Consider the following 144,179-nt stretch of genomic DNA (forward strand, 5'->3'; position numbering starts at 1 on the left):
ATGATCAAGGATACTTGAACAGAGTTGGAGATGAGGACATTGACTTGCAGATATTTGGTGTGAAGTGTTCCAAGCAGAGGGAACAGCCATTGCTAAGTCCCTCCTAAGGGTGGAACATGTTTAGTGTGTTTGAGAGCAGGAAGGAAGCCAACATGGTAGGAGCTGAGTGAGCAAAGGGGATGAACAAGAATTGCACATAAGCTCGTGCAGTGTGTTCAGGGATGGAGAGCAGATCATGGAGAACCTTGTAGGACATTTTGTGGAATTTGACTGTACTCTGAGTGAAATTGCAGATTTTTAAGAATGAGAGGGACAAGTTATGACTTATATTTCAAAGTACTATTTCAGCTACTATTAGAAATGAAGTGTAGAGGGATAGAGCAAGATTAAGTCAACCAGGTAGGAGGCTATTTGAGTAGCATAGACGAGAGATAGAAGGTGGTTCACACCAGGGAGATGGAAGGATAGAAGACAGAAGTAGCCAGTTTCTGGAAATATTTTGAAGGTTTATCCATATTTTAATTTGATTTAATTTGTTTGATTTGTTTAATTTGTTCTTATATAAACTCAGCTAGACGTGAAAGTCTTAAAAGGTTCATGTAATGCTAAAATACTCCTTCAAAATTTTGCACTTACTGTTCCTTTCAAGTATATTTGTATTATCTCACATGTGGATGGTGAGTTGCTTGAGTATATGACACAAATTTTAAGTATCACTCTGCCTTAATTGTACTAAGTACTCAGTAAATATTCTTGGATTAGTTTTCTTAAATGAAGATTTGAGAAAGCTTAATAAAAATGTCCACTTTTGTGTAGTTCCCTGGCTTATTAAGTCTTCTGTCATTAAAAACAAAAACAAAACTATTGGGGCGCCTGGGTGGCTCTGTCGGTTAAGCGTCCGACTTCAGCTCAGGTCATGATCTCACAGTCTGTGAGTTCAAGCCCGGCGTCGGGCTCTGTGCTGACAGCTCAGAGCCTGGAGCCTGCTTCAGATTCTGTGTCTCCCTCTCTCTCTGCCCCTCACTGCTCATGCTCTGTCTCTCTCTGTCTCAAAAATAAATAAAAACATTTAAAAAAATTAAAAAAAAACTATGTGAGATCTAAGGATATGTTTTATGGCAATAGATACTCATTATTTTATAAAGTATTGTGATTACCAAGGTTAATTCACTTAATCTTTTCATCAATTGTAATATTCTTATGGTGACAGAATTTAATATTCTTTGTATTCTTCATGTAAATATGCAATCAATAAGGAGATCTACCAGTGAAAAAGAAACATGGAAAAAAAAAGAGTAAAATATTAGTTTAAGTCCAAATTTGCCCCATGAAAGAGATGTATATTTATGTTCATGAGAAGTTCCTGGTAGCAGTTAACACAGCATGCTTGGATATAGTTCTTTTCATAAAGATATGAAAATTAGTGCAATAAATATAATTTATTGGCCTCTACTGATTTTAAAGTTTTTTTATTCTTGGGGCACCTGGGTGGCTCAGTCAGTTAAGTGTCTGAGTCTTGATTTCCACTCAGGTCGAGATCTCATAGTTCATGAGATCAAGCCCCGCATCAGGCTCTACACTGACAGTGTGGAGCCTGCTTGGTATTCTCTCTCTCTCCCTCTCTCTCTGCCCTGTCCCATTGGTACTCTCTCAAATTCAAAATAAATAAAAATTTTTTAAAAATTAAATAAATAAGGTTACATTATTCTTTAGTACAAAACAGACAGAAATGTCCAAAAACTTATAATTTAAGCCACATAACAAGATGAATGATATAATATTGCTTTCAATTCTGACAACAAATTGAAAATGCATACCCTGTTTTTACCCTCTATGTAGGGCAATATGTATTTTAACCTGGATCTGGGAAAATACACATTGTTCTAAAGTAAAAAAATATTCAACACAAAGTATAATTTGAATTTATAAGATGAAAATTAAGTTAATCTATTTTTTCTTTTTTGTCATTTTGATCTAAAGTCATTTTGATCTTAGTGAAGGTGACTAATCCAAGAATTTGAAGGATGTAGACAATTACGCAGAAAGTACATTTGACATAATGTCTAACCAATAGAGAAGCAAAACTCTTGCTTGGATTATTGGGATAACAACACTTTACCTATAGAAGCTCAGCTTACATATTCCTTTACATTCCTATTTAAATTTCAATGTGATTGAAACCAGAATTTTTCGTGTTAAAAAAATGACAACATTTGTAACTATACATTATAGATTGGAGATATTTAGGGCACGGGACAAAATGATTAATAACAAGTTTTTGTAGAACTTCATGTAACAAAAGTAATTCTGTTTAAAAATACTTGTGAAGCATCTGCTCTTTCAAAATCTGAGTTCATTGGATAATTCCATCACTTTTTTCTTCTGAAAAGTCACCTTAGTAGCCTTCACAGAATGGATAATAACATTACACAAATCATAAAGCTATTTTAGCAACATTCTTGTGTGGTTGGTATGTGTATGTGTGTGAATGTATGTATGTGTGTTACAATTTGAAAGCAAAATAATCTGAGAAGTTTTATAGATAAAGATATGTTAATCTTTGACTATTTTACTATCTAGTGGAAACCCTTAACTCTCTCAGGAATAAAGGATATACAGACTTTGAAATAAAATCCTAAACGCCCATTGATTCCAGCTTATTGTGAAAAGTGTTTAATGCACATTTACATCTGGTGGCAAGCCAATTCATTAAGCTCATATGATTCTTATATTAAGTTTCTGTGATCCCTTATCTACAATACATTCATCTGAGAATAGGTCAATTTAGTTGCCAGACGTACACATTTGTCAGGTAAGCTTTCCTTGTAACTTCCCATCTTCGCTGGGAATGGAAATCACCCACAAGAGAAATGCTCCAAAATTTGGATCTGTACCTTCCACTCTAATTGCATAGAACATCTTCCATGCCTGCAGATATTTTTACATCTAAGACAGCCTGCAGCTCTGCTTGGCAACATGAAACTTGTTTCACAAATTTTTCAGCAGCTGGTATGATAATGAGCCAGTCTTTATGTAAATCAGTGATCTTTCTAATCAATTTTTAACTACAAAATGAATTTTTTTTTAATTTTTGAGTAAATTTTTAATGGCAAAATGCTTCATAAAATCTATTTATTTAGCTTGCTTTTCATTCAGTCTCTAATTTGAATAAATGTTGCCATGAAACAGAAAAAAAATTTCTGCCAGAACTATTGTTTTTTTTTTTAATTTTTTTAAATATTTATTTCTGAGACAGAGAGAGAGAGAGAGAGACAGAGCACAAGTGGGAGGGGCAGAGAGAGAGGGAGACACAGAATCCGAAGCAGGCTCCAGGCCCTGAGCTGTCAGCATAGAGCCCTACGTGGGGCTCAAACTCACAAACCGTGAGATCATGACCTGAGCCGAAGTCAGTAGCTCAACCGACTGAGCCACCCAGGTGCCCTTAGAACTATTGTTTTTAAAGGTGTGATAGGCTAAAGGTACACTTTACTTTTCCTTTTAACTAATAGGATTATAAAATAATACATTTTTACTAATTAAATGTAGTGTTTGGCATATTCTTGCAGTACCCACTTTAAAGGCAGTATATTCACATCAATCATTTTTTACAAAGGCAAAGTACAAAATAAAAATGCTACTTTTGATGCTGCAGGAAATTATTCTTTTTAATTTTATGAGCCAATATTTTTCAAATCACAAACTAAGCAACTATTAAATGTACCCAGTTATTTACCAAGTGCAAGTTACTTTATTATTATGCCATGAAATGACCATTCTTTTGAGAATGAAGTGTAATACTACATATAGGCTCTTTGTTCTCTGACTGTATTTTTGTGTACATGGACCTACTTTCCTGATTTAATACCCTGGAGTACAGTAGTGTCCTCAGAGAGGATGGGAAAATGTACTCAACCTTTACCACAGAACAGGGAATAAAGTTTATTGTTTCATTTATATTTTACCTAAACAGTATATATATCTTTCTGCAAAACACGATGGGTTGTACCTTTTATCCACTTATTTCTAAGGTGACTAGGGATAACTTTTGACTTTCAAAATTCAAAGGTAATGATTTATCTTTGATTCAATATCATAGACATCTCAAATATGCACTGAGCGTGTTATGAAACACCAATATTCTAAATTAAAGTATAGAGGAACATTTTATTCTCACCAATTTGAATAATTAAATACATTCCTAATATTCAAAGATGAGGTTTTAAAAAAGAGCATGGGTTTGACTGATATTTTTGGTAGGCATTCTTTTTTTAAATCTGCATTTTGACTTTGTAGATTTGGATGTGGAACAATATAAAGCTTGCTGCAGAGCAAAGTGTGTTTGAGTTGAAAACCAAAACAAATAATTATTTTTGGAATGACACTACCATTTGCTTTTCTTTTTTTCCCAGATTCAAGATCCATTTCTTTTTCTTTATCATTTAGTTAATTAATTAATTAATTAATTAATTTTATTTTTGAGAGAGAGAGCATCAACAGGGGAGGGGCAGAGAGAGAGGGAGACAAAGAATGTTAAGCAGACTCCATGTTCAGTGGGAAACCCAACATGGGGCTCAGTATCACAACCATGAGATTATGATCTGAGTTGAAATCAAGAAGTAGACGCTTAACCAACTGAGCCACCCAGGTGCCCCCAAATCCACTTCTTGTCCAAATGCTTTTTTCTCCAGCTCTGAAACCTAGAATTTAGAAGAGTGCCTATAAGAAGCTAGATTCTTAATATATATTTAGCAATTAAATTAGTAAAAATGGTTTCTTCCCTTGTCATTGTAATAACAATGCAGTCTTTAGTTTTCAATGACTTTCAGTTTTGTATGTGCTATTTTGGTGTATAGAAATGCATATTTTTGTTTTTGTAAGCTTTATGCAGACCGATTTGCCTGATGAACATAGATGCAAAAACCCTCAACAAAATACTAGCAAATTAAATCCAGCAGCACATTAAAAGGATCATGTACCATAATCCACGGTGATTTGTAGCGCCTGGGTGGCTCAGTGGGTTAAGTGTATGACTTCAGCTCAGGTCATGATCTCACGGTTCGTGGGTTCAATCCCCAGGATGGGCTCTGTGCTGACAGCTCAGAGCCTGGAGCCTGCTTCGGATTGTGTGTCTCCCTCTCTCTCTGCCCCTCCCCGACTTGCACTCTGTCTCTGTCTCTCTCTCTCAAAAATAAACATTAAAAAAATTAAAAAAAAACAGTGATTTATCCTTGGGATGCAAGAATGTTTCAACAAATGCAAATCAATGAAGGTGATACACTATAGAACAAAGGATAAAAATCATATCACATCATCTTCTCAATAGATGCAGAAAAAGCCCTTGACAAAATTCAACATTCATTCATGACAAAAAACTCTCAACAAATTAGGTATAGAAAGAACGTACCTCAACATAATAAAGAGCATGTATGACAAATCAACAGTTAACATCATATTCAATGGTAAAAATATGAGTTTTCCTCTAAGATGAGGAACAAGACAAGAATGCTCTCTCATATTACTTCCACTCGATATAGTACTGGAAGTTCAGGTCAAAGCAATTAGACAAGAAAAAGAAATAAAAAGCATCCAAATAGGAAAGGAAGAAGTTAAGGTGTCTCTCTCTCTTTTTTTTTTTTTTAATTATTTTTTATCTATCTATCTATCTATTTATTTATTTATTTTTATTTGAGAGAGAATACATGAGTGAGCTGGGGAGAGGGGCACAGGGAGAGATAGACAGAGAGAGGGAGAGGGAGAGAGGGAGAGGGAGAGAGAGAGAGAGGGAGAGACAGACAGAGAGAGAGAGAGAGAGAGAGAGAGAGAGAGAATCTTAAGTAGGCTCCAGGCTGAACGCAGAGCCTGACACTGGTCTCTGTCCCATGACCTGAGCTCAAATCAAGAGTTGGATGCTCAACCGACTGAGCTACCCAGGTGCCCCAAGTTGTCACTATTTTTAAATGATCTTATATAAAGAAAACCCTAAAGATTCCACCAAAGAACTATTAGAATTAATAAATATATTCAGTAAAGTTATGGGATACAAAATCAACATACAAAAATCAGTTGCACTTATATAAACTAGTAACAAACTATACAAAAAAGTAATTAAGAAAACAATCCCATTTACAATAGCATTAAAATATTTAGGAATCAATTTAACCAAGGAAGAGAACAATCTGTTCAATGAAAACTGTGAAACATTGATGAAAGAAATTAAAGAAGCATACATAAATGAAAAGATATTCCATGATCATGGATTGGAATTGGAATTAATAGTGTTAAAATGTTGACACCATACAATGCATTCTTTAAGATGAATTACTGTTACCTCCTTCTTGGAAGTTAAGAAAACTGATGCAGAGTCAGAGTTTAAAAGCCACTCACTTCCCTGTGTTGACAAAAAGAAAGTCAACCTCAAAGTAAGTTAGTAAATGCTTCATTTGTTGTCTTACTAAGGAGTATAGCCCAGATACAGTCTTTCAGATCGCTCTGCAGAACTTCTCTGAAGCTCAGTAGCTGTAAGGAAAAGAAGTAAGTGTACGTGCTCACAAGCAGTTCTCCAAATATTTGGATGTCACAAGGTATAATTTGTTCAGTTTTAACAATTAAGGTTTACTGATTTCTACATAGACACGTGAAAGACCCTTAGGTCATCTTAATACGTTATGTTTCTATCGTATCTGATTGTCCAAAACATTGCTTGCATGCCTCCACTTAACTGATTTTCCAGTTCTTCCTGTTTTCAATATCTCCCTGAGGTCAGTTGAGATGGTCACAGAAGACTGACATCAGTCACCTACGCAGTTTTAGTGCACACCTGCAAGCATTTTTTTAGAGAAAGAGAGGTCAATGCTCAGAAAGCCTATAGGTCCCAACTCAGGCAAAATGATGTATACTTTCTATAGCAAGACTTAATAGAAATGGAATGACTAATAAACTGCCTTCTTCATTATAATGACTCAAGGACTGGGCTGGGCGAGGCTCCACCTACAGATGGAAGGTCTTTAAGGCATACCATTGGGCAAGATTGGAATTGCCAAGGACAGAGAAGTGGAACTACCTGGGGGACAGCTAGATAGGGCAATATATGGGTGCAAAACCAGAGAGGAGTTTAACTACAGAAAATACTTTAGATTACTTAAGTGCTTGGGTTTTATTAGATTAATTGCTCCTAATCTTCACTCCTTTCCTTAACCTTATGGGAGAAATACACCTCTCTGTCCCATTATATGGGTTTGGCCAAGTGATTTGCTTTGGCTGATAGAATGTGGGAAGTTTTGAGAGTGTTCCATTTCTAATGCTGGCTTTAAGAGGAATCCAGTTTCTATTGGAACTTTTTTGCACTTCTGCATTTCTACCATGAGAAGACCATGCCTTGGTCTAAGTTAATGGTCTAAGGTAGGTGTGAGACATGTGGATCAGCCTTGAATAAAGCTTAGAACCAATGCTGCCAAATCAGTCTAGGTAACGTAACCTCCCCAAAGATATGTGATGAGGATAGTGATTGTAGTTTTAAGCCACCGAGTTTGGGAACGATTTGCTTTTTGCAATATTAATGTGGCAATAACTGTCTTCCTCAGTGCTTCTCACTTATTCTTGAATTAGCACTATCTTTCAAGTGAATTGGTCCAGCCTCTCTCATTTACTCCTGTCATGCTATTATTTTGAATTATGACCATTAGTCTTCTTTTCATAATCAGAAGTTGACAGAGCTGTACAAATAGGTAGGGAGAGATCATCAAATGGTGGTCCCCAGCATTATCAAATACAGAGAGAATCCGAAGTGGAGAAAAAAGCAGAATTTAATTTAACGTAAGAATCTACTTTGCTGGGTGTGAAATGTAATTTTCAAGTATTCCTCATAAGAGAAGTATGTGAAAATAACTAAGAGATTAAAATATGACAATTAGACTTAGAGTAAGGGTGTGTGAAAATAATAGAAGAGAAAAATTGCTGTTAAGAATTTTTATTAGACTATAGAGTCTCATCTGACTCACTCATGTTTTATACATTTTCCCTGATCCTTATAGGCATAACATTAAACTAACATATTATTAAATATGATTGCACACTGCTGTTCCTTGAAAGATATGCTATTATACCTCCCTCTACTTTTAAGTTCTGCAAATTAGTTTGGCTTAAGTCCAAAGCAGCACCAATACTTATGCATTATTTAATTTAAAAGCCCTGAAATCAATTTTTAATCCTCAAATATTGTTATTTTCAAAGGAAATATGATCTTCTTGGCTTTATTTCCTACAACAAACAAAACTATTCTAAGAAATTATTTGACAGAACTTGTAAATGTAATTGGACTGTGGTATACTAGCTTAGAATTAAAATTGCCCTCTGTTTATTGCAGAGTAGTTTACACAAGTTTTTTTTTTTTTTCATGTAAAAACCTGGGCTAGGTAAACTCTGTTACATTTAGAACTTTTTATGATAAAGTACTCGGTATTGTAACAGAATTACTGTGTTCTCTGGAAGGCATGTCTTCAAAAACATATTCCACTTTCAGCTTCTTAGACCTAACGTGATTGTCTTTTAAATTCTTTATTGTGGTGAAGCACAATATCAACTTTCCAATTATTCAAGTTGTGGCTCATAGTAAGCCCTTACTCTCCTTTGGGAAACTAAGTCTATTAACCACAAAATGCCTTGGAATTGTTCTTTTCAGTGTTTCTCAGCGATGTTTTTCCCTTTCCTGGCATTGTTCTAGAAGACCTTTAGCACTTCTTAAAACACTGCAAAGACCATTGTGATGCTTGCACAGACTTAGCACTTAGCAAATGTTTACTGGAGAGGGTGAATGAACGAATGAATTATTCTTTCTCCAAAAATCTGTTATGATTCGCTCCCCCTTTTTTTATGTCCTTAGGCCATACATCTTTAGTACTATGATCAAATAGATCACAAGGACATAACTTAATTACCTTTGCAATCTCATCTCTTAACCATATCAGACACATATTTCATTTTCCTCTCAGGAATAAACTTCATTCTCACAACTGTGTGCTTTTGTTAATATCATTCTCTTAATCTGAAATAGGTTTCCCTAAATTTCCTATCTGGAAAAATCCCATTTTTCTTGCACGTCTCATTTTCACTCTATTTCATAATAATTAAGAGACTAAACATATATCTGCTGTAAGGCATAGGAATTTCACTCCTACGAATTTACCTAAGAGAAATGAAAATATATATCAATGAAAACAAGTGTGAAAGAATATTTATAGCAAACGTATTCCTAATAGCCAAGACTGGAAGTAGGCCAGGTATCCATCAATAGACGTATGGATAAACACTGTATATTTATATTCATACGAAAGAATGCTACTGAGTAATAAAAACGAATGAACTACTCCCACAACATGGGTGCATTTTAAAAGTATATTTCTGAATGAAGACATAATAAAATATTACTACTGTATGATTTCATTTATATGAAGCTTTAGGGAAGTAAAATCTGAGCTAACTGCAGTTGTCCAAAAGTAATATGAGTAAAAAAGAAATAACTTATTGTAAGCAACTGCAATTCTTGGGTGGTTAGTTATACAACAAGGTTACTAATACCAGCATAGCTAGGAAACATATTTTTAAAGTATAAAATAATGTTATGCCCAACTCTCGATTTGAAATTTGGTTGAAATAAAGAATAGGCTCTGAAAAATTTCTTTTCCAAAATGACGAAAAAGGAAGAAGGCAACCTAAATAGGCAGATTTTTTAGAAGCCCTTGGAAAAAACCATGAATTACCTCTGAAAGATTACGAGGCCCAGATGGTTTCACAAGCTAATTCATTTCAGTCTTTTAAAGAAGAGATACTTCCAAGAAGGTATATGCACATGAGTAAAATGTAAAATCTACCCAATTCATTTTGTAAAGTCGGCACAGCAAAAAACACCAAAAATATCACACACACACACGCACACACACACCTCATTTATGGTTAGAAATGTTATATGGTAGATTGGCTGTTTTCAATTTGACCCCATCATCACTTCCCTAAGGTGGGCACTACATTTCTAAGAATTTCCTTCTTTCAAGACTCTGAGGGTTTTCAAGTAGGAGAAACACATGTGTAATTTGGAAAACAGAAGTGAAGTGGCAATCCCCACTCTCAGGTCGCTCAGCCGGATGCTGCGGCTTCTTGGAATTCCTTGTGAGTTTGGAAACCTCCAGCAGCTACATTGCTTCAGGCTGAATTGTTAGTGAGTGTTTCTCTAATTCTCTGGCTCTAGTGATCTAGACCTTTACTCCCCTGCCCCAATGCCTTGCACGTTTATAACGGCTCTGCTCTGCTGACCAAAATAAGACTAATAAAAATGTTCATACCAGAGTCGTTCTAAGGGAACAGAATCGTATGGAGGGTAGTCTGGAATTGATTCTAGAATTTGCTTCTGTTTAAGGGCTTTGCAAAACCCCCTGCAATGGGTAGAAGGGATTCTGATACTCTCTAATATTAGGAAAGAGACTAAAAAACAGCGACAAAACTGAGTCTGAGAAGTCTTAGTATGGACTCAAGCTATAGGGGTTATAAATTTACAATATTTGAACCTCAAATATTCGGTATTTGATTTAGATTTCAACTGTTTTTGCTCCGTACTTAGTTGCCCATGAATGATGTGGCTCCTTTCTAAATACAAGCTTCTCCCTTTATCTCTCATTACCGTATAGTGAGTAATTTTTCCTGTGTTTGTCTTGGGGTTCTTCACACAACAGAGACTGTCATAATCATGTCTTTATTTTACAAAGTTACCATTGGAAGGCCTGGAAAATTCTCTATAGAAGATTGTTACAATGCAACTTTACTTACCCTTCCTGCAGCTTGGGAAACAGGTATTGTGGGGAAAATGCTGGGTTAGCCATTGGCCTGTCTGTGAGGAGGGGTGGCCCATATGTCAGACCCTGGCTAGGTCACCAATTGTTGGTTTGAAACTTCAGGAGCTCCCCAGGTGAAATCTGAAACTAGGCTGCCATACACAGAGTACAAGGAGAGACCCAAGAAACAGGCAGACTATTCCAGATTGGTAGGGGGGCAAGTTTAATAAGCAAGGAAGCTTACATATGAGGCTTGCCTAAGACTGCTACAAGATAAGTAAATCTTTAAGTTGCCCACCAGAATTTTTTTAAAAGAATTTTCATATTTTTTTAAGTTTATTTACTTATTTTGAGAGAGAGAGCAAGAGAGCAAGCACAAGTGGGGAAGGGACAGAGAAAGAAGGAGAGAGAGAGAATCCCAAGCAGGCTCCGCACCACCACTGCAGAGCCCAATGCGTGGCTCAAATTCAGGAACCGCAAGATCACAACCCGAGCCAAATCAGAAGCTTAACTGACTGAGGCACTCAGGCGCCCCTGCCCACCAGAATTTTAAAAGTTTCTATAGAGGCTTTACTGGGGTTCAGTCACATATATGCTCCAGATGGTCTCAACAACACACTACTCTCTCAAGGTTGAATTCTTGAGATGTCTCCAGCTATGGGAACACATTCCAAGGACAGGGTTGTAGGTAAGGAGACTCTGATTGCCTGGGTCCAGTTCATGGGTCAACCAGCAGTCACATACTCTCAATGACCTCTTTTAACACCTATTTTCTAGAATCCAATAACCATGTTGCCTAGAGAAGTTATTTTCATTCTATGCTTTATAGGGCTTCTTCTATTAGCCCATATTTTTGGCTACTTAGAATGTTTTTATACATTCATACCCCTTTTCTGTTAATAGTGTCTTCTTTCACTGGAAGAAGTCTTGTCTGCTCAATATGATCATTATGGAACTATGAATCTCATTCCCAGAGCTATGTTAGTTGGTTCAGATATAAGAACATGATCCAGAATAACTAAACAAAAATAAACAAAACACACAGTTTCTTAAAAATCTATTTGGAGTAGAATTATACAATCATATGGACATTAACGTTTATGCTACATATTTGAACACTTAAAATCCATAATTAATAAGCTTAATCTAATAAATAAAATATATACTCTTTTGAGTTCAATATAAAGTATTTTTAAAAAAATGAACAAATACTAGACTACAAAAGACATCTCAAAAATTCCAAAAGAATTGACAATACAAAGATCAAGGTATCTCACTACAGTCTCCACATAAATGATTAGTAGTAAAATTAATTTTAAAGATGTGCTTATAAATTATGCAGGTAAGAATTGAAATTACTTAAAAAGATCACTTAATTAATTTGTAGTTTGTAACTAATGTTGTACATATGGAGTAAATTATAATGTTGAAGCAATGTAATAGTAGTTGTTCAAATCCAAAAACTAGAGAAGACAACTAGAAGAAATATATAAATACAATGAGAAAAGAATTCACAAGAAAGCAAAAAGTACATTCCTAACAATATCAAAAGTTGATTATTTGAAAAAACTAAGAGACAAAAGTTTAGCAAGATTGATAGAAAAGAAAGAGATAAAAATAGTGCTATGGAAAAGTGCATGTATTTACAATGCATGTATAATGTAGGATTTAAAATAAAGTAGTACTGGGGCGCCTGGGTGGCGCAGTCGGTTAAGCATCAGACTTCAGCCAGGTCACGATCTCGCGGTCCTTGAGTTCGAGCCCCGCGTCAGGCTCTGGGCTGATGGCTCAGAGCCTGGAGCCTGTTTCCGATTCTGTGTCTCCCTCTCTCTCTGCCCCTCCCCCATTCATGCTCTGTCTCTCTCTGTCCCAAAAATAAATAAATGTTGAAAAAAAAATTAAAAAAAAAAGAATAAAATAGTACTAACAAATTTATTGAAACACACTAAAAAACTAGGTGAAATGAACAATTTAAAAGAAAGGAATTACCAAAATTTACTCAATTATGGAAGAGTTAACTGAAATGAACCAACAGAAAAATTCAGTTAACAATAAAGTGTCTCTATTTACCATCTTCTTCCTACTCTCCTCAATTTCCCAGATGAGTAATAAACAATTTCTATCTTATGTAAGAGTATTTGAGAGACTAAGAGTGTAAACTCTGTATCTTGTTTTACAATGCTAGAATAACCTTGATTTAAAAAAAATGTAAGGTGAACATAAACAAATCACAAATAACTTCATTTTTTATATAGATGAAAAACTCTAAATTTGAAAAAGTTGGATTTATCGATTTAAATAAAAAAATAGTAGTAAGGCAAGAATTTGCTATCTCTGGGTCTCCTCTCTGTTCCTCAAACATGCTAGGTAAACTCCTCTTAGGGCCTTTTCACTGACTGACTCTTCTGCCTGAACATAAGCAAGGCCAACTTATGTGAGTGCTTCAAACCACTGCTCTAATAAGATCTCAGTGAGACTTAACCCTGATCACTCAGTTTAAAATTGACGCTCACCCTCCTCCCCCTGAATCTCCTAACCCCCTTAGCCTATGTTACCTTTTTAAAAATTTTATAGCACTTAGCTCTTTTAAACATATAATTTATTTATTATGTTTACTGTAAATTGTTTGCCTTTCCTTGCCCCACCCCACTAGATTATAAATTTTATGAAGGTAGAGATATTTGTCTCTTTTGTTGATTGATATACTTCAAGCACCTAGGACTATGCCTGCTATATAATAAGTACCCAATAAATATTCATTGGATGAAATAGTTCATGATTTGAAAACTCAGTATGTTATTACCAGAAATAGTATATGCCAAAACACACTTCAATATGAAGAATATTTCTCAGTTATCACACATTACTCAGCTGTACCAGTGGAAGAAATATTGAAATATTTTCATACTGCTGGAAATATAGCTGTGCCTAAGTCCCCCAAGTGCTTCCTTTCTGCTACTTTAGTCACCCTGGCTCCCTTCCTGGGATACTGGTCCTCTCTAGGCTTAATTTCCTTTGGTTAGTGACAATTACAGTTATTAGTTACAGAAAATTAAATACTTTTAAGATCACCATTTTTTAAAATAAAACATGGAAAAAAAAGGTAATTGAATGAAATCACCTGAGGAGAGTACGGAGAGAAAAGAAAAAAAAAAAAAAAAAAAGACATAAGGACCAAGGACAGAGCCCCAAAGCCATTAACATTTAGAAAGAGAATATAAAGAAGATGGATAGAGTAATGAAAGATGTAGGAAAAAAAATTGCAAGCATTTATTTTCATAAAAGTCAAAAGAAAAAAACTTTTTACTTGTCCTGTTTTCCTCAAATGATTGTTGAAATTGTTGAAACAATATTGTTGTGAGTTTGTAAACCACACCAACTGATTTGATTGCTTTGACATTTGTCAACTTAGTTACCCCATCCTCTACCTATAGAGAAATCAGTTAATCTAGTAACCTTGCTTGTGCCTCTTAGCTCTTCATCAGCCAAGAAAATGTAGGAGGACTAGAATATTCACCAGATATTTTGGGATTGTGCAGACTTTGGTGTCATGAATATTTGAAACTATGTATCAAATAACTTTTAGTATGGGAAATAATATAATAAATTTTTATCAGAGTAAAAAATAATTTCCACAATATACTACATATATAACAAATAAGAAAATGAATTAACATAAACTTATAGTGTAAATTGATTTAAATATTTTCTTTTAGTACTGTAATTTTTAAATCTTTTTTTTTTTTTTTGGTAAATATTTGCAGTGTATTTCTGAGCACTGGTGCTATATCTTCAAGAGTTTTTTTTTTTTTATGTTTATTTTTGGAGAGGGGAGGGGCTGAGAGAGAGAGAGAGGGTGCGTGCCCTTGAACAGGGGAGAGGGAGAGAAAGAGGGAGAGAATTTCAAGCAGGCTCCATGCTGTCAGCTCAGAGCCAGATGTGGGGCTCTATCTTGTGAACTGTGAGATCATGACCTGAGCTGAAATCAAGAGTTGGATACTTACTCAACTGAGCCACCCAGGTGCCCATATCTTTGGGGGAGTTTTATATAATATTGTCATTTTGAAGGATTTGGTGCTTATCAGTAGATATCAAATTCAGAAAGTGATCTAGATAGGGGTGGGTATTTATTTACAGTATCTAACAGATGCCTTCTAACTATAAACATGGACAACCAAAGTCTCGTCTTTTTTTCTTTTGCAATGTGTGGCTAATAACTATATCTACTGCTTAGGGTTGGTATAAGAATTAAGAAAAATATGGCATTTAAATTATTCTGTACATTGCAAATGTACATACTTAACCTCAGATCAATACTTGCTAACATTAAATACAGTGTGGCGAAAAAGACTAATCTCCCTTTACTTGTAGGTTCAAATCTTTTAATCTTTCCCTTCTGCCTCTTCTCTCACAAAACACCATGTGGTCATTTGTCTTCCTGTGTGACAAAGAAAGCATTCAATAATTGTTAGCTAAAAGATATTAGCAAGTGAGTATTAGATCACTGAAGTGTCTTTATTGTTAAAATTTAGAAATAGATACTTTTTACCTCTTTGACTAGAGTTTCTAGGTTCTCCTTTGGAATCTTTCCACTTCTCACTCCACTTCTTATTTTTTTTTGATCAATTAATTTCTTTTTGAGAGAGAGAGGGAGAGCATGAGCAGAGGAGGGACAGAGAGAGAAGGAGAGAGAATCCCAAGCAGGCTTCACACTGTCAGCTCAGAGCCCGACTAGGGGTGAAAACTCACAAACTGTGAAATCACGACCTGAGCTAAAATACAAGAGTCAGATGCTTAACCGACTGAGCCACCCAGGCACCCCTCCACTTCTTATTTTCAAAGGTGCCTAGCTCTTGTGTTAATTCTAGATTTTCCTCCTGTTAAAATTTATTCATTCACTAAAGGTTTACAAGGTAGCATTAAAAAACATTAACTCTGAAGCCAACCAGATCTTGGTTAAAAATCTCCATTCTGTCATTGAAATAGCTGTGTGGCTTTTTGCAATTTTTTTTTTCTCTTGAGTATCACCTCTGTCTAATCTCTAAAATCACCTCATTAATTAATTGAGAAGATTAAATGAGCTAGTTTAAACTCCAGGTACTTAGTGGGAAACTTAATACCTGCTTTCTCTTATTCTCATTGGCTTCAAGACATGAATTAGTATTAGTCATTTTTGAGGGTATCACTCCACAAATATTTTGTGACTCGTAGCTTTGCACATGTATCTGAGGTAGATGTCAATTGTCAGTGAAAAAAAATGTGAGGAGGGAATATTTGTAGGCAAGTGGGCCTTCTTTGTACTTATATAAACCATTCTTGCAAGCATACAAAAACTTTCCCACAGATAAGCCTAATCCTGATTATGGGGGACATAGCCCTACTTATTTTCTTAAATTCTTCTCAGTTGTTATTGGTATTATTTCTAATGTGTATCAATTTCAGAATATAAAAAAATTATATATATCAACAGAAATATTTGCCTGTCACCAGTATGTGAAGTAAAAAGCAAATTATACAAGATGTTCCATAAGAGGTTTATTGGAATTGGTTTTATTTTTTTCCAATGGGACATCTGTCAGAGTATTTATTTACCCATGGCAGTGGGGCATCCAGGGAATCAGATCTAATTTAATATTTAAAAATATTTTAAAGGTGGGATTGGAAGAGACTGAGAAAAAGCTCTCTTGGCTGCAATAAAAGCTAAGGATTAGTAGCAGTGTTCTGACCTGAAATTTAGGTCTTGTGATTTCTTTCCAGGAGATTTCTCACTGCATGAAAAACCTGTCTGAAATGGCCTTGTTATTTAATTCAATCTTAATTGGATAAAAACCGTCAAAATCTGAGGGATTGTTGAAAGCCCCCAAAGTGCACAAAGGTATTTTTTTAATGGTAACATTAATCGTTTGGAAGTGAAAAAATGTCCTTCATCAAGTCACTGAACCTTTCCACTATAATTGGTTGTAGGCTTATTTTGCATTTCTTTCAATTTTGAAAGTTTCAAGGACATAAAATTTAATCTCTAGAGCATATGCCCTGTTTAGGGGAAGGTTCAGCCATTTTCAAAAGAAAGCTAAGCTTTGTGCTCATTGAGGTATATTTTAGAGATTCTCCACGTGGCTTAATTATGAGTACGTCTTGTTTGCTACAAGAAGTGAGTCAGCCTTCGTGTTGTAATGAGACCCCCTAGAGGAAGAGTCGGATGCTAAGGGACCAACACAGGGTGAGGACCAGCTCCCTAAAACAGCTTTCCTAACCTGGCCAGAATCCCTGAGCGCTATCAGGCCAACGTTGGGTGGAGAAGCAAATGCCCAGGTTGCTTTTCTTTTGCAAGAGATGTAAATGACCGGCTTGGGGGACACAGCTAGGGAAAAGGGTTCTTTGGGTCACCCACTTCTTCTAGTCCCGTCAGTGACTCTAAGAGAACATTGGAGGGTGTGAGGCAGGACCATTTCTATTGTTATCCTCTTTGAGACAAAGGCGCGGGGCGGGCAACTGGTGCCTGTCCTTTGCGTTGGATGGGTTAAGGGAGGCTAGGATGGCAGGGGGGCGGAGGAGTGGGGGGGGGATCCGTTCGGTTTTGCCTCGGAGCGGACCTGCTCGGTCGGTGCCGCCCCGGCCGGCCCATCCCGGGGCGCAGGGTGGACGCGGCTGGGCAGCCGCAGCGGCCTCTGCGTCAAGGAGCGGCGGGGCGGGGAGGTGCGGCGCCCAGCCGGACGACCCGGCTCCCTTCCCCCGCGGCGCCCGCAGCCTCCCCCTCTCCCCCGCAGCGGGTCGGCGGCCGCAGCGCGGGCGGGCCGGGCACGTGGGCGCCTCCGTCACACCCTCACTCACACCCTCACACACACCCGCGCGCACGCACCCGCGCGCCTGCATCTCGCGCTCCTTCCCTGGCCGACACACCGGCGCTCGCGAGTCCCTCGCAGCCAGCCCGCAGGGCAGCGACACCCCCACCCCCCCCCGCTCCAGCCCAGCCCCAGGGCCCGCCCGAGGCCAGCGGCTGCTTCTCTCTGGACAGCTCCTTCCCCGCCTCTGTCGCAGCCACTTGGACCCGACCCTTTGGCCACTGCCGCTGCTGTCGGGACGTGGGAGAAGCGAGAGGCGCCCGGTGGAGACACGGGAACGGTAATGACACGCTCCTACAGCTAAGAGCACGGTTTTAGGCAGGGCGGGGCTCCCCGTTAGCCACCCCGGAGCCCGGGGACAGGGGCGCGAGCGGACTTGATGGATGGATCCCGGGAAGGACTCGAGCTGGGTCCTGGGGTGAGGGGGGGGGCGGGCGGCTCTAAAGCTTTTGAGGGTGAAGTTGGGCTCGGCGCGCGACCCTCCAGGCTGTGTCTTGCACCTGTGCACAATGGGGGGAGGAGGCGAGAGCCGCGAGTAGGGGAAGCACATGGGTTGAAACGTTCCGCCATCCTTCCTTCTCGTGGTGGAAATCGCCTACAGCATCCCCGAGAAACTAGTGGCTTCCAAGTCCAGTGAGGAATGGACGTGGGGGCGGGGGGTCCAACTGGGGCAAGCCCGAGAGGAAAGTTGGTAGGGTCTGGACGGAGCGAGGCGCTTCCGAGGTTCTAGGGGAGTTAGCAGCCGATCCCCGTGCGGGTGGGCGGCGGCGCGGGGAGAGGAGCCAGGCTCATTTGTCATTCGCTTCTCGTTGCTTTTGGCCACCGCCGAACGCGATCCCCCGAGGCTGTGTGTTTTCACGTGACCCCCGTTTCCCCCTAGCCTGAGGCATCCTGGATTAAGGGTCCTAAAGCGGGCCTTTCGCCGCACAGGGCACGTGGCTCCAGAAGAAAGCACAGCCTGTGTGTTTTTCTGCGCATCCAGGAATTTGAGCGTGTGGCGGTGAGATGGTGGTGCGGGGATGTGAAGGAGAGGATGGGCGGAACGGGAAACCCAGACCATTTCTACACCATTCGCTCGGCTCGTGTGTGCGCGGCCTGGGCAGAGGACGGTTTGGAGTACAGGGAGGGGCTTCCGGATCAAAACATGCAGGCATACCAGCCTCGTAAAAGCGAACGAATCGCAACGCCGAGCCGAGACATCCCGGAGACAGGCGTGGACCCACCCTGTCGCAGAGGCCGCAAGAACGGGAATTCTTTTCCGTTAAGCCGAGGAGCGGCGTTTGCCGCGCGTGGGAGAGGGAAGCCCCCAGGCTCGCGCTCCGTGGCGTCTCGCTCCCTTCCCTCCTTCCATCCTCTTCCTTCCCAGGGAAAGGTTGGAGTAAGACGGGGCGGGGTCCGCACTCCGGCGCGGTGACGTCAGCAGTGTTTGGGTGCTTATGCAAATGAGGCTGCGTTCGTTGCTCCCAGTCGGGTCGTTCCCTTCCAGGTCTTAAAGGTAGACCCAGCCTTTCTTAGCCTGCGTCGTTTGTACGGTTCACTGCCCGAAAGCACCAAGAGGACTGGAGGGTTCGCTTTGTGTACTGCGTTTAAGAGCCTCATCACCCAGTTTTAAAAACTGTTTATGCCTGGTTGCTTTCCGGGGATACAGGAAACAAACTGTTTGCTTTAGGAAGTATCGTTCTCTGACGAAGCAACCTTGTAGAGGTTCTTACCCCCCCTCCTCCGCCGCATTTCTTTTCCGCAACAACAGTGTTGACATGCAGACCTACTTTTGTCTTTGACGCCTCCTACTAGTTTTGACTTATGTAGTAAGTACTTAATAAGTACTTGATGCAATGAATTTTCCTTGAAGAGTGTCTCATTATATTCGGCATATTCGATCATCAGAATCATATTTTATTTTTGTGTGCGTACCCTTTGTATCCACATGATCAATGATACGTGTTGATTTATTGGAGTAAAATATATTATTGAATTCATTGGACATTTTCATCCAAATGAAACATGTAATGTGTTCTTTTTTTCCAGGAAGGCAGCAATTAACACTATTCTGAAAGGAAGACAGTCTCTTGTGTTGACAAGTTTTCTTTTCTCTGATTGTATGTTGTTTCTTGATTCCAGAATTACTGTGTACCTCCAATATTGTTAACTCAAGAGATAGTATTTTAATGGCATTAAGAAAGCTATTTATATGTGTTTCTAGAAAATAAGTGCTATGTCATCCAAATAATAACATAAGTAAGAAATACCGTCTTGGTCTGTTGAGGCTGCCAATAGCAAAATACCATGCCCTGGGAGCTTTATAAACAATAGAAATTTATTTCTCATGGTTTTGGAGCCTTAGAATTCAAGGTACCAGCAGATTTGGTGTCTGGTGAGAGCCTGCTCTCTGGTTCATAGATGGCAACTTTCACTGTGTCCTCACATGTTGGAAGGAGCTAGTTAGCTCTCTGAAGTTACTTTTATTACCCCAAAAAGCCTCATCTCCTAATACAATCATCCTGGTGTTAGAATTTCAACATATGAATTTGGAATGGAGGACACAAACATTCAAATCATAGCAAATAGTAGAAGAATTTTTAAATTGGCTAATAGCTATTTGAGATACTAATAATCAAATGAAATGCTTTACTGGTCAATTGTCAACTTAAGTTAGAATAATTACTAAAACCTAAACTCTATGTTTATAATCATTAATTTACTCAGTGATCAGTGTTCAAATTTTGCTGTGTGCATGTTAGAAAATACAGTTGTCCTGTCATAAAATAAAACTTGTGTATAAATAGGTAAGAAATTTGTATTGTGTTGAACTCTGGGTTTAATTCCCAGGTAATTAAAAAGACATTGACTTAGAATGATAGACCTGAAAGAGACCTTGCTGATTATCAAAAGCTCTGAAAACTTTTGCTTCTCAATTTACTTCTGCACTTCTTTTGGGTAATGTGTTAACTCTTTATTACTACATACATATGCATGATTGGATATATTAATATATTCTATGCAGAGTAATATTAAAATGGTTTCTGAGCAGATGCCATTAACAGAATTCCATGGGCGTAGTCTGATACATGAAAACATTTAAAGTTACACGGCAGGACTCTTTATATTTATTTCCAATTTCCCTTATAACTTAAAGTAAACCCTAACTACTCTTCTGGATGCATATGGTAAACTTTTAATGAATTTATCGACTTAAATATTAACTTTGACCAATAGTGATTTACTTATATTTCTCTGTGAATAACAAGCCCCAGAGACTGGGCTACAGGGTAGTTTTGAATGCACAGTATCACTTGTTGGAGAACTGTTTTCAGTCTTGAAGGTCACATTATTTCCTTGTGATTAATACACTAAGGTATCCTTTCACATAAGATTCATTGATTGTTATCTTTGAATGAAATGCTTACACTGGGAGTTGTTTCACTGGTCAGATTGACAAAGATAAAAAAAAATGACTCACTGTCTTCAAGAGGGCAGAGGGAAACAGGCAGTCTCATACATGCTAGTTGTAGTACAAGTTGAGACAACTTTTATAAAGAGCCACTTGTCAGTATTTACCTAAATTATAGAAGCACATAACCTCTTATCAAGTAGTTCCTCTTCTAACAACGTATTCTGTAGATATGCAAATGCCAGATATACAAAGTCAGTTGCTTGAACATTGATTCAGATTATCAGAAATAACCTAAATGTATACTCATGCCATGGTCTATCATATAATTATTAAGACAAAACAAAACAAACAAAAGGCAAAAACGAGCAATTGTAATGAGAGCAAAAGTTTTTGAAGAATTTTTAAGTGAAAAACGAAAAGGCAGAGTTATACATATAGTGACAGTTGTGTAAAAAAAAACAGGTTGGGTGGGTGGAAGAACACACCTATTAGCTTGAATATACACCAATACCTGTGGAGGACTTTGGTGACTTACAGGGAGATGGGGGTGAAACTGATATGCTGAGGGAAAGAATGGGAATACTTTTCACTTTATGCCATTTGATACTATATAACTGTATTACTTATTCCAAGTATAGATTAAAATATATTCTAAGGTGAAAACAATAGTTGGGGTGCCTGGCTGTCTCAGTTGGTAGAACATGTCGTGAGTTCAAGCCCCATGGCGCTGGGTGTGGAGCCTATCCAGGCATCAGATGCTGCCAAATGAGTAAGGTATAAAAGCCAATGAGTGTTTTGGCTCCATGATTTTTTTAGGATCTGAATTTACAAGAAAGTCTCTACTGTCAACATTATTAATAGTAAAATTATATTAGAGCAGCAGATGAGATTTAGTGGAATCATTAAATTTAGCCAGTTTTATTAGCATAAAAATACAAAGAAAATTGTTTTTAGTGAGTGGAGTAGGGTTTTAAAACAATTTTTATTTTAGATGGTTATAGATTCACATGTAGTTGCTCAAAGATAATACAGAGAGCTCTATGTGCTCTTCACCCAATTTCCTGAAAATGTAACATCTTGAAAAACTGTTTTACAACATCATAATCCGAATATTGACATTGATAAAGTCAAGTTATGGAACAGTTCCATCACTGTAAGGCTCCCTGTGTTACCCTTTATAACTACAACCGCATCACTCTGTTCTTCATATTTATTATTTTGCATTTCAAGAATGTTATCAAAATGGAATCATATAATATGCAACATTTTGAAGTTGGCTTTTTCCACTCAGCGTAATTGTCTATAGATTCATTCAAGTTGTGTATGTCACTAGTTTGTTTATTTTTATTTTTGAGTAGTACTCCATGGTATGGATTTACCAAAGTTTGTTTAACCATTCACCCATTAAATGACATCTGGGTTGTTTCCAGGTTAGGGTTATTATGAATAAAGCTGCTATGGATACTCATTTACAAGTTTTATGGAAGATAAATTCTCATTTCTCCAGCATAAATGCCCAGGAGTGCAATTTCTGGGTTATATGATCGTTGCTTGTTTAGTTTATTCTCACCAGCAAAGTATGAATGATCCAATTTCTCTGTATCCTTGCCAGAATTTTGTCATCCCTATATTTTAGTTGTTTTGAGAGGTATGCAATGACATCTCATTGTAGTTTTAATTAGCATTTCCCTAATGGCTAATAATGTTGAACCTCATTTCATGTGCTCATTTGCCATCCACGCATTGTATTCAGTGAAATGCCCCTGTATGTCTTTTACCCATATTTTTAATTGTTGAGTTTTATGAATTTCTTATAGGTCCTAAATACAGACCCTTTCCCAGATATGTGGTCTGCAAATATTTTTCTTCCAGTCTTTAGCTTATTTTTTTGTCCTCTTAATGGGTTCTTTCACAGAGTAAAAGTTTTACGTTTTGAAGTCCAGTTTACCAAATTTTGCTCTGATGGATTTTGCTATTGATGACATATCTAAGAGCTCTTTGCTTAGCTCTAGATTGCAAAGATTTTCTCCAATGATTTACTTAAGACATCTTTATAGTTTTATATTTTACATTTAAACATTTTTTTTTCTGGCATTATCTGCTTATAGTTTTAGTATCAGAGTAATACTAGCTTCACTAGCTTCATAAAATGAATTCTGAAGTGTTCCATTACTTCTCTCGTCTAGAAGAGATTGTGCAGAGTTGGTGTTAATTCTTCTTTAAATGTCTGATAGGGTTCCCCATTGAATCCAGGTAGGTCTAGAGATTGCTTTTGTGAGAGTTTAGAAATAATGCATTTAAGTTCCTTAATAGATATAGAGCTATTACATGATCTGTTTGATATTGGGTAAGTTGGGGTGGTTCGTGTTTTTCAAGGAATTTGTCCCCTTTATCTAAGTTGTTAACTTATGTGTATAGAGTGTTTTGCTACTCTTCCCTTATGATCAGTTTGATGTCTGCAGGTTTTGTTATTATAATTCCTGTTTCATTTCTGATATATAACTGCCTTAAACATAAGGCTGACCACATGAAACTTTACATGAGAATAACTAAATGTGTCTTTTAAGATTAATATTTATCTTACGGTTAAAAGAAAATCACTGCATGGGTTTAAACTCTAAGTTACATCCCTTTTGTATGGGTCTAGCCCCTTTGTGAACAGTTCCTTGGACAATATTTTAAATTTCAGTAGAGTTAAATATTTATACTTCCAGTTAAATTCAGTGAATATTCAGTTTATCTCCCCCATAGGCAAATGTTTAAATTATCTGTTGCTACATCGCAAACTGCACCCCCCACACACACACCATTTTTTTTTTTTTCCAATAGATTTGAAACAATGATTTATTTAGCCTCTTTAGCGTCTGTTACCTTTCTGGTATTATAATAACTTAAAACAATAATGAATTATTATTTCTTATTATTTTGTGTGTTGTCTGGGCTCAGCTGAGTACTTCATCTGTTCCATTTGGTATGTGCTGGCAGCTGGACTGGGGCTAGAATGTCAGTGCCTTTGTTCTTGTGCCTAGGGCTTCAGCTTAAATGGCCGAACAATTGGTGGCTGACTGAGACTTTCTCTCTCTCTTTCCATGTGAGATTTCTAGCAGGGCATATGGACTTTTATATATAGTGTCTGAATTCCAGAAGAGTGAAAGCAGAAACTTTCAAGCTTCTTCAAGCCTAGCCTTGGAACTTGCAGTGTCACTTCTGCCTTCTACTGGTCCAAGCAGGTTCAGTTACTTCCAGAATTCAAACTCAAGTTCAGGTACAGCCCAGAATTAAGAGAAGAGGAAATAGGCTCCGTTTCCTAATGGGAGGAGTAGCAGGCAGACATGCGCAGCATTGAGAGGAACTAAAAACATTCTTTTTGCAAACAATCTACTATGGGAAATAACTAAGAAAGATCATACTTGATATTTTATGATGGTCATGAATAAAACATGGTGATGAATAAAACATTTGCTTCCAAATTCATTTTTCATGATAGGACAATACAACTATACAAATAAGTGTGATATAATATTCTATGCCTGTAGTCAGCTAAAAAATATGTCTACCTACTAATTCTTGGTACTTGTGAATGTCACCATATATGGAAAAAGAGTCTTGGCAGACATAATCCTCTCATGAAGAGATTATCCTGATATGTACAGATGGGTGCTACATGTCACCACAATGTCCTCTTACATGAAAGAGTCAAAGGGGATTAGATACACACAGAAGAGGAGGAGACAGTGTGAGGATGGAGGTTGTAATAGGAGGGATGTGGCTATAAGTTAAGGCATGCTGGCAGTCTCCAGAAGCTAGAAAAGGCAAGGAACAGACTATTCCCTAGATCTCTTGAGGGAGGGACCTTCCCATGCCTTGATTTTGGTTTGTTGAAATTACTTTGTATCTCTGATTTCCAGATCTTTGAAGAATTCATTTATGCTATTTGAAGCCACTAAATTTGAAGTAATTTGTTACAGCATTCTTAGGAAATGAATATAGTGTCTAAATTTGAGGTGTTTTCAATATGTAATTTAAGTGTTTAGAAGAACTTTTGTCTATTTTTAAAATGTTTAAGAGATTTATTAAAATACTTAAGTGAGATTTAAACTCTGTCCTTGATTCATAGAAATCAACAAAAAATATATTTCAATTTATCGAAATTACCTTATAATTTTGCAATAATTGCCAGGTCACAGGAAGTTACAAAAGGAGGTCCTTGTGTACCCTTCACCTGGGCTCTCTCATTTTACAATCTTGTATAAATGTACAATACAATATCAAAACCAGTGTATTGATATTAGGATAGCCGGAGAGTTTGTCAGGGTCCCTGCCTGTGTGTGTATATATGTGTATGGTTTTTTGCAGTTTTATCAAATGTGTAGCTTCCTGTGATCCTTAACCACAATGAAGACACTAAACTGTACCATCTCACAAGATTCCTTTGTCCTTTATAGCACACCCACCGGCCCTTCTCTCCCCTGACTGCTAGCAACCACTGTTCTGTGGTTCATCTACGTAATTATGTTATCTTACAAATGTTATATAAGTGAATAATTATGCAATATGTATCCTTTTAATATTGGCTTTTCCCCCATGCAGCATCATTTCCTTGAGGTTCATCCAAGTTATCGCATGTATCAATAATTCTTTCGTTTTTATTGCTGATATTGGATGACACGGATGTACTAGAACTTGTTTAACCACTCACTCATTGATGGACATTTAGGTAGTTTTCAGTTTGGAGCTATTATAAATAAAGTTGATAAGAACATTTATGTGCAAGTTATTGCTTGAAAATAAGTTTTTATTTCTCTGGGATATATGTCTAAGAGTGCAAATTGCTGGTCAGTGTGATAACTCTATTATTAGTGCTAAAAGAAACTGCCAGCTATTTTTTAGAGTGGCTGTACTATTTTATGTTTCTATCAGCCACATATGATTGATCTAGCCTCTTTTCATGCCTACCAACTTTTGGTTTCTTTACTTTTTAAAATTTGTGGGGCGCCTGGGTGGTGCAGTCGGTTAAGCGTCCGACTTCAGCCAGGTCACGATCTCGCGGTCCGTGAGTTCGAGCCCCGCGTCAGGCTCTGGGCTGATGGCTCAGAGCCTGGAGCCTGTTTCCGATTCTGTGTCTCCCTCTCTCTCTGCCCCTCGCCCGTTCATGCTCTGTCTCTCTCTGTCCCAAAAATAAATAAACGTTGAAAAAAAAAATTTAAAATTTGTTTTCAATTTTAGCCATCCTGATTGGTGTGTTATAGTCCACCTTTTGGGGGGCAAAATATATAAAGTTTAAGTTCGATTTTGTATTGTCATTTGCAAAAAATTGTTTCTCTTCTTTTGATTGGCTCTGTGATTTTTGTCATCTTTTTGCTTAGTGCAAACATTTTATGTAAAGGGGATATAATTTGGAAAAGAAATGCTTAGGTTGATTTCTGTATTGTTGAAATTTTCTGTATTACTTATGAAGATCATTAATTCTGTGTGTTGTAGAATCTTTTATTTTTTTTCTCTCACAATTATTCCATAACTATAAACGTCTCAAGATGTGTCATTTTTTTCTTGGGTGTTGCAATTGGTTTCACATTTTGTTTTTATTCGAATAGTCTTTACTTTTTATCCTATATATTAAGAATTAGAAAAGTAAATTTCATTTGGATCCACAGTAAATGTCAGACTCGGTGTTCATAATTGGTTTGTATTTAAAGAAAATTTTATTCAGTAAAATTTGTAATTGCCCAAGTCGGGGAGATAATTCGCTGTTGTTCTAGTTCTTTATTAGTAGAATATTAAGCTTGTGGCAAGTACCAGTAATTAGCCAGTGCACACATGTCTGTTTGAGTCCTCTCTTGTCTCTAAGATGCAAGTGCCTGCCTGTTATTTTAAGTCTGCATATTTTCACTGGAAATGTTAATTAGAGTTTAATTAAGTTACAAAAGAGGTTGTAACAATAGTTTAGGAGCTAAAAAGTCTTGAAAGATAGGGTAAGAATTGCACAATACTTTGAGTTAAATATATAGTGCAGTGAAAATATTAGTAAGACTAATTAAGACAAATGCTGAGAATATTGTCTATTCTATTAACAATATCAGGAATTAAAAATGTGGTATGACTACAAAGCCTACAGCTATTAAAAAACTGCAGAATATTATGAATCACTTTCTGCAAACAAATTTGACAATTTAAATGAGATGGACAAATTCTTTGAAAAATACAAGTTACCAAAAATAACACATGAAAAAGAAAGTCTCGGTAGCTGTATATCAATGAAATAAATCGAATTTTTAATTAAAAATATTCTCTTAAAGAAAACTCCAGGCCCAGATGGCTTTATGGGTGAGTGCTGCCAAACATGTAAGGAAGAAATAAAACTAATTCTACGTATATTCTCTCAGAAAATAAATGAGAGGCCATTTTTTTTAATTTTTTTTTTAACGTTTATTTATTTTTGAGACAGAGAGAGACAGAGCATGAATGGGGAGGGTCAGAGAGAGGGAGACACAGAATCTGAAACAGGCTCCAGGCTCTGAGCTGTCAGCACAGAGCCTGACGCGGGGCTCGAACTCACGGACCGTGAGATCATGACCTGAGCCGAAGTCGGTCGCTTAACCGACTGAGCCACCCAGGCGCCCCGAGAGGCCATTTTAAAACTCCATTTATAAGTCTACCAAAATCATAAAAGCAAAATCCAAGAGAAAAAATTATTGATCCATGTTCCCATAAAGTTGAAAAAATCCTTACCAAAATATTTGCAAACTGATTCCAGTAACATATTAAAAAGGTAATACATCTTGACCAGTGGGTTTGTTTCATAATGAAAAATTGGTCTAAAATACAAAAACAATTGATGTTATTATATTGATAGATTAAGAAGTTATATGATTATCCTAATACAGGTAAAAAATTATGCACCAAAATTAAATAGTGACTCAGGATTAAAAAAAATAATAATGACCCTCACTGAACTAGGAATAAAAAGAAACTGTCCTAAACTGACAAAAGGCATCTATGAAAAAAAAAAAAATCCATAACTAACATTGTACTTAGTAAAATATTGAGTACTTTCCAATTAGCATCAGGGCATAGATGAAGATGTCTGTTCTTAATACTTCTGTTCAAAATTTTAGTGGATGTCACAGCCAGTATGGTAAGTCAAGAAAAAGAAATTAAAGATAAACAATGAGAGACCCAAACTGTCTTTATTTACCTTTAACATATTGTGTATATAAAAATTCTAAGGGATCTTAAAACAACATCAGCTCAATTTCAGCATTGTTGCAGGATAGGAAACTTGTATTTAAAATGAACTTTTTCCAGAGAGAAATTAAAGAAGATATAAATAAATGAAGAGATATACCAAGTTCGTAGATTGGAAAATTCTATGTTTTAAGATGTCAGTGCTCCCCAAATGGGTTTATAGAATCAATGAAATCCCGGTCAGAATTATAGCAAGCTGGTTTTTTTGGTTGTTTTTTTGGTTGTTTTTTTGGTTGTTTTTTTTTTGGGGGGGGGGAGGGGTGTAGAATTAACCAGCTGACTTCAAAATTTATGTGGAAAGGCAAGGAAATAATCTCAAAAAAGAAAAAAGACATTAAAAATGCTTAGGGTTGAGAAGCACTGAGTTAGAAATCTATTATGTTGATATAAAAATGTTTTCAATCTTGTTTTAAGTGCTTTAGTCTTTTTTTTCTGAAAAATTACATACGAAGATAATTAAAGCAATACAAAGATAGGAGAATGAGAAAAATGTAAATATAAGTGTCCAAATTTAAGTAATGTAACATCCCCAACATTTATTGTGATGAATAGAAAGACACCAGTTGTTTTACATTTATAGTGTTGTATTATTCAGAGTTCTTTGTTTGAAAGTTGCAGAAACTGATGCTGGCTAAGAGGCAAAAATAAAGTAAAATAAGGAAGAAATACTGGCAAGGCTCAGGAGCTCAGGGGCTCAAAGGAACAATGGGGTGCTTGGCAATGAGATGGAAAAGGGCAAGAATGAAAACAGTTCTTAAAAATAGGAACCAGAATCCATGACTACAGTAGTAGTTACAGCCTCGGCATAATGCCTTTGGAATTGAGTGAGATGCCAACCTTTTGATCTCTTTGTTCCTCTCTTCAAGAATCAAAATCCAAAGAGAGGAATTCTAACTGGACAAGTGTAGATTATTTTCAAAGATGGTGGCAATATTTTTCTCTTCTCTCTACTTGTACTTTTGCAATCTGACTTTGTTGCTCATGCCATCAAAAAGTGGTGTTTATCCATTCTGTAATCAATCTGGACTTAGATGTGTGACTTGCTTTGGCCAGTGAAACATTAGCAAATGCTAAACAAACAGAGGCTTTACTAGCACCCACAGGTTGGGCTTACTTCTTTTGGCTGGAGTTGGAAGTCTGAGCTTATAATGTGAACAAGTTGGAGCTAGCATTTTGTAGAGACTACATATAGGAGAACCAAAGTGCTCTGACTTATAGACTGCCTCCTGTCAGAATGTGAGTGAGGCCATCTTAGACCATCCTTCCCCACTTCAGTTGATAGATGACTGTAGTGGAGAAATGACCTGAGTCAAGACGAATGAAAGAACTGTTCATCTAAGCCTAGTTCAAATTGCAAACACACAGAATCATAAGCAACTAAAACATTTGTTTATTAAGTTTTGAGGTAATTTGTTATGCAGCAATAGAAAACTGTTACTAGACAACAAAGTGATGTTACAACAATTTAAACATATAGCATTGGCTCTGGACTTACCATTATTCTTAATAGAATAATTTGCAACAAGCCAGTTGTAACATAATACAACTGTAAGAGGAATGATAATCATAGTAATGAAAGAAGACGTATATTGAGTCCTCTCAACATGCTGGCATGTACCCAAGCACTTTATTATTAGGTAACAGGGTAACTTAGCCAAGCTCATAGAACCATAAGTGATAGAAATAGGATTTGAACTCAATCTGATTCTAGAATCTAGATATAAGTGTTTGGCATCAATACATGTCTCTTCACAGCAAGAAATGTTAATTTCTGCAAGATCCCATTAAAAGTAAATCAGGAGGATTATATGAAAATGTGAAGAGGTTGGGCATTATCATTTTTTTCAACTATGGGTTTCATATTTAGAAGGTACTCTGAGTTGCTTCCTGATATGAAAGATGAGAACATCCTCATACTTTTATTTCTTTCTGTCTTCTCCCATTTAATTCCCAATTTTTGTCAGTTATTTTTTAAATTTTAATTTATATTTTCCCCTAAACATAATTCATATAGATTTTGAAGTTTATTTCTTGTTTAAATTAACGTTCACTGCTATCCTTTAACATGCCTTCTCTATTACTGAGATACTTACTTTGTTTTCTCTCTTGGTTGGCCAAAGTTCACGATCATGTAACCTGTTTCTCTCCCTCCCCAATAGGGATCATCAGATCTCTTTTAGATAAGAATATTTGCCTGTGGCCTTTATAATTATAATACAAAATAATTGATTACAAAAATTAGAAAGTAAGTATTTTTTCCTCTTAGTTTTGTTTAGTTTTGTTTTGTTTTAGAGGTTATTAAGTATACTGGGAAGTCTTTTTATTTCCCCTTTCTACTCTGCTTGAAGTCCCTAGGAATCTTTATGCCAGTATTTTTCAGTGTTGACCCTTCTGTATTATTATTATTTGAAAATATAAGTATAAGCAAAACTTCTGTTAGTATTTTATGTTATATTCTATTTTCTTTCCTGGGTACACCAATTTTATGTTTGTTGTATCACCTTTATCTGACTTCCATTTCCATTAGCTTTTTCTCTGAATTACTTTAAAATATTTGACTCTTTTCATTCTTTTTGAGAAGTTTCCTTAAGTCTATTCTGATGTCTGTGGATGTACTTGTAGCAGCCTTTATTTGTTCCGAATATGCCTTTTATTCCTATAATGAATATTCCAATTTCTATATTTAGTATTCATCCACCTAACTTTTTATTTCTATTCATCTTTAATATCTTTTCTTTGATTTTTTTAAAGGGGAACTTTTTAATCTTTAATTTATTGAATCTCTGAATTTGTTTTTTTTTTTAATAAGTAATCTACTTGAAACTCTTGAGCATTCCGTTTCCTGACATATATTTTCCACCTTTGTCTTTGCTTATATTTCTTCCCCTCTCAAATACTACCACTCCATCTCCCTGGTTCCATATAAAACCCTTTCATTCTTAGTAATTGCTTATCTTTGAATGTGTAGAGTTCTATCTTGTCACACTATTTTATAAAGAAATTCATGTCATTCAAATGGAGCCTGGATTGAGTGGTCTAGGAAACTCCACATCTTCAATTCAGATTTATTCTCTGGAACAGTGGTTGTCAATTTTTTTCAAGATAGTGAGAAATATTTTAGGCTTTGCAGTACATACAAAGTGACTCTGCTGTTGCAGCACAAAATTACCTATGGAAAAGATGTAAATGTGTGGGCATGGCTATCTATGTTCCATTAGAATTTTATTTATAAAATCAGACAGTGTGTTGTATTTGACCCATGGGCAATATTTTATTGATGTTGGATCTTGAATATCTGTTGCTCAGGGGTAGAGAGGAGACCTTTTGCCAGTAGTGATGTAGACTGATAATGCAACTCATAGGTGCAGTGAAGTGCAGTAAATGATAGCTTGATTCTGTCACAGGAATGGTTGGTGCTAGCTTGGCAGAAGCTGTGCAGTTCCTTGAAACTGATTATCCTACTTCCTGTGTGACCTGTAGAGTAGTGATACTTTATTACTTTCTACCTCACTTCCTTCTTGAACATTCTGGCTTCATTTCTTCTTTTCCCAGATGTAGCAATGACCCATATACTTTTGGCAGTAGTCAACCTGGCTTTTTATTCTCTTTTTAATCTATATATATGGCCTACTTTTATTAACTAGGATCTTCAGGTAAGCTTTGAGCATCATAAAAAATGATATAATTTAGAAAAGTTAGGTCTTGAAAATATGAAGCTAATTTACTTTCCAAATTGTTGTCTTTCATACTGAGTTTTTACAAATCCATTCAGAAATTCAATTTATATCTTTACATTTGGTTTTATGCAGCCTCTGAAAGGAATGTCTCTGACTCAATGAGTATAGGTCCTTGGAGTAAAAAATCAACCCCCCCCCCCCAAAACAACCAAATGTGTAATAGTGCAGAATACGTGTAGTTATCATAACAATATAATTCTGTCCTACTTCTTAGAGTTCATTCACTTCACAGACAAGTTTAAACCTTAAGAATGTGAGATGAGTAAGATAAAGCCATTCTCCAGGCAGGGCTTATGGCCTAGTGAAGAGAGCTCTAAATAAGTGAAACAACCTATTTAACATCCTTTTTAGTATGTTTAATATTATAAAGGTTGCCTAGGACTAATGTACTATATAATCTGTATATATAGTTAGATAGGTTTCATATATTACATATATTTTAGGCATTTATAATATACCATTGTATTTAAATTTTGTTTATATTTGACGATTTTTTTTCGTGGAAAATATGAACTCTGGGTACTCTGATAGAAACGTTAAAAACATTTTTTTTTTTTTAATGTTTATTTATTTTTGAGAGAGAGACAGAGCACGAGTGAGGAAGGGGCAGGAAGAGAGGGAGACACAGAATCCGAAGCAGGCTCCAGGTTCTGAGTTGTCAGCACAGAGCCTGATTCTGGGCTCGAACTCACAAGCTGTGAGATCATGATCTGAGCCTAAGCTGGACGCTCAACCAATTGAGCCACCCAGGCGCTCCTCTGATAGAAACTTTTAAATGTAAACTTTGCCAAAGGATATTGTTTGTACGTTGATATGATTATTCATTTAGTATTTTTTAAAAATTCAGCAGTGTCCATCATTGTTATTTTTCATTCATTTTGTTTGTGTATTTTTTTCCACAAAGACTTGGAAATACATAGAATAAATACTACAATTTCCGAGATAATTAATTTGGGAGAGGTTCATGAGTAACACTGTCTTAAATTTTTCTTTCTGATATGGTGGCTGTTTTTACTGTAGTAGTATTTCTAAACTTTGATACATTCCTTACCTTTTTATTTGTGTGGAAAAAGCGAAAAGAATAGCTGATAACCTTAGTTTATTGAGGAAACTAGGGCTGAGTGGGATAACTACGAGAAGTTATACAACTAAGAAATAAAAGAACTAGGACACAACTCCTAGTTTGTCAGATTAAAGCCAATACTCTTATCTATGTGTCAGTTAAATCACTGGGCCAACAATTTATCTTTAGGTAATTCAACAAATGTAGATCTTTACATAATTCTTGTCTCACAATTTCCTATACGTCAGATTGTTTCTTCAGCAAAAATTATTTGGATAATTAGCTTATTTCAATTTTTCACTGGCTGTATTTATTCATTTACTCAACTAATATTTACTGAACTCTCGGGAAAAATAAAGCAAATTAAATAAACATAATCTCTAACCTCTTAAAACTATTTCCACATCAAAAATTTGTTGGTCTCTTTACGATAGTTACCATGAGAAGTTTTTCACTTATTCTAGAGATGTATCTATTATTTAAAGTATTTTGGGAATGCTGTTTTTCAGAGCTTTCTTCACAGTCTAACTCTTAATCTTCACCAAATCCTAAATGAGTGTTTGCTCTTAGGGTATATATTTTAATTTGGAAACAACTGAACACCTCCAATAAAAGTTGTTTACCTAAAGGCAACCAGGAAAAGTTACATGGTCAAGTTAATGAATTCCTTTTTTTTTTTTCTTTTTCATTGAGTTACCTAGCCCCCTGTCTTGTTCATGAAGATTATAAATTAAAGTATGATGGGCTATTTCTCTGACTTTGAATGTAAATCTAATACAGTTCCATCAAAGAATTGGTTTTTTGTAGCAACAAATGGCAGACTTCTTGGGATATTATTTCTAAGTCTTCTGACCTAATTTTGAAAAGAAGCATTCATATGTTTAAGCACTTTTTGAAATAGACAATCTGATTGGTCTGCAGACATACCCTATAGACTTACTTGGTCTATATTTGAACAGAGAAAAGGAAATGAGATATAACCTAAAATGAAATAAAGGGAAAATGCCAAAGTGGTGGTAGTATGTTTTTGGGGTCATTGGAGAGAATGTTTACACAAATAATAATTTTTACCGCTTCCTGCATCTTTTTATCCTATTCCTTATGTTTGGTGTGTCCTCAACTCCATTTCTGCCCAACTATAATGCTGCTTTTATGCAACGTTTCTGATCTCTCCTATAGTAATGATATTGGGTCATATAAATTATGCAATGTAGTGTAATTATTTGGAATGTACCTTTCGCTCTATCAAATATAAACTCCTTTAAAGCAGATATTGTATAATTTGTGAATGTTTGTATCCCTTAATTGTAGCCCTATTATAATTAATATCAAGTGGGTGAACAGATGAATACATGAACAGAAGAGATTCTATATAAGACAAATTTATAGGGATGACATGTAATTGTGTATGTAATTCTATGAGGAATAAAGTAAAGGATGTACTTTAGTCAGGAGAAAAGGAAGAATTTAAAAAAAAGTCAAAAAATTTTAAGTACTAATGAATCCCATATACATTATGCATTGGAGTATATCTGAAATCAAAGTAGATTTATGTAAGAAGGAAGAAGTGAGTTAAAAGAAAATGTGTCCAGAGATACCTGGGTGGCTCAGTTGCTTAGGCATCCGACTTCAGCTCAGGGCATGATCTCATGGTTTGCGAGTTTGAGCTCCACATCAGGCTCTGTACTGACAGCTCAGAGCCTGGAACCTGATTCAGGTTCTGTGTCTCCCTTTCTCTCTGTGCCTCCCCTGCTTGTGCTCACTCTCTCTCTCTCTCTCTCTCTCTCTCTCTCTTTCTGTCTCAAAAAATAAATAAGATAAACATTAAAAGAAAATGTGCCTGAAGCACAAGTGTACTTTACAATTTTTATACTTCTGGCAACATTAAACTATGAAGGGCCAAGGACAATCGTATGTCTTATACTTGGTAGAGAGAGTTTTCATCATAGAAACTAATAAGAGTTTTCAGTACTTTAAATATTTTTTCTCATTAAATATTATTGTTTTTCAACTTAAAATTTTACAGGTACCTGTAGAATATTGGACATTCAGATCCAGGATCCATTAAGACTCTATCACCTTGAATCAAGGATTTAACTGATACCCTCCTCCATCTTTTATTCATATCAATTAACATTTTTCAAAAAATATTGACAAATTCACCATAAGGGAATTTTTAAAAAATAATACTACCCACGTTTTCAAATGCCGAAGAATAGCAAGGTGGTAAAAAGAGAATTAGATGATGAAGTTATTGAGTCTGTCAAAGACCTTCTTTCCAATGAAGACTCAGCTGATGATGCTTTTAAGAAGAGTGAACTAATTGTTGATGTTCAGGAGGAAAAAGATATAGATGTTGAAGAGGAATCAGAAGTTGAAGATGAAAGACCAGCTTGGAACAGTAAACTACAATACATCCTGGCCCAAGTTGGATTTTCTGTGGGTTTAGGAAATGTGTGGCGATTCCCATACCTATGTCAGAAGAACGGAGGTGGTAAGTTTTGGGGGGTTTTGTTTTGTTGTTCAGTGATACGTTGCTAAGTAAATTGTAATTGACTGTTTGAAATAGCTCCTGTTGTTGCTGCAGTCTCATTATTTCAGAAAGTATGAATTCCATTGTAAAGCCAGGGAGACTCCTTTGTTGGAAGTGAGCTCACCTCTGTTTTCAGATTAGGTTTCCATAGAGGCATATGGCTTGTTAAGAATACTCAAAGAAAGATTTCTTAAGGGTAATACATTCTCAAATTCTTTCTGTGGATGTTATTAAACGTCTCTAAATTACTGAACTTTCTAACAAATGTTACAGGCATTCCTTATGCCTGTCAGTTATTCTCTTTGGAGAAAAACCTAAAGTTTCTGATATAAGACAATACTGGCAAAACAAGTCACAAAGAATTTTTTCTACACAATTTATGAACTCTGAATTTGAAATAATTTCATTTTACCACACAAAAATTGTATTTAATTTAGAGTAATTATAGTGTTCAAATGCTGACCAAAACTTTGTAGATCCCAGTGGAAGGGATTTAACCAGATAATTAATGTATTGCTAGGCATTCTTCATCCTTAGATACCATATATATTTGATTCCTAATTCTATAGTGTTTGGGGACAATGTTTAGTTTCAAAAAAAACTTTAAAGAAATTAGCATCCTTGCTGGGTTCTACTCCTGAAGCCAAGACTACACTGTATGTTAACTAACTTGAATTTAAATTAAAAAAGAAATCAGCATCCATAACTTTAAACAAAAATAAATCCATCAACGTAATGGTCTAGCTTTTTGTATTTGTGCATATAATAATAAGGGTTACTTAGCAAAAATTGTCTTAAAAACCAGTAAAAAACATATTCAAGGGAATGGCTTGTTCATGTAGGACACAAGCTCTATAGTGTACCAAAGTCAAGTAATATTAAGTTAACTAACATTTGAGTTGAAACTTTATTATCTATATATGTACATGGAAGCTGTGAAAATAAATGTGGTTAAAAACTAAATATTAACTAAATTTCATTGTACAAAATGTAGAAAGATTATTTTGGTATTTGATCCCAATTTGTGATAGTTTAGTTGACTGGACAAAAATATGGTTTTATACTTTCTGTACAAATCAAATGAGATAATATAACCATTCATTTGTGAAATTTCTTTTTGGATTAAAAGATAAAAAGCTAAGGTGTTCTGATGACAAAATATATGTAAGATCTTACTTAGTTAATTCAACCAGGCACAAAACAACAGGTTTGGAAATAGTAGCCTGTGTATCAAATCAGCTATAAGGAGCTGTATACTACCCTGCTTTTTGTTTCTCCTGAGTCATCCCATTTGCCAAGACTAGAAGAAGATGAGTTCTGATCTTAAGCCTTTCACTTTATGAGCCTTACTGGCCATACTGTTGAGGAAGAAGGCTGTATTGCCTGAAGTCAGGTTGCCATCTATTTAACGCAAATCGTGTTTTGGTGGAGAACTCAAAGGATTTCATATTTAGAGATTAGTTATTAGACAGAATGGCTCCTCCTCCTTATTGTCATATGTAATAGGAGTCAAAACGTTCTTCCTACAATTGTTTCCTCTCTTCAAATAAAAAAAATACTGGACAGCGATATAAAATGCCAGTGGACTTTTTCATTTCAAAAGGGCTGTCAATACAAAAGGCTGTACCCAACATGCAGTATAGTATTGAGCCTTACAGGTATTTGAGTTGTATTTTCTGGCTGTTTAGACAGATAACCTGAGACTAGTTGAATCTCATTCATCTGTCACTTGAGGCACTTTATGAATAATAGAACTAAAAAGTGGTAAACCCAGCATAAGTTGATTTGTTTGAAGATATTAAATTTAAAGTACAATGGGTAAGCTTAGTAAATAGTGTAATATAGAAGCTACCAGCTCACATTTTGAAGTCAATTTGGCCTTGAAGCCTGGCTGTTTTCCACAGTAGCCATGTGACTTTTTCCAAGTTAACTTACTTCTGGTTTAGTTCCCACACTTGTAAAATGAGGGTAATAAGGGTACTTACCACATTGGATTCTTGTAAGAAAAAATGAGTAACTACATGTAGCATGCTTAGAAATGTGCCTGGCAAATAGTAACTGCTCATTTATATCTTAGCTATGACTATTTTTAACATGAAGGTTAGTGTTAGAGTAATTTCAGTTAGAAGATAAAGCTAAGTATCTAATAGCATGTCGTGCACACATAATTGAGGCACTATCGCCAAATCCAGTTTTAATTCATTCTCTCCCTCTCTAGTCATGCACACATACGTGAATGTGTTCACATTCTAGGACTAGGCGCATGTATTAAAATGCTCTTTCAGTCCTTTGGGAAACATTTTCAGGTCATTAGCACCTCAATGTAACTAATCATTTTAAAAATTAGATTTTTTTTTTTACTGTTCATTTTTTAAGGGCACTTGTCGGGATGAGCACTGGGTGTTATATGTAAGTGATGAATCACTGGCTTCTACTCCTGAAACCAGTACTCCACTGTATGTTAATTAACTTGAACTTAAATAAATAAATTTTTAAAGAATTAGATTTTTGATAATTCTGTTTTATAAACTCATGAATCCATGCTTTACATTACATACCCATTTGTAGAATCAACTTAAGTCAGAAAGACTGAAAATCCATCATAAGAAAGTAGAGATTTTCTGTGGACCACTATATTAGGGAAATTCTTGTATGTGGTCATTATTTCAGAGATATATACTAAGATAAATAATTTGAAAAAAAGTAATGTTTACTTCTTCAGCAGAATAACCACCAGAACAATTTGAACAACTTCCAAAATCTATTCAATTCCACTAGTCTTTTTTTAATGGGAAAATACAACAAATGGATTCTTATTTTATTATTAATGCATTTGATGCATTGACACCCCCAATTGCATGATTTACTAGACAGTATCTGGTTGGACAAAACTTCAGATAAGAAATTTGAATGTAGGAAGTCCATCCTAGGGGTTATTTAATGAATGATTTGCATGTGTATTCTTATGTAGGAATGAATATGTTTCACATTTAACTTTATCAATTAATAGGATCTAATATTAACATTGTCAAACTTATTCACATTTTAAAATAACTAGTCATATGTCTTAATTTGAGATGTTGCTATAAAATAATTTTTAAGTATGAAAACCTTACTACAAGGATAATATATAAATTTGCACATGTATTTTACAATATATATTAAATATCTTAGTTTTTCAGTCAATGTCACCATCCCTTCACAGAATTTTGGAAAACAAAAAAATTCCTGAAATGTACCTTGTAAATGAAGTATATATGGGAAAAAATAACATTTGTCTGAGGTAGAAGTTCTTATTATTTTTCTATTTTTTTTTTTCTTTTTCAATCTTGGCAGCCGCTTCTCCCCTGTTGTTATTTAGGGAGAAAAGTCAGCTGTAATACTAGAATATCTCGTTCACTCTAATTTATATGATTTGGAATGCATGATTTAGATGAGTTTGAATAAGATTTAATAAATCACTTGATGAGCAATGTGTGAATAAGATTTCTTGGAGTTTGTGAAACCTACTTGAGAAAATAATTTTGAGAAATCAATTATTTTTATGGAAAATGAAGTCATGCCCTTTCAATAAGATGAAACTAAAAACTGTATTCTTACTTTAATCACAATTATTTTTTATCAGACGCCCTTTGTAGCAGTCAAGTTTGGGTTTCAAATACTAGAAAGTTTAAAATGATGAAATTTCATTTTCTTCAAAGTCCTTTAGAATTATACTATATAGAAGTTCAAATATTGTCTTTTATGAGATTTTCAAAATTAGTGCATTGTCTACTGTGACTATTAAAAATGTAATCTATTTTATTTGTCCTTGTTTCTGTAGGTGCATATCTTTTGCCGTATTTAATACTGCTTCTGGTAATAGGTATTCCCCTTTTTTTCCTGGAACTTTCTGTGGGTCAGAGAATTCGGCGAGGAAGCATTGGTGTATGGAATTACATAAGCCCTAAACTGGGTGGCATTGGATTTGCAAGTTGTGTAGTAAGTTTCCTGGTATGGTGTATGCCATATAATTTTTACAGGGTTTGTAATGGTACAGTTTTCATTTATATGAAATCTTTGTGTATTTCTATTCAACTCTTTAATCGTGTTTTTAAAAAACATCTTTGGAGTTTGCACTAATATGCAAACCAAGCTGTAAATATTAATACAGTTCAACCTTGATAATGCCTGTTAAGACCTATAGGAGTCATCTTTTTAGAAAAGATGATGTGTTTCAAGTAAAAATGAAATGAGGATTTTTAAAATGTTGAATGGGGTTTATGCATTTCATCTTGTTCAAAGAAAGGGGCATGAGAGATGTAATTACACTGTTTTGTTTTGCAGGTGTGCTTTTTTGTGGCTCTCTACTACAATGTCATCATTGGCTGGAGTTTGTTTTATTTTTCTCAGTCTTTTCAGCAACCTCTACCTTGGGATCAATGTCCTTTGGTGAAAAATGCTTCACACACTTGTAAGACATGTACCATGTACTGTTTTGTATTTAAAGATCATACAGTTGCTAGAAGTGTGAGACTTTGAGATTTTTTTCCTTTTAAAATAATGTGGAAGGGGCAACTGGGAGGCTCAGTTGGTTGAGCGTCCAGCTTTGGCTCAGGTCATGGTCTCGCAGTTTGTGAGTTTGAGCCCCACATCAGGCTCCGTGCTGACAGCTTGCTCAGAGCCTGCTTCAGATTCTGTGTCTCCCCTTCTCTCTCCCCCTCCCCTGCTCATGCTCTGTGTCTCTCTGTCTCTCAAAAATAAATAAACGTTAAAAAAAATTAAAGAAACCTCAACAAGGATACATGTCTGTGAATTTTGCACCATTGTGTTTTCATTGTGAATGTAAATACTTCTCGAGAATAGTAGTACTTTTCTATGAAATGTTAAGAACTGATTTATAGGCTTACTGGAGGAAGAAATGCCTCATTCCTCTTTCTAGTCTGAAATGACTGTATTACCTTTCTTTCTACAGTCGTAGAGCCGGAATGTGAAAAAAGTTCTGCCACCACCTATTACTGGTATAGAGAAGCCCTGAATATTTCCAGTTCCATTTCTGAAAGTGGGGGCTTAAACTGGAAGATGACCGTCTGCTTGCTGGCCGCCTGGGTTGTAGTTTGCTTGGCTATGATCAAAGGCATTCAATCTTCTGGAAAAGTTAGTATATTAGAGCCCCTCCTGATTATGCTAATCACCACTCCTGCATGCCCTCTACGCACCCCTCAAGCTCTGCTGTAAATGTCTGGGCAAACTACAAGTACCATGCCATTTTAGGAAATACAGATTGGCAAAAAGTGGTGCTTTTAAAAATGTGTTTAAAGAAAGACCATAAAAATGTGTTTGATAGTGAAATCTGAAGTTATGTAATCTCTCCTTATTTCATCAAAGATCTTTCCTGAAATTTGTGTCAATACTAAACAATCTTTACTTTTGCTATTCATTCACTTGACCCTCATGTTTTAGTTCACCGAAGATGGAGGTGAGACATAGATAACAGGAGAGTGAGTCATGAGGCTCAGGAGATGAGTGCCGCAGACTGTGGTTGCAGCCCTGCTTTGTCCTGAAGCTGCAGAGAGGGGTCTGAGGCAGCTAGCAAGGGCCTCGGTGTGGGGCTCAGCTGGAGGAAGAATGATGGGGCAGGGAAGGGAGGTGCTGTACTGTGAGGCTTTGCAGGTCAGAGGGAGGAACTCACATTGTATTGCAGCTGTATTAGAAATCCTGGGAATGTGTTAAGCAGGAATAAGATACCCTGAGTGGTAGCCTGAAAACTAGGAGAATATTACCAGTGGTGCAGGACTACTTCTGGGTGTTTGACTTTTGCACCTGGATGGATGGTTGGGCTATTTGTAGAGGCGGAGACGGGTGGGGACATCTGTGGGGAAAATTCAGAAGTTCTTTTCTGGACCTGAAAAGTTTTAGAGACCTGTTAGGCTTCTACATGGAGATGTCAAGGAAGCTGTAAATGTCTGGTTAGGACAATTGCTTTTCTATGGTTAAACATTTGCTTAACTTTAAACGTGAAAACTTGTGAAGCGGAAAGTACAACCTTGGCATTGCTAATTATTCAGTCTTGGGAAACTTAACAAGGGCCGCTCCTTACTCCAAAAGCTTTTCACACTGGGGCGCCTGGGTGGCGCAGTCGGTTAAGCGTCCGACTTCAGCCAGGTCACGATCTCACGGTCCGGGAGTTCGAGCCCCGCGTCAGGCTCTGGGCTGATGGCTCAGATCCTGGAGCCTGTTTCCGATTCTGTGTCTCCCTCTCTCTCTGCCCCTCCCCCGTTCATGCTCTGTCTCTCTCTGTCCCAAAAATAAATAAACGTTGAAAAAAAAATTAAAAAAAAAAACAAAAAAACAAAAGCTTTACACACTTATAATGGGATTTTGATTAATGAAAAAATACTTTTTTGCTGTTTCTTTTACCTAAAACAATATAAGTAAGGATTTATTAGGGTGTCAGTGGCCATTAATTCCTCTTAAATCTTGCTTGTTTTGTGAACTATAAGAAATCAAGTTAACGATAACTATGGACTATTTTAAAGGAGTGTAAGTAAGAGAGAGTCCTTATTTCTCATTATATCTCAAATAGGATCTTAGGTCGCATTGCATTAAGACTAATAAGCCATTCTAATATGATGGCTATACAAGGTATTAATAGTATTATTAATCATGCTATAAAAACAGACTGCCAAATTATAGAAGAGGACATATAATCTTAACTATAGAAAGGAATGTAGATGTTAGTGTTTCTCACCTATATTTTTTTTTTCTTTGTAGATCATGTATTTTAGTTCTCTTTTCCCATATGTGGTACTTATATGCTTCCTAATCAGAGCACTCCTTTTAAATGGTTCAATTGATGGCATCCGCCACATGTTTACCCCTAAGGTATGTACTGCATTTCTATTCAAGGCTTATGATCATAAAAGCATTATGTCCATTGTTAAAATGTTCCCACAGTTAGACTTAAGGGACAATTGTTCTAACATATGTACATTAGCCTTTTAAATTATAGCTGTTATGTTAACCAGCCTAGAAAAAAACAGGGCTTTTATATATCTATAATTATATCCATCTATTTCCAATTTTATATGTCCCATTTTAGTTCTAGAGTAAGACTCGCTATGTGAACTTCAAAAATTCCTCTTTTATAGTAAATTAACTTCCAGTTTTTTACACTGAGACATTTTAGGACTTTTCCATCTTTACTCTTCTTCCTTCTCTAAGTCTGTGGTTTTTAACCTTTTGGAATTGACTGCTTTGAAAAAACCGATAATAAGATCTTCTTACCAGAAAAACATAAGGAACATAATGATTTGCTTAATATCTAGAAGATTGACAGATTACCTAAAATCCATGAATGGGGGCTGAGGACGTTTCTGTGCTGTAAATCCTGTCTCGAGAAAATCAGTGTTCTTGTTTTGAGGTTTTGTACTTCCTAGAATAATACTTATAGTGGCAAGTTTGGGAAGTTTTCTGAATATACATTTCAGAAGAATTCTCATTAGGCTCCATAAATGGCTCAGAACTTAATGTTCTTTTATTCATGTTAGAGCTGAACCCAATGCTGGGCCGTTTGAATCTGTTTAATGAATCCTTGTGGATTAAATATATTGATTTGGCAGGAAACAAAAACAAGTTTTGAGATGTACATAATTTTAGTAATGAAGTTATACCTCACTATTAGTTTGCTAACACTTTTATTGGCAGACACTGAGTTACAAAAATACCGTTTCAAAATTAGTTCAGAAATTGGAAGTTATCTGAAGGGTGAATGTGCAGCCAGCATCATGCTGTGGGATTTGGGCAGAAATTAGCTTCCCTGGAATTCTTTGTCAGTCCTGGCAGCTGCCTTGATACTATGTAAGAGAGGCTGTGTTCTTTGGGTATCAGGTTCCCAAGCTGGAACCTGGAATTCATTCTCTAGTAGCAAAAATGCTGCCATTGATATCTGATTTTCTGGACTAATTCAAAAGTCCTGGTTAGCATTTAGAGTTTTTGGAACTCCTCAGTGAGTAACTACTGAAGATTTATAGATTTCAGCTGTATTATAATTTAAATCGGCTTCAAATGGGCCATACTTAATATCTAAAAACATTTATAGTGTAATGTTAAAAAAAAGAAAGCTTTTTGAGTTTAAAACAACAAACTTTGGTGTAAACTTCTGGAATATCACTTTTTATAAGTTGGCTATTGCTTGTGACATAATTCTGAATATTTGATTTAAATAAATATCTTAGAGTGCAAATACTTTGATAGGACACTTTTACATGCCTCCATATTTAAAACTGTAGCATTATTAACATTTTAAACCAGGACTGGGGAATCACTATTAAAATATAGTTAGTTCTTTCTTCAGTTCATTTTCCATTGACTGTGGATAGATGTGGGTGTGATAGTTACTCTGATAATGATAAGTTGTCAATTACTATTTAGTTTACATAGTTTGTCCAAGGGAGAAAGTAAAGGACACAAGTAAGCTGAATAATATCTTTAGTAAATAGGTATTGCCTGCCATCTAGTGGGAAGAGTAGAGATAGATTGTTAAGTGTGTTTTAGATCAGTATTCATGATAGAATAGTAATGTAGCAACAATCAATAAGCAATATGAATATTTTAGTTAAGTCTTCATAAATTATACCTATGATCATGATTATGTTTCATTAGAATATTATATTTACATTATATTTCAATAGTAATCACTAAAATTAATTGAACAATAAATCCTAATATTTGAGAAAATAGGCATTTTGGAATCTACTTGAGTTCGTATTTCAGCTCTGCTCCAGAACTGCTGTGTAACCTCAGGCAGATTCCTTAATCTTTCTATCATTCAGATAATAGTAGCAACAAATTTCATGAATTGTTCTGAAGATTAAATGAGATAATCCATATAAAGTGCTTATCAGTGTGCCTACCAGTACAGTCCATAGTTGTCCAAAATGATTGAGCACTTAGAGTGTGGTAGGTCAGGAATGTGACAGAGTGGTATATGCCTTGCTACCCCGTCTGCAGTTGAGGAAGCTGAAACTCAGAGAGAGCAGCCACTTACGGTAGATTGCACTGTTTTTACATAATGAAATGGCAGAATCAGGATCTGAAACAGGAACTCATGTTCTTAGCCATGTTTGACATTGCTCCCAATGAGAACAATTTCACTGCAATGGTAAAAAGAGATACAATACCAATTTAAACACTATTGTTACTGAAATCAAACTTAACTTTATTAACATCTGTGTCAGATATGGGTAATATTAATTGTTCCATTTGAAAGGTTTGATTGTTATATACAGTTATAATTGCCTAAGAAGTGAAGCTGAGTTACTTGAAGTATATATTCAGCACAGGTTTAGAACTTTAAAACTTTGGATATGAAAGTGTCTTAGAGATGATATAGTTACACTTCTTCCATTTTCAGGCAACTGTTGAAATGAATCAACAATACATATATGAACATGCAAAGTACAAATAGCTCTAACCAAGCTCATAATCTGCTTATTATCTGCTTTGACTATTAGACTTCCACCAGAAAACACAAAACGTAGGGTATTAGTTAAGTAATTGATAAGTTATTTTGCTTTGGAAAGAAAACAAAGGCATAAGTAAGAAATGATTGAAGATAGTTAATTTGAAATAGTCCTTTTGATTTATTTGTCTTAAAGATATTTAAAAATTCCCTTATAGGTAGAAAACCTCCACGTAAGTAAAATTTCCATCTACATGTTTGTGTGTAGTCTTTCTTCATATTTCTTGTTTCGTTACTAAGTGAAAAATTTATTATTTCTACTTACAAACAGATTATCACCCCAGTTTAAATAACCTTAAATATATCATAAGTATCATTATGATATATTTAAATAGTAGAACTGATTCCATGTAGAGCATTCTTAAATACTATTTTGCAGCTGACTTCTGTTATGTTTAATTTTAAACAGCTTGAAATGATGCTGGAGCCCAAGGTCTGGAGAGAAGCTGCCACCCAGGTGTTCTTTGCCTTAGGGCTGGGGTTTGGTGGCGTCATCGCCTTTTCAAGCTACAACAAAAGAGACAACAATTGCCACTTCGATGCTGTCCTGGTGTCCTTCATTAATTTTTTTACATCTGTCCTGGCAACACTGGTGGTGTTTGCAGTTCTGGGCTTCAAAGCAAATGTCATAAATGAGAAATGCATCGCAGAGTATGGATATTCATTTCCTTTAGCTTTTGATGGCATAAGCATATGAAAAGTATAACCTCCCAAGCCCATAAATGTTCATTAATACGTTTTTTCTGTTTTCCAGAAATTCGAAAATGATCGTAAAATTTTTGAGAATGGGCAACATTAGTCAGGATATTATTCCTCATCATATCAACCTGTCAGCTGTTACTGCAGAAGATTATCATTTAGTTTATGACATCATTCAAAAAGTGAAAGAAGAAGAGTTTCCTGCTCTTCATCTCAATTCCTGTCAAATTGAGGATGAGCTAAATAAAGTTAGTAGGTTATATTTAAGCAATACGATAGTCATCAATCATTTAATTAATGCATTATCCACCAAATGTCTTTTAGGAAAATGACCTTTAAAATGCCTGTAGAAGATTATGCTGTTTCAAAACTGACATTTTTCATTTCAGAGATGATATTTTCTTCTTTTTTTGTTTAAGTTTTTATTTTACTACCAGTTAACATGTGGAATTTAAGAAAGAAGACAAATAAAGTGGGAAAAAACAAGACAGAAATCAAAAGAACATACTTTCTTAAATCATGAAGGATTGCTTTACTTTAAAAAGCAATCCCATTGATTAAGCCATAATAATTTAAAATAAAATATAAACTTTCATCATAGAAAATGAAATTAGTCTGATACTTTTCCTGGTATAATATTTTAATACAAAATTTGAATTTTGACTATCATTTATATATTGCATAATTGCTTTGACACATGAATACTTGGCCATTTTAGTATTTATGTTTAACAAGTCCTGATTAAGTCCTTTTCTTCAGCCACTGTCGTTTATTTTAATAAACACGAAATAGGTGAACATTAATAAATATCATTGTATTGGTTGTTACCTTTTCCCTGTATTGCCAAAAAGGAAAATATAACAGAGAGCTTGGCTACTAATCCTTTGCCATAAGACAGTTAACCATACATGAGACTAAGCATAAAGAATCATGTGCAGGAAATTATGGATGGAGCCATCATTTATATAAAAATCTTAAATTCTGTAAAGAAAGATTTAATTACCAACTTACTTTTAAACGTTATTATTTTTTTTAATCCTGGTATATTGTTTTTATGAGATAACACAATTGACTTTAAGTTTGGTTGGAGACACAGTTACTTAGGAGACAACAACACGATATCAGCCTATTTATTTCCAGTATTTCCAAACATTATTCAGTGTTTCCCTCCTCTTTGTAATTGATATATACATATATATATGGCTATCTCTTAATATTATTTGGTACTAATGTCACTATTTTATATATATTTTACAGGCTGTTCAGGGGACTGGTTTAGCTTTTATTGCCTTTACGGAAGCAATGACACATTTCCCTGCATCTCCCTTCTGGTCAGTGATGTTCTTCCTCATGCTCGTCAATCTAGGGCTTGGCAGCATGTTTGGAACCATTGAAGGGATCATCACACCTGTTGTGGACACTTTCAAAGTGAGGAAAGAAATTCTTACTGGTGAGTTTTTATGCGTTTGACTTTTTATTGAACTGATACAGGCCATTTTAGGAAAGTTTTTTATTCATTCCTATCTATTAATATGTATATTATTATTTGTTATTTATGTATTTATATACTATGCAAATTACAGATTTAACATAGGTTGAATTGTTAATGATTACTTATTATATCACTCTTTATTAATAGTAATGTCACTACCATGAATTGCTGGCATTAGAATAAAGTCATAGAATGTTTATGCATAACTTTGTAAAGAAGACAAATATTCTTTTTTTAATGTTTCTTATTTTTGAGAGAGAGAGAGAGAGAGAGAGAGTGCAAGCAGAGGAGGGGCAGAGAGAGGGGGAGACACAGAATCTGAACCAGGCTCCAGGCGCTGAGCTGTTAGCAAAAAGCTCCATGTGGGACTCGAACTCACGAACTGTGAGATCATGACCTGAACCGAAGTCGGACGCTTAATTGACTGAGCCACCCAGGTGCCCCAACAAGACAAATATTTTTAAAGGTTCAGATTTGATATTCCTGTTCCAAAAAATGCATAGTTGAAATTGATAAATCTAAATTCAGTTCTCATATAAAATAGCCCTTATAGCCTACTAGTAGTTAATACTTCTAAGTAAGAAAGATAATAAAACAGTTTATCAATATTTATAGTTATTCGTAAGTCCTGTCTGCAAGCAGTTATTAAATACCAGTTATGTACTGCATCATCCTTGCATTTGAAGAATGTAAAGGATATAAGAGAAATTAGAAAAGAGATACAGAGATATAGGAGAGCCTTGTCTCCAAAAATAATAGTACTGATAACTAAAACCAAGTTTGGGTAGATAAGACTTACACCAGGTAATATACTGATAGATAGCGTAACAGTGATTTAACATGCTGTAAGAATAAGGAAGCAACAAAAGTCATCTAAATATATGATGGGACTATCAGTAAAGCGATGGAAGTTAAATTGGAAGTTAAATTGGAAATTCATACTTACTGGGATTGTTAGAGAACCCTCATCTGATTGAACCCAAGGATGTCTGTTTTCTCCCCTCCCAAACTGCCATTACCTGCTCAATTATTTGCACTCACTTCTGCTAAAAGGTGGTTGAGAAGTAGAACATAGTCATCTTTTATTTTTGACAGGTCCTTTGCTGAGTGTGTGAGAGAATAGTCTAATGAAAATATGGGAATATTATATAGATTCCAGAAATCTAAGTTGTTTTTTTTTAATTTTATAAAGTTTTTTTTTTTTATTGTTTACTTAAGACAGACAGAGAGAGAGAGAGAGAGAGAGAGAGAGCAAACTGGGGAGAGACAGAGAAAGGGAGAGAGAATCCCAAGCAGTCTCCACACTGCCAGCATGGAGTCCAGTTCGGGGCTCAAACTTGCAAACCATGAGATCATGACCTGAGCCGAAATCCAGAGTCAGATGCTTAACTGACTGAGCCACCCAGGCACCCCTCTCTAAGTTTTTATATTAACTGTAGGTGCTCAGAAGTTTTTGCCTCTTTCTTAGATACTACTCCAGAAACTCCTTTTTGAAGGTTCTTCTCTGTTACTTGGATAATGAGATTGCCCAACCCTGTCATAATTGTATTCTCAACTTATCTATTCATGCAATATCAAGATAGAGATTTGGGTTGGTGCTCAGGCAAGATCTGATCGGATTTCTTCAGTTAGGCTTTAAAAATAACTGTATTTCAGTCAAATATAAAAATATATGTTATCACAATCTTATTATGAGCTATATTAGTCTCATTATTAATTTAAGACTTCCACAGAGCTTCCAAAACTATAAAACATTATTAAAAGCAGAAAAGACCTATGAACATTTGCTGCCTGAAAAGGTCACTGTTATTTTTTTATATATAATTTTTTTTAACATTTATTTTTGAGAGACAGAGAGAGACAGAGCATGAGTGGGGGAGGAGCAGAGAGAGAAGGAGACACTGTATCTGAAGCAGGCTCCAAGCTCTGAGCTGTCAGCACAGAGCCTGACACGGGCCTCAAACTCATGAACCCTGAGATCATGACCTGAACTGAAGCAGGGCGCTTAACTGACTGAGCTACCCAGGAGCCCTGAAAAGGTCACTTTGTTATTAATAAAGAAAAGTATATTACAGAGATTTATGCTTTTAAAATCTTCTCAGTTTTTCTGTCTTTTTTATTTGTGCTTGTAAGTAAGTTTCTGCAGAGTCAGGGCAATGAATTGAGTCTTACCATGGATTCCTATTAAATCTGGGCGTAGCTCCAGCTAACTAACTCCCAATGTATTATATTCCATAGTATCAAGAAAGGTGTTGCCTGTTTATATGATTGACAAGTTATAAAAGTGAAAACAAAACTGTTTGAACATGGTAATTCATAATTAAGTTTAAAAGATTCCCATGAATAAAAGCTTAATTTTTTCATCTATTTCTTTTGTACAGTTATCTGTTGTCTTCTGGCATTTTGTATTGGCCTGATATTTGTGCAACGTTCTGGAAATTACTTCGTTACAATGTTTGATGATTATTCTGCTACACTGCCTCTGCTAATTGTAGTCATTTTGGAGAATATTGCTGTATCCTTTGTTTATGGCATAGATAAGTAAGTATCTATGCATTCATTTTTCATCTCTATTTTGGAAAGACCAATTGTCAATACCCATTTCATTTAGAAGAGGAGGGGAATGATTAGAGGGGAAAATGCTTTGCAACAACATCAGATCTTTTGCAGGCTCTTTTTTCATTCAATCCCTTGAATACAGTATATTCCCTTATTAGGTGATTAGATAGAATTGTGTAGATACTAATATAGTCTAGGATTCCGGAGCTTTGATTTAATTCTAGTTATCAAATAGTAACCTCCAAGATTAATGAGTAATGGCTATGGTCCAAGAACCAACAACTTTAAGTTGTTTGAAGTTATTATTGTTGTCCACATTTCACATTTCTCAGGCTTATGAGACGCCAAGTGACTAACTCATCACACACCTGGACAGAAGCACATCTGGGATTCATAGCTATTTCTGCTTAACTTTAAATCCTATCTTCCTAATTACTTCCTAATTACCTCTAAATTATATACCTGCTTAATGCCAAAAGTATATATACTTGGCGTGAAATGAGGCATTAGAGTAATTGCAGAAGAAAAGGGTTACTAGAGGCTTTGTACAATATTTTTTAAAGTTGTTGCCTCTAGTTAACATATATGGACTAAGGCACTAAGATCATTAGGTTATTGAAAGTATATGTAAAGTAAGAATGAGTGTGTTGCATGAAGACCAGAGTCCTCTCAAACAACGTTGAGAATAGTATCAGTATTGAAGGAGTTTTGTGACAAAGGTTGGAAAATATTTTTATTATTGTCAAAAGCTCCAGGGACTTTTATTGTCAAAAACTCCAGGGACATGGGAAGGGACTTTTAGTAGTCATGTACTATATAGCGATAGTAGTAATAGCTGTCTAACATGCATTAAAATCTGAATCCTCATAAAAATACCCTGTAGTAACTAATATCCATATTACAAATGGAAAATTGGCCTTATTTATACAGGAAAACACAGTATGTTGGTTAGAGAGCCAGGACTTTAATTTAGACCTTAATTTCAAAACTAGGTATCTCTACCAAGCTACCCTCAACTCCTAACTTGCATTGTGTTGGCATTTGATACTATTATTGGACTGATCTGTGGATCAATTAAGATCATAATGTAGATTTCCATTTACACAGTATGTCATTTACAATAGGCATAGTACAAAATATCTCGTTTTAGTAGTGTCCCTAAATAATAATGGTTAACAACAGGAGAAATGATACTCCTATTAATAGTAGTTATTAAACTTGTATCTACGAAATTCCTACTGTATGTGAGGCAGTGTGCTCTGCACGCATTGCCTATGAGGCTAACAATAACTTCACGATAGAAATTCTGTTTTTTTAAAATGCCGAAAAAAAAATGCTCTGCCATCTTTTAGTGTATATCTTTGTGTATGAAAACGCAGGAAAATTCACTTCACTTGATTGTGGTGTAAAATCTTAGGAAAAAATACTTTTTTTTTTTTTTAAGAGGAAAGGAGGAGAATAAATCCCTGCAGACAACAAAAACACACAAGCAAAATACATGGAAAACTAACCATATTTCAAAATGAGTTGAAATAAATTGTTTTAAGTGATAGAAGCTACAAAATATTTTAAAAATAAAGAATATGACAATTAGAGAAAAGGGAGATTTGAAAACAAGGTGATAGAACTCAGGAAATAATTGTGAATAATAACAATAAAAAAACACTTCCAGGGGCGCCTCGGTGGTGCAGTCGGTTAAGCGTCCGACTTCAGTCAGGTCACGATCTCGCGGTCCGTGAGTTCGAGCCCCGCGTCAGGCTCTGGGCTGATGGCTCAGAGCCTGGAGCCTGTTTCCGATTCTGTGTCTCCCTCTCTCTCTGCCCCTCCCCCGTTCATGCTCTGTCTCTCTCTGTCGCAAAAATAAATAAATGTTGAAAAAAAAAATTAAAAAAAAAAAAACACTTCCAAAGTGATGATCAAATTAAAATGAACACAAAAACAATAAGCACAGTGACTAGTTCCACAAGAATTAGAAGCCAGAAAGGAGTAAATGTTTATTTTTTTAAACAAGAAGAAATAACAAAGAAGCAAAGCGAAGGAATGGAGACAGGAGTTATACAAAGATGACTCAACATGTGTACAATGAAGTCCTCTAAATGCAGTGGCTGGAACGTATCAAACTCTGTAATTCAAGAAACTTGCCTGAAATAAGTGACAACTTGAATGTTGAAAAGGCACATGATATACTTGGAAAAATGCCCATAATAGCCAACACTAGGACGTAGTCTAGGCTATTACTTCAAGACAAAAGAAAAAAAAAAAAAACCCACAAAGATAGAAAGAAGGGAAAAAATAAAGGGCTATCCAGGCAAAAACAATAAAGAAACAAAACGATCATACTTAACTTGGGTGGGGAGATACCATGACCATGAAGGTCGTTTTTCCAGGGAGAGGCTTAGTGCACTCCGGATGCACTGACCGCTGTGATTTCCCCAAATGTGGGAAACTCAACTGCACAATTTGTAGTAATAGGGGACTGTGTTCACACTTTCTCCTTTAAAACAAACAAATAAACAAAACAATCAAAATTATGTATAAGAGAAAAATCAACAAACTTTTTTGTAACAATATTATATAGTTAAGAAATATTTACAGTTCTCAAGGAAAGAAAACATAAGCCAAAGATTTTAAATCCTGCAAAACTCACATTCAAGTGTAGTGACCACAGACAGTTGTGAACTTACAAGAAATTGGGGAATATAGCTACTATGATCTCTCTTTGAAGAATCTAATAGAGAACTATCTTTGCAAAATCAAAAAGTCTGCAGAAACATTGCTACAAGGACTGGTGGGTGGGCAGTAAATATCTCTAGATAAATACTAGGGGATATGGACTAGTATGTAATGATTATATGCTTTGACAATGGTAACATCATTTACCTAAAAGGGTGAACTTTATTTCATGTAAGTGATACCACAACAGCCTTACTTAAAACAACATAAGCCTGATCATTACTAGGTCTAAGTGCTAATTTACAGGAAACAGGAGGATCAAGTGTAGTTGTGAAGCAACACTTGGGGATGTGATCAGAAAAATCCAGACTGTAGGAGTACTATGAGATAAAGTGCCTAGTTGATTTAACAAATAGATTGGAAGAAACAAAAAAGAGAAGTAGGAGGAACCTAGAGAGGAAAAATGGACTTGAGAAATACATCAGTCAGTCACAGTGTGTGGACCTTCTTTCAATTCAAACAGACTATGAAAAGAAGTGAAAGTTTAGATTATATAAAGACTGACTGAATATTGAATGATATTAATTTATTATTGCTAAGTAAAAAAAGAGACTAGGAATTTTTAATGTATTGCAAATATTGTATTTATAGAGTAGAAAGTCACCAGTAGGAGACTTTTCAGTAATTGGTTTAAGAAGGCTTTTGCTAAATGAAAATCACAGTACTTAACTGGTTCCATTTTACTTTATAAATGTTCTTAATTTGTAAGTAATCTTCCAATATGATTTTTTGATTCAGTATAAAATGTCACAGGGTATCATCGATTAAACCTCTGTCAAACTATTGATAATGCACATTTTTAAGGCATAGAAATAATTACCTGTGGCATAATTAAATACTTTCTTTTTATTTAGGTTTATGGAAGACCTGAAAGATATGCTGGGCTTTGCTCCCAACAGATATTACTACTATATGTGGAAATATATTTCTCCTCTAATGCTATTATCACTGCTAATAGCTAGTGTTGTGAATATGGGATTAAGTCCTCCTGGCTATAATGCATGGATTGAAGATAAGGTAAAATACAAAATAAGGAAGCTATGAAAAATATACATAAAATATTATTTTAGGGGTTTTTATCTTTTGCTTCCTTCACAGTATATTTTGCTGTTTAATAAATGGTGTTGTTTTTATGCAGGGATCTTGAGATTTATATTTTGTTTGACCCCAAACATGTATGATTTTGCTGTACATTGTAGTTTGTTTGTTTTTTTAATACATGAGAAACACTGATTTGGTCCTCATTAAAGTAACTGTGTTTATGACACCACAGATGAACCAATAATTATGGGGCCTTTGACTCTAGAAAACATACTGCCTAAACCACCAGGAATATTTTTTCCTACATAAATTTATTAAATCATATCCCAGATACTATATAATAAGAGAATATGCAGTGGCCGTGTACACATAATTTAAGTAAATACTGAAGGAAAGTTTTGTTATAATTGCTTTATATTAGCAAAGACTATTTCAATTTCTGTTTTCAAGGTGCAGATTAGCTACATAATAATAAAGGTACACATTAGCTGTTATAAAACCAAAATCCTTATTTTTCAGAGATATTTCTGACCTTTAACTCTTCTATTGTCAGTAATTATATAACAACAATTAAATTCATGACTGGGGCATAAACAAGTCTGTTAACTCTTACAAAAATCTTGGGGCCAAAATTTAGATTTTTAGGGGTGCCTGGGTGGCTTGGTCGGTTAAGTGTCTGACTCTTGATTTCAGCTTATGTCATAGTCTCACGGTTGTGAGATCCAGCCCCGTGTTGGGTTCCATGGTGAGCGTGGAGCCTGATTGGGCTTCTCTCTCTCCTTCTCTCTCTGCCCCTCCTCTGCTCGTGCTTTCCCTCTCTCAAAATAAATAAATAAACTTTTAAAAAGAAAAAAAAACCCACAAAATTTAGATTTTCAGTTTTTAGAAAGACAGGTGGCACATGTAACATGTAACTATCCCCAAACTTAATGACCAAGAGCAATGCTGATTTATTATTTCTCAGGGTTCTGCAGTTGAGCTGGGCAATTCTTCTTTAGGTTTTTCCTGAGCTAACTCATACAGTTGATTAAACTTGGAGGGTTGGTCTCTGTCCATGTAATCTTTCATTCTTGCCTTCTTCCTAGCATTATTGACTGAGGACAGCATTCTAAGAAACAGAGGCAGAAACTGCAAGGCTTGTGATGCCTAGCCTTGAAAGTTGATTGATGTCACTTTTGTTGGTCAAAGCACATCCGAAGACTCTTTGCTTACAAACCCAAGATAAATACAGGGTTTTTTTTTTTTTTTTCCACATACTTTTAGAGCAAGATAACCAATAATGGGTTTTTTGACTTTCACAGGCATCTGAAGAATTTCTGAGCTATCCAACCTGGGGAATGGTTGTCTGTATCTTGCTGATGGTCCTGGCAATACTCCCTGTCCCAGCTGTCTTCGTCATTCGTCGCTGCAACCTGATAGACAATAGCTCTGGCAATTTAGCATCTGTGACCTATAAGAGAGGAAGGGTCCTGAAAGAGCCTGTAAACTTAGAGGGAGATGATGCAAGCCTCATTCATGGAAAGATACCCAGCGAGATGTCATCTCCAAATTTTGGTAAAAATATTTATCGAAAACAGAGTGGATCACCAACTCTGGATACTGCTCCCAATGGACGATATGGAATAGGGTACTTAATGGCAGATATGCCGGATATGCCAGAATCCGATTTGTAGCCAGGGGGAAAATGTCAGGGGGTTCTATTTGGTTCATTTGTGTGAATGAACATGGGCTCTACTAAGAGAAGCATTGGGCTTCACTTATCAGAGGGCGATCTCAGGTGTTCCTTGGCTGTGATCTTTAATCCTAAGTACATGTAAATTCAACTAGAGCATTCCTTCAGATTCTTTGGTTTACATTTGCGCAGAAAGAGTTACAGATAAAGCTTATAGTGACTGAGGTCCATGTGTGTCAGAATTTTTAAAAATACTTTTGGTGTTTTTTCAAGCATTTCTATCTCAAAAAAAAAAAAAACAGGTGTTACCTCAGTTTGTAATGATTTCTGGTTTAATAGTATTGGCAATTCAAAAATGGTATAATTTAAAATGTATAAGTTTGCCTTCAGGGTAAATCCCAGTATTACAAAAACATTTCTGTAAGTTGGTGCCTCTAAGCACATTTCCATGAACATATTGTGTAGATAGGCTGTACTTATTTTGGTAGCATTGATACCTTCTTAGACAATTAACTGAAGAAGACTGCAAATATTTTCTTATGTAATAGCTGTATAGAGCAATAGTATCAAAGAATAAGAAGGCACTAATGCTGGATGACAGTTTAGATTCAGAGGTGACTGGGGATCATGTGCTCGATGGCTGTATATTTTGTGTAAAATATATGTGTGAAAGTGATCTAAGAATGAGTCACTCAGCGCTCTCAAGAATTATGCAGATTCTGCATTTTCCTATGCCGTGTGCCTAAAAACCTACTTGATATTTATTGTGGTTTCAAGATTACTCATAGTATATTTATATATACTTGCAATGTATATATGTATATTAGTACTCTAAGTACTGATTTGAAAACTTGAAGCAAGATGGCATTTTATTTCATATCTTTCTGTTTTGCTTCTGTTTTATGCAAATATAAATCCTTTTTTAAGTGATTGTTAAGATTGTATGGCATTACATTTTAAGCTACAAATAAATGAAGTTAAAAATGATGTTTGTTTTCCACATTGATTTTTCTTGTATCACCTATACTGGATTATCTTGCATTTCAGTCAGGATTTAGGCATTTCATAATAAGTAATCATCACATTCCAAGAGGGATTAATAAATTGATTAATACAGCTACCACCACTTTAGAGACTAGGGAGAAATAGAATGCTATGGTTAAACGGTGTTCTGATGCAGTCTCACAATTCTTGAAAAAGTAGTCTCCTAGGAAACCATGTGTACACTTGACCACTTGCAGGGTCAGTATTGTCTCTGAAGTGTAAGAAATTGTGACTTTAAAAAAAATTTTTTTTTTTTAACGTTTATTCATCTTTGAGAGACAGAGACAGAGCATGAGTAGGGAAGGGGCAGAGAGAGGGAGACACAGAATCTGAAACAGGCTCCAGGCTCTGAGCTGTCAGCACAGAGCCCGACGCGGGGCTTGAACTCACAGACTGTGAGATCATGACCTGATCCGAAGTCAGACACTCAACAGACTGAGCCACCCAGGCGCCCCTAATTGTGACTTTTTTTAATGAGACTGTTGCATATATGAATTTCGATGAAGCAGACCTCCACTGAGTACCATCTCACTAAAAGGCTTTTATTTATAGCTGCCCTACCACTAGATTAGTCGCATTTATAAAATAACGATGAATACAACAGCAAAATAGGAGAGGTAGGGTACATACCATATCTATTATTTGTGGCGAAATATTTTTGGTCTGCTATAGACTATGTTATCAGACTACGTCGTAGCATTTAAAATATAATTCCGGGGGCGCCTGGGTGGCGCAGTCGGTTAAGCGTCCGACTTCAGCCAGGTCACGATCTCGCGGTCCGTGAGTTCGAGCCCCGCGTCGGGCTCTGGGCTGATGGCTCCGAGCCTGGAGCCTGTTTCCGATTCTGTGTCTCCCTCTCTCTCTGCCCCTCCCCCGTTCATGCTCTGTCTCTCTCTGTCCCAAAAATAAATAAAAACGTTGAAAAAAATATATATAATTCCGCCAGTGACCAAAACTTTTGGTTTTGTTTTTACATTTTCATAAATATTATATTTTGTATCACTTTAAAATTTAGGAACATTTTATAGATAGGCAATGTATGCACATTATAAAGAACTCAAAATTGATACCAGTTTAGTGTAAATTTCCTTTCCAACAGTTCTCCTAGTCACCCGATTCCATTCTTCAAGGCACCACCATTACCAGTTTCTTATGTATCCTTTTGGAGATGCTCTATGTAGAGCATAAATAACAGCATTCTGTGTTCTGTTTTCTGGATCTTATTTCAGTGAATAATTTATTCTGGACAGTGTTTCATGTGAAAGCACATAGATCTGACTGATTATTTCAGAAGCTGAAGTAATAAATTTTGTTTATTTTTATGTTGAAGCAATAGTTTTTATAAGCTTCCCCAATATTAAAGAATTTGTACCAAATACTTACTTTACCTGCTGGCCTTTACTTTGTCATGACCATAGATTGTCAAATAGCACCATCCCCCTTTGCTCCTCCCCCTCTTGCCATAGGCCATTTATCTACAGTTTGGATTCCTGCCTTCCGCTGGCGAACAGATCTCTTCTCTTCTATTCACCCAGTAATGTGAAGAATGCAGGAATCCTGTAGAACGGAAGAGAATCTGAACTGTTTCTAATGCCCCCACTTAGCAAATGAGGCAACTAGACAGTGAAGAGAGCAAGGTCTTCTCTCATTTCTGCTGCTTTTAGTCCGTCAGTTCTTCAGCTGTTCGTTCATTTACTCATTTGCCCACTTTTTCTTGAGCATCTCTTCAAGCATCTAATTTGTTCTTAGTACTAAGCCAAGGCACTACCCTAATTAACGTGAACTGTTTATCTTGATCCTATTTTCTCCTGTTTGTCTGGGGGACCCCTTTCCCACGCTTTCCCGGACAGCACGGTATTTAATCAATAAGCGGTAGTGTGTATGAGTTATCCTTCTCTGTGCTCTAAAATTTGAGGTTTACTTGTTTTCGTATCACTTTCACTATGTCTGTAAGCTCTGGCCTGAATTGTACTCGGATGTAACATAGTCAAGGTTGTCTGGTTTTAAATGGAAAGGAGGCTGGGGAGTGGAACAATAAGGCTAATAGAACGTTCAATGTGGGGCAAAAAGAAGGGGAGAAGATGTACTCACTGTTAGGTGTTGGAATCATAAGGAGGGAGTCTAATAGTTTGATGCGACAAAGTCTTGGGATGTAATTTTCTGAAAGTATATTTGTATTTCCATGTGGTTATGTCTATGTGCATTTTTTAAAGGAGGAAGATACATTATAGAATCTTCAAATGGGCAAGTGATCCCAGAAAGTTTAAGAGTAAGATGTAGTGCTTCTTAACTGTAATTATGCCTTACAGTTACTAAAGACATTATTTCCAACCTATTGAATGTGAATTCTTTCGGGATTGGATGCAGGACAATGACTGTTTTTTTTGGTTTTTGTTTTTAAACTTATTCCAGTGTGCATTCTTGGTTAGGAACCGTGGATATGAAGAAGATGAGAAGAAGGACAAGTAAATGTGAATTCTAATTGTCTTCACTCAAACAGAATAAAAATGAAGATGCTATAGCTGTGATAACTGGGGAGAAAAATAATGTAGGTGGATAGAAGTTGGAATTCATAATTTGAAAAATAATTTGAAAAGTAAAATATCTTTCTCCTTTTGAGTTTATTCCAGTCACTGTTGCCTGAACACTCCCCAGAAATGATCCATATCTATGTCGATTGAATATGAATAAAATCAATACTGATTATATCAATTATATGGATTTTTCCCCTAAATTTTACTTATAAATTTTTGGGGCCATAAAGTTTTGATAAAAAGAAAAAAAAATGTAAAACTCTAGAAAACTATTGGAAATATTAAAGATAAAACTTTCCATAAGCTAGTCATTACTGAGTATAGCATACTTTACCTTTATAACTACCACTGAAGTAAAAGGTTTCATATGTTGTTTTGCCTCAAATGACTGACTCCCAAATTGGCTCATTGTGTCTAGTTACTGGACATATGTCCCCATCTGAAACATTGCCTAAAGGATGCCTATCATGTGGAGGTTTTCTTTAAAGGAGAAAAAAGCCTGGGACATTATCTTGTCCTAAATTCAGTGCCCTTTGGGCTCTGCTATTGCTTTAACACACCAGTCACTCCTAGCACTCTCATTAGAATACACACACAGGGGTGCCTGGGTGGCTTTGTTGGTTAAGCGTCCGACTTCGGCTCAGGTCATGATCTCAGGGTCCGTGAGTCCGAGCCCCGCGTCGGGCTCTGTGCTGACAGCTCAGAGCCTGGAGCCTGTTTCAGATTCTGTGTCTCCCTCTCTCTCTGCCCCTCTCTGTCTCAAAAATAAACGTTTAAAAAGAATACACACACACATACCACCACTGCAACCACCAATAATAAATAACACAATCAAAACACCTGATTTATATGACTGGGCAAAAACATGTCCTGTGGTACCCAGGTAGTGCCACGTGAGGTACCATGTACGTATAAAGAACCATGCCACATAGATGAATTAATGGTGGTATCCCTGTTGCTTTTCTTTCCCCCTATTTGCCTTTTCAGGCTATATTCAGTTGCACAGTAAGGAAGATAAAGCTTTTTAGAGAAGAGTGGCATTAATGTTTCTGAAAATACAATTTTCTTAAGAAAAATCCATTAAAAGAGTGGCAAAAACATCATTTTACTGTTCTTTCTTTTTTTTTTTTTATGTTTATTATTTTGACACAGAGTGAGAGAGCAAGTAGGGGACAGGAGGAGAGAGAGGGAGACAGAGGTCTGAGGCAGTATCTGTGTGCTGTCAGTGCAGAGCCCAAAGTGGGACTCAAACTCCTGAACCAAACCAAGATATCATGACCTAAGCCCAAGTCATGTGCTTTACCGACTGAGCTACATAGGCGCCCCAATTTTACTGTTATTTAAAGGGATGCTTATAAAAAACAAAAAAGCAGGACCAATCTGAAAAGATTGAGTAAAGCTTAAAATTTTCAAGCGTGGTAGCAAGGTGGCATTCATTTGATCTGCTCATCACTGGCACTCACCCACATTGTTGACCAGGTCAACAGAATTCATAGATGCAGGTGCCTGGCTTATATTCATTTTCCCTAGCGTAGTATCTCTCTTATCAAGATTATGTTTCCCCTCCCCCCTTCATGTTAAAGCTTTGCTGTAATTTGAATAATTATTAAAAGGATCAATCCAAGAACATTCAGGGTCAGTTAAGTCAATATCTGGCAGAATTAAACAAGGAAGATACCCCCTCCGAGCAAGAGGGAACAGGATGGCCCAATCTCTCTGCTTAGCTAATCAAATAAAAGTTTCTTCATTATGTACTTTTTAAATACAATTTTGGGTAGAATCATTCAATTCAGCCTTTTATAAAAAATCATATGAGATTTAATCATCTCAATCCTTTTCTTCTGGGTTACCGTATGAAGTAATGCAGTATTAGTGTAGACAACCAGACAAATATCCAACCAGCCGTTCTAAATACGTATGTCTTCTCCCCATTTCCTTGTCCAAGTGAGGTCACTGATAAACTCATTCTGAGACTTAGATTCAATAGAATAAATCTAATTATTGATATAATGCACCCTTTATCATGATATGGAATTTCTTATCTATTTTATTTTCACTTTTTAACTTGTAGTCATGACTCATATCCATTAAAAATAGCATTTTCCCATCCAAAACTCTTTCATTTTTAGTTTTTTCCCACCTCTTCATAAAATATTTATATTCAAACAAATCCCAACCCAAACAATAGATTAAGCTGCCTTCCTCTTGAATTTTACAGATGAATTACAATAGCAAAACAGCACACATATTTTTACCTTCTTTTTATTTTAGGTCCGTATCCTAAACTTGAATTTTTCAAAGTTTTAAGCTTTTGCATTTCAGAGTTTTTCAAATAAGGCTTTTAAAACTGGTTCTCTATTTTAGGCAGAGTAAGCAAAATACCTCTAGAATAGGAGTGACAGAGGCATCATTTTTTTTTTTTTTTTGGTATTCTTATTACAAAAGTAAACTTCATAATGCATACAGTGCTGACAAGCACTAGTCCAGAGAATTTGTCTTGATTTTGCGATGATTAAATGGAAAAGTACCCAGAATTTCATAAGTAGCTTGTCTCATAAGAATTTAATAGCTGTTTATGATTAAGACACAAGTATTTCTTTACTATAATCAAATAATTTCAGGTAATGTCAAGGGCATAAAGGAAGGTCTTATAATAGGGAGAAAATATTTTTGGCATTAAACAGTCCCATTTCCGAATAAAAATAATGCTGATTATTATTTGACAATAGTCTGAAATGAATTCTGAATCTCTGTCTTTACATCATTGTTCCAGTCATCAGAGGGGAAAGCAATTTATCTATGAATGAGTCTTTGTCTTTTAATAGGGGGAAAAAAAAAACGATTGCCGATGTGATATCATTAAAGAAAGACATTGGCTCTGGTCCGTTCAGAGAAAATAGGGAGATGTTTCCGGCTGAAGAGCTTCCTGGTGCGCACTAGATGGATGAACAGACTGTGGGACTTGGCTTTCCTTTCCCATGCCGTGATACCTTTCACTGTTCAGCCAGGCATGGCAGCTTTGTCTGCTTTTATTGATTAACTCTCAGGGCTAACTCAGAGGCTTCTGCTGTCCAGGTTTCAGATTTGTCCAGCTGGTTTCACACAAAGGGAATACTAGGAATGTAGCCCTAACAGCAGCCGCATCTTAAGCACATAGGAACTAACTGAGGTCAGGGTCATTGCTTAGCATAACCTATGGAAATTCTGGAAAAGTAGCTCCCACAAGTTACTCACATTTTAAGAAGCACAATATGTTTTAGGTAATAGGGATTTGAAAGGCTGGAGACTCAGCTACTGAAAATTACCGTCCAAATATTTGAAACAGTGAAGTGTAAACATTCCACGTAAGAGCTCTAATATTGAGACCTGGGCAGCTAAGTATAGAGAACTTACCTATCGCATCCCTAGACTTTATGAACACCACTTCAAATGGGTATTTACAGATATTCATTGACTTATGAAGGGGTTACATCCTGATAAACCCATTGTAAGTTGAAAATATGTCGAAAGTACATTCAATACATCTAACCTACTGAACATCATAGCTCAGCCTAGCCCATCTTAAGCTGTTCAGAACACTTCCATTAGCCTACAGTTGGGCAAAATCACCTAACAAAGTCCATTTTATAATAAACTGGAATATCTCATGTGGTTTATTGAATACTGTACTGAACAGGAGAAAGAGCATGGTTGTAGGGGCACAGAGTGGTCATGTGTTGATTAGTTTACCCTCATGATCACATGGCTGATGGGGAGCTGTGGCACACAGCCACTGCCCAGCATCTCAAGAGAGAGTATCATACTACATATTGCCAGCTTGGAAAAAACTCAAAAGGAGAAATATGGTTTCTACTGAATGCATATGGTTTTGCACCATCATAAAGTTGAACCCTCGTAAGTCAAACCATCGTTGGGTAGGGGACAATCTGTATAGTTTAGCTGGGTAGTCCTAAGCTCAAAGCTAACCAAATTTCCTTCAGCTTTTTCCTCCTACTTTGCCCACTTCCAGGGTAGTGTTCTCTGCTCTTTCTTCTCCTCTTTTCCTTAACTCTTATCCATCAGTCAGGGAATAAGTAACTAGAAAAATTTTAGGTTTTAGCTCCACTCTGATAGGCACCGACTGTTTGCTAGCAAGTACAGTCTTAAATCAGTTCCACCTTTATTTTTTTTTTTTAACATTTTATTTATCTTTGAGAGACAGAGAGACAGAACGCGAGTGGGGGAGGGGTAGAGAGAGAGGGAGGCACAGAGTCTGAAGCAGGTTCCAGGCTCTGAACTGTCAGCACAGAGCCCGACGCAGGGCTGGAACCCACAAATTGCAAGATCATGACCTGAGCCGAAGTTGGACACTTAATCAACTGAGCCACCCAGGTGCCCCAAATCAGTTCCACCTTTAATCCATAGAGCCCCTAGTGCCTAGGGAGGCAATGGATAGGGCTTCTACTCAACTCTACCTCCCCTCTTTTATTCAACTAAAGCAGCTTCACTTTTTTTTTTTTTTGTTTTTAAGTTGGACAACATTTCATTAAAGAAATGAATTCCAAGTTTACAAGAGGCTATATGCAAACTACACACATATACAATAACACTATGGTTCTGGAGTCGGATTTTTTTTTTCTTATTACAAGCTCTACCGCTTACTATGATGTAACTCTGGACAACTTACCAAGCCAATCTACACCTCAGTTTCCTTATCTGTAAGGTGGGATTGATAATAGTGTCTAACACAGATAGCTATTTTGAAAATTAAAGAAGATGATGAGATACAATATTCAGCACAGTTGCTGGCCCATATGAAATGATCATTATATTTAGGCATTCATCAAAGGCTGAAGATTATCCTTTGCAAGCTTGAGGCTTTTCATAATCCCTAAAAATCAAACCATATATTAAATTTTCCTATTTTTCCTATGTGTAATACTAGTCTTGAGATGCCAAGACACATTAGGCTTCTTTATTTGGAAATGGCCAAGGCATTACATACTTCTATTCTGTTACATTACAAATACATTTCCCAAGCCCATGCCACATGTAAATTATAGTCAAATTAGAGATACAGAATAAGTTATAATATCCAACCAATGAGTGCAGGGTTGAAGATTAAAGATGTGGCCTAAAAGTCAAGAGTCAGAGCCCCAAGGAAGAAATGGGAGCTAAGAGTCAGAAGAGAGAATAAGGTCTGAGGGATCAGAGCTTTGTGAATGGAGATACCAAGATCCCCTTCCTATGGGAATAGCAATGGTTTGTTGTATTGGCTTAAAAACCAGGTCAGTGACAACCCTCCTTGCCTTCTATTGGCATAATATAGCTGGATGACAGGTACATCTACGGAAAGCAAGGTGGATGCTGGATAGTGATAAACTCAGACACTTCAAGTTAAACATATTTGATAATCTACAGAGCAGGAGGGAATGTTAGGGACTGGATTACATGTCTAAATCATTCAAAATGATTTTTAAAAAGGAAAGTAACTAAGATTCACGTGTGCTAAGGGAATAACACATATCTGAAGGCCAGACTGTGCTAACAGGCTGCCGGCTTACAACCACATCCATGCACAATACCTCATCTGTCTCTGTATAAAGTCTTGGGAATCACATGGCCAAGGAATATTTCTTCATACACTATTGTCTTGGCAGGCAAATGAGAAGACACTAGACTTAACTTATAAAAACTTTTGAGTGATTAGATAATTGCATTCACCTAAATAGATAGTCACATTGAAAATTCAGAGAGGGGAAAATACTATATAAAAATGCCTTGCAAAATATAATGATGGCCTTTTCACATAAGTCAACTAACTGACTATCCCTTGGCAAATTCTGTATATGAAGTCAGTATAAAGGCAGAACTAAGAGAGAGAGTGTATTCATTTTCTATGGCTGCCAAAACAAAGTACCACATTGGGTGGCTTAAAAAACAGAAACGTATTCTCTCGAAGTTGTGGAAACTTCAACTCTGAAAGTTCTAGAGGAAAGTCTACCCCACGCCTTTTTCTTAGTTGTGGTGGTTTTGAGCAATGCTTGGTGCTCCTTAACTTGAAGATGTATCAGTGCAATCTCTACTTTCTTCATCACATGATGTTCTCCCTTCATGTGTCTGTATAACTTCTATTCTTATAAGGACACCAGTGCTTTTAGATTAGGGCCCATCCTGATTCAGTAAGACTTCATCTTGATTTGGTCTTCAACAACCCTATTTCCAAATAAGGTCACATTCATCAGGAGCAGGGGTTAGTACCTCAACATATCTTTTTGCGAGACACGTTCAACTGACAGCAGAGAAGGTTGAGGCTGTGTTCATTTATGTCCAGTTTCCCTGATGAAATATAAATCTGATACTGCTATGAGTAACAATAAAAGAATAGACTTCACTATTTCCTTCATATTTCTGGAAAAAAATGCAGATAACAAGAGCATGTAAAAGTGTAATCCTGATCTGATCCTTCTCTTAAAAATCCTTCTAAGGCTCTGCATTTCCTTTGGATAAATTAGAAACTACTTAAGATGGTAGACCTGGTTCTTCATAAGTTTCTGCCTTACCCGTGGCTCATATTTTTCCTAGCATATTTTACACCCCAGCCATATATTATTGCTATATTTATGCTTCTTTGAATGTTCTAAATTCCTTCTAACCCATTTCTTTGTACATATTGTTTTACGGATTCAGACTGTTCTCCATTCTTCCCCATTCCTCCTTTTGTCTTTGGCTAGAATCAACACATCTTTCAGTTCTCAGTTTAGAAGGTATTTTCCTTTGTGGATTTGTTTGCCCTATTTATATGCTCTACTTACCTTTGGAACAACACTCATCACATTATATTCAAGTCCTCTGTTTCCCACATTAGTTTATAAATTCCCAAAGGTTAGATGTTTTATATTATTCAGAATTATATTTCCTGAAGTTATGTATTCTTGGCACAAAATAGACCTGCAACTTTTTTTTTTAATGAAACAGGAATAGGAGAGGAGGAGGTAATGAAGGAGGAAGAAGCATCAGAAGAGAATAAACATATATCTGAATGCCCACACTCTTATTAAATAGAATCAACTAGTCTACCTATTCAATTTTTTTAAACTTATGAAAATTATCTATATAGAGATGAGCTGGCAATTTCTAGGTTCTTTGCAGGATCATTGATAAATATATCAGATCTTTATATAAAATACCTTGATAGTATCAAAAGGCAAGGGAATTAAAAGCAAAAATGAACTATTGGGACCTCATCTAGATAAAAAGCTTCTGCACTGCAATGGAAACAATCAACAAAACTAAAAGGCAACTTATAGAGTGGGAAAAGATATTTGCAAATGACATATCAGACAAAGGGCTAGTATCCAAAAATCTATAAAGAACTGATCAAACTCCACACCTGAAAGACAAATAATGCAGTGAAAAAATGGGCAGAAGACATGAATAGACGCTTTTTCCAAAGAAGACATCCAGGTGGCCAACAGACACATTAAGCAATGCTCAATGTCACTCATCCTCATGGAAATACAAGTCAAAGCCACTCTGATGGGTCAAAGACCCATCTCACATGGGTCAGAGGGGCTAAAGTGAACAAATCAGGGCACTATAGATGCTGGAGAGGATGTACAGAAATAGGAACCCTCTTGAACTGTTGGTAGGAATGCAAACTGATGCAGCCACTCTGGGAAACAGTGTGGAGGTTCCTCAAAAAATTGAAAATAGAACTACCTGGGGCGCCTGGGTGGCTCAGTCGGTTGAGTGTCCGACTTAGGCTCAGTCATGATCTCGTGGTCCATGAGTTCAAGCCCCGCGGTGGGCTCTGTGCTGACAGCTCAGAGCCTGGAGCCTGTTTCAGATTCTGTGTCTCCCTTTCTCTCTGACCCTCCCCCATTCATACTCTGTCTCTCTCTCTGTCTCAAAAGTAAATAAACGTTAAAAAAAAAATAGCACTGCTAGGAATTTACCCAAGGGATACAGGAGTGCTGATGCATGGGGGCATTTGTACCCTTATGTTTATAGCAGCGCTTTTAACAATAGCCAAATTATGGAAAGAGCCTAAGTGTCCATCAACTGATGAATGGATAAAGAAATTGTGGTTTATATACACAATGGAATACTACGTGGCAATGAGAAAGAATAAAATCATGCCATTGCAGCAATGTGGATGGAACTGGAGGGTAATATGCTAAGTGAAATAAGTCAGTCAAAGACAGATGTCATATGTTTTCACTCATATGTGGAATTTGAGAAACTGAATGGAAGAACATGGGGGAAAGGAATGGGAAAAAAATAGTTACAAACAGAGAGGGAGAGAGGCAAACCATAAGAGACTCTTAAATACAGACAATAAACTGAGGGTTGATGGGGGATGGGGGAGAGAGGAAAGTGGGTGATGGGCATTGAGGAAGGCACTTGGGATGAACACTGGGTGTTGCATGTAATCCAATTTGACAATAAATTATATACAATAAAATAAAATAAAATAAAAAATAAATTACCTTGATCATAGAGAACCAGAAGAGTTTTGGAATTCAACACAGGGAATCAAGTTGCCTGGGTTTAAATGCCAGATCTGCTACTTAGTATCCAAGTGACCTTGAATAATTCACATCTCCTTGCCTCCTTTTCTTCACCTGTAAGTTATGGATGATAACAGCACCTAACTCATAAGGTTGATGTGAGAATACAGTGAGTTAATATATGTAGAATGCTATGCACCTAGATCAATGCATATCAAACAGTACATTATATAATGATAATTCATATTTTCATAATTTTCTTATTTTATCTAGCTTTTCCATCTGGATTAACTAGACATGTTAACCAGCCAGTATTTAAACATTAAAATGAGTATTTTCAGCCACCCTCAAAACTTAATGGTCAAATATTATATTTCAGTTTTCCATTAAATATACTATTATAATTTTGATACAAATTCAAGGATACCATGTGAGAAGGAAATCTGTAGAAATTTTATACTGATTAGCTCAAGGGAAAAAGGTATATACAAATAAGTTTTTTAAAAGTGTTGTGTTGTGGTCAGGAAATTAACAAAAGAAAATACTAAATGAACAGAATTGAGTATAATGAATTGAATCATATTTTAAAAATATTTTTTTATTCCTCTACTTCAAGAGAGGTGTAAAATCACTGACTGTCATTCAAGTATGTTCCATAAGAGGGCAGTAGCACATTTCCATATCAATAGAAGGTTTTCAAATATTTTCATTCCCATTATGTCCAAGTAAATTGACAAGGCTTTAGAAAGTGTATGTTTATGTAAAAGATCTTGTTTTCTAAGGCTTGAAGTTTTATGTTTTACATCTCTATTACCTTATAAATTTAAAGAAAAATGCTTTTATTTCTATGCTGAAATAAACCTTTATAAAATTACAAGACCAACATAATTGATTCTTGAAAACAAAATACAAATAATCATTAAAAATCTTGTCTTCTTAAATGAAGGCAACCATCAAGAAAATTGACATAATATATTGATATTCCAATAACATTTCTGGACATTAAGAAAATATTTTTAAAACACTTTAAATTAAAATATAAGTAGTTAAATAATATTACATAAGTTTCCATCATTGTTTAGATATTTATTGTGTGTATGTGTGTATTAGTGTGTAGAATGCCGGAATCATCTTTGAAATAAATAGTACCTCTTTGTAATAGATAGTTTACCAAAATAAATTTATTCACATTATTTTGTATAATATGCTGACAAGTATATAATATTTTCCATTGATGTAGATTTGTAATGTTTCTTTAAAAATGTACAGACAGTTTAATGGTAGTTGTTTAAGGTATGATTTGGGGGATACACACATTCTTGAAGAACATAAATCTGAGGAGTGTTAATGTTAATATTGACATGAATTGAACCTGATATCAATAATACTACCCAAAATATATTTCAATAGCAACAGGTAACATTTTTTAGCTAAGTGCTTGTTACATGCCAGGTAAAGCTCATGGCAGAATTTTATGGTTCTGATCTCATTTATTCTTCACAGCTTCTCTTTCAGTTAGCCATCTTAATACTATGATCGTCTTTTTATAAAGATTAAAACCTGTTGCCCAAATCACAATGCTAGTAATTTGCAGAATCAGGTCTCAAGGAGCCCGAGACTTCAACCAGTTTGCAAGAATAAAGCACTAAACATTTGACACTTTTTTTAAAAAATAGGAGATTATAAAAACTAGATAGGCAATCTTTTTATATTTTTAGTTATGACCTGTGTGTCCCTGTGTGAAAAGAATCCAGTGTAAAGGGTGGTTGCATTTGAGCTAAGACCTAAGAATGAGACTGAAATGGTTAAAAGACATAGTGAGGTTTCCTCCTCCTTTCTTCCTTTCCCATTCCCCCTCCCTTTTCCCCCTCCATCAGTAGTGAGCTTTTGCCAAGAGTGCTGAAAGATTTGTAGATACAATACGGGGGGGGGGGGGGGGGGGGGGAAAAAAAAAAAAAAGAAAGTGAGGATAATGGGAAAAAAATTACAAGATGATAAAAATGGATTTACCAACATAGAAAGGGGAGGGTAGAATTGTAGGTAACAGTGTGAAATGACTTTTAACAATAAATGGTAGATAAGGAGGTATAGAAATAGCTTTAGGTGTGTGTGTGTGTGTGTGTGTGTGTGTGTGCATATGTATTTCCCAATTCTATCCACTGGCCAGACAATGGGTAATGATGTCCCAATTGAAAGGAGCACAACTAGCACCCAGACCTTGGTTTATAAATACTATTCTCCACTAAAAGGAACCAGAGGTTCTTGAAGAAGTGGCTGACTCCAGGGATTGGACAGGGAAAAAGCAAGATGAGCTCAGGAAAACTCATTGGTCTAGGAGAAAGGAAGTGCTCTGAGAATGGTATCAATGGGTCAAAAGGATAGAGCAACAACTTTGAAGAGGCTTCCAGTGACCAACTAGGGGAGAATTCGAGCATCTAAATAACAACAGTAACAATTGTCAACATTTTGGGTAAAACAGAAATTCAAAATGCATATATACAGAAGTATATAATTATATGTTAAACTGAAGAGACAGCAAGTTCTTTCAGTAGAATTCCAACCAATATGTGCAAAAGGAATGTTGGAATTGAAACATCAGCATTTGGCAACCATCATGCAAGTAATTCATATAAAATCATAAATAGATGCAAACATTAATGAAGAACAGAATATTTTCAGAATCTCAAAGTATTTTTCAACAAAATACTTTGAAGTTATTTTTAAAAGATATATTAAGTAATGAACTCTATAGTGAAGAAATCTGGGACTATCTTAAACAGTAAAAGTCAGCATCACCAGGAATACAATTAGCCTTGGTGTACTTTCTAATACAATGTATTAAGGAGAACACAAATCAATATGAAACATTCTACAAAGTAACTGGCCTGTATTCATTAGACCTGTCAAAGACATGAAATATGAGGGAGCCCCAGGAACTGTTCCAGATTTTAAAAGGTTAATGAGACATGTCCATTAAGTATATCATAAAATTCTAAATTGGATCTTAGGCCTTTATAGCATATTATTAGGACAATCAGTAAAATTCAAATGCGGTTTGTGAATTAGATGGGAATATCTAATCAGTTTTAATCAATGGTAATTTCCTGATTGTAATGATTTTACCGTGCTTATGAAAGCAAGTGTCCTAATCTGGAAAAAAAAAAAAAAAAAGGTATATGGGAGCTCTTAATACTATCCGGATACTTTTATATAAATTTGAAATTTCTTCAAAATAAAAAGTAAAAAAAAAAAAAGGACTAGGGAAGAGTTTCAGGGTGAAAGACCATCAAATGCAAGATGCTAGAGCAGAGAAGGAAGGTAAAGATGGAAGGGCAGGGTAGCTGAGCATGGCGAGGAAAGGTGTGTGGTGAGTACCAGCTGAAGCTTGGGAATTATACAGAAGCTTTATTGTGCAAGACTAGGCTGGACAGAGGCATTTGGGTTTCATCATAAAAGAAAGAAGAAGCCCTGAAAGTTGTATAACAGGCAATTGACATGATCTGATCTCCATTTTAAAACCATACTGTGTGTGCTGAGTGTGAACTGGGTTGTTGATGCTGGAGTGAGGAGTATAGAAGCTGTGGTAAGGAGGCAAGTCTGTGAGAGATGATGCTAACTTACCCAGTGTGACTGTAAGGTAGATGAAAAGGAGTCGATTTTAGGTGTATTTTGGAGTTAGAACCTGCAGCTATAGGCTGATCTATTGAATGAAGGGATTAATAATGACTCTGAGGTTTTCTGTGAAATAGGGAGCATGTAAATTATGCTCTTTGGTATGTCCCAAGCTACATGCATAGTGTAGGACCTTGCATATAGGAAATATTCCTGTGTGTTTTATATCTATTTACTGATAATTTTTTTTAAGAGACAGCTTGTGTGCATGTGAGCAGGAGTGGGGCAGAGGGAGAGGAAGAGAAAGAGTCTCAAGCAGGCCCCAGGCCCAGCACAGAGCCTGATGTGGGACTCAATTTTTACCACCCTGAGGTTAGGACCTGAGCTGAAATCAAGAGTCGGAGGCTCAACTGACTGAGTCACCCAGGTGCCCCTGCTAACTGACAATTTTATCTCATTTGAAAATAATTGGAAGGGCAGACAAAATTATAGAATAATGCCTCTATGGTGAATGTTTTATGAAGAGATTATGTGGACTTTTTACCTTGAAAAAATTTAAGTACTAATGCAAGCTATCAGTATGATTGCCACCATCATTCTATGACATTTATATAATGTAATAATAATTCCAGGATGGTTAAGAACACCCACTCCTTAGTTGCTAGCTGATGATTTGTTGAATTACAATATGGTAGCATTAAAAGTGATTTTAGAAGTGACCACTAAAACAATACTTTATTTCAGTGTTTTCTGACAAATGTTCATCTGATCCTTCTCTAAGGATCCCGGTACCAGGAAATACACATGAATTTCAAAGACTAATCAACAAATATTGATCTCTGCTGCCTTCTTTTTTGCCTCTTTGTGCTTCATCCATCTTGATCACATGGTTTATAAGGAAAAAGTGTGGGATAGAACAGTGTATCATTCAGTGGTCATTCTAGATTAATGTGATACAGAAAATACATTTAAATGGATAACTAGAGGCTTTCCGAGCCCCTGAGGATGTGAGTGTCAGGAAAAGAACTTTCAGGAAATGGAAAAATAATGGTAGAACAGGGAAATCATCACCAGTGACCTCAGTTGCCTGCAGTATGAGTGTGGGTTATTTTCAGAAGGACTCCAGGAAGACTCTGGGGGCTTCCATTAATGATCCTAAAGGTATAGAACACTGAATTTGGTAATAGGAAAAAATCCAATGACTGCTGAAAGTAGTCTTCATCTGCTACTTGCCTACTGATACCCATACACCCATCTGCAGTGGTAAATACTCCTTCTTTTTCTTGCCTTCTCCACCTCCCGGTTGATGAAGAGGTCTGGGAAATGTGGCTCTTGGCTTTCTTTGGGAGATCTTTGAAGGGTGAGGACGGTGCTGAGGATCAGCAAATGATATCTATCACAGGTAGATTGATGCTATTCTTTCTTTGCGCTCAATACTCAAATTATTATTATTATTAGTTCTGAAAAGAGAACTTGGTCTAATGACAATTTAGATAATTGACTTGGTAGGTGAATTTTATTTAGTTGCCAAATATTTATTAAGTACTTAAATGTATCGGAAACTCCATTAGGTTTTGGGGACACAAAATTTAATAGGCAATGATCTTTATCTATTACACATTCCCCATACCCTTTATGTAATGTCAGGATCTCAGCTGGTTGAAACTCTCTACCTGATAGTGATTTACATGTTTGTTTCTGAAGCATCTGAGTCATGAGTGGACCTGCCTCATTAGTTTGTTTTGTGGTTTGTTTGTTTGCTTGGTTGATTGTTTCTACGTTTTGTTCTAATTTTCAATTACCTTTACTGATTGGAATGGAAGCAATGAGAAGTAACCCTGGAGAAGCCCAGAGATTCCACAGAAAGTTTTCTTTCCCCCATTGTATAGCAGCAACCACAACTTCTCCTTGTTCATTAGGGTCTCCTACCTGGCCAGTATACTACCTTCTTTGCCTCTTGCTTGAATGACATGAGGAGTGCAAAATGGCCAGGTTTCAACTTCCAGGACTATGAAAGCAGTGGTGCTGTGGAGCAGGTGCATATGGACTCCCAAAAGCTGAATATGTGCGTCATTCCTCACTCCATATTTAGTGACACAGCCTTGTGAGCTTCAAATAAGCCTTTGGAAGTATTTACACCACAGAAATCAGCAAATGTTGCAAGGTAGAGCCTGTACGACTTATTATTTTATGACTTATTACAAGGCAAGTATCGTAGCAGCTATGCCTGTCTTCTTCAGTATGCTGTGTCTGTGTGTGCTAATTACTTTGTGTCCCATTTCTATTCCTATCTTTATGAATGTATTAAGGATTGTTGTGTGTGGTTAACTTTATAATATAGTCTTTAGGTAACGGAATATACAAGTAGGAACATGATTGGAAATAGAAAGTAATTACAAAATCTAGCGGAAGATTCTATGACCAATTGGATTTTGTGTCACACTTTTTGAGGAGTAGATGAGAACATCTTCATTGTATAAAGGACAACTGAGTACTTCTAGGTGACAGCATAACATTGTTAAGGTTGTTATATGATATTCTAGTGTATTGTAAGAGTATACAGAGGTGATGAGTAGCAGAGGGAATTCACCACGCTGGTAATTAATCTGTTTTCTCTCATCTCCAAACCGATCCTTGCATTCTGTGTTCTGTGATGCCAGCTTCTCAGTTTGGGAACAGCACTTCATTCAAGTTTCTAGCTTTTTTTAAATATATACATTTCCCAAAATAGCCTCATTATATCCCCTCAGAAATACCAGTTACAGCTTAGTAGAGTTCTTTCCTTATAAGTCTGGGCTTCACCTTTGCAAAGCAATGGCTCTGAGGTCATGAGGTACCAGCATCAGCCAGGCAGCATTTTCTATTCCAAGGTGTGGGTTCTGGGTCTGCTGAGACCCTCCTACAGGCCAGATGGATGACTCCCTTTTTAAGAGGACTGAGACATCTGCATAAATTCTTCTCGAAGCTAACTGGGTTCTAATCTTTTCAGCCTCTTCCCCTTCCCCCAAGTTAATAATGGTAACTGCTGTCTCCATGTACTATCTTTGTGATATTTTTTAGAAAATATCTTTTGAACCCCTCAAATCTCTTCAACCAATTCTCTATATTAAATTCCCTCTAATAAAATAATGAGTGTGGTTTCTGTTTTCTTAAACATACTTTTATTAATAATACTATCAACCATTGCATCTGGGAAAATGTTAGAAGTACAGAGTTGAACATGTTTGCTTATTGTCCACCATTCTTCACTGTTGCAAAATGGAAGATCAAGTTATTCTATGTAGTATACATCTTTCTGTTGCACATGTTTATTGTGTGCCCCCAGGAGTCTTTGACAAGCACTGCAGACACTAGTCATCAAAAAGAGCGAGAGGTATCTGTGATATGATAAATAGGTCAACATAATTAAGCTTTATGGACTAGAGAAAGAAAATGATCATAGAAGTGAAGACATTGGAAAAACAGATGACTAAAGAAAGGAGATGAAGAGATGGAAATAGATTAAATGGAGATTGAAAAAAAAAAGACAATGATTCCTAGGTTTTGATTTTGGGGGGGCAATCTGAAACTATTATGGAGGCTAATATAAAATAAACCTTAAAAATATTTGCCATGTTACCATATGTTAGCATCATCACTTCATAAAGAAAATCATTTTAATATAAATGGTGGAATAAAATACTGTCAAAATCGAAGTCATTCCTTCTATAGAAATGGCAGTAACTTACTACTCAACATTGACACAGGCCGACATACCACAGACATTCCTCAAAGATCATTCTCCTCCATTATTTGGGAACAAAAGTAGTTATATGTTTGGCTATAGATTAGTTGAGAGCAGATTTCTTTAGTGTTCCTTCTCAATTCTCCCACTTCTAAAGTGACTACATTTCATTGCAACTTTTTTGCTGATTAGGGTCAAAAATTTCTGGATCGTTGGCCTCCCCAGCATGCTGCTACAATTGCCTATAAGACATACTGATATGCAAAAGGTCAAACTTTATTGTGTTTTATCTTTGTGTTCCCTATTAAAGGCTATAGGTTTATAAGACTTTACTGAGAAATTGGGAGTAACTAGGAAATTTAAGCATAAAAGAAAAAATATGAAACTTCACAGTGAATATGATTTCTTCTATAGTTCAATGTGGAAAAAAGAACTATAATAGGATCATTGTTTTAAAGCTGACTAAAACCAGAGATGGTACCATTTTATGGTAGAAAACACATTGAATTTTTTATTATATAATATGAAGTATATGCAAGGAAGATGTAGGATACAATAAATGCTCATGGATTTCATTCACCATAATTGAATAATTTTAAAGGATTGGCTTATCTTGTTTATTCTCTTCTACAACTTTTTTTCTGGAGTATTTTAAAATAAACCTCACGAGTCATACAATTGTAATTTTATTTCTAAAAGAAAATTTCTAAAGAAGAAAATTTACACAGAGGCAAAAACCAATCCACTGTGTTTCTTTATTATTTACCCTTCTACCACCCCACACACGGTTTATAAACACATTCAGGTTCTATTACCATGTTTCAGCCCTGAGCCTTAATAAAAACAACTCCTTCTCTTGCTTCTCCTTTTCTAAAACTCTAAGCAGTTCTAGGTTTCCCGTAGTGTTTTTGCTTACAACCAGGTGACAGTCGGTTACAAAGTAGGGAGGCATTTTGGCCACTTTTATGACTTCTCTTGGGTAAAAACAATGGGTCATGATAAAAGGCAACCATAATTCTATCACCTCGTTTGAGACAGGGTTAGTGAACAGGTGGTCCCTTTTTTTTTTCTCCAAAGACATTAACATAGCAAGGAATCAATACATGTTGCTTGCATTATGGTTAATTTACCTTCATCTGCAAAAGTTTATGCAGATATTAAGGTCAATTGTCAATAATCAAAAGTCAAATCCCAGCCTGAACCTGTGAGAATAGGAAAAAAATGTATTTTTTTGTATGATGAATGTTAGGAAAACCTCCACGCTATTATAAACTTTTTAACCAAGGGCCTTTCAGAATAATCTAGTCCACTGTGGACTGACTCTCAGAACCTAGCCATGCTCTGCAATTTCAAAGACTGTTCCTTTCTCCATATCCTGAAAGACACTTGCTTTTAAGCTACCATAGTCTCATTTCCTTCCCCTTAGAAAACTCCATCCATAATTGTAGAGTCAAACCTCATTCTAAAATCAGTTCTTCCCCTCCATTAGCACAATCTGATGTGTAGTTGTTAGTGGATAATTCATGTAAAATGTTTATATGATCATAAACCCACACCTGACAAAAAATAATTTGCAATCAGGATGGTCCAGATTCATATTGAATATACTATATTCTTTATAGGGTACCTCACCTATCATGCTGATGCTAACATGTTATCACGCATGCCTATTCCCCTTCTCCCAATTACAGAGGACTATGGGTCAATGACACATAGTCAATAGTCAATGACTATGGACAATGGCTATGCACTTTGCAAGCCTCTGTCGCCTGTGGATACGTTCTTCTACAAAACTCCTTTAGAAAGAAAAGAGATACTTACCTTAGATTACAGGGAAGCAAATTGATGTAAGTGAATGGGATAGTATAAGGATTTACTATCCTTCTGTCCACAACAATCATTCCCCAATGGGTCGAGAATAAGGGAAAGGAGAAGGTGATCACTCAGTTACACACATACTCACTGCATTATCCTCATTTTCCCATCTTACTGTGGACCAGAGAAGATTTCCTCCTAGACTGACAGAAGTAGGAAAGATTTGCTCCCTAGTATTAAAAACAACATGTGTGATGATATGATGTTAATTAATGAAAACAAAAGTCTTTAATAAATATTAGTTTATGCCTTTATAATAATAATTTTCACACTTTAATGTGAGTAAAATTACTTAGGAAGCTTATTTTTAAATTATAGCTTTCTGGTCCTCAGAAGTTCTGATTGAAGAAGTCTGAGAGGAACTCAGTGATCAGCACGATTTTTTTCTTAAATTAAATCCAAGTTAGTTAACATATAGAGTAATAATGATTTCAGGAGTAGAATTTAGTGATTCCTCACTTACATATAACACTCAGTGCTCATCCCAAGGTCAGCATGATTTTCAACCAATATCTCTGGGGATCTGTATGCAAATGATCTTCATTGTCTTCATTTACTTCCATTTTGTCAGAGAGTGTAAACATAAAATAAACTTCAGTAATTGAGTGAAGCAAACAGTGTAGTGAGTATATATCATGTTCCACTAACTCAGATACGCAAATTACTTCACTTTACCTAATGTTCTTAGTTCTAGCATACTGCAAGAAACCCCTGATGGGTCCAAAGAATCTTGCTTCCTCAGATCCACCTTTCAGCCTTTGGTTAATTCTCTCCCTGGCTTCCTTTCTACCCTCAAACATTAAATCTTTACACTTCCAATAAACTAAACTTTCTGCATGAGAGAAAAGTAGGGTAGGCAGACTACAAGCAACTTTTGCATTGCTTCTGAGGCACAGGAGCCCACAGTTATGACTTGATAAAAGAGAACTAGCAAGAATAAAAATGCACAAACTATGGACTCAATAAAGTATCATGTCACCTGAGTAAATCTACTGGTATTGATATTTTTGATGATTATAACAGTGGTCATACCATTCACAATTCCCATTTGATATATTTAATTTTTGTTCTAATCATTGAAGTAATTCATGTACATTACAGAAATTTGGAAAATACCAAAAAATCATAAAAGTAAATCATCCATACTCCCAATAACCAGAAAATAACCTGGAAAAATTTTTAATAAGCTTTTTGTAAACAGTCCTAAAATGTCTACTCCAAACACTTTCTTTGTTTTCTAAGCAGAATCCTGAAATAACCATAGATGAAGCAATTTCATAGGAAAAACTAGTAAAAATAAATATGACATAATGGAGTGTGGAAAATAATAATTTCAAAGATATTTACTTGAGGTTTTCTTCTTGCCTGAAATCATTCCTTTTACCACAGGACACTGGCACGAGCCACCATTTGCACTTAGTGGTCAATACAGTTGATCTCTGAGATAATAAATGGTCTAAAACAAGTTAAATAGTTTACAGGGGGAAAAAACAGTATAATCTGTCTGAATTTTCAAGTATCAACGGCACTCAGATACAATATGGTAGATTTTTAGGCAACCGTTATGTATTACCTATTTTGTTGTTTTTGTTGTTGGTGGTGGTTTGTTTTCTCTATAACATGATCCTATACATTTGTATCTTTTGACATAGATCCTATATCCTTATATCTAGACTAACCCCATCCAAATCTGTTGAAAAGTTTTAAAATTTTTTCATTTCTAGAATTCCACTGAATCAGAATCTCCAGAGATTTACTTTTGAATTCTGCATTTTTATTAAATAACATGAGTAACTCCTGTGTGTGGTCAAGTTTGAGAACTACTAAGGTAGGGCAAAAGATGTCGGTGTTACTAAGAAGTTGTTTTCCTTTAAGAATTGTCTTCAACATATCTGAACTTCCTTCCCGAATCTTTTTCCCCAGATGACACCCTCCTGATTGTAAGGGACTCAATCAAATGTATGGTTTTGCAAAGGTTTCATTTTGGAGAAAGATTTGATAATATTGTTTAGAATTGCTAAAAATAGGTAGTCATTAATTAGTTTCTTATCTTTTCAATTTCCATGCAACTGAAGAAAACAAACTAGTTTTCTCTCTCTTTTTTTCAAGTTGTATTTATTCATTTTGAGAGAGAGAGTATGTGTGCCTGCGTGTGAGCAGGGCAGGGGTAGAGAGAAGGAGAGAGAGAACCCCAAGCAAGCTCAGCACTGTCAGTAGAGAGCCTGATGCAGGGCTCATGAGATCATGACCTAAGCTGAAATCAGGAGTGAGGGCTTAACCGACTGAGCCACCCCAGTCCATGCTTTTCTTTTACCAAGATAATTCAGTAAAAAGTTTCTTGCCTGAATTATTAAAACTACTTTAATACCATATTGGAAACTGCTCATTTTGTTCTAATTTCTGGTATTATGATTGTACATTAGGCTTTCTGGTGGTTTTAGTTAAATCAAGGACACTTAAATTTAACTATAGTAAACAATTTCTGTAGTTTTAAAAATGGAAGGATTCCTTTTGAATCTATGCCAGTAGATCAAGTTACAGATAATATTCATTCTTTTTATCTTTCCATGCCCCTTATAGCACTGAGTCTTTGGAAGATGTGGAAGGGGCCGGGCAAGGAAGTTATTTCAGGAATGTGTACATTCAGATGGAGGATGGGTTAACAAATGGTTCAAGAGTATGCGTTTTCTAAGGAAATCCTAAAGTTTAGTCCTCCTAAATTCATAGAGTTATAGTGTGGCTGAAATTAAATATTGTACATAAAAGCTCCCTAAAGAAGACAGAAAAAATTATTCATTGTTTTTAAGTAATACTTTTTTATATGCAACATATTTTACCAAAGTTTTAAGTCAAGTTTGCACTTAGATACAGGCCAGTTTTAAACATTTGTGACTGAATTTTTATGTCTCTTGCAAAATAATTTATGTACTTCGCTCTCCTGAATCAGTTACTTATTTTGCTGATTTGTGGCTCAATTAACTATCTTTATCATTAGAGATTACCCTACCAACAAGTGATAGTCCTTAGTACACCCTACAGAATTGGGCTAGGTGTCATTTAACAAATCAGCCTTGTCCGTTTTTCAACTGAAATTTCTCCCATGTCATAGAGAAGAAACACCTTCAGCTTCAAAATTAGATATGAAGTAGACCCACCAGTTTTTCAACTGCTGTCAGTGAAGAAACTAATGTGAGTCACCAAGAATGGCTCCAACTTATTTTCAACCTTGGCCAATATTGCAGGTTGCTATTTCTGCAATATTTTTACTTTCAGATGTGGTATTTAAGTAATAATTATAAGAATTATAAGTCCTCTTTGCCATGAAGCTAAAATGAAAGATATTCTCTGATATATTTTTTTTGTCCCTTGGTGGTGGTTTTGGGATTTGTTAGATATCACTCTGACAGCTGTGGAAATTAGTGGGTATAATTATATATGTTTTGAGGTTTATTTTTGCTGAATATGTCATTTCATTTAACACAGTATGTATATGAAATACATACATAAGAATATATACATATATAATGAAGAAACCCTACTTTTCTTCAATGTATTTGTTTAATTTAAAATATTTTATTTCAATTATAGGCTGCTATTTATTCCTAAAAACTTAGGTGGAGAAAAATTCTGAACCCATAATTACAATATTCATGTCTACTGATTACATACAAAGAGAGAAAAAGAACAAAATGCAAAGAAGTTACATTGTTTGCCAGACCCTGAGAAATACACTCCTTAATTTTTTCCTATATTAATTTGATCATTTTCTAATTTCCAACATGCAAAAGAGCCTACTCATATTTCCAAGCTAGAAGAGAAAAATTCAATTTCAAGAATGCTTCAGAGAAACTTAAAAAAATGTTTCACCCATGAATTAACAAATAATTATATAATTATGATATCATATTACACAAAATTAGTATGATAGATTTCTGGCCACAGAAACTATTTTTTTTTTCACCTAAACTATTTAGCAAATTGTTTCCAGATTATAAAAATACTGTGAGAAAGCAGAACAGGTTTACATAAGAAGTCCTATGAAGAGTTTCTATGGGAAGATTTTTTTTTTTTTTTTTTTATTCTACTGGTTTATCTTTACTTCCAAGAAATGGATTTACAGTACCTGGGCAAACCTACACAGACTAAGTGTGAAAAAATCAAGAATTGAGGCAATTACTTAGAGAAGTGTATCTTGAGCTGGAATGTGCATACAAATCACCTGAAGATTTTGTTAAAATGGAGCTTCCATGGTTTATCTGATGAGGTCTGAGATTCTGCATTTCTAACACTCTTGCAGAGCATGCTCATATCGCTCAAACCACTCTCAGAGTACCTACGATTCAGAACTGTGGATCCTGTACCTGACTGCCTGGAGAAGTTGCCTTAGGGAGGTTTTCTTTCAGGCAAGGTCAGGGCCATAACCTAGATCTGAATCTGGGTCACCCAGGTGAGCCATTGACATGTGTGCAGTTAATAAGACCAGCGATTCTGAGTCTCAGCCAGGGTGGCTACCACTGACTTAGATGAATGAGTTTCTCTGCCAAGAGTGAGCATAGGCCCAGATGTGTGTTGGGGAGGTGCGTGGATGAGGATTTGGGGTGAAAATTTGGGGGAGGTCACGAGAGGGAAGGGGAATTTTATTCTGAGCAGGGGCACCTCCCACTTTCAGAGCTTCTTTCCTCCCAGAGAGGCACTTGCAGGCAAAATCAATTTGACACATGGTCACAGCCTCGTTATTGAGAAGACAGTGCAAAGACCTCTGAAGTCATCTCCCAATTCTCTGCCCTTCTCCAAATCTGGTCCTACTGGCTTCTGTAGTATTTTTTCCCTAATCAAAACCACCCCAAAATTTTGCACTAGCTATTTCCTCAGCCTGGACACAGCAGATCTCTTACCTCTTTCAAGTACTTTAGCAAATATTGTCTCAAGAAGCCTCCCCGACCACCCTATTCAAAAGACAACTTTCTACTAGCTCTTCTGAATCCCCTTACTTACATGACGTTTCTGTAGCACCTATCACATTCTATCATATTACTTATTGATTATGTTTACTGGTCATTTCCTGGTTCTCACTCCTCTTCTCCACCATCACCAGAAGATAGTGATGGCAGGGATCACAGATATTGTCCAGCTGCTGGAAAGCTGCCTATCCCATGCTACATGTTTCATAAATGAATGAATGCATATAAATTTAGCTGTCACTTCAAACCATCCTTCTCTATCTGTTCCATAAAAGAAGCACTCCCCTTCAAACTTCTATCTTCATCACTCTTTACCGTAGTAACCTATTACATTTCTGTATTTTATATTTCTTATCCCTTCTCTCTCCCTCTCCTCCCCCACATACACATATTTAATTTTTCTTTGTTTTTAAGTTTATTATTAGAACATAAATTCTTTAAGGATAGTGGCAATTTTTCAGAGTTATGTACTAAACAAGCATAACACCTCCTAGCACAGAATAGATGGGTAATAAATATTTGTTGACTCTAAAAAACATAGGTAGAGGGAGTTTAAAGATATTATTTTGACTTGTCTGCATTACTTTAGTGTAATGAATGATTTCTGTTTTACATTTCTCTGGATAGAAAAACATTGTCCAGCGTTGATGGCTGATATAGGGCTCTTTTATTCAAGTGAGCAGGGGTGAACAAATCCGTTAGACATTCATTCCCAACATTTATGCTCTCATCTTTTTCCCAAGCAAAGTTTAGAGTCTGATTGTGTCCAATTGGTTTGCTTGTCCAAAAACACCCAGGTATTCGAGTCCTCCACTTCTGCCATCCCATTTCTTGACCCCAAGATATATGCCCACAGTTCTGCTTGTGAGGAATACACATTGCAAAGAGTCTGGCTTTGCTCAAGGCAAATTCACACAGCTGGCTAAAGTAATCACATGTTTTTGTATTTAAATACACTTGTGGTATATCAAGAAGTCACTATTTCATAGTTGTTTACTTTTGATCCAACGAGATATATGTTTTCCTTTATAAAGCATTTTAGCAGCCCAGTAACTGAAAAAATTGCCCACACTAACACGGCATACATGAGACATCGATGCACAGATTTGCTAACCAGATTTAAAACTGGTGTCTGTGTGTTGTTTCCTGACCTAGATCATCCAGTTGTGTTGTTTTATTTACACAATTTGTGGCACAGGAGACCATGTTCAAAAGATCCAAAGATAGACGTGCATTTGTTTCTGTTGATTCAACTACAAAAACAAGTATGTATAAGAAAAAAAGAGGCTTAAATTTCAACTTCAAAACCCCATCGTATTATGTTCTAAAATTACAGTAATAGTTAAAATCAAAGTGATCATTTCAGAATTGACAAGACAAGAGCTAAATGCAAGTTTCTTTGCTAAGCTTCTTGTCTAAATTTGGTAGTCATTTATTCAGCCATTCATTTATTAATTCACTCAAGAATTTTTACTGAATCCTGCAATGTACACAATGTTGTACAAGGCATTTAGGGACAAATTTTCAACAATCCTAGGTATACAAAATATGAAAAAAAAACTTAGAATAAAAAAAAACATGGAGGTAATGATTATAATGAATTTAAATCCAGTTCAACAAATATTTATTAAGGTACCTATTTTGTGCTCAAAATGTAGCACATGCACACACACACACACACACACACACACACACAAATTGGTGTCGGCTGGTTTGACTAATGATGAGCTACATATTGCATGCACATGAATTTAAAATCTATCAATAGTTTGGATGGAGAAAGATCCTAAAATGTTATGAAGAGACAATGATGTAAAATCACAGTCTATAGCACCCTTTCTTGGCAAAGGGAGAATAAACGATTCAAAAAGAGACAGGAAAGAATCAATTTAAAAAATAAATGTAAAAAAATTAAAATGATAAAATAAAAAAACAAATATATTAGGAATCTACTCTGCCAGAGTGTGTTAGGATTTTGTGGTGGTTGTGGTGGTATGGGATTATGAAGATAAATTATCATCTGGTTTTCAAAGAGTTTACAATCCTTATGAAAAGAGAACTTAGGTTACATCCCACCTCCAGGGTCTCAATGTACTCAATTTTGCAGTGTCTTCTTAGAGGCAGATACGGGGTGAGGGGTTGCCTGGGTGGCTCAGTCGGTTAAGCAGCTTTGGTTCAGGTCATGATCTGACCGATACTGAGGTCAAGCCCCTCATGGGTCTCTGTGCTAACAGTGCAGAGCCTGCTTTGGATTCTCTCTCTCCCCCTCTCTCTCTGCCCCTCCCACACAAGCTCCCTCTCTCAAAATAAATGAAAATAAACTTTAAAAAAAAAGGCAGATATGGTAATTGCCCCCCAGTAAAATTGCACTGTTAGATATGCAGGAGCCCTTTTTAGGTGGACATGCATTCTGATACATTATGGAAATAATGTACTCAAGGGTAGCCAGCCAGAGATCAGAGTAAAATCTCCTGGCTTGCCTGCCTCACTTGTGCAGCTAACAAGTGAGAGAGTGGTTTAGGAGACTAGTTAGCTTCCGTGGTCAGCCTGGGTGAGGCAGATGGAATGTCTTTTACCTTGGATCACTTGGATAGCAGGTCAGAGTAAACCTGGCCTCTTAATTATTAACGAGTGAATGAATGAATGAATGAATGCTCCATTCAGTCAGCACTTCCCCAGCAGTGAGACTCCATGTCTTTTCCTTCTTTACTGAAACACAATTTGGAAAGCCGTGCTGGGGTTCCATCTCACTCTTTTTATCCCTCCACAAGCATACTCCCTTTCTCTTTCAAAATAGACTTGCTGGTCCATGAAACAACCGTCTAAGTAGTTCCTAGAGAACAGGAAGGGATCAGTCTTCAAAGACCTTCCCATTACTAAGGACTATTTTTACCAAATTCTGGATGGTGATGGTGCTGTTGGGGCACCTCTCCCAAAGTAAAGTTAATTTTAACATAAGGTCTTCAAAAAGTCATATTCACTCCTGAGAGCCAAACAGGAGTTGAAGTTTTGTGGAGTAGGTTTCTTGTTGTCACTGCTATTTGGCACTGCTGGCCTTCCGGGCCTTCCGCCAGAGTGCTAGACATCCGGGAAGGGCGTGGGGAGGGTGTCACACAAAACCGATTTTTACTGTGTCGTAATGCCTTTTAAACACGTACGTAGTCAAATTTTCAGACGAAAAACTTGCTTATTATTACTTGAGACTAGAACTTCCTTGTGTGTTACATAGAAACACAAAGCATTTTTTTTTTTGCATAATTTTAATTTACACTGAATTTTATGGAAATGGAACTATTGTAAAAATCAAGGGAAAATTATACACTATTCCGTTTTGGAATTTCCCAAGAGTATTTCATACTGTGGGAGATAAACTAAATAATAATAACTCCAATGATAATATTTAAGACAATAGGCACAGTAGAGGTCAACATCTGTAGTTATGAGTCTGCTTAAGGCTCAACTCTTTGACCACTTCATATCACTTCCGGTAGACCTGCCATCCTAAAAAATCACTGACAGAGGGAAAGAAAGCAGTGCTTTATTATACATTTTTATTTTTATTATAAAATTCTTTTGTTTTTATTTCGCAAATGCCAAAACTCATGCATTAAATTGTTTACAGGTAACATTATTTTTTCTATGAACTTAATTTCAGGGATGTAATGGGGTATTAGAAAATCATAAAGAGAAATTTTTACATATCTGAAAAACAAAAACCACAGTACAGAGTCAACAAAAATATTTTTTAAAGGTACATTAATTTTTAATTAAAATTATTTGGAAGTCCATATCCTGCTACATATACAATATGGTAAGGAATACATAAAAAAAGGATACACATAGCAACAATAAAATATGACAAAATACAGTATGTGGCATCATAAAGGAAAACAAAGGGCTGGTAAGAGCTGGTGAGAGGAGAAGCAGGCCCTAAAGATGGGTAGAACCGGGAGAACTGGGGAGAGGATGAGGGAACTATGAGCAAAGGTCACACATAAGACAAAGTATAGTATGTATTTAGGAAAAGGTAAATAGTCTCAATTTAGGAGGGAAATGATGTTTGTAGATAAAGACTCTTAATTTTTCTACTGTTAAATTTCTTGAAGAACATAGATCATGGACAGGAATAACATTAGGAGCTTCTCATGTAGTAAAGAAATGAATGAATGCAGAGAAAAAGACTGAGAAAAGGCTACAAGAAACGACTTACACCAATGCCAATAGGACTAAAAGAAGTGGAAAATGAGCATACTACCAGATTTTTTTAAAAATTAAGAATATTTGCATATTTTTGAAATATAGAAAGAATAAAATTATGTTTTAAATAATTGCATTATGGTTCAAATTCCAGACCCATTGTGAGTAGCAACCCACCCCTATATTTCAGCTCAGTACCTATTGAATTTATGACTAGACTCAAAGCATTTCAGATACCCAGATTTGTCTGGCTTTAATCATCCTAGTATCCTGGACTATGTACAGGCTATGAGACAGTCTGACTGACCCAAACAGAAACCATTTATCTTCTGTCCACGTTTGTAAGTGTTGAGTCATTAGTGGTGAGAATACAGATTTGGAGCCTGTGGTAGGCAGAATAATGCCCCCTACAAAACTTTGATGTCCTAACACCAAGAACTTATGAAGAAGTGATGCTACATGGCAAAGGGGAAATAAAGTTGCAGGTGGAATTAAGGTTTCCAATCAGCTGACTTTCAAATAGGGAGATTATCCTGGATTTTCTAGGTGGGCCCAGTATAATCACAAAGGCCCTTCAAATTGGAAAAAGAAGGCAGAGAAGACAGAATCAAAAGATGTGTTTAGGGCACAGAACAGTTGAGATATTATATGAGAAAGACTGGAGATGAGTATGGACCCAGGATGTTTGCATTCACGTCCCAGAAATGTTCCCACAGTAACTGTGGGACTTTGGACAAACTGCTAAACTTCTCTTTTCTTCCATTTCTCATCTATAAAATAGAGGTGATGATACATACCTTATGAGATTGTTGTGAAGTTGCAGTGAGTCACCAGAGTATATTTCTATAAATCACTAAGAACAGTACCTAGCATTTAGTAAACGCTACATAAATAATTAGGATTATTTTCTAGTGTTGCCCACCTATGTAATCTCTGGACTCACTAGAAAAGCTCTGGAGTCAAGATCTTGACTGTTTCTTCTCCTCTTCTTAGAAGGCGCTTCTCTAAGAATCCTTGTCACCTTTCCCCTCCCCTCTTTCAACCCCCTGTTTAAATGCCACATTGCCAATAGAGCATGCTTAACTACCCACTCCCAGAATTTTCTGGCCCCCACCCCTCCCGTTTTTCCCCATTCCACTTATCATTTATCTGCCATACCAACAATTTATTTGTTTCTATTGGTCTTCTCTAATAGAAAGAAGGCAAGGACTATTTTTGTTCACCATTGAATCCCTAATATCTAAATAGTACCTAGAAGAGAGTGGGAACTCAACCAGTATTTGTAAACTGATTAATTAATACATTAATCTGTTACAGTTAAGGCTGGAGCTTTTATATTGTCTTGTTTTCAAATTTCAACACAATTTCTTTAGCATCTAATTGCCATAGTCCAAGGGCTTGCTAAATTAATCCATAAAATCCCTCCCTTTCCATCACAGATTCTTGTGTTACTGCTGCTGCTGCTATATGCTTGCTTGGCCTCTTTACTTTGAACATGGCATTGCTTTTGCTTTATTTTAATTGCCTCACACTGCACTCTACTTCTGCTATTTAATAAGCTATGCTTTACTTTTTGGTCACCTGGTATCCTAAAATCTGTCAGGCTTCATGCTTTCCCTTTTATTTTTGCCAGCAGGTATACGAGATTCAGCAGCTAAACATTAACCACTGGGCAGTACCTTGGGATTGGGCAGTACTTACCCTTACATACACCAGGACATCCACTTGTTTTTCCAGATTTCCATAGTGTATGCTACCTGCATTATTGATACCACCCCAAAGGGACTTTTTACGTCACATTAATAGCTTTGAGTGGGGAAAAAATAAGACTCCATATAGAATTCTGCAAGGAATGGCTTCTCCCCAGATATTAGTTTTCTATAGTCTCTTCCAGCATTTCACTTTTCAAGGTGAAGGGGAATGGCCGTAAACTTTGGGTCCAACGTGGTAGATTAGAGCTCAGGCTCTGGCAGGTGTTAGATCAGGCCATTGGAGCTTATCTTCATTGGAGCTCAAAGTGTTTTCTTGGGCTGAGCCTGCTTCTCCCACTCTCAGTTTCCATCTTTCCTTACTAGTTAATTCTTGATGATGGTTTGCTTTTCACCTTGGTCATCGTTTATTCAGGAATATCTTCCCCAAATCCCCAACCTCAGTCAGTTAACCCCTAATTTACTCTCACATGACCCACCATACTTTCCTTTTGTGGCTTGTGCCGGTGTGTGTATTTGTGTGTTTACTTGATTGGTATCTTTTCCTCAGCTTTGAAGGAATGTTCCACAAACATTACAGGCACTCAAAACCATTTGTTAAATTCCTGGCTAAATGAAATGTCTGGATTTTCTCAGTAAATGTACTTTATTAACACTAAAATTTGTTCCATGTACCTCCTCAATCTATTCAAAACAAACATTTACTTCTGTCCCTCTTTATTCTGTTGAGATTCCTATGCTCTTGCTTCTAAAGGCCCCTAGAAACCAGGGGAGAGAATTCCCTCACAATGTTGGACTTAGAGAGCTTCTCCTCATATTAGATCTTAACATGAAATTCCCGGTTCCTACTAAACCATACCCTCAAGTAAGTCCACTTTGAGAATTGCCTTCTAGCATTTTTTAAAAGTTTAGACTTTCTTCCCAGTGATTTTAAGGCTTTCCCCTCAGTGATTCAGAGTACAGGAAACTGTACTTTGTTCTTCCTTGTTTTGCCAGGTACATAATAGGCTTACAAATTATTTTCTTGAATACATGGGTGAAGGATCCATACATAACCATATAAACAGAACCCAAACAGTCACCAAATAAACAGAGAACCAAATGGAACTAACATATCAGTGATCCTTATACGCATTAGAGGAGTCCAACACTACTTTATTTATGGTCAGTTTGAGGCAATAATACATTTGCTACAGGTTAGGAAAATCATAAATTGCATCTGAATATGGGGGTTTTGTTTAGTCATGTCTATCAGTAAATGGAGTAGATATTAAATTTAATTTCTGAATTCCTGGTTAAGGTTAAAGATTCCATTTAACAAGGCTTCTAAATGCATAGAAAAGACAACCTGCTATAAAATTCAATATAGAGTTACAGTTAGTTACACAAGTTGCTTACAAGCAGGATAACTCAAATTTATTGTGAATTATTTTTAAAACAGAAAATCATGTTTGAATATTATTTATAACATTTTTGAGAATACAGCCTATGTGCCCACTCTTAATCATATCTTTAGTCATAGATTTTCAAGTTTTCCACTTTTTTGCTGTTAAAATGTTTTGCTTTCCCTTTCTCAGAGCAAGCACAAAAGATCATACCAATAGTCATTACGGATTGACTGATCTTTTAAAATTGTTTTTTAAAATCTAAAGCTAGCAACCCAAACGCCTACTTCTGTGATTCATTTGATCTAGGAAATGTAACGTAAAGGAAATGTGTTTAGTGTTATTATCAAAGATGAAGAGTCACAGGGTTTTGAAATATTATAATTCAGGTGAGACTTTGATGAAGCAAAAGACACAGAGAGGAATAAGCTATTAAATTCCTCTTCTCTTGGCCTTTATAGAGGAGAGAATAACAGAAAATATGCCACACCTTGTTCTTCTGGATTATCTGTGGAGGAGAAACAGGAAAGTAAGGTTGAAATGACTAAAGTCAGGCAGTGTCTGAGTGAGTCATTTTGGAATCTATAGAGTTGAAAAATGGCACCCAAAGTTTGGGGAGGAAAGGGGGACACACCCAATTTACCTCTCCTCTCTTCTTCATCTCCACTCTGAATTTTAATACAGTAGGCTTTATATGACTTCCAGGAAAATGTATTTCAAAAAAAAAACAAAAAACCCTCCATGGATTCTGATATTCCTCCACATGTCTTATCCTTCTTATTCTTGGTTTCAAAGATCACATGCTGATAGGAAAATCAGAAAAAGTTGATAAGTAAATACTCAATAATTTATAATGTTCATAATTCTTAATTTCAATTCCATTTTCTTGTGTATTATATACAAATACTTATAATAATTATTATAATAGTAATAATACAGGAAGCATTGCTGTAATCCCTTTATACATACTAACTTTACAATAAGCCTATGAGATAACATTATTATCCTTACAATATAAGTAAAAAGCTGTGACATAAGAAAGTTAAATAATTTGCAGAAGCATTTGGAGACAGGATTTGAACTCAAAATGTCTGACCTCAGAACTCACCCTCTTTAGCAGCATAAGATGCTATATGTATGTGTGTATATAGATACAGATATAGCTATAGCTATAAATATAGATATAGATAGGTATATTTACTGCATATGCAATAATATAAATTAGTCTAGTTACTAATTTAAATGCAAACACTTTTTCTAATTTTCAATAATAGTGATAATATTTCAGTTACTATGAAGGAAAGAAAATAAATATTTAGAGAAAATACAATTACTTTCATTTTTTTTAACATTTTTACTGCATTGTTTTTCTTTGCTATATTGTTCTTTTCTAAAAATCATACTGAAGAATGAAACTAAATCATTTATTACATAGTTTATCTACTTTAGGTAATGAAATCTAAGGCAGGTCCATAAATCAAATGTAGACAGTAGTTAGATGGAAATTTTAGGAGCATATAAATGCCAAGATTTGTGTGTGTGTGTGTGTGTGTGTGTGTGTGTGTGTGTATGTGAGAGAGAGAGAGAGAGAGAGAGAGAGAGAGAGAGAGAGACCAAATCTCTCTATAGGTCTTTCAAAATGGAACACTTTTTGTTTTATTGTTTTCATTATTTGATTAGAGTTATTCATTTTTACAAGTTCAAGAAAGAAAATTTCATTCAATTCTCTTAGGATTGGGAATGAAGTCTTCTTTAACATCATCAGCTTTAGAAAAATTACAGTATAATATAACTTCATGCCAAATATATGTGAAAAACAAGTTCTTATAGAAAAAAAGAACAAACAAGTGTCTGTTTTTTATTTAAGTTATATACACAAGACAGAAAAATAAATATGTTATAATAAGGATGCAGTTTGGAAAGAAATGAATGTCAAATTGTATTCTTTCCTCTCTCTAGTGAGAGTATATCTTTACACTGTCAACTTCCAGCTTATATTTTTTGGAAGTGGTATATTTCAAGCACCATTTATTTCAACTTGTGATAGACCATTTACTCTTGATTTCATTTGGTGGATATCTTTTAAACCTATATTCTAACCAATTTAGTCTTAATTATTTTTTCCAATTTTCACTATAGTTATCTGTTTATTAAGTATTTGTATCAACTGGACTTCACATTCACATGGCCTGCAATGGACCGTTGGTTTGTTATAAGCAAATTCCCCCTTGTAATTGGTATTTGATTTCATTCTGGCAAAGCTGGTTCTTATTTGGATTTCATTTATTTGTATTTCATTATTTTTACATTTTAAACTTTTAAGCTGATAACTTCCTTTCCTGTTTTCTAATTCTTTCCAAATGCCAGTCTTAATCTTAAAAAAAAAAAAAAAAGAAAGCCATTTGTGATTTTCTTTCTTATGGTTGTCCTCTCTTGCTGTTTTTTTTTTTTAATTTATCATATTTTAGCTTTAAAAAAGTTTTAGTAACCCTTTCTTTGTATATATTCTTGCCTGCACAGCTGAGTACTCAAAAAATACTGGCTGCTTGATGGGATTACTGCAAAAACTAATCCAAGACAACTATTACATAATATATTAAAACATTCAGATGCCTATTTAGCTACATTTGGCCAATTTTTGGTAAAATTTATACAGATGTGATTGATAGGTTCACACTTATTCCAATGTTTTGGCACTGGCTCCATGAAATCGATAACGGTGAGGTAATTGGCAGATGTTAAAGAGCACTCAAGTAGAAGATGAGTAAGTTCTGAGATCCAATAAATGGGAGAATGATTATAGTCACAATACTATATTATAAACTTCAAAATTGCTAAGAGAAAAGATCAATAATTTCATAATGTATATAAATATCAAATTACTCTGTTGTACACCTGAAACTAATATAATACTGTGTGTCAGTAATTCAATAAAAAGTAACTAATAATGGCAGATTAGCTGGCTTTTTGTATTATTATTGATTTTATTGTTATAATACTCTATTATTTCCCTGTTAAATTTACAAAAAGTTATTCATTTGTATACAAAGGGCTTAAAGATATCCTTCAGTATTCAAAAGTATTAGAGTAACAGGGGCGCCTGAGTGGTTCAGTCAGTTAAGTAGCCAGCTCTTGATTTTGGCTCAGGTCATGATCTCATGGTTCGTGAAGTCGAGCCCTGCATTGGGGCTATGCACTGACAGTGTGGAACCTGCTTGGGATTCTCTTTCTCCCTCTCTCTCTTCCCCTCTCTGCCTCTGTCTCTCTCTCTCTCTCTCAAAATAAACAAATAAACTTTAAAAAATTAGGAAGTATTAGAGAAACAAGAAGACATTTCAAAAATTTTGATAAATTTGGTATCTTGTCTTAAGGCATTGGCTTTAAACAATCTCTCATACAACTGAGAAATTTTTAAAGTTACATAAAGTTATCTATTAGGCATATGAAATATCTCCAGTCCCAAGAGAAGAAAAAACAAAGAATATTCTTGTTTTGGGAGTTTTCACACAATTGGCAAAACTTATCAAAGAAAATAAAACAAAGAAGTATTTATTATCTCTTTTTTTTTCTAAATAACTCTTATCTTTCCACTACTCATTCATATTCTGTTAATTTAGTGTTTCCTATTAGGTTTATGGAAACAATAAAATTATTACCAATCTTATTTTTAAAAATCACACTGTATCACAATGTGTTTTATTGGTGGAAAAAACTAATTACATATAAATGTATGTAAAAACTGAATTCATGAGTTCCATGTCAGCTATGATGATGTAGCTCCTGTTGGACCAAACAGATAATAACCACAAATCCAGTATAAAACAACTACCTGTGGTTGGAGAGTGGACAAAAGTAGATTCTGAAAAAGAGTGACACTTGGAAAAAAGAGAATGGAATTGGGTAAATTTTTTATTTTTATAGCTTTCACCTGAAGACATGTCCCAGACGATACCTGTGGTCAGTTAGAACTTTAATGGAAAATCCTTTGTCTTGCTATCCTGAAGAACAGGACAGGGATCAGGCCAAACTTGCTGGAAAGCTAGAGGTGAAATCCTAGGAAGAGCAAAGTCAGAAGGAGGAAATGAAGTTCTGTGTGCAAACTGTGCCAGTATCTCAATTGACCCTTTAGTACATCTGTATGGGAAAGACTCCAGAAAGGGCCAAATGAACTGATCTGAGATTTAGTCTATCTTCCACTAAAAGGGAAACAAGAATTTGCAATTTTAATGGTCAAATCAAGTCCCTGGTTAAAAAACAAAACAAAACTTTGGAGGAATATAAAGCAAAACTTCTACCATGTATCATTCATTCAAAATGTCCAAGACACAATCTCAAAATATTTACCAGACGATAAATCTCAAAAAAAAAAAAAAAAAAAGAGAGAAAAAGAGAAGAGAGAGAGAGAGAGAGAGAGAAGGGATAAAATTCTTCACAACTGTGGGTAAGTAGGCTAAGCTTTATTAGCATATTAAAAACATACTATAAAAGAATAAGATGACAAATTAGACCCCATCAAATAAAACTTTTGTTTATTAGAAGATGTCACTAAAGAAATGCATATAAAAGACACAGATATGGAAAAAAATATTTAAAGTATTTGCAAGATGTGTGTCTTACAAAGGATGGGTATACAGAAAATATGAAGATCTTCAACAACTCAAAAATAAAAAGTAAATATTATATAAACACAATATAAATTATCAAAAAAATAATAGATGTTTCACAAATAAAACATATAAGAATAAGCAATAAACACATTAAAAAGTGTGCAATATCACTCGTAATCATAAAAAATCAGGCTACAACCACAAAGAGAAATCACTACATATGACCCGAATGGTTAAAATGAAAAAGACTGACCACTCTGGCTATTGGCAAGATTGTGGAGAACGTGGAACCCTTAAAATGTTATAGTTACTTTAAAATGAAACAATTGCTTTGGAAAATATGTGTTTATTGGAAAACCAAATACATTATTTACCCATGACCCAGAAATTCCAGTCCCAGGTATTTATCTAATAGAATTAAAAGCATGTTGATAACAACAACAACAAAACACCTACAATAATATGTAAACCAGTTAAATTTATAATAGCCTAAACTTTCTGAAAACACTTCAGGTATCCATCAATAAGAGAATAAATAAACAAACTGTGATATATTTATAAATTGAACATTACTCGGCAATAAAAAGGATGAACTATGGATACATGTAACAACATGGATGAATTTCAAAAACATTGAGCAAAAGAGAAATTGTACAGAACAAATACTGCATGATCACATTTGTAAGAGATTCTAGAATAGGAAAAAGATGCAAAATAGTCTTTGTCGCTGAGGAGTTGTCACCCTATTGCTTTCCTGTGAAGAGACATGAGGGAGCTTTCTGGGGTGATAGTAATATTTCATTGGTTGAAATGAATAGGTAGTAATATTTCATTGGTTGAATTGCATAGGTAAGTGAACTAAATATTTATTCATTTTGTTGCTTATAAGTTTGATCTCAAAAGAAACAGCTTAAATTCTAGATAATTACATCAATTTTGAAGTCTTAAAAGGAAGTCTACTGATGTTTGCTACTCGCTTTTAGTGCATCAAAAATAACATAGGTTGGTGGATAGAGAGATGAACTGATGAACAGATATGTGATGAAGCAAGTATAATAAAATATTAATTATATCACCTGGTACTAGGTATATGGGTACATAGTGTAAAAATCTTTCAACTTCCCTGTATGTTAAAAAGTTTTTTACTATGTCAGAAGAAAGAAATGGATGTAGAATATAAATTTTATTTTAGTCATTTATTCATTTTGAACATACTTCAGCCTAATGAATGCACTATCTTGGATATTTTTCTTGATAATACAATAGGACAATTGTAAACTCTTGTTATTTTCATCAGTAAACATTTAAGTACTATTTGAAGGTGGCATGAGAATCCTTGATCTATTAGGATCAGTACAAAAACATGCAGAATGCATGTCAGTAGCTTGAAAGAAAATTCTGAATAATTGTTGAGAACCCTTTTTAAAAATGTTTCATCATCGGGGCGCCTGGGTGGCTCAGTCGGTAAAGCGGCCGACTTCGGCCCAGGTCATGATCTCACGGTCCGTGAGTTCGAGCCCCGCGTCGGGCTCTGTGCTGACAGCTCAGAGCCTGGAGCCTGTTTCAGATTCTGTGTCTCCCTCTCTCTGACCCTCCCCCGTTCATGCTCTGTCTCTCTCTGTCCCAAAAATAAAAATAAACGTTGAAAAAAAAAATGTTTCATCATCAGTGTTGGTAGTGGCATAGAGGCTGATATTGCACGGAAAAAAAATAGACATCTATCTGAGTTGAAAAAATTCTGAAAAGCCAAACTTGATCTGGAGATGTTTCAGGAATATATAATAAATACCATAAGAAAGTATAAAATAAGAATTCTAATTGCTAAAGTTATTATTTCCCTTTTCGATGGTATATAATGTAATGATTCATCTTATGCCGATGACACTTTAGATTTTATGAAATATGGTATTTATTATTTCCTACTATGCTCTCAACACCCTGCTATGAATTAAAAACAATCCCTGCCATTGGAAAGTGCAAATTTGGGGAAGGAAATATGCCAGGTACATAGGTATAATGAGTAATATAATCATGCCTCGTGAGGCCCCTCTGTAGGAATCTAAACTTACCTGGTCTGGTCTGGGAAAGTTTCCAGGAAGAAGTGGCCTATACTTAGTGACGAAGAGTGATTATCAATTCAGTTGGTTGAGAAGACAGGGAGACAGAAAAGAACTGTCTAACCAAATAAGCAGAAAGTGTAAAAACATAAAGGCATGAAGGAACAGAGTTTTTTAAAAGTGATGAAGTGTTTGAGAGTCTGAGTGCTTTGGGGAAGTAGTGAACCAAAAAGGGAGGTTAGATTAACTCTTGTAACATGTCCTATGTCATGGTAAGTACGTTACTAGTACAGGCCAGATGTTCCCAACTGTGGAGCTGGAGTGTCTAGATCATGGTGAAGAACTGATAAAAATAAGGCTGTTCTCTTATTTAGTGCTTAGAGTCAAATGAGAAATTATCCCATTGCCCTTTATTTTTAGGTACAAGCAATAATCTTTTAGAAGTAATCAGTCTAGTGCTTGAGAGTTACTCTCATCATTTTCATACATAGAAATTACAATGCTGCTAGAGATTCTGAGAACAAAAATCCAATATTCTTCTATATATAAGGCTACCATTTGATTGTTGTCAACACTTTGCATTTTCCAGGACACCAGTATACATACAAGTAGAGAGTTGTCATTCCTACAGATTAAAGCACGATCGCATCCATCTGTCTATTGGACATCTCCTTTTTATTGACTAATGTTTGCACTCTAGGTATTAGATCCTAAGTTTTCTCTAGGAAATAAAACACGTCCAAGTTCAGTTTGTGAGGATTTAGCTGCTTTGGCTTAAATTCTAGGTCCAGAAGGCATGCAAATCAGACCAGGTCAAGCAGAACATCACATTGTGCTAGTCACATTGATGGGTTCAGGATGGTTTTATAACAATTTGACAGAAACACAGGCTAGGACTTCTGTGGAAATATCACTCTTTTGTCTCTCCCTTCTCTCTCCTCCTTCCTTTCTTCTTTGGAATGAAACCTGTAGATGTGGACTTCTAACTGCTTAGAACCATCTAGATACCAAATGAAACCTATATACAAAAGCCATGATAGATGAAAACTAACTGGGATTGAGGGAGATACAGTATTTTCTGCGCCCTTGAATCAAGCTATTCTTGAAGTTTCTTATATACTCTTGGGCCTGTCAGATCTGTTAACCACTAAATTTTCATTTTGCTAAATCCAATTTGAATTCTATTTTCTGGTATTCACTACAAAAAAAAGTTATAATACAGATGTCTAGGTTTCAGTGTATTTGCAGTTTTGTTTTGTTTTGTTTTTTTGAGAAATCTTAGTATCCAATTTCTTCTGTATTAGCCTCGGTGTCAAACTGCCTGGTGTGAAGGCTTGATTCTGACACTCCGTTGTGTAATCACCAGCTACTAAAACCTTTCTGTGTCTCATTTGCCTTAGTAGCAAATTGGTAATAAAAATATACCCTACTGATAGTGGATTTGTGAGGAATAAATGACATGATAAATCTAAAGTGCTTACTAAGGTGTCTTTCCCATGTTAAACAAATGTGAGCTATTTTTACTGCTTAACAATGAAATACTGTTTGTTATCTTCCTTTCTGAATGCTAAGAAATACCTGGTTTATTCTGCAATGTGTTTTATTTTTGTTAATATTTGTGTATTTGGCGGCAGCCATGAATTAATCTTTCATTTTTGTTGTAACAGATCCCAAAAGGTGAATACGAATAAGTTCTGTTTTTGTTATTATGACTATGTAAGTTTTAGCCACTGCAGATAAGGTCTGGTAAGTTCAAGGTGGCCCTTTGAAAGAGAATGTTCTTAGAGTCAAGGTTGAATCCATTATTTTTTCTTACATCACATTGTCATTCCAGTCATGCCACATTTTAGTTGTTTCATATTTGGACCATTATTTTTTTTTTCTTTGTTAAGTTTCTATTTGCCTGCCCGTTTTTCTTTCCCTCTCCTCCCCTCCTGTCCTCTGTCCTACTTTTTTGCCCTCTTCCATCCTGCCTTTACTTTTTTTCTTTATCTGGAAGATGTAACATGCTATTTCCACCAAACAATTAATAAGCTCCTGCTTCTTGTCCATTCCATTGTCAGGAAAAATTGTGAGAGACTGCAATGGTAAAAAAAAAAAAAAAAGATTCCTGAAAATCTTGTCTAACTCACCTTGCTAGGTTAACTGTGATTGTCTTTGGGGTCTTTTACTGCTCCAAGTTGTATAAAATTGATTTAAAAAGTATATCATCCATGTCCATAAAAATATAAATGAGTTTTATCAAGTGGAATGAAATCAATTATTGACCTGTGGATATTGAACGGTTTTGCATTTTGAAAAATTCATTTTAGCAGTTTTGATTGTCCATATATTTATATGTTCTTTGAATTGCTGGTAACATTTTATTTACTTCATAAATTAATGAGAAAATGAAATCTTGGGCATATTTTATTTTATATGACAGTGAAATTTACATTTCAAAAAAATATCTTTTGACACTATCAATTGCTTACATCTATCCAGTATTTTTGTGAAGACACTATTCTTTGATCCCACCAAATATCTGCTCTAATTTGTACAGCAAAGCTGTTATCTTGGAATTTTAGTTTTTTTTTTTTTTTCCCCTGAATTGAGTTTTGTTCTTTTTTGGATAGAGTAGGTAACCACTGAGTTTAGTTTCTTGTTTTCGTGCATTACCTTATCTGAAAATGAGATTAAGTGTATTATTTGTTAGCAAAAAAATATTTATTTTCATCTCCTAAATTGGTAGTTTTACTGAATAGACTATTCTGGTTCAAAACTCGTTTTCTCTACTCCAATGTCCTCAACCATATGGTATTCTACTGAGAAGGATAATATCAATTTGATTCTCATTCCTTTATAGTCGGCATTTACTTTTTTCTTCTTTTGATAGCCTATAGGATTCTCTGTGTTTTCTTTATATACTGAAATTTCATTATGATGTATCTTTTATTCACCCTTCTTGGCACTGTAAGGACCTTTAAAATCTTCAGACTTTAATTTTCTTAAGCCTGGGATATTTTCTTCAGTTATTTTTGATAGTTTTTCCTATTGTATGTAGCCTTTCTTTTTAGAATTTATTATTCCCAAATTGTTGCTTTAAAGTAATATCCTGTTGCTGTTTTATGAGGACACAATATTCTGGCCTGAGCATCCCCAAGGATGCTTGATTTTTTTTAAAGTTGTTTTTGTTCCCTGAATTGTCTATACTGTATGGCTCGAATTGCTATATTATTTTGGTCTTCTTGTAGTTCTGATTTTCCTCATATGTCTGGTGATTTTTAATACTTTCATCATGTTTTAGAAGAACCTGAGCTGATTATTCTTGGTGAGTGGCGTGGGTTTCCTTTGCGGGTATGTATAGGCCATTCTATTTTCTCTGGGGTTCTTTCCTCTGGAAGATTGGGGCTTCCTGGGAAAATAGTGCACATTGTGTGCTGATCTACCTGCAGGCTTCACTTGAGGTTATGCAATGCAGGTTGGCCTTTAGTATGGCGTAGACCTAACCCACATTGGGAAGGCTTTGCCCTGAGACAGGAATACCCTGTTCTGACTTTTCCCCAGGGGTTTGTCCCATTTCTTCAGGGAAAACTTTGTTCGCTTTGACTAAGAGTAAATACTTAGCTCCTTGTACCTATATTTTATTTTATATGAGGTGGTAGAATAGATGGATTAGGGAAGAGGAAGAAGTAGAAACATGACTTGCCTTTTAAACATGCATTTAATTCACCCTCTTGGGTTTATTTCTTCTTCTAATTCTCCAGTGATTTCAAGCCCAAGGTTCTTTCAGGGGGACAGATTCACTCTTGTTTTTTCTAAAGGCACATTCTGTATTTTCTTTGTGCTTTCACTCATTTTATTAAATCATTAATAGTGTTCTTTTTGCTTTTATTTCCCAGAGTTAAAAAAAGATATCTCTTAGCTCTACTGATGATCTCGATCTCTCCTTTTCTCTTTACTATGATAGAGGTTATGGAGTTATTCTCTTTATATATACACAGAAAAGGGAGTCACTCTCATGGTGCAGTGACTTGCTCAAGATTGTCATACAATGTTATCTATGCCTTTTTATTTGCCTGCAATCTTTTCCTTTTGGGAACTGCTCTGTTAATTAGACAAGTTGTCAATCTAGTATTTGGGTCTATGCTACCCACCATTCTTTTCATCTAACTATTCTGATTCACTTCAAAAAAGAACGTTCCAAGCTGATCAGTCATTCACAAGAAATATTTTTCCCTGAGTTGCAGGTATAGTGTAAGCCTAGAGAAACCAGTGGCCATCTTTGATAGCATGAGGAGTGAAACTGAAAATAAAAATAGTATAGAAGGAAGAAAAGCTGGAGGAAGGGGCAAGACAGAGTTCTGGTGACTTTGTGTGCCTGGATACATTGTGTCTTTTTTTGTTATAGGATTCAATAAATTCTCTTTCTCTGTAATAAGTTAGGTTTTTTCATTTGCATCATGCCAGTTCTGATTAACACAGTATGCAGTAGGAAATAAGCATTATGACTCAGGTAGCCTAAAGAACTTATATTCTCATTCACCATTAGATATAGCTTCCCCTGCACAGGTAAAGACTAAGAAATGGAGAAGAATTAAGAAAGCTGAATTTGTTGATTTAGCTTAAAAATTTCAATTAATCAAACACAAAATTTGTTGCATATAATATGCTCAAATGAGACAAAAACCAAACTACTTGGTTTATCCATACTTTTTAAAAATGCAACCAAGATATTCATTTCTACATCTCAACCTAATAAAAAAAAATCAACCAGGATTCAAAGTAGTTATGCATAGTATAACTGAGTACAGATGATCTGGTGGAAAACAGCTAAACACTTCTTTGGTAGCAGACTGTCCCCATAGGGAAGTTACATTGGAAAATCATTCCATGACATATTCTTTGATATATATATATATATATATATATATGCACATTTGCCCTCCATTGATTCAATTTAAAACTAAAATGAAAAGATTTCTGGCTAGCTATAATAACTTGGGAGAAACAAGGAAAATTGAGTATCTTGCCATGAAGTAAATACATAAATGTTTGGCAGTTAGTCTATCTCAGTATATTGAAGGGTAATGAAAACTATATGTAAAATATCTAACTTTTAGTTTCTTTAGACTTTTTATTTATTGACTCAGAACATTATAAATAATAAAAAGAAAAAAAATTAAATAAATGCCTTAGGTACAAGTAGGAAAAAAGAAAATGATATAACCTAATGATTAATAAAATAAACTTCCTGTAGGAAGCAACTGATTTTTAAACTATAAACATACAGCTAATCGAATGAAGACACTTTCTTAGACTTTTGAAGGTATTAACCTTTGGCATGGTAGATACCTCCTGGAGAAAGATATCAAAGATATTAAATTAACCAAGTTACCAAGAGAAATAACATTAATTTTCAAAAATTCTTGTGATATAAAGGAGCAAACTAACCATCAAGTCTGCACAATTCTAGGAAACTGAACTACTATATTGTAAAATTGCTTCTGCTTTACTGACTTAGAATAAGTGTTTGTATAATTATATGTAGCTCAAGTTACTGTAAATTAATGCTCCAGGTCCATGCTCAATTTATATGACTGAGTCTTATTTCATATTGTGCAATAAAATTCTCATTTGATTCCTCATCAAGTTTAAAGATGTTGTAGCTTAGAGCAAATGTAAAAATCACATTGTCAAAAACTGAGCCCATCTGTCACCACTGGGGGTCATCTGGTTTCATTATTTATTCTGCTGGAATGTGTAGGCAAAAAAGTGTGTTTCTAGTACTTAAAATGTTCCATATATATTTACGGTTAGAACCATATTTATAGTTTTTCATTGTTTTTACATTAAAGCACAACCTTAATGCTAGTAACAAAAGGATCTCTTCTCTCTGAAGTACAGATGTGTACTTTTAATATTTCCAAAAAAAAAGAAGTGAAATCAGAGAGGTATCAAGAGAACATATGATATATGATCCAAGATTTTGTTTTCTTCTTTGAATCTTTTTTCCTTTAAAGAGGCTTTGTCTTTAAGTAAAACACCCCCCTCCAACCACTCTATTCATTTTTCTCTAACTTTTGTGATGACTCTGTAGAGTCAAAAGTATAGCTTGTAAGCAAGGTTTCAGTAAACAGCTGCATTATTGGATGGCTGTAGTTTTGTGTATTCATTAATTTATGCATATGTCATAATGAAAAATACCCTGGGTCATACATAGTCATCAAATGTCAGCCTTTCTGTGGTGATTTTCCATGAATCCAGTGACAACATTTAAACTTACAAGTTCAGAAATTTTTCTGGGATAGCATTTACTATGCAAGTCTAAGATAGTTATGAAAGGATATTAATCTTACTCCATAAGTGAAGTGTAAAAGAAATATTACTTTGTATATACCATTAAATCAATTTAGATTTATCTCAGAGCTGTACTTACCCAGGCTGGATGGGACTTTCATCTCCGATATTTTAAGGGTATCCGCTTCAACTTTCACTCGGAAGTCAGGAGATCTAGACACTACTTCCAAAATGAGATAATGGCTTGTAAGCTCCTGCCTACTATTTACTACTAATATCGTTTTTGTCTAAATCTGCACTGTTCTTTTGATGTCAGGCGGTGCTGTTTTATGCTGGGTGTGAGATATAGAAATCTTTGGACACAGGATCTATTTATTCTTTTCGGAAACCATTTTTTGTCCCTAAAAACTGTCACTGGGGTGCCTGTGTGGCTCAGTTGGGTAAGCATCTGACTTCTACTCAGGTCATGATCTCACAGCTCCTGAGTTCAAGCCCCTCATAGGGCTCTTTCTTGTTAGCACAGAGCTTGCTTCAGATCCTCTCTTTCTCCCTTTCTCTCTGCCCCTACCCACTTGATTGCTCTCTCTCTCTCTCTCAAAAATAAATAAATATTAAAAAACAAAAACTGTCACTTATCTTAGTCTTATTCAATGAGGATTGGATAAAGCTGACTTTATCCTCGAGACCCATTAATATACATATTAGCTCAGTCTGGCCAGTCAGCACAGCACATTCCTCTGGTTTACAGTGATTGGTTCATAGATGAATATGTGACATATTCAGAGGTACTGAATTGAATGAAAAGTCTTATTGGGAGCCAAGCGTACTGCCTGAGAAAATTTCACTCTTTCCTTTAAAATATGAAGTTCAAGTGTTCCTGGGTGTCTCAGTCGGCTAAACATCCAACTCTTGAATTTGGTTCAGGTCATGATATCATGGTTCATGAGTTTGAAACACACATTGAACTCTGCATTGACAGTGTGGAGCCTGCTTGAGATTCTCTCCTTCCCTCTCTCTGCCCCTCCTGTTCATGCTCTCTCTCTCTCTCTCTCTCTTTCTCTCTCAAAATAATAAATAAAAAAAAACAAAATATGAAACTCAGAGCATGTACAGTTTGGAGCTGTGTACTCTGTTTTAAAACAAAGAGGGGAGAGCTTGCTGGAAAACAACACTGATTTTATGGTGAATAGAATTGAAATAGAATGGGGAACTGAATCCTGGGACATTATTTCAACTACTGATAAAATCATACCTAAACTTTTCAGTCATGTAAATGAATAGATTGTCTTTCTGTTCAAGATTTGGGTCTGTTTTTCTGTCTTTCTGTAGCAGGTATAGCACTTCCGTAGATATGTCATACAACCATCTCTATAAAGATTGAGTCATCTCCCCTGGTCTAGCATGGAACAGTCCTTAGATCACCATTACCTGTGGAACTTAGAATCTTCTCTTTCATTCCATAATCCATTTCCTCTGCCCCTTGACTCTTAAAGACGCTCTTTCTTCAAACTCTGCCCATATTATGTAACATAATCTTTCTTATTGGCTTAGGGCCCAGAGATTTTGACCTGACTTATCTCTTGGAATCAGACTGAATATATTAGAGAATGGTGAAGCTTGTTGTGAACCTCATATTTTTAACTATGTCAACACTCCTGTTGGCCTGTTTAAGCTCCAGTTAAAAGTTTCTCTTTCAAAAGACAAAAAGTTATCTATGATATCACTTTACTTCTGAAGTTTTCCACTCTACCAAAATCCCTAGACATTTTTTTAAAGTTTATTTATTTATTTTGAGAGAAAGAGAGCACAAGTGGGGAGGGGCAGGAGATGGGGGGGAGGGTGAGAGAGAGAGAGGGAGAGAGAGTGGGAGACAGAAGGAGAGGGAGAGAGAGAGAAAGAGAGAGAGAGAGAGAGAGAGAGAATCCCAAGCAGGCCCTGCACTGTCAGCATGGAGCCTGATGTCGGGCTTGAACTCATGAACCCTGAGATCATGCCCTGAGCTGAAGTTGGACACTCAACTGACTGAGCCACCAGGTGCCCCTTTGGCCTTTTAAACTCTGGTTATCTACTTTGGTAGAAGACAGTAAAGGTGGCAGAGAAACAAAAACAAAAACAAAAACAAAAAAAAAGGAAAGGAAGACTAGCAGACATTACTATTTCAGTAAGTTATCTTCATTCATTGTTCTTGAATGCCAGAAAACTAATTTACAGTTGAAAAATTTTACTAACATATATAATTGAATAATTTAGTGTTTATAAGTAATTTTATTACATCTGAGAAGGCCAACCTACATATTGATCTAAAAAAGTCAGTCTGTAGGTCGACCTCCATGATTTCTTGTGCCAACATTCAACTAGTCAAAGGCTTCTACTTTTGTATGAGGATAATTACAGGAAAATTTTCAATAGACAGGAATTGTTTATGATCAGTTCCAAAATAACATAGACAGAGTTTTAAATAAAGATGCTCAAAAGATCAGGAAACAGGTTTATGCCACAAATAACCTCTTGAAGACCTAAGGTTGTTGGAGACCAGATAAGGGTCACCTTGGCAAGAAGGAAGTGACAATGGCACAGGATGACCTTGGAGGAAGTGGGAGGCATCAGCTTCTCCCCTCTCCAGCCCCTTCTTTTTCTCTCCATTTTAGTTTGATAAAGCTGTCATAGCAAAACAAACAGACTAGGTGACTTAAATCTTTGTTTTCCTATAGTTCTGGAGGCTAGCAGTCTGAGATCAAGATGTCTGTGTTTGCAGGGTTGATTTCTTCTGAAGCCTTTCTCCTTAACTTGCAGGAGATGGCCGTCTTCTTCCTCTGTCTTCATATGGTCTTTCATCTGTGGGTATGCATATCTGTGTCCAAATTTCCTCTTCTTATAAAAACAACAGTCCTATTGGATTAGGACCTTCCTTAAAGACCTCATTTAACTTAATTGGTTCTTTAAAGACTGTATCTCCAAATATAATTAAATTCTGAGGTACTGGGGGTTACACTTCAACATATGAATGGAAGGGGGACATGTTTAGCCTGTAGCACTCTTTTACTCTGTTCTTTGACTCATTTGTTATGACACAACTCCAAACCTCAATCCTGGGCCTTTACATTATATACTTTATAGCTAGTTTTGTAAATAAGTTAGAAAAAAAGCTAGACAATGGAAGATCACAGCTTTTTTATGACTTTCCTTTTATTTCTAGCACTTGCTGATGGGTCAGGACTCAATACCCTCCCATTCTTACTGCATTTCCCCACATTTATTATTGACACATTACCTCTAAAGCTTCATTAATATTTTGTATCTGGATAAACTCATGATCCTTGTGTGTTTCAAGCAGGATTTTCTTTGACTGCTAATGTGGAAGTGGGGGAAATTGTGTTTATCTTTATTTAATCAATATAGCTTCTTGAACCAATAAAGCTACAATTTATGGAGAAAGTGTTAAAATCAAATTAGGACTCAATTGTATCTTTCTGAAGTCAATCTATTTGTTGAACAAGTGCTCTACTAATCTTTCTAATTAACTTGGGGCTGCTGATAACATTGCATTTCTAGTGTCACTAGGGATGATAAATGACCAGACACCAGGGAAAATTGCTGTCAAAATAACACTCATTCTTTGATGGCAAATATCACCTTAATATTATGTGGCTAAATCTATTTTTCTTCTTGGAATTCATTATCTACACCTTAAGAAAGTACAGTGAAGGGGGATGTTTACTATCTGTGAATTAGGGGGAAGTGTGTCAGAAAATAAAACACGTAGAAAAGAGTTGTTCCTCAAAGGTGCAATTTGAGCAGATCTTCAAAACCAATAACAAAATTCTCTAGTCATGAGTCAGTTAACAGCATACTGTTATAAATTCAGCCATATTTTTTAGGAAAAAGGGAACAATTTTGCATGATGTTTAAAGTGTTGTCCACAATACTTTAATTGTGCTCCTGTGCCTCACCTCTACCCTGTTACAGTCATGTTCCAATAAAAGCTGTAATTACTTATTGAAAGGTAATACACACTCTACAAGCACTTTATATACATTATTTAATAAAACCCCTACATAAATAGAATTTGATAGGTATTATTATTATACTAATCTTAAAGATTAAAGAAAAATTGAAGCTTCAGGACTTTAACAGCCTGACCGTAGTCACATGCTAGTAAATGGCAGTAGCTAAATTTTAAGCCAGTCTCCTTGTCTTTGGAGCCTGAGCTCTAAACATAATCTTGTTGCCTATTAGCTTTTGATACCTCAGTGCAGCTGTATTAAAAATAAATTAGCTACTGTATAAGTGAAGTGTTTCTTAGTAGAATGACATGTAATATTTGTTGGAGCTCATTATACTGTAACCTAGTCAAATATTAACAGCACATTACAATGCATTTGCACCATAGTGTCAAAAAGAAATGATAGTTTCCCAGTGCACATGCTTTGTATTTTGCTCTGCTTTTTACGTTTTCACCTGACTGAAAACCAATGAATAGCTCAAAAAATTATCTACTGACAAGGTACCGTGGTGACTGGGGCTTCGAAACAGTCTTACCATTTTTCCAGCTGGAAGCTGCAGACAAGTTATACTCAACTCTGTGAGAGCCAGTAAATGTTCTATTATCATATGATGTAACGTTTGGGAATTTTACAGTTCACGTACAGTTCTCCACCTCAAGATGTCGAATGCTTTTCTAACAAAAAAAAAAAAATGGAAAATACCGTTAATTAGAAGACTATAACGGATAAAGTGAAAGACAGCAGACAAAATTTTATGGGGAGCTCATTGTTTGATAATTTCCATATGCCAACTGCCACTACATCTTCAAGTATGGAAAATAAATTTTGTATTGACCCCTGTTAAATGTTTTGTGGCTTAAATGGCTGTTGCTCCAATGCCAGCTCCCCTTACATTCCTGGTTAATAAAAATTATCATTTTTTGTTTTATTCACTCAAAAACTATCCAGCTCTTGATTTCAGGATTCAAATAATCTGATAAGTCCTGCTCTCAGGATCACATTTATTTTCAATTTGGGCTAATTGACAGTGTAAACTTCATTGAGGATAATTTCAGGCAGTGAAAAAGCACAGCATCTGAAGACCCACGTCTTTACTAGCCATGCCAGGGTGTGAACTACAAGTGGGTATCATTGCTCCCAAGTCTGTGGAGTAGATGATTTATTCTCATCTAAAACAAATTTCCATGGATCGTGGCAAGCCCTTCCAGCCATCAGTCCTTTCTCATATTCTAAAGTTCAGGGTTTTTTGCTTTTGCTCTGTCACTAATTCATTTGCAACTGATTACCCCCTTTATAAAATGCTATGTGTTCTGGCACCCCTATTTCATAACCAACATACTTTCAAACACCTCAACTCTTGGAAGAATGCATCCCTTATCTTATTTAATTTGTCTGTAATTTGGATCTCCATCTGGGTACCCCATAAGGATTTCAAACTTTACCTTATCTTAAATGATCTGTTTTTCACTCCTCAAAATAATTGCTCTTCCCAAGAGCTTGCATTATTGTGGAAATTATATTAAGGGGGAGCTCATTGTTCTAAGCAACAAATCCCAAATTTTATAAGTCATATAAGAAAATTGATTTTTAATTTATGAAAAGTCCCAAACAGGTGTTACTGTATAGACTGTGTCTGGAATTCATGAGGTAATACAGAGACCCAGGATTCCTAAGTCCAAAACAAAACAAAACAAATGAAAAAAAAAACGCACCAGGAAAGTTTAACTGGCAAGGAAATCTATTCAAGATTATAATAATAGGTATTGAGACTATTAGGGTAGAGCAGAGACTGAACTGAACTCCACTGAAACAAAAGGTGCGTTGTTAAGTGCAAGGGTGAGCTGGTGGAGAAGTATTAAAGGACATTAGTCAATATGATCAATGTGGCCAGCCATCTATGTTGACTAATTGGTGCTTATACAAGTTAGGCTTCTACTCTCCCACAAAGTCTGGGATATAGAGGCCCTATCTTTCAAAAGATGGCTCTCAGGTACTTGACAAACACATTCTGGGGTTGTAGAGGATGTATATCTGAAAGAGTAGAGGAAGAATTTACAATTACAAGTATTCTAAAGTAAATGCTCTAAGAAAAAGGAGGTCAGCGCTGATAGTCAAGAAGGAAACTCCTTTGTTTTGCCAAGATGAAGGAAATGTTAAGGTGCTTTTGGTCATCTTTTGGGTTTTACATCATCTATACAGATCTCTGAAGCTCCCACTGTTTTTCTGTATCAAAGATGTGCATGAAGAAAGAGCATGAATGATGCCCGCGAGAAGTTTCATGGTCTAGTCCTAAAAGCAGCATAATTCACTTTCACTATTATTCCACTGGCTAAATCTCAGACACATGGCCACATTTAGCTGCAAATGCGTCTGGGAAAATATGGGTAGCTGTGTGCCCAAGAAGAATATGAAACTAGTTTGATAGTCACCAAGTCTCTGCCGTAGTAAGACAAACATATAATGTATGAGTATACAATTGAATTACATTCTACATTCTTTCTTTATAGAAATGTATCACGTTGCTTTGTTTGAATGTTTACTTTCCACACTAGAGCATAAGGCCCTTGAGGCCTCTTCTATTTTTGTCTTCTGGACCTAAGAAAAATGCCATGCACATAGAAACTATGCTGCCCAGAAAATATTTCTTAAATGAATCATTGTTGGTAAGAGGTGATATTTTGAGATGATTGTGAAAGTTGCTGCCTTTAATCACACTTCACTCCACTACTTATATTTCCTAAAATTGTTGCTTGTATAAATTCCAGTTGACAAAAGTAATGGCATATGTAGTCAACCAATCTCCTTATTTTAGAATGATTTGTGTTTACTTATTTAGACATAATTGAAAAAAATCACTTTTAGCTCAGTGAAAACTATTTTTAGGCTATAAATGAGTTTTTTAAATTTTTTAAATGTTTATTTTTTTGAGAGAGAAAAAGACAAAGCATGAGTGGGGGAGGGGCAGAGAGAGAGAGTGAGAAACAGAATCTGAAGCAAGCTCCAGGCTAAGCACTGTCAGCACAGAGCCCCACGCAGGGCTTAAACTCAGGAACTGTGAGATCATGACCTGAGCCAAAGTTGGATGTTTAACAGACAGAGCCACCCAGGTGCCCCTAAATGAGTTTTTATTTCGAACATTATTAATTCTTTTCTTTCTATTGTTTTTCACTAAAATAATGGCAATGCATTACCACCCACACTGATCCATGATCTTACTCTCTGAGTTTCTTAATTAAATAGTATCTGTCACATTTTTCTGCAATATGAATCAAGAAAACATCTTTAGGGAAAGCCAAAATAAACAAGGGCTACCATCAGAATTCATAAGCAAAGGAAAGAGGCAAATATAAGACCCCTAATATGCTCAAATGAGTAGGATATTTATCCTGGGGGGAAATTTGGCCATTATTTCATGGTTTCTATGTGCCTTGATTAGGCATAACTTAGAATCAAATTCCAACTGTATTTCTTTCTTTTTAATTTTTTTTTGTGTGTTTATTTATCTTTGAGAGAGAGAGAGAGAGAGAGAGAGAGACAGAGTACAATCAGGGGAGGGGCTGAGAAAGAGAGAGAGAGACAGACAGAATCTGAAGCAGGCTCCAGGCTCTGAGCTGTCAGCACAGAGCCTGATGTGGGGCTCAAACTCATGAACTGTAGGGTTATGACCCTATCCCAAGTCAGATGCTTAAACAGCAGAGCCACCCAAGGGCCCCCCAACTGCATTTCTATGACAGATTGTATTCACCATTCATGTTGATGTCATTCTAAATGTAATCTAATTGATTATTTAATCTAATAACTATAACATATTAATATTAGTATTTTAATTTTACTAATGAAAGCAGCTGAAGCATAGAAAAGTTATATGCAAAAACACCAAACATTTCATTATAAAAAATCAATATTTAGGTGGAGGAGTTAAGTTGGTGGAGGAGTAGGGAGGCCCTAAGCTTCACTCATCCCTTGAACACAGCTAGATAGTTATCAAAACATTCTGAACACCAAAAAATCAATCTGAGGTCCGAATGAACAAAAACTGCAAGACTACATATAGAAAAGGGACGACTGTTTGGAAGGTAGGAGGTGCGGAGAGTTTACCAAGGAACACATTGCTCTTGGTCCAGCAAAGAAAGGAACCTGCTTTCAGAAGAGGCTACTGCAAAGCAGTATAAGCAGTGGAGCCCCTAATCTGAACTTTTATCAGTTCGTTAGCGTGGGGTAAGCGCCTGGCTTAAAGGTGCTCAAGCGGTGAAGTGGGCAGAATCCCAAGAGTGACAGTGTGGTCTCAGGATCATTTGGGTTACAATAAAGACCGGCGGTGCCTACATGCCGTGGTGTTTCCAGGCATAAGAGAGGGGATTTACTCCGGCTGAGGGCTGCAAGCAGGGGTGCCGCTTTTTGTTCTGTTTTGACATAACCTCTGAACAGCTGTGTAGTCCTGCCATGCTTTTTTCACATGGGGAAAAAGTGTGGTGAGACCCTCTGTCAGGTCCACACTATGGGAATCCCTAAAATTTTGGAGTTTTGAAACTCAGTCATGTGTCTGAGATAAAAAAAAAAAAAAAAAGTAGGTGAACATGGGTTTCTGACAGAAACCCAGGACACAGTAGGGGTGATTAATTGCTCCTCTGTGAGGTTTGTCTGAAAAGTTGTGGCACAAACTTTCATCTCAGGGTCTATAGAGTGGTCGCAGCCATATTCGTTCCACCCTTCAGAGCTGAAAGCCTTCAGGAAGCAAAATAGCACCACCTAAGGGAGGTCAGAGCCACGTAGACAAAGTCCCGCCGCTCTGCACCTCTGAGTTTCATTTGCACTGAAACCTGTCTCTGGAAGAAGGTGGGCAGCAGGCCCCTCCCCCAGAAGAGCAGCACTAACAACTCCCTTTTACCAGGTCTACTGATCACAGTGCTGCAAAGTTTCAGCTCTAAGGGAAATAGGATCTAACTTTCATTTTAATTTTATTCTTTATTTTATTATTATTATTTTTTCATTTATTTTGAATTCCTTTTTTGTACTTTTTACTGTTATTAATTTTTTTAATTTTTATTTTATATATACGTTTTTACATATACATATTCTTTTGTTTCTTATTATATTTTTATTGTATTTTTTATTTATTTATGTATTTATTGTATATTTTATTGTATTTTTAGATCTGAATTCTTTTAACAAGCAGACCAAAACACACCCAGGATCTAGTTTTTTTTGTTTGTTTTTTGTTAATTTATCTTTATTGTTTGTTTGTTTCTTTTCTTTCTTTGTGCTTATCTTTTCTGGACAAAATCACAAGATGGAGAAACTCACCCCAAAAGAAAGAACAGGCAATAAAATTCATGGCCAGAGATGTAAGCAACACAGATATAAGTAAGATGTTTGAACTAGAATTTAAAACCATGATTATAAGAATACTAGCTGGGGTTGAAAAAAAGCATAAAAGACACCAGAGAATCCCCTTCTTCAGATATAAAAGAACTAAAATCGAATCAGCCCCAAATTAAAAATGTTATAACTGAGATCCAATCTCAAATGGCTGAGGATGGATGAAGCAGAGCAGTGAATCAATGATATTGCCGATAAAATAATGGAAAATAATGACACTGAAAAGCAGAGAGAAATTAAGGCAAAAGGTCACAATACAAGACTTAGAGAGCTCAGTGACTTATTACAGAGGAATAACATTTGAATCATAGGAGTCCCAGAAGACGAAGAGAGAGAAAAAGAGGCAGAAGATTTATATGAGCAAATTATAGCTGACAACTTCCCTTATCTGGGATAAGACATAGACATCAAAATCAAAGAAGCACAGAGAACTTCCATTAAATTCAACAAAAGCCAACCATCACCAAGGCATAGCATAGTCAAATTCACAAAATACAGACAAGGAAAGAATCATGAAAGCAGCAAGGGAAAAAAAAAAGTCTTAACCTACAAGGGATGGCAGATCAGGTTTGCAACAGATCTGTCCACAGAAATTTGGCAAGCCAGAAAGGAGTGGCAGGATATATTCACTGTGGTGAAAGGGGAAAATATGTTGCCAAGAATTCCTTATTCTTTTTTTTTTTTTTTTTAATTTTTTTTTCTACATTTATTTATTTTTGGGACAGAGAGAGACAGAGCATGAACGGGGGCGGGGCAGAGAGAGAGGGAGACACAGAATCGGAAACAGGCTCCAGGCTCTGAGCCATCAGCCCAGAGCCCGACGCGGGGCTCGAACTCACGGACCGTGAGATCGTGACCTGGCTGAAGTCGGACGCTTAACCGACTGCGCCACCCAGGCGCCCCAAGAATTCCTTATTCTTGACAACAAGGCTGTCATTCAGAATAGAGGGGAGAGATAAAGAGTTTCCCAAACAAACAAAAACTAAAATAATTTGTAACCACTAAACCAGCCCTGCAAGAAATTTTAAGGGGGGGCCTCTTGAATGGAGCAAAAACAAGACTAAAAAAAGACCAAAAGCAACAACAGCTAGAGAGGACCAGGGAACATCACCAAAAAAATCAACTTTACAGGCAATACAATGGCACTAAATTCGTATCTTTCAATAATCACTCTGAATAAATAGACTAAATGCTCCAATCAAAATGCATAGCTTATCAAAATGTATAAAAAGCAAGATATATCTATATGCTGCCTCCAAGAGACTCATCTTAGATCTAAAGACACCTGCAGATTGAAAGTGAGGGGATGGAGAACCATCTATCATGCTAATGGGTGTCATGCTAATTAAATCATAATTAAAGGGTCCATCCAATAAGATCTAACAATTTTAAATATTTATGCCCCCAACTTGGAACACCCAAATATATAAATCATTTAATAACAAACATAAAGAAACTCATTGATAATAATACAATAATAGTAGTGGACTTTGACACCCCCACTTACAGCAATGGACAGATCATCTAAACAGACAATCAACAAGGAAACAATGACTTTGAATGATACACTGGACCAGATGGGCTTAACAAATATATTCAGATCATTTCATCCTCAAGAATGTGTAAAGGAGCACCTGGGTGGCTCAGTCAGTTCAGCATCCGACTTCAGCTCAGGTCATGATCTCACAGTCAGTGAATTCAAGCCCCACATTGGTCTCTGTGCTGACAGCTCAGAGCCTGGAGCCTGCTTCTGATTCTGTGTCTCCCTCTCTCTCTCTGTTCCTCCCCTGCTCATGCTCTGTCTCTCTCTGTCTCTCAAAATTGAATAAACATTAAAAAAAAAAAAGAATGTGTAAAGAATACACATTCTTTCAAGTGCACATGAACATTCTCCAGAATAGATCATATAATGGATCACAAATCAGCCCTCAACAAGTACAAAAAGATTGATATCATGCCATGCATATTTTCAAATCACAACGCTATGAAACTTGAATTCAATCACAAGGAAAAAATTTGGAAAGCCCTAACATACATAAAGAATATCCTGCTAAAGCATGAATGAGTGAATGAGCTATTTAAAGAAGAACTAAAGAAAATACATGGAAGCAAATGTAAATGAACAAGTGACAGTCTAAACCCTTTGGAATGCAGCAAAGGCAGTCCTAAGAGGAAAGTATATTGCAATCCCAGCCTATCTCAAGAATCAAGAAAAGTCCAAATACACAATCTAACCTTACACCTAAAGGAGCTAGAAGAGGAACAGCAAACAAAACCTAAATCCAGCAGAAGTTAAACATAAAGTTTAGAGCAGAACTAAATGATATAGAAATGAACAACAACAACAACAAAAAATTGGAACAGATCAATGAAACCAAGAGCTGGTTCTTTGAAAGAATAAACAAAAGTGATAAAGGCCTAGCCAGACTTACCAAAAAGAAAAGAGAAAGGACCCAAATTATATAAAATAATGAATTAAAGAGGAGCTGTCACAACCAACACAACAGAAATGTAGACAATTATAAGAGAATACTATGAAAAATTATATGCCAACAAACCAGGCAATCTGGAATAAATGGACAAATTCCTAGAAAATTACAAACTACCAAAACTGGAACAAGAATAAATGGAAAATTTGAACAAACCCATAATCAGCAAAGAAATTGAATCAGTAATCAAAAATCTCCCAAAAAATGGAGGTCCTGGACCAGATGGTTTCCCAGGGGAATTCTACCAGACATCTAAGGAAGAGTTAATACCTATTAATCTTAAACTGTTCCAAAAAATAGAAATGGAAGGAAAACTCCTAAACTCATTCTATGAAGTCAGCATTACCTTGATTCCAAAACCAGACAAACCCTCCACTAAACAGGAGAATTACAAGCCACTATTCCTGAAAAACATGAATGAAAAAATTCTCAGCAAGATCCTAGCAAATTGAATCTAACAGTACATTAAAAGAAATATTCACCATGATGAAATGTGATTTACTCCTGAGCTGCAGGACTTGTTAAACATTCATAAATCAATCAATGTGACATACCACATTAAAAAAAAAAAAAGGGTAAGAACCTTATGATCCTGTAAGTATATGCAGAAAAAGCATTTGACAAAATACAACGTCCAGTCTTGATAAAAACCCACAACAAAGTAGAAATAGATGGAACATACCTCAACATCATAAAGACCACAAACAAAGACCCACAGCTAATATCATCTTCAGTGGGGAAAAAAATGAGAGCTTTCCCCTACAGTTAGGAACAAGACAAAGATGCTCACTCTCATTACCATTTAACATAGTACTGGAAGTTTTAGCCTCAGCAATAACACAACAAAAAGAATTAAAGGGCATACAACTCAGCAAGGAAGAAGTCAAACTTTCACTATTTGTAGATGACATGATACTCTATGTAGGAAACCTGAAAGACTCTACCAAAAAAATTGCTAGAACTAATACATGAATTCAGCAAAGTCGCAGGGTATCAAATCAATGTGCAAAAATCTGTTACATTTCTATGCACCAATAATGAAGCAGCAGAAAAAGGAATCAAGGAATCAATGCTACTTATAATTGCACTAAAAACAATAAGATACCTAGGGATAAACTCAACTAAACAGGTAAAAGATCTGTGCTATGAAACTGTAGAAAACTAATGGAAGATATTGAGTAGGACACAAAGAAATGGAAAAGCATGCCTTGCTCATCGATTGGAAGAACATTGTTAAAATGTCTATACTACACAAAGCAATCTACACATTTAATGCAATCCCTATCAAAATATCAAACTATTACCAGCATTCTTTGCAGAGCTAGAACAAACAAATCCTAAAATTTGTATGGAACTAGAAAAGACTCCAAATAGGCAAAAAGATCCTGAAAAAGAAAAACAAAACTCTCGGCATCAAGAGTCTGGATTTCAAGCTATATTATGAAGTTGTAGTCATTAAGTTGTGACAGTATTGTACTGGCACAAAAACAGACACATAGATGAATGAAACAGAATAGAAAACACAGAAGTGGACCCATAATGTTATGGTCAATTCATCTTTGACAAATCAGGAAAGAATATCCGATGGAAAAAAGTCTCTTCAACAAATGGTGTTGGGAAAACAGGATGGCAACAGGCAGAAGAATGAACCTGAACCACTTTCTTACCCATACACAAAAATAAATTCAAAATGGATGAAAGACCTAAATGTCAGACAGGAAATTATCAAAATCCTAGAGGATAGGCAACAACCTCTTTTACCTTGCCACAGCACCTTCTTACTAGACACATCACCAAAGGCAAGGGAAACAAAAGCAAACATGAACTATCAGGACTTCGTCAAGATAAAAAGCTTCTGCACAGAGAAGGAACAATCAACAAAATTAAAAGTCAGTCTAAGGAATGGGAGAAGATATTTACAAATGACATATCTGATAAAGGGTTAGCATCAAAAGCTTATAAAGAACTTATGAAACTCAATACCCCAAAACAAGCAACCCAGTAAGAAATGGACAGAAGACATGAACAAACACTTTTCCAAAAGAGACATCCAGATGCTTAACAGACACATGAAAAGATGCTCAAGAGCACTCATCATCAGGAAAATGCAAATCAAAACCATTATGAGATATCACCTCACACCTGTCAGAATGGCTAAAATTAACAATACAAGCAACAACAGGTGTTGATGACAATGCAGAGAAAGGGGAACCCTCTTGCACTGTTAGTGGGAATGCAAACTGGTGCAGCCACTCTGGAAAAGAGTATGGAGGTTCTTCAAAAATTAAAAATAGAACTACCTTACCATCCGTCAATTGCACTACTAGGTATTTATCCAAAGGATACAAAAATACAGATTTGAAGGGGTACATGTGCCCCAATGTTTATGGCAGCAGCATCAATAATAGCCAGACTATGGAAGGAGCCCAAATGTCCATTGACCAATGAATGGATAAAAAAGAGGTGGTATAGGGGAGCCTGGGTGGTTCAGTCGGTTGAGCGGCCGACTTCGGCTCAGGTCACGATCTTGCGGTCCGCGAGTTCGAGTCCCGCATCGGGCTCTGTGCTGACAGCCTGGAGCCTGTTTCGGATTCTGTGTCTCCCTCTCTCTGACCCTCCCCCGTTCATGCTCTGTCTCTCTCTGTCTCAAAAATAAATAAACGTTAAAAAAAATTAAAAAAAAAAAGAAGAGGTGGTATAGATATTCAATGTAATATTACTTAGCTATCAAAAAGCATGAAATTTTGACATTTGCAACGATGTGGATAGAGCTAGACTGTATTATGCCAAATGAAATAAGTCAATCAGAGAAAGACAAATACCATATGATTTCACTTACATGTGGAATTTAAGAAACAAAACAGATGAAGACATGGAAAGTGGGGAAAAAGCAAAGCGGGAAACAAATCACAAGAGACTCAACAATAGAGAACAAACTGAGGGTTAATGGAGGGAGGTGGGTGGGAGATGGACTAGACAGGTGATGGCATTAAGGAGGGCACTTGTTGTGATGAGCACAGGGTGTTGTACGTAAGAGATCAATTACTCAATTCTACTCCTGAAAACAATATTGCACTGTATGTTAATTAATTTGAATTTAAATTTAAAAATTAATTAATTAAAAAATGAAATATTAAAATTTAAAGCTCTCTGTTTTGACAATTGCATAACATACTGAGTCATTATGTTACCATAAATAACATATTTTCATTCTTATGACAATTCATTTTCAAATATGCACATGTAAAGAATTTTCAGAATCAACTTTATAGGACCTGATTCTTTTTGTTTTAATATTGGTTTAATTCCATTGTATACCCCATACCTTCACTGCCAAGGTAGAAAGTAGCAACTCTCAACTCTCAATCCATTTCTCTTTCTCTCTTGTCATGTAATTTAGAAAATATTTATGTCCTAATAACAACTTTCATTGATACTAGGTTTCAAAATTTATTGCATCTTTTCTTACATATCCTAATAACTGTTTTCAGGACCTCAGTGTGAAATAAATCAGGCAGTTAACATTTCCATTTTACAGAGGAGAGAAGGGAAGCACCAAGGGATTCAGAAACTTGACCAAGATAACATAGCTAGTGTGGCAGATTGTATTTTCTAAGACTGTAGCAAGGCGTTCCATCCCACATACTCTTCTTACACAACATTGAGAACCTCAAGTGTCTCTGTTCACTCCTCCCGAATCTGGGCAGACCCTTGGCTATAGGGGGAGTGAAGCCATGTGACTTCTGAAGTTAGGTATAAAACGTAATATCACCTACTATGCTATGAGGAAACTTAAGCCTTGTGAAAAGGCCCCCAGGCAGTATTATGGCCAACATCAATCAAAGGATGCATGAAGGAAGGAGCATGTGAAATTACTCCATCCTCAGCTACCATCTCAGATGTTTCACAGTGTAAAAAGGTGTTTTTATCATAACATGGGGAGGGGACTTGTGAGCAGAAAGAGCTGCATTGTCATTGTGAGGAGTGCCTGACTATATAAGGTTTTCTTTTTTCTTTTTAACTTTTTTTAACATTTATTTATTTTTGAGAGATAGAGTGCGAGTGGGGCAGGAGCACAGAGAGGAGGAGACGCAGAATTCTGAGCAGTCTCCAGGCTCTGAGCAAGCTGTCAGTACAGAGCCTGAAGCGGGGCTCAAACTGACAAATCGTGAGATCATCACTTGAGTGGAAGTTGTATGCTTAATCAACCGAGCCACCCAGGCCCCCCTATAAGGTTTTCTATCCTATGGAGGTGATGTTAGGACTCCAGGAAATTGAGTTTGTAAGTTCCTGGAGGTCTGACTATGATTAAGATTGTGTTTTTCTTATAAATCACCAAGACAATCACAAACTATGGTGGAGTTTCATGTCCTACATGACTGAGATCTTTATCAATTGGCCACTTGTTTTTACTCTGCTTTAGTGCCTGAGGAATATACATATGCATATCATATACTTATATTTATATTTATATTTGTATTTAAAAAAAATTTTTTTTTCAACGTTTATTTATTTTTGGGACAGAGAGAGACAGAGCATGAACGGGGGAGGGGCAGAGAGAGAGGGAGACACAGAATCAGAAACAGGCTCCAGGCTCTGAGCCATCAGCCCAGAGCCTGACGCGGGGCTCGAACTCACGAACCGCGAAATCGTGACCTGGCTGAAGTCGGACGCTTAACCGACTGCGCCACCCAGGCGCCCCTATTTATATTTGTATTTATATATGCATATCCCACCTTAAGGGGGATATGCCCTTAGCATGTTTTGCCCTTAGCTTGCCTTTTGCCCTTTCATCAGGTGGCATGCCAAAGTCTGCATGGGTAAAGTCAGGTAAAAAGTGACAAATTCAATTCTGTAATTATGTATGGTGATGAATATTAATTAAACTCATTGCAGTGATCATTTTGCAATTTATATACAACTATTTAATCATTACGTTGTACATCTAAAACTTACATAATTCTGAATGTCAAAAACCCCCAATTTTTTTTTTAATTTTTTTTCAACGTTTATTTATTTTGGGGACAGAGAGAGACAGAGCATGAACGGGGGAGGGGCAGAGAGAGAGGGAGACACAGAATCAGAAACAGGCTCCAGGCTCTGAGCCATCAGCCCAGAGCCCGACGCGGGGCTCGAACTCACGGACCGTGAGATCGTGACCTGGCTGAAGCTGGACGCTTAACCGACTGCGCCACCCAGGCGCCCCACCCCCAATTTTAAAAAAAATGAAAAATTCAGATTTTGTTACACTTTTCACAGCTTCACAACCAAATGATATAAATCATTGATGTAGTGAATGATGTAGAGAACTGGAATTTTTTCTGATCTTGTAGTGACAATTGATGACCTTGGACAAATCATTTCACTTCTGGTTAGCATTAAAATCAAACACTGTGGCACACTTCTAACTACCCCCTTGGGAAAAACCTTTGCAGGAAAATTAACTGAAAGCAATTCTGGTTTTCTTCTGAAGTATTCAATTATTGTACCAACTTCAGAAAGACTGTAGTGCTCCAAATTACAGTCCTTCCTTTTGTGTCCCATTTGCATGCTAATTAGCAAAAAACAAAACAAAACAACAAACCAAACGAAACCAAATCAAAAAACCCAAAAACTAAAATATACTCAGACGGCTATTGAGATTCAGTAAAATTCTTAGGAGTTTATAATTTTTATCTTTATTCTAATTGCTTCAATCTGTTATGAATTTAACCTAAAGAATCATATTTTTAACAAAAAACTACTCTATAATGGTACAAATATTTACTGTTTTCTAATACAAATATCTCAAGTACAATTTACACCCTATGCTTAATACATTTGAAAATCATTAAGACTAAGTCATGTTTGGGATACAGCTTTAAACAAAAACAAAAAAATATACTACAAAAAGAAAACAAGTTCAAGGTTTATTGACGTTAAGTTTGAAATGGAAATCAAAGGTCTTGCGTGATACACAAGATGTGTTCTGTATTATGTGGGTGGACACACAGATCTGTTTCAACGAGAGGCTTCCTTTTCCCACCCAACAAAATGTATAACAAGCATAATTCTATATATACTGGCTTGCACTTTGTTCTCAGAGAGCTATGCACGGTGACCTCCATGAATGAATGACAAAATATTCTCTTAAATACATAAATCAAGGGGAATGAACTTCCTGCTTAAAGTTGTTTAGTGGCTTTCTATTTCAATTAGAATAAACTCCAAGTTTTTTAGACTGGTACACAAATCCCTCCATGACCTGGTCTCTGTATCCTTTTAGAATCTCGGGGCGCCTGGGTGGCGCAGTCGGTTAAGCGTCCGACTTCAGCCAGGTCACAATCTCGCGGTCCGTGAGTTCGAGCCCCGCGTCAGGCTCTGGGCTGATGGCTCAGAGCCTGGAGCCTGTTTCTGATTCTGTGTCTCCCTCTCTCTCTGCCCCTCCCCCGTTCATGCTCTGTCTCTCTCTGTCCCAAAAATAAATAAACATTGAAAAAAAAATTAAAAAAAAAATACACATGACAAAAGCAAGCATTTAAAAAAAAAAAAAAAAGAACCTCATCTCCTTCATCTCTTCCCCTTGCACTCTCCATTTTTGTCTCCTTGTTATTGTGCCCTTTCCCTTCAGGCCCTGGATGAATGGCTTCTCTTCTAAATGTAACCCACCCTTCTAGTTACTCAGGTCTTCATCCAAATGGTGCTTACCCAGAGAGGCTTTCCATGACACAGTCTCCAAAATAACATGTCCCTGACCTCTCTAGATCATTACTCTGTAGGAGAGGAAAAATGTTTTCTCCACCTTTTTAGATGGACTCGCTGGAGCCTGCAAATTAAATTGACAAAACCAAGATATCAGGAGAAAAAACATGCAATTTTATCATGATTTTTAATTTCATGTTCATAGAAGCTTCAGAGAAAAGAAGTAAAAAGCCCAAAGAGGTGGTCAGATTTGCAGCTTATGCAACATTTTAACAGAAAGTATTAGGGGCACCTGGGTGGCTTAGTCTGTTAAGCGTCAACTTCAGCTCAGGTCATGATCCACAGTTCACGAGTTCAAGCCCTGTGTGGGGCATTGTGCAGACAGCTCCTGGAATTTGCTTCAGATTCTGTATCTCCCTCTCTCTCTCAAAAAAAAAAAATAAACAGTAAAAATTTTTTTAAAAAGAAAGTACTCAGTTGTAGAGAAGCGACTAGCCAAAGGAGAGGAGTTTGGGCTTCAAGGGCCAACACATTGTGGGAAAGTGACAAGGGAGGAGGAGCTACATTGGAGCGGGGGGAACTAATGGAAGATACAGGCTATTTTAGCAAGGTCTGTTTATGCAGACTCATCTTGGCATCTACTCTTTGTCTTTGGAGATTGAGGGCTTGCTTTTCTTGGTACAGGGAAGGCGCCTTTCTAATGGAAAATATATTTCCTGCTTTTAGGAAGATAGGGGGATGATAGCTTTTCCTGCACCTGCTGTTTCTCAATTATCTTCAGCTCAAAATAATCAGTATGCCAATGTGGCATATTTTGGGGTGGCATATTCTGATTCCTTTTAGCTGGTTTATCTACTTCTTATTACTCATTTAACATGTATTGATTCTTTAATTTTGTCATCATTCATTGTGTGACTCTTCTGGAATCAATGCAAACTCCACACAGGCAGGGAACTTCTCCGTGTTGGTCTTTGCTGCTCCTATATCGACAGTTCTTAAAACAGCATAAGTGTCCACTGCAGCGATATATATATCCCTCTGTTTTTTCTCCTACCTCTCACACCCATCTGAGCATTTCCTTTGATTCATGCTCTACTGCTTTCTCTCTCTCTTTCCTGCAAAGATAAAGTTATTGAAGGAATAGACTGTTAGAGGCAATAATTTTCATAGGGTATAATTTTGACAGAAAAAAATTGGAAGTTATATCATCCAGAACAGTTTAGAGGCCACATAATATAATAATTAAGACAGCAAGTTCTGGAGCTCCAATACCTACCTTGAATCTTGTTTTCACTCTTCACCAGGGGTACATCTTGGGCAGATTGTTTAACCCATTTGAAGCTCTATTCTTGTATCTCTAAAGTGAGGATGGGAATAGTTTCTGCCTCACAGAGGTTGTCATAATTATTAAATCAATCAAAACATCACTTCTAAAAGTAAAGCTTTTAAAAGATTGCCTGGCAGTCAATAAATGTTAGCTTTCTTTTCCTTTTAAAGAAATTACCAACAATTTCAAGATAAGTACAAAGCACTGGATGGACAATTTAAACTGACAAAAAAAATTCAGCAACCAATCTACTAAAAATAACAGTAGCTTACACTTAGGTAGTGCATATGTGGTTGTTTCTGGTAGTGCTCTGATTGCATTACATATATATTAGCTCATTTAATTTAAGAAGTTAATATTATATCCATTTTAACATTGTGGAATCAGAGACACAGGTCATGTGATTAAGAAGTGACAGACTCAGGGGCGCCTGGGTGGCTCAGTCGGTTAAGCAACTGTTGTAGGCTCAGGTCATGATCTCACGGTTCATGGGTTTGAGCCCCACATCGGGCTCTGTGCTGACAGCTCAGAGCCTGGAGCCTGCTTTGGATTCTGTGTCTCCCTCTCTCTGTTTCCTCCCCTGCTTGTTCTCTGTCTCTCTGTCTCTCAAAAATAAATACACGTTAAAAAAAGCATAAAAATAAAAAAAAGAAGTGACAGACTCAGAATTTGAACCTCAGTGGATTGAGCTCTAGAGTTCTTGTTCTTTACCAGTAGGTAATACTACTCTTTCAAACAAACAAATAAACAAACACAAGAAATGTCCCTCCAATCAATATGGATCATGGAAATATGATATAAATAATGAATTCAATATTATTTCATAGTTAAATTATGAAGATTTCTAATTTTTATTCAGTGAAAACATGTTTACCATTTTTCCTCCCACCTATTATAGGTTTGTCATTTAGTAAGTATATATAGGTTATTAATAATTTATAAAGAGAAAAATATTACAATTTAGCATTAAATTATTTATTCAAGACATAGAAAAATAAAATAATAGAAAACTACTTAGTACTCTTTGGAATTTTTGACAATTTCCAATTTATTTGATGTATAATACTTCACACTAAAATGTTCTCAGATCAAGATAGGGTTAGATGCAATTTAGAATATCCAAATATAAAACAGTGCCATATATTTAACTGGTACTTTTAATAGTATGAGCTTGCCAGAAAAATTCTCTTTCTTGTATAGCTCCTCTTTATGTCTCCTCCTTTGGAACAAGACCATCTCTCTTTATTTATTGAAGTTTCCATTACATTACTTTAAGCTTGTGAATGAACCTAACTAAAATTAAAAGTAGCATTGGGGCTCCTGGGTGGCTCAGTTGGATAGGCGTCTGACTCTTGATTTTGCCTCACGTCACGATTTCACAGTTCATGAAATCAAGCCCTGCAATGGGAGAAAGTGGTCCTTGACTAGAGGCTAGTTCTGCTCCATGGAGTGGTTCTCCCTAGGTTTTTTTCCTCCCCTTTGAGTCTCTGTTTATCACAGGAAATGCTACACATAAGAAAGTCTTCACCTGCTTCCCAGTCCCAAGGCCAATAATATGCTTAAGTGTTTGTTATAACACCATACTTCTGGTATCAATTTCTCTTAAAGTTATCTATTATCACATAACATACCACCCAAAAGCTTAGTATATCAAAGCAATAAATCATAAAATCCATTCTGTGGGTCAGAATTTCAGGCAAGGAACAGTGGAGACAGTATGTGCTTTATAATGTCTGTGGCCTAAACTGCTATGGCTTGCATGGCTGTGGCTGATTGAAAAAGGTTGATTGGAATCATACACCCAGAGTCTAGGATCTGGATGGGCATTTGATTCCTTGGTTCTTCTCCATTGGCCTTTCCATGTGGCAAGCTTGAGTTTTCTCATAGATAGTGGTCTCAGAGAGCCAAGACGTAATATTTCAAGAGGACAAATCCCATGCACAAGCACTTACCAAGCTTCTGTTTGCATCACACTTACTAATGCCCCATTGGTATGCAAACCACATGGCCAACCTGAGTTACCATGGATGAGAAACAGGGGCATAAATAACACTAGGTGTGGTTTATTAGAAGTGCCAATGGAACAGTTCACTCCACCTACCTGAGCAACCATTGAAAGCTGCATTGAGTTGTGTTTCTATCTTTAAAAAAAATTTTTTTTAATGTTTATTCATTTTAGACAGAAACAGAGAGAGAGAGGGAGGGGCAGAGAGAAAGGGAGACACAGAAACAGAAGCAGGCTCCAGGCTCTGAGCTGTCAGCACAAGCCCAATGTGGGGTCAGAATTCTGAACCATGAGATCATAACCTGAGCCGAAGTCAGACGCTTAACCAACTGAGCCACCCAGGTGTCCCTACTTGTGCTTTCATATTTTCATCAGGAAAGACTCATATCTTGAAGACAAAGAACATGTTCTTAATTCACTTTGTGTGCCAAAAGTTAAGACGTTAGCTGGACTCAAATAGGGCTCAATTAATATTTATTGCATAAGCTGAATGTGTAAAATTATTATACGTTAGCATTTTTAAGATGTGAGCTGCAAGTTCAACCTTGTGAATTTGTGAAAAAAAAAAGATTTCTCAGTAAAATTCTACAGTAAATTGGTTATAAATTGTTTCCCATACTTCATTCTTCTCTGTATATACATCTTTTATAAGATAACTTTTATCAAGAAATATTTTTATCAAGAAGTGTAATCTATTTCTCTATTCCTTGAATCTTTGCTGCATTTGTGACTTGCTTTGGCCCACAGCACACAGTGAAAGTGAGGTTTTGTCCTTTTTAAGTGTAGGTCCAGAAGGCTTAGCATGCTTTTATTCTTTCTTCTGTAATACAACTGTTAGAACAAGCTCAGGCTTGCTTGCTGGAGGATGAAAGACACGTGAAACAGAGTTAGGTTGTCTCAGCTGAGGATACCAGACTATCTCATCTCTAGTTGACATGGCTGCTGATGAGAAGCATGATAAGCCCAGAAATCAGTAAAGCCTGGTCCAGATGAGCAGAATTGCCCCAAAATCCATAGATTCAAAGTTTTGGTATGGTTTGTTATATATCCATTGATAACTGACACCAATAGCCTCACAGCACCCATAAGCATAATTTTAACCATAAGAAACTAGAGATTCAAAACAACAATTCAAAGGACATGATGCCCAGAGAGGGTCCTGCAGGACCAGCAAAGAGGGTACCTGGCTACACATGGAATGGAAATCAAACACAAGCCAACAGGAGGTGAAAGAAGTTTATTAAAGATAGAGAGAGAACAGATAATAGACAGTATGTCCAGGAGATTCAGCAAAGAATGGGGGAAGTCTCCTCTTTGCTTGGAGTATGGGAGTTTTTATTGAGGATGGTGGTCTAGTGTACGTGTCCCCTCAGGGGCCCAGGAACTAGCAACAAAGATGAGGTCCAGGTATTATCAGAGCCAGGGAGCCTTGGCATTGAGATGGCTAGCACCAGTGGTCTGGAATATACATATGATAGCTTCGTCCATTCATTTCCACCTAGTCCTTCCTTAGATGTTATCTGTGTCCCTTACAAGGAGGACATATTTATTATTTGTATTCTGAAGCATGTGTAGAGTTGGGTGGGGGTTGCAGGTCCTGGCAAGAATAAAAGCAGAAAAAGGAGCAAAAAGCAGATTTTTATAGAGTCCTTCGGTTTCCCTATCTCAAACATAATTCTGCTTAGCCAACTTTCCTCAAATTACTTGGCTACAGAACTTCAACAATCCTTCCTTCCTTTTTTAAAAAATATATTAATTGCTACTTTTATGCTTTAGAGTCTATAGTCTATAGACAACCCTTTGGAAACTTCTGTAGAATTCAGAGAAATATCATTATATTGAAAAGACAGTTTACCAGAAAATATAAGGTGGTGATGATTTCAGTGTTTCCACTTGAATGGACATGATTAATTTAATTTGGCTGCACTTGGTCAGGTTTATTACATATATTTTATTTTTTTTAATATTCTGTTAATGTTTATTTGTTTTTGAGAGAGAGACAGACAGACAGACAGACAGAACATGAGCAGGGAAGGGCAGAGAGAGGGAGACACAGAATCCGAAGCAGGCTCCAGGCTCTGAGCTGTCAGCACAGAGTCCCATATGGGGTTCGAACTCATGAACTGTGAGATCATGACCTGAGCCGAAGTCGGACGCTTAACTGACTGAGCCACCCAAGTGCCCCTACATATATTTTCTTAAAGCACTTATTTTTCCCCTTTTTGGCTTTGCTACAAATGCCCTCAGTTCTCACAGTTCCAATACAAAAAAATTGTAAAGGCCATTTAATGCCAGACATATGTGAGGATTAATCATTCACACTGAGTCATGTACATATCTGGTTAAAGTGTTCAGTGGTAGATGACTTATGGGTCAATATTAAATTATACATATAAGAAGTTCTCAAAATGCTTCACACAACTGAAGAGATAAGAAACCAAGAAAATGAAATAGAAAATAATGCTTTAGATATCAGTAGAGTAGTGCAAACTTTAATTTTCTTGTCATGCAAAAAATGACCACTGTGTGCTTCTAATATATAAAAAGTTTGTGTACCTTTAGTGAATACAATATATCTTGAGATGAAATCTTGTGTGATTTTATAATCATTTCTAGGGTAAAAAGAATGAATTAAAGTGCTGCTTTTAAATTTAAAGAACAGTACAATATTAATATCCAGTCGAATTTTATAATGAGAATTTAAAAATGGGTTTATTCTTATAAGTTCTCTTTAAAATTGCCATCTCTTCCATTTATCCGGGAAGCTATCAGGCTTTTCATAGATTTGCAATTTAAGATCTCTTAATTTTTTAAGCTTGTACAGTTGCAAAATTTGATTTTGCATTGAAAGCAGACTAAAATAATTTAACAGTAAGTGATAAAATAAATGTAGACACTTATAAAGAGAATTAAGCCTCTTAGCAGAGATTTATTTCTCTTAGCAGAATAATAACATAATAATAATAATGGCTAATAACCATTAACTTCCATTTATTTAATTTTTATTAAGTATTAATGCCTAAACCTCTAAGTTGTGCCAATATACTGGAATTGTTTTACTGATTAAAGGAAAGGTAAACAGACAATTCCCTAGGACTTTGAAATCTACATTTAGTGATTAGTGAGTTGGTAGTCATTCAGCTGAAAAATAATAATAGGTTCCAAATCCAGATATACATTCCCAAATACAATTAGAGATATGCTCAAGTATTTACATGTAAGAATGTCTATACATTATTATTTACAAAAATCAATAAATGAAATAGTAGGAATAACAAAAGTCAGATATATTGTCACATGTTCTTAGAATGGAATGCTATGTATCCCAAAACCCAGCTTTCAAGTAATATTTAATGGCATGTGGAAATTCTGATGGTACACAATTAAGAGAAGAAGGAAGATAATAAAGCAATATACTACTATAAATCTATTTTTTAATGAAATTTAATCACATTCATAGAATGGATGCTTGAGTGCAGACACTGAATGTTTAGCAGTATTACCCCTCAACGATATAGAGGAAGTTCTTTTCAATTTTGTATTTATACCTTGTTTTATTATATACATTTTCTTCAAAAAATAGTAGCATTATAATTATCACAAAATGTCACTTTTTAAAGAGGAGTTGGAAGTCAGGCCCACATATTAAAATGATAAATTAATGTCTTCAGTACCTAGGCACTTAAAAAATAAATTGTATTATTTTTTTCTCTAACCACTTGTTAATGCTAAACACATTTTCTATGCAATTAAACTCTTACAAGGGAAACCTCAGATTTGCTAATATAAATTCTTTGATTAAAAGAGACTATTCTTCCATATTTTGGATCATTAGCACTTTATTAATTTATTTAAGAAATATTTTCAAGCACCTTCTAAGTGCCTTAATTTTAGATGCTATGAATATAGCAGTAGCATAGCAGAACCTAAATCCTTACTGATCTTTATTGAGCTTACTTGCACGTAGTAGAATAAAAAATACGGACTTCTGGAACATTGCTGTGTAGTTTTATCACTTTGGATTCGTCAATGAATTAATCTTTTTCATTTGTGATAAAGTTGTTATCACAAGTACGTACGATACTACTTCATGGAACACAGTAGAGTGATCAAAGTTTAGTAACGGCACAAATCTACCATGGAGGAATAGGTATGGCTCTGAACCAAGACTGCCACTGTTTGAAAGATGTTTGTTAGTGTATACATTCTGGCCTAAATTTGATTTCTTGCTTTACTGCAGTTTTCTCAATCATAAAATGAAAGGATAATAGTATTTACCTCCTAAAGTGTAGTGAGGATTAAGTGAATCAACACATGTAAAGGGCCTAGAATGATGACTAGCAGGTATTAAACAAAAATTTGTTATTGACTTGTGTACATTTGACTTTAAACTTCTTTCTTAATTACAGAAATGCTTTTAGCCTGAGTTCTTTTTTCAATATCTGCATCACTGCATTACTGTAATACCATCATGCCATTAGTTAGGAACATTGTAATGGATTCCTAACTGATGTTCAGGTCGATGACATTGTCTCTTCATTGCTTCTGGGAAGAGTCATATTTTCTTTAGTGTAATTAGACAGGTATGTTCTCCATGTATGTAATCATTGTAAGTCTGGAAAGTGCTTAAGTGCTTCGTTAAGTATTTCTGACTCCATATGTTGAGAAATGTACCGTTTAAGACATCACAGATTAGATCCTTAGTAAATGGATAGAGATTATATTGTAAAATTGATTTTGGTGTTGGTTTATACCTTCACATTCATTATACATTTTGTAATATATGAAGTTAATAATTTTGTGATATATAAGAGCACTTATGGATGAGTCAAATGCGTTTAACCTTGCAGCATTAATTGCTACATATACACACCAACATCTTTATCTCCAGTCAGTACCTCCTTCCTCATTTTATGTCTAAAACCAACATTTTAAGCTTAAATCTCTTTTGGAAATGTCACTGGCCCATCAGTTACCTCAGATGCAACATATCCAGAACTAAACACACTGTCTTTCTTCAAATCTATTATTTTCTAGGTGAATAAATAGCACACAATTCACCTGGTATCACAAGCTAGAAGCTTGAAAGTCATCAAAAACTCTTCCATCCTTGCAATTTTTTTTTCGTGCAATTGCTTAAATCATAAATGACGTCTTTATTTTCTTCAACCCCTTCTGTTACCTAATTTTGTCTGCCTTGTGCTCCTCTTTCCTGGACTTTGGTCAGCCTGGGACTGGTGTTTCTTCCACCTCCACTTGCATCTTTTTCAAGATTCCTCAATGACTCCCCATTATCTACAAGATCAAATTAAAATTCCTTGGCATGTCATCCAAGACTATTTAAGATTGAGGACCTTCTTTCTTGTTTTATATCTTGATTTTACAAGTTTTCTGTTTGTACATCAGAAATACTAAATAGTTTTTGTCCCCTAAACATGCCACACACGCTCTGGGCTTTATATCAAGGCTCCTACAGTTATTCCTGCTAGAGATGTCTTTTTCCTTATTATTTTAGCATATTGCCATTCATTTATCATAAGTGAGCTCAGATATTACCTCCTGAACATTTTCTATTCTGCTAAGTGGACAATATTGCCAGTGTATCTCATCCATGCTCCCTCTATTCTACCCCATAGGATTTAGCACTTAATATTGTACATGGTGGCTTACATATGTACATTTCCACCATAGACTTGGGAGTGAGGACCATACTCTTCTATCCATATATTGGCAGAGTGTATTTTTCCAGTCCCTGACACAGGTATTCAATTCCAAGCTAAATGAGGGGCTGCCTTTCTACAGTGTTTTAGGGAAGATGTTAAACTCCCCAAATGATGCTCTATACATACTCTGCCAGAAAAACAGTGAGACTTATCTTGAGGAAGCTCTTTTGGCACTTTCTAGTAAATTGCACGTCAGCTTCGCAACCATTATGAAGATTAAAATGGCAAACGGAACAAAACAAAACAATAAAGGAAGGCATGTACATTTACACACATATAAATACATCTATTCACACTAAAATTCGAATTGCTACTCTTGCATTCAGAACCAAAGCCTTGCAGAAGATAGATTCGGGGTTTTGATGGGCTTATGTCTCTCATGGCTCTCTCTATAGCTTTCTGATTTTGGTAACATTTGCTAATGGTAATGCTGAAAGAGCTGCCAGAGCTGCCTCTCGGTATTGGATCCCTTAATCTTGCTGCAATGTCAGGACTATTAGCAATGCAGCTGAGTCAGCTCAAAAGCCTGCGTGCGGCCAACCCAGTTCTCTTGGGAATTGCTGCTTTTATTGAGATGGAGTTTGAGTCTACTTGAGTCAGAACAATTTTGATTTTTGTTCTTCCATTAGGAAATCTTAACCGTAGGGAAGTGAGGAAATACTTTGGAAATAAAAATCGGTGATTTTGAATTTTTAATATTATGAACAGTAAAGAGTTGCATGTTTGACATAAAATGTTACTTATGTTAAGTGTAATGAAGATGGAATGGATAGAGGGGAGGGGAGGGGATGGATTTATTGAATGAACAATTGCACATTAATCATGCAGTATTGAAATTAAATGGGAATGTTACTTAATAACTATTGTAGTTTTGATAGATATATTAAATTAAGAATTTTCTCTTATGAGTCGGGTGCCTGCGGAGCTCAGCCAGTTAAGTGTCTGACTCTTGATTTCAGCTCAGATCATGATCTCACGGTTCTTGAGTTTGAGCCATGCATCAGTCTCTGCACTGACAGTGTGGAGCCTGCTTGGGATTCTCTCTCTCTCTCTCTCTCTCTGCTCTCTGCTTTTCTCTCTCATTCTCTCCTCATAATAAATAAATAAAATTAAAATATTAAATAAAAAATCATTTTCTTCTATGATGATTATTTGTAGCTCTACTTTTTCATCTTATGTAGAAATAGTTTTTTATCAAATATTTTTATAGTGCAATGATCATGTCTTATGCTTAAAAGATAAAACAGTTTTTATTCACATTTTATAATGATATATGTGCATTATAATAATGTATTATAATGCTGAGAATTAGCAGACAGCCTCCTGACTCAACAGTCATTATAAATTATTTCTCCCAAAGTTGACTACAGAATATTTTCTGTCAAACTATTCCATTGCTTAAATTTCTCCCTTTTGAAAGTATTTTATGTGCTGAAGTATTTAGGGAATTGCTGGGGATTACATTCATCAGTTTTCAAGCAGTATTCACAAATGGTTTGTTGATTAAATGGAATCCTTGTTAAATGAATAAAAATAACTCATTGACAATTTCATCTCTGAACAGAATCCTGAATTATTCCTTTTTTTTTTTTTGAAAGATTAGCTATTTGAAAAGTACTTATTCTGGGAATTAAAATGATAGAATTAAGGTATTATTTTTGTACTCCATTTGTTTACAAAAACTTTATTCTTCTGGCTATGGCTTATTCCTTTTGTAAAAGATCATCATTATTATCATTAACAACATCTATAAATAAAGTCCTATGGAGGGCACTGGGCATGAGGTGATAAGATATATTGTTTACAATTTGTCTAGGCTTACATTTCTCTCTATATTTAATATAATTGTGGTATCCACTGTGCATAAACTCAGTTATTTGGTAATTATTCAATAAGTATACTGGGTAATATATTCTAAGTCTCATTTCATAACTGGCTCTCTCAAGGATGATCAAATAATATTTCTTTTACAATTCTAAAAATAGAACTACCTACAACCCAGCAATTGCACTACTAGGCATTTATCCAAGGGATACAGGTGTGCTGTTTCGAACGGACACATGCACCCCCATGTTTATAGCAGCACTATGAACAATAGCCAAAGTATGGAAAGAGCCCAAATGTCCATCGATGGATGAGTGGATAAAGAAGATGTGGTGTATACACACACACACACACACACACACACACACACACACACAATGGAGTATTACTCGGCAATCAAAAAGAATGAAATCTTGTCATTTGCAACTACATGGATGGACCTGGAGGGTATTATGCTAAGTGAAATTAGTCAGTCAGAGAAAGATAAAAATCATAAGAACTCACTAATATGAGGAATTTAAGAGACAAAACAGATGAACATAAGGGAAGGGAAATAAAAATAATATAAAAACAGGGAGGGGGACAAAACAGAAGAGACTCATAAATATGGAGAACAAACTGAGGGTTACTGGAGGGGTTGTGGGAGGGGGATGGGCTGAATGGGTAAGGGGTATTAAGGAATCTACTCCTGAAATCACTGTTTCACTATATGTTAATTAATTTGGATGTAAATTTTTAAAAATAAAAAATTAAAAAAATTTTCTTTTACAATTAAAATGCTAAGAAGAGCCAACCCATCAATCTCATGCAATTTATATTATTGGAACATAATGGATCTGTATTAATTAGTAAAAGTAAAATATAACAGCATGAAATTCTTCTGACATAAAACTATTTCTCTTTGATGTGATCTGTTAATTCTTCTGGCATTTTGTTTCATTGAATCTTCATTCATTTTGCATCATAATTTGCTTACTATTATAGAATTTGGTAATGGATGGTCACCTCAGTAGTAGCTTATCCTGTATCTATTTAGCTTTTACTTTTTAAAATCATAAGCCCTTAAAACAATAAGCATTTCCCACTCTAAGTGACAAAATAAAAAGAAATGGCCATTTAGGATGTACTTTTTTCAGATACCTACTCACACTAATACCCTGAGGGTTTCTTTACCTTTGCATTTTATAAAACCACATATAAATATTTGATGATGCCTGAAGTCCTATTAGAGACTGGAAAGTAATTATTCAGTTAATAAGCATATATACAAGATTTAACCAATGACATACATGAGGTTTTGGAATTAATTTTTGATTTCCTTCCTACTAATACATTTGAGTGGAGAAAATTAACTTTCCTATCTTAGTTTCCTCCTTTAGAGGTTTAATTTTCACCAGTGCTGCTGTAATTGCCAGAAAAAGTATTTTTAGTTGACTTTCCCTCTGCTTGGCCTTCTCTGTCCATCCTCTTAGCCAATTCCCTTGGGTCTCGGTGTATTTCTTCTGTATTTCATTAGTAAGATTGCCCTGTGTAATCTACGGCAAGGCATTCCTCTCTTCACACAAAGGATATGTAGAGATATCCTATTATTAAAGTCTTGTCAGGCTTTTCTTCACCTTCCTTTTTTCTTACCCCCAATACTTCAGCCATTTTAATTTGTGGTCTGAATGACAATCCCATTACTGCCACTAATCTGCATTACACAGAATGCTGAATTGTCAAAGCAGACACACACATAATAGATCTCTCACACCAAAAGTGACTAATGTGTATTGCTTAGTTTCCTAAGGCTACCTTAATAAATTACCACAAACTGGGTTGCTTCAAAGAACAGAAATTTAGTCTCACAGTTCTGGGAGGCTGGACATCTGAAATCAGTGTTTGCAGGGCCATTCTCTCTTAATAGCTTCCAAGGAAGAATCAGTTCCAAACCTTTCTCTTAGCTTTTGGTGTTATCCGAAATCCTTGATGCCCTTAGGCTTGTAGCTGAATAATGCCAATCCCTGCTTCCATCATCACATAGCATTCTCCCCCTAGATCTTTACATCATCATCTTAGAGACTCCTGTCATTGTATTAAGGGCTGATACTATTCCAATATTCAAGTATTTGCTTCTATTTCCAAATATGTTCACATTAAGGGCCGATACTATCCCAATATTTAAGTATTTGATTCTATTTCCAAATATGTTCACATTCTGTAGTATTGGAAGTTAGGTCTCTGTCATATCTTTCTGGTGGGTGCAATTCAACCTGTAACCCATATCAAATAATATAAACAGAAACGAGGCATAGCTTCAGCATTCTTTCTGGAGGGGTTTCCAAACTCATCAGACATAACTTTTTAATGATCTTTTTTGCCACACCAGGGAATGGTTTAAGTTCATAGTAATACATGAATTCTATCAATGTCTGTAGTATATCTAAACTCAGAAGAAGATGGTTAAGTTTAGAGCTTTTTAGTTCTTATGCTTGATGAGTCATGCAGGGGTAGGGAGACTGTGTGTTACCTTCCATTTTCTAACCAGGTACATCTCAACTGATGAATTTCAGATTTATTTTCAACAATCAATCTAGATAGACCAAATGTAACCAGCTAAAGAACTCTCAGATGAGAACTCATCCAGGTATCTCAGGTAGTAAAATATCACTAGCATATTTACAAAGGTCCCTCATTCTATGTCAACACTACCTCAGGTGTCCCCTAGGAAGGAGAAAGTGAATTATAGACCCTCCATGTGTCAAGATGGCTCCAATGACCCCTATCTCCAGGTATTAATGTCTTTGTATAGTTCCTTCTTACATTGTATTAGGATTAGTCAGTTTGACCAAAAGAATACAACAAAAGTCATTATATGTGACTTCAGAGACTGAGCCATAAAAGTCAGTGTGGCTTCTGCCACATGCCAGATGCCATGTCATGTAAACACTCAAACAGCCTTATGAAATCTACATGGCCAGCAACTGAGGCCTTTTTTTTTTTTTTTTTTTTTGATGGCCAGAAAGGAACTGAGGCTTTTTGTCAATAGCCCTGTAAGTGAGCCATCTGGGAGTCAGATTTTCCAAGCCCAGGCAAGCCTTGGGGCGATATGTTGGAGAAGAAAAATTTTCCTTTACCCTGTAAGATTCTTCTTGCTGGTCTAAGAATTAAATTGGCATGATACAGATTAACAAGAGAAAATAAAATTTACTCATGTAAGTGTGGGGAAACCACACAGACAAGAGATTCCAAAGACTCAGGCAAAATGATGCATATATGTCATCCTGAGGTAATGAGTAGCGCATTGGGGTATAAGACTTTAAAGGAGGTGAAGCAATTTATTAAAAGATAAAAAAGTAAACATTTGATAAACGAATGTTTGCTGGGCCGTACAGAAAGGATGGGACATAGCGAGGAATTTTAATGTACTTTGCGGTTCTTCCCTATTTACCACAGGTAGTTTTTTCTCTATGGTGATAGCCCTTTCCCTGGAGCAGGTCCTGTACCTAAATCCTTTTAGGCAGTGAGAGGGACGGTCAAAGTTTCTTCCGGAGTCATCTGAGCCTTGATTGTTTGCAGCTGGAAATAACCTGCATGCTAAAGTGGCACATCCTTGGGCAGGCTCTCCTTGGCCTCTACACAGTCCTAACCTTGACTGCAGTCTCATAGGAAACCCTGAGTCTGAACTATCCAGTTAAGCCACCTCTCAATCCTTGACCCACAGAAACTGCAATAATAAATGTTGCTTTAAGCTGCTAAATTTGGGATATTTTTTTGTGCAGCAATATATAATTATAACCTTTGTTAATCCTTCCCATATCTTATAATACTTTTCCTTGATTTTATATGTGTTGGGAATCTGTTTGTCTACTTCTAGAGTGCATTTTAACATTTTTAAGAAATTCTCAGTCTTCATAGCTGTAACTGAAAAATGATTCTTTCTAGCTTCTTATTTCTTTGGGAAGACTTCTCTCTCTATGCTCATGATCCTTCAAATTTCTATTTTCTGACACTTTGCTGTCTGGCTACCTGCCTCTGAAATTAGCCTGAGTAACTTTGTATTTCAAATGTGATAATGTAACTAATGAATTACTCAAGTGTTTTTTTCTTTTCTTTTTTTTTTTTTTACTTTTTTTTCTTTTTTTTAGTGGGGTGAATGGGAAGATATAGAAGACATTCCTGAATGGGGCTGGAAATATGTGTGATTTTTCTTCATTTGGAAGAAACAGGAACATCAGGCACTTTCCGTGTTTGTGTTCTTAAACATGCACCAGGTTCTGTTGTTCCGAGATAGTATGTTTTCATAATTTTATATTCAATATTTATGCCATTTTCACATACATAGAGTCTAACTAAAACTTTGACTACTATGCTTACTCATTTCTTAGTTTCTTTTAGGAATTTACACATGCAAATAATGCTTAAGTGGTATTTCCTCAGGGGTGCACTTTTTTAGGAATGCTAGCCTGTTGACACACCAGGTCTTTTTCATTTCTGAGCCCTAGTTTTAGAGTCATTAGGGGGCTCAATTCATTTAAGATTAAAATCCATCTTTTGGTATAGAAAAAGAAGATTCTAAACTCAGAGAAAACATTTAAAGCCAGTGGTATTCATATGAAGAAATTCTTATTTTTACAGACATGACAACTTATATTAGATACTTATTCCATAGCTCACATTTCAAGTTTAAAATTCTGCACCAGTTTAACCTGCTCTCATTGGAATTGTTCTTTCCATTATGCAGTTTTCATTATATTTTCCATTAGTGAAGAAAAGCAATGACCCAAAGAATCCATGTGTCTAAGACATATAATTTCAGAAAGCAGCAACTACATCATTGATTTTTCCCTCCCAAATGATGTGCGGTTAAAGAGAGAAGAGGATATAGAGATTTGGTATAACATAAGAACATGTTTCTGCAATACAAAACAATTCAATCTCAGGTTCCCACTGAATATAGCCTTTTCATTTTAAAACAAATTTACTCCAACAATACCTCTCTCTCTGTCTCTGTCTTTTTCTCTTTATCTCCCTCCCCCTTTGGCTATAGTTCCGCTTTATTCATACATATACATTGTCTATTCTTTTCAACGGGAGGGAGGTTTCCTCTTCAAACCCTATAGTTCCCTCAACTCATAGATTCTTTCAATTTCCCTAAAACTAGCTACTTTTTCTTGTGCCTGTACCCATCTATTTTTTGTAAAAAAAAAAAAAAAAAGGAAAGAAAGAAACCAATGCAGTATAAGCTTTCTATTTTCCAATCTCTTCCCTTAGAGTTGTAACATAATATCTGCTTCTATTTTTTTTTTTTTTTAATTTACGTACTTATTTTGAGAAAGACAGAGAGAGAACACATGTACATATGAGCAGGGGAGGGACAGCAAAAGGGGGGGAGAGAGAATTCCAAGCTCAAACTGTGAGATCCCAGGAGCCTTGAGATCATGACCTGAGCTGAAACCAAGACGTGGACAGTTAACTGGCAGAGCCACCCTGGCACTCCCATAATATCTGCTTTTAAGCTTATTCAGGTATCAGAGCTCACCAAATTCTTTACCTCTGAAGGACGTAAAACACTATCTTCCCAGTCTTTGAATTGTTCCCTTACCATCTACGGAGTGACCACTAAATCAATCTAATGTTTTAGCTTTTGTTATATATCATTGATTTTCTAAGTACCAATGTCTAGGGTAGTCAAAATGAACTGGTTAAACTGTGGCAAAGGGACCCCAAATTCTCAATAGCTACACACACACACACACACACACACACATACACTCATGCACACACATACAGATGCACACAACTTTATTTTCCCTCAGTGTAGGCCAACAGGGGTCCCTGTTCATCTTAGTCACTCAAGGGCTCAGGCTGAGGGAAACTTCTCTCTTCAGGCTTCACTACAGTTGCTATAGCAATAGGAAGAGAATATAGAGAACCAAACTGTATTCCTAAAAGTTTTCTTCCAAAGTGTGGCATTTTATTTCTGCTTACATTTCATTTGCAAAAGCAAGTCACATAGGTGGGCATATCTATAAAGAGATCAGAGGGGGCACCTAGGTGGTACAGTCAGTGAAGCATCTGACTCTTGATCTCAGCTCAGGTCACGATCTTAAACGGTTTGTGAGTTCAAGCCCCGTATTAGGCTGTACGCTAATGGTGTAGAGCCTACTTTGGATTATATCTTTCCTTTTCTCTGCTCCTCTCCTTCTTGTTCTCTCTCTCTCTCTCTCTCTCAAAATAAATAAATAAACTTAAAAAACCCAAAGAGGTCAGAGAAATGCAAATCCACTATGTGGCAGAAAGAGGAAAATCTGAAAATACTTGGTGAAAAGCATTGTGTTAAAGCAGTAAAATAGTTTTTAAAAACTCCAAAACCGTGAACACACACTGTTTTAATGAGTTTTGACTCTGTTCTAAATTCTGAATGAAAACATGGAGATGAATAAAATTGTCTGGTGTATTTTTTCTAATAAAAATTCTTTGACTATACTGATGTATAACATAAAATGTAATATCGTCTCCTTATTCTAAAATAGAACATATATACAGTTGATCACGTATGGCAGCTGACCACATATGCATGAGACAGCAACCATGGGGCCATTATCCATGATGTATTCCCTCTGGGACACAAGGTGAAACAGCCTCTATTATCTGGGCATCACCAGTTGCCATAGTAGAAGGAAGAAAACAAGTAAGTCGTGTACCGGTGTGAGAAATATGGCCATATTGTATGTCCAGTTTATCCTACCACATGTGTTGTCTATTGGTGGATGTTAACACGTGTGAGTCAAAAATTAAGAAATAAGACATAGGAGGCTGACTGGAAGAAATAATTCAACATAGGGCTAACATCACACTCCCTAATATGTATCCCTGAATTGAATATCTTTACTGAAATTATAGGTCTCCTTATTGAAGAGACAGTTTTCCATGGTAAGCTGACAACATGAATTAACAGAAATGCCAGGGAGCTAAGTATTCTCTTGTAAGAACAGAGAGAGCTACGGTTGTTGTTGTTCTTGTTTCTTGTATGTTTGTTTTGTTTTATATATTCTATTTTAGTTTGTGGATTTCTGCAACTGCTCTGATCAAGGCTTTGAGGAGAAGCTAGTGGTTAAGGCCATTTATTTGGTGAAGAAAGAGCCTAGTGGTCTGATCAGAAGGTCCAGATTTAAATATTCCTAGTCACCAAATAGTTGCTTATGAATGAGTGGAAAGACTCATCTGCTGTGTGGTATGGACTGGTAGCCAGTCTATCAGCAGGGGTTAATTTGGGCTGGTTCTTGAACATGGAGACTTCAGTGTGCTGCTGAGGTCTATATTCCTGGGCTTAAATGCCACTGATTAATTGTGAACAGTTAATTTCTCTTCGTAACAGTGAACAATTAATTAATTAATTATGAACAATTTAATTTCTCTTGATAACAGTCAGTGGCCAAGTTTGATTGCTTATAATAGATGACCTTGTGATTCATGTCCTATGAGCATGATCTCATTTAAATAACTCTATAAGAAATATATCCATGTTTGCAGATGAGGTGATTAAGATTTTTCAAAGGTAAGCTATATGCTCAAGGCCACAGGCTCAGTACATTTCTGAGATATGATTTAAATTGAAGCCAGTCTGACACTATTGCCATTGCTATGAACCACCACACTGAAAACAGCCTCATTTTTTTTCTTTGCTGAAAAGTAGGAGAAATAGTCGTAAGCAGGAGAAACCAAAATTATATTGGAAATATGTTTGAGAAAACTGAGGATGTATGGCAAGTACTCTGAATGGAGTAACTGCTTGGTGACTAGAAATATTTAGAAACTGCATTTAGGTGTGGAGAGTCCATGAAGAAAGGCTAGGTCATAGTACATAGCCCTTCCATACAGGAGCTACTTTGTGCTGGCTGCTGGAGCAGTCAGTCCTACTAAAGTAAGCCTTCAGGCTTGACAGAAAAAAGATGCATGGCATACAGTTAGGGCTCCTTCCACATGGGAAATTAGCATTTACGTCTAAAACGTCCAGCCATCCTTTGGAACAGATCTGATTTCCAGACCCTTCCGTCATTTAAATGTGAAGGGTGGAATGGAGTTTGGGGGCAGATAGCCTGCAGTGACTGAAAGCAAAAACTCACACGTTCACCTAACTAACTGCATTGGATTATGACAACACTATGTAGTTTTCTCTCAAATAACATCCTATATCTAAAATTGCCTTGATCTTATTTTAGAAAAACTCCAATCAAAGAAACTGATAATCCACTGAAATTCACTAACGCACTAACTTTTTATCCTGGACTCTACCGTGAACACACAAAATGTGGATGGTCTGCCAACCAGTCAAGAAAGAGGAGAATGATTTTCTGTCAAGGCTATGCAAGTGGATGATACATGAACTTTAGTCAGGAATACAATTAAAATATGCAATTCTAATTTAGAGAGAATTTCCATTAATGACTTAAAGGAACATTTTTTTTAATGAATGATACACTTACCTCTTCTTCCCAATTAAGATAAAAATACATAATTAAAATGCAGAATTGCCTCACTAAAAAAGTTGCTGATTTATTCAAAGCATTCACTTTACATAGTAATTGTTTCAATGCAAGTGCTGACAGAATTTTCTTGCTTCCAGTCCTATCCCCAAATGTAATGTCCTTCAAGCAATATCCACATCTCATATAAAAAGTAATGGTCATGAGAAGAACCCAAAAATAGTCGTGTAAAACTGAACTTGATCTTAGCCATTTCTGCCTTTTAAAGACATAGAAGAGGTAGTAGTTGCATAATTTAGATAGGTGAAAGAAAGGAAATGTTTCCTGCTCTATTCTTCTCATTGAGCTTGATTGTCAGAGGGATAGGCCTGACATTTTAATATCTTTGCCAGAGTGCAATGGTAAGCCTGGCATTGTGCTTTAATAGACCACATTAGTGAGTCTTTGGATCTGCAATGGCAAGACTGCACTTAGTTACAGGAGATGGAGAAGTAGACTTTGTCTCTAAGTAAGTGAAGAATTAAGTGTGTGTGCATGTAGCAGAATGGTCAATGGGACAGACATAGAAGAAGGAGAAGTACAGAGCAGAGAGGAAAGAGTGCTGAGAAACAGGATAAATAGTTGAAGTGCATTCACAGGGTGTGGTAATAAGAAATTTCCTTTTGTGAAGTGGCCAGAGTTTTAATTGAAAAACTTTTTAAAATAGCATTTTTGTTACAGGAGATATCAAACATATACAAAGTACAGATAACAGTTTAATGACCTCCCTGTACCTATCACCCAGCTTTGATAATTATCTATCCGTGGTCAACTGTGTTTCCTCTGCACCACTGCAAACTTCCTTTCCTTACTCCTCCTGGATCCTTTTGAATCAAATTCCAAGCATCATATAATTTAATTAATGAATATTTTAGTTACTTCTAAAATGTAATGACTTTTAAAAATTCACAATACCAACATTACGCCACAAAATGAATAATAAGTTCTAAAAATTATTGCATATCCAGTTAGTGTTCACATTTTCCCAAATGTTTCAGAATTTTACCTTTCAATAGTTTAAAATTGGTTACATGCCCCAAGTCTTACATGTTCATCGTCCCTTTCTCTGTATTTTTTCTTACTATTTGTTGAAGACACAGGGTCATTTTTTCTTAGAGTTCACCACACGCTAGATTTTGCTGATTGTATATATGTGGTATTGTCTGATATGTATTCTGTTCCATTTCCTATAAACTGAAGGTTTGATACAGGAATTTCATGAGATGGTTTCATGGTTTTGATATTTTGTCAAAAATTGTTCATAAGTGGTATTGTGTTTTTCCACCAGAAGGCGACTATTCTGCTCTTGACTTCCTTTTTTCTGTTAGCAGGCATGAATATATTCATTTCCTACACTCACTTTTTCATTAGAGGTTGCAAACTGGTGATATTCCAGTTCTATCATTACTTCTTATTTATCATCAGGAATATTTCATAAAGAGAAACTTGGAAAGTTTTAAGAGCTGTCATTGTGAATCTTCAATTTTTCTTGCATATTTAATAAATTCAATGATAGAGAATTTAGTGTCAGCAGCACTTTTGCAAGGCAGATCAAAGAAAGTGTACTATGTTCTGTCCTTGCACAATAGGAACTTAATAGGAAGGATAGTAAAGTGACCCATAATTAATGTTTTAACAAAAAGGAAGAGCTTGGAGACAAAAAAGTTTAATGAAAATTTAAGCCAATCTTGAGATTCCTCTAAGAAACCGAAAGGGCAGTGAATACAGTATTTTGTTTGATGTAACATCATTTGAAATGTAAAGGATATATCTTGATAAGAGAGTTCAACCCTCAAAAAATTTTTTTTCCAAATCTTAACTGTTGACATGAACTTTTATATTTTTAGATCATAGTGCTAATTTGTATTTACATTTAAAATCCTTAAGCCATATATTGAAGAAATATAAAGCTATACTAATTAATTAATTTATTTACTCATGCAATAAATATGCCGAGCACTTGACATAAACACCAGGTATACCTTTATCTCTACTATACTTTAAAATATATCAGCGTTAAAATTCTCACAAGTTGCTTATTTGTTTTATTTTATTTTTTTAATTATATATTTTTTAAATTTACATCCAAGTTAGTTAGCATATAGTGCAACAATGATTTCAGGAGTAGATTCCTTAATGCCCTTTACCAATTTAGTCCATACCCCTCTCCCACAAGCCCTCCAGCAACCCTTTGTTTGTTCTCCATATTTGAGTCTCTGATGTTTTGTCCCCCTCCTTGTTTTTACATTATTTTTGTTTCCCTTCCCTTATGTTCATCCATTTTGTCTCTTAAAGTCCTCATATGATATATGTCTTTCTCTGACTGACTAATTTCGCTTAGCATAATAGCCTCCAGTTCCATCCACATAGTAGCAAATGGCAAGATTTCATTCTTTTTCATTCTAGTAATACTCCATTGTGTGTGTATATATATATATATATATATGTGTGTGTGTGTGTGTGTGTGTGTATACATATATACATTGTATATATATATTGTATATATACATTGTGTATATATAAATATACCACATCTTCTTTATCCATTTATCCATCAATGGACATTTGGGCTCTTTCCATACTTTGGCTATTGTTCATAGTGCTGCTATAAACAGTGGGGTGCATGTGTCCATTTGAAACAGCACACCTGTATCCCTTGGATAAATACCTAGTAGTGAAATCACTGGGTTTTAGGGTAGTTCTATATTTAATTTTTTGAGGAACCTCCACACTGTTTTCCAGAATGGCTGCACCAGCTTGCATTCCCACCAACAATGCAAAAGAGATCCACGTTCTCTGCATCCTTGCCAACATCTGTTGTTGCCTGAGTTGTTAATGTTAGCCATTCTGACAGGTGTAAGGTGGTATCTCATTGTGGTTTTGATTTGTTTTTCCCTGATGATGAGGGATATTGAGCATTTTTTCATGTGTCAGTTGGCCACCTGGATGTCTTCTTTGGAGAAGTGTCTATTCAAGTCTTTTGCCCATATCTTCACTGGATTATTTGTTTTTTGGGTGTTGAGTTTGAGAAGTTCTTTATAGATTTTGGATACTAACCCTTTATCTGACATGTCGTTTGCAAATATCTTCTCCCATTCTGTCGGTTGCCTTTTAGTTTTGCTGATTGTTTCCTTCATTGTTCAGAAGCTTTTTATTTTGATGAGGTCCCAGTAGTTCGTTTTTGCTTTTGTTTCCCTTGCCTCCCTTCCCTTGTTGACTAAGAAGTTGCTGTGGCCAAGATCAATGAGGTTTTTGCTTGCTTTCTTCTTGAGGATTTTGATGGCTTCTTATCTTACATTGAGGTCTTTCATCCATTTTGAGTTTATTTTTGTATCTAGTGTAAGAAAGTGGTACAGGTTCATTCTTCTGCATATCGCTGTCCGGTTTTCCCAGCACCACTTGCTGAAGAGACTGTCTTTATTCCATTGGATATTCTTTCCTGCTTTGTCAAAGATTAGTTGGCCATACGTTTGTGGGTCCATTTCTGGGTTCTCTATTCTGTTCCATTTATCTGAGTGCCTGTTCTTGTGTCAGTACCATACTGTCTTGGTGATTACAGCTTTGTAGTATAGCTTGAAATCTGGGATTGTGATGCCTCCTGCTTTGGTTTTCTTTTTCAAGATCGCTTTGGCTATTTGGGGTCTTTTCTGGGTCCATACAATTTTCGGACTATTTGTTCTAGCTTTGTGAAGAATGCTGGTGTAATTTTGATAGAGATTGCATTGAATATGTAGATTGCTTTGGGCAGTATTGACATTTTAACAATATATGTTCTTCCTATCCAGGAACATGGAATCTTTTTCCATTTTTTGTGTCTTCTTCAATTTGTTTCATAAGTTTTCTATAGTTTTCAGTGTATAGATTTTTCACTTTTTTGGTTAGATTTATTCCTAGGTATTTTATGGGTTTTGGTGCAATTGTAAATGGGATCGATTCCTTGATTTCTCTTTCTGTTGCATCATTGTTGGTGAATAGAATGCAACCGATTCCTGTGCATTGATTTTATATCCTGCCACTTTGCTGAATTCATGAATCAGTTCTAGCAGATTTTTTTTGGTGGAATATTTTCAGTTTTCCATATACAGTATCAAGTCATCTGTGCAGAATGAAAGTTTGACCTCTTCCTGGCTGATTTGGATGCCTTTTATTTCTTTGTGTTGTCTGATTGCAGAGGCTAAGACTTCCAATACTATGTTGAATAACAGTGGCAAGCGTGAACATTCCTGTCTTGTTCCTGACCTTAGGGGGAAAGTTCTCAGTTTTTCCTCAGTGGGAAAATATTAAGCATAGGGTCATTCTTTTTTTTTTTTTTTTAATTTTTTTTTCAACGTTTATTTATTTTTGGGACAGAGAGAGACAGAGCATGAACGGGGGAGGGGCAGAGAGAGAGGGAGACACAGAATTGGAAACAGGCTCCAGGCTCCGAGCCATC

The 144,179-nt window shown here is 35.9% G+C and overlaps 1 protein-coding gene and 1 non-coding gene across 4 annotated transcripts; both read left to right on the forward strand.

Annotated features, from left to right (window-relative positions):
* The first annotated feature begins 17,653 nt into the window (after positions 1-17,653).
* On the forward strand, positions 17,654-56,319 carry SLC6A15 (solute carrier family 6 member 15). 3 transcript variants are annotated; one of them, XM_040491298.1, is made up of 12 exons: positions 17,654-17,942; positions 35,128-35,595; positions 39,458-39,615; positions 39,961-40,087; positions 40,589-40,770; positions 42,388-42,498; positions 45,546-45,787; positions 45,891-46,083; positions 47,093-47,285; positions 49,709-49,868; positions 53,474-53,636; positions 54,962-56,319. In XM_040491298.1, the coding sequence occupies exons 2-12, from the start codon at positions 35,307-35,309 to the stop codon at positions 55,331-55,333; spliced, it is 2,190 nt and encodes a 729-aa protein (XP_040347232.1). In that variant the 5' UTR covers positions 17,654-17,942; positions 35,128-35,306; the 3' UTR covers positions 55,334-56,319. The 3 variants fall into 3 exon arrangements, with proteins under 3 accessions (XP_040347232.1, XP_040347233.1, XP_040347234.1); XM_040491299.1 differs by lacking the exon at positions 17,654-17,942 and adding an exon at positions 18,553-18,662; XM_040491300.1 differs by lacking the exon at positions 17,654-17,942 and adding an exon at positions 19,256-19,470.
* On the forward strand, positions 52,223-52,383 carry LOC121041144 (U1 spliceosomal RNA). The gene has a single exon (XR_005795591.1). It is a non-coding gene; the product is annotated as a U1 spliceosomal RNA (small nuclear RNA).
* Positions 56,320-144,179: the final 87,860 nt, after the last annotated feature.

Source organism: Herpailurus yagouaroundi, unplaced genomic scaffold (genome assembly GCF_014898765.1).
Source record: "Herpailurus yagouaroundi ecotype Mexico unplaced genomic scaffold, PumYag 182, whole genome shotgun sequence".
NCBI classification, from domain to species: domain Eukaryota; kingdom Metazoa; phylum Chordata; class Mammalia; order Carnivora; family Felidae; genus Herpailurus; species Herpailurus yagouaroundi.

Coding starts and splice junctions, on each gene's coding strand:
- SLC6A15 (XM_040491298.1), top strand. CDS start 35,307: ATGCCGAAGAATAGCAAGGTGGTAAAAAGAGAATTAGATGATGAAGTT. Junction 40,771..42,387: donor GCATTCAATCTTCTGGAAAA/GTTAGTATATTA, acceptor TTTTCTTTGTAG/ATCATGTATTTTAGTTCTCT. Junction 46,084..47,092: donor TTGAGGATGAGCTAAATAAA/GTTAGTAGGTTA, acceptor TATATTTTACAG/GCTGTTCAGGGGACTGGTTT.